This window comes from Camponotus floridanus, unplaced genomic scaffold, assembly GCF_003227725.1.
Source record: "Camponotus floridanus strain SB8 unplaced genomic scaffold, Cflo_v7.5 scaffold128, whole genome shotgun sequence".
NCBI lineage: Eukaryota > Metazoa > Arthropoda > Insecta > Hymenoptera > Formicidae > Camponotus > Camponotus floridanus.
In genome coordinates, this window is record NW_020229246.1 from 309,586 (window position 1) to 453,764 (window position 144,179).

General features: G+C 33.5%; 16 protein-coding genes and 1 long non-coding RNA gene across 23 annotated transcripts in view; 10 read left to right on the forward strand and 7 right to left on the reverse strand.

The window, feature by feature from the left end:
- LOC105256844 (zinc finger protein 808) overlaps positions 1-991 on the forward strand; it is a 5,599-nt gene extending 4,608 nt beyond the window's left edge. Inside the window, exon 3 of the mRNA XM_011267079.3 lies at positions 1-991. This exon is cut by the window's left edge and continues 2,941 nt beyond it. Coding sequence (XP_011265381.1) covers positions 1-619 — 619 coding nt within the window. The 3' untranslated portion in view covers positions 620-991.
- Positions 992-2,824: 1,833 nt separating this feature from the next.
- Positions 2,825-5,494, reverse strand: LOC105256845 (transmembrane protein 209). The gene is made up of 8 exons (XM_011267080.3): positions 5,188-5,494; positions 4,969-5,094; positions 4,596-4,897; positions 4,198-4,509; positions 3,967-4,100; positions 3,549-3,875; positions 3,222-3,443; positions 2,825-3,126 (listed from the first exon to the last, which is right to left on the reverse strand). Exons 1-8 carry the CDS (start codon positions 5,232-5,234, stop codon positions 2,998-3,000), a joined length of 1,599 nt encoding a protein of 532 aa, XP_011265382.1. The 5' UTR covers positions 5,235-5,494; the 3' UTR covers positions 2,825-2,997.
- Positions 5,495-14,313: 8,819 nt separating this feature from the next.
- On the forward strand, positions 14,314-15,439 carry LOC105257617 (selenoprotein K-like). Its single transcript, XM_011268351.3, has 4 exons — positions 14,314-14,624; positions 14,793-14,877; positions 15,039-15,113; positions 15,198-15,439. Exons 1-4 carry the CDS (start codon positions 14,606-14,608, stop codon positions 15,289-15,291), a joined length of 273 nt encoding a protein of 90 aa, XP_011266653.1. The 5' UTR covers positions 14,314-14,605; the 3' UTR covers positions 15,292-15,439.
- Positions 15,440-15,980: 541 nt separating this feature from the next.
- LOC105257615 (HBS1-like protein) lies at positions 15,981-21,015 on the reverse strand. Its single transcript, XM_011268350.3, has 9 exons — positions 20,619-21,015; positions 20,254-20,319; positions 19,878-20,171; positions 19,753-19,791; positions 17,525-18,074; positions 17,211-17,440; positions 16,911-17,106; positions 16,641-16,846; positions 15,981-16,554 (listed from the first exon to the last, which is right to left on the reverse strand). The coding sequence occupies exons 1-9, from the start codon at positions 20,659-20,661 to the stop codon at positions 16,100-16,102; spliced, it is 2,079 nt and encodes a 692-aa protein (XP_011266652.1). The 5' UTR covers positions 20,662-21,015; the 3' UTR covers positions 15,981-16,099.
- Positions 21,016-21,389: 374 nt separating this feature from the next.
- Positions 21,390-23,829, forward strand: LOC105257613 (splicing factor 3B subunit 4). Its single transcript, XM_025405959.1, has 5 exons — positions 21,390-21,446; positions 21,701-21,784; positions 21,934-22,208; positions 22,323-22,821; positions 23,383-23,829. Exons 1-5 carry the CDS (start codon positions 21,413-21,415, stop codon positions 23,718-23,720), a joined length of 1,230 nt encoding a protein of 409 aa, XP_025261744.1. The 5' UTR covers positions 21,390-21,412; the 3' UTR covers positions 23,721-23,829.
- Positions 23,830-23,912: 83 nt separating this feature from the next.
- On the forward strand, positions 23,913-27,169 carry LOC112637080. Of its 2 annotated transcripts, XM_025405962.1 has the most exons (4): positions 23,913-24,252; positions 24,411-24,774; positions 25,537-25,756; positions 26,724-27,169. In XM_025405962.1, exons 2-4 carry the CDS (start codon positions 24,577-24,579, stop codon positions 26,738-26,740), a joined length of 435 nt encoding a protein of 144 aa, XP_025261747.1. In that variant the 5' UTR covers positions 23,913-24,252; positions 24,411-24,576; the 3' UTR covers positions 26,741-27,169. The 2 variants fall into 2 exon arrangements, with proteins under 2 accessions (XP_025261747.1, XP_025261746.1); XM_025405961.1 differs by having other exon boundaries at positions 23,913-24,774.
- A 2,660-nt stretch (positions 27,170-29,829) lies between these two features.
- Positions 29,830-37,230, forward strand: LOC105257612. Of its 2 annotated transcripts, XM_011268347.3 has the most exons (5): positions 29,835-30,489; positions 31,623-31,764; positions 32,536-32,916; positions 35,291-35,426; positions 36,864-37,230. In XM_011268347.3, the coding sequence occupies exons 1-4, from the start codon at positions 30,390-30,392 to the stop codon at positions 35,337-35,339; spliced, it is 672 nt and encodes a 223-aa protein (XP_011266649.1). In that variant the 5' UTR covers positions 29,835-30,389; the 3' UTR covers positions 35,340-35,426; positions 36,864-37,230. The 2 variants fall into 2 exon arrangements, with proteins under 2 accessions (XP_019885039.1, XP_011266649.1); XM_020029480.2 differs by lacking the exon at positions 35,291-35,426 and having other exon boundaries at positions 29,830-30,489.
- A 2,661-nt stretch (positions 37,231-39,891) lies between these two features.
- LOC105257867 (BMP and activin membrane-bound inhibitor homolog) lies at positions 39,892-57,770 on the forward strand. The gene is made up of 3 exons (XM_011268777.3): positions 39,892-40,428; positions 55,997-56,266; positions 56,507-57,770. The coding sequence occupies exons 1-3, from the start codon at positions 40,263-40,265 to the stop codon at positions 56,758-56,760; spliced, it is 690 nt and encodes a 229-aa protein (XP_011267079.2). The 5' UTR covers positions 39,892-40,262; the 3' UTR covers positions 56,761-57,770.
- Positions 57,771-57,847: 77 nt separating this feature from the next.
- LOC105257868 (mRNA-decapping enzyme 1A) lies at positions 57,848-60,356 on the reverse strand. The gene is made up of 4 exons (XM_011268778.3): positions 59,963-60,356; positions 59,323-59,788; positions 58,775-59,242; positions 57,848-58,693 (listed from the first exon to the last, which is right to left on the reverse strand). The coding sequence occupies exons 1-4, from the start codon at positions 60,169-60,171 to the stop codon at positions 58,454-58,456; spliced, it is 1,383 nt and encodes a 460-aa protein (XP_011267080.1). The 5' UTR covers positions 60,172-60,356; the 3' UTR covers positions 57,848-58,453.
- Positions 60,357-61,278: 922 nt separating this feature from the next.
- Positions 61,279-63,482, forward strand: LOC105257869 (peroxisomal membrane protein PEX14). Its single transcript, XM_011268780.3, has 4 exons — positions 61,279-61,329; positions 61,507-61,830; positions 62,009-62,244; positions 63,203-63,482. Exons 1-4 carry the CDS (start codon positions 61,279-61,281, stop codon positions 63,369-63,371), a joined length of 780 nt encoding a protein of 259 aa, XP_011267082.1. The 3' UTR covers positions 63,372-63,482.
- Positions 63,483-66,163: 2,681 nt separating this feature from the next.
- On the reverse strand, positions 66,164-69,258 carry LOC105257870 (CTD nuclear envelope phosphatase 1 homolog). 2 transcript variants are annotated; one of them, XM_011268782.3, is made up of 5 exons: positions 68,684-69,258; positions 67,797-67,863; positions 67,506-67,707; positions 67,128-67,345; positions 66,164-66,787 (listed from the first exon to the last, which is right to left on the reverse strand). In XM_011268782.3, the coding sequence occupies exons 1-5, from the start codon at positions 68,771-68,773 to the stop codon at positions 66,642-66,644; spliced, it is 723 nt and encodes a 240-aa protein (XP_011267084.1). In that variant the 5' UTR covers positions 68,774-69,258; the 3' UTR covers positions 66,164-66,641. The 2 variants fall into 2 exon arrangements, with proteins under 2 accessions (XP_011267084.1, XP_011267083.1); XM_011268781.3 differs by having other exon boundaries at positions 68,675-69,258.
- An 87-nt stretch (positions 69,259-69,345) lies between these two features.
- On the forward strand, positions 69,346-70,552 carry LOC105257871. Its single transcript, XR_889698.3, has 5 exons — positions 69,346-69,488; positions 69,627-69,653; positions 69,826-69,991; positions 70,106-70,223; positions 70,328-70,552. It is a non-coding gene; the product is annotated as an uncharacterized LOC105257871 (long non-coding RNA).
- A 2,734-nt stretch (positions 70,553-73,286) lies between these two features.
- Positions 73,287-90,598, reverse strand: LOC105257872 (cytohesin-1). Of its 2 annotated transcripts, XM_020029550.2 has the most exons (7): positions 90,430-90,598; positions 89,088-89,161; positions 75,092-75,697; positions 74,876-74,987; positions 74,309-74,536; positions 74,072-74,141; positions 73,287-73,957 (listed from the first exon to the last, which is right to left on the reverse strand). In XM_020029550.2, exons 1-7 carry the CDS (start codon positions 90,506-90,508, stop codon positions 73,870-73,872), a joined length of 1,257 nt encoding a protein of 418 aa, XP_019885109.1. In that variant the 5' UTR covers positions 90,509-90,598; the 3' UTR covers positions 73,287-73,869. The 2 variants fall into 2 exon arrangements, with proteins under 2 accessions (XP_019885109.1, XP_011267086.1); XM_011268784.3 differs by lacking the exons at positions 89,088-89,161; positions 90,430-90,598 and adding an exon at positions 84,040-84,761.
- Positions 90,599-91,744: 1,146 nt separating this feature from the next.
- Positions 91,745-94,887, forward strand: LOC105257873. The gene is made up of 7 exons (XM_011268786.3): positions 91,745-92,291; positions 92,563-92,675; positions 92,734-92,949; positions 93,023-93,441; positions 93,547-94,249; positions 94,322-94,556; positions 94,633-94,887. The coding sequence occupies exons 1-7, from the start codon at positions 92,198-92,200 to the stop codon at positions 94,836-94,838; spliced, it is 1,986 nt and encodes a 661-aa protein (XP_011267088.1). The 5' UTR covers positions 91,745-92,197; the 3' UTR covers positions 94,839-94,887.
- LOC105257875 (monocarboxylate transporter 5) lies at positions 94,560-104,821 on the reverse strand. Of its 2 annotated transcripts, XM_011268787.3 has the most exons (8): positions 104,754-104,821; positions 103,774-104,300; positions 97,874-99,323; positions 97,640-97,803; positions 97,318-97,471; positions 96,981-97,247; positions 96,683-96,904; positions 94,560-96,599 (listed from the first exon to the last, which is right to left on the reverse strand). In XM_011268787.3, exons 3-8 carry the CDS (start codon positions 99,122-99,124, stop codon positions 96,141-96,143), a joined length of 2,517 nt encoding a protein of 838 aa, XP_011267089.1. In that variant the 5' UTR covers positions 99,125-99,323; positions 103,774-104,300; positions 104,754-104,821; the 3' UTR covers positions 94,560-96,140. The 2 variants fall into 2 exon arrangements, with proteins under 2 accessions (XP_011267089.1, XP_011267092.1); XM_011268790.3 differs by lacking the exons at positions 103,774-104,300; positions 104,754-104,821 and adding an exon at positions 99,503-99,810 and having other exon boundaries at positions 96,141-96,599.
- Positions 104,822-105,307: 486 nt separating this feature from the next.
- Positions 105,308-120,951, reverse strand: LOC105257876. Of its 2 annotated transcripts, none has more exons than XM_011268792.3 (4): positions 120,422-120,951; positions 108,970-111,785; positions 108,602-108,887; positions 105,308-108,525 (listed from the first exon to the last, which is right to left on the reverse strand). In XM_011268792.3, the coding sequence occupies exons 2-4, from the start codon at positions 111,256-111,258 to the stop codon at positions 108,344-108,346; spliced, it is 2,757 nt and encodes a 918-aa protein (XP_011267094.1). In that variant the 5' UTR covers positions 111,259-111,785; positions 120,422-120,951; the 3' UTR covers positions 105,308-108,343. The 2 variants fall into 2 exon arrangements, with proteins under 2 accessions (XP_011267094.1, XP_011267095.1); XM_011268793.3 differs by lacking the exon at positions 120,422-120,951 and adding an exon at positions 115,422-116,005.
- A 21,683-nt stretch (positions 120,952-142,634) lies between these two features.
- LOC112637077 (aminopeptidase N-like) overlaps positions 142,635-144,179 on the forward strand; it is a 6,670-nt gene continuing 5,125 nt past the window's right edge. The window contains exons 1-2 of the mRNA XM_025405953.1: positions 142,635-142,717; positions 144,034-144,179. The exon at positions 144,034-144,179 is cut by the window's right edge and continues 120 nt beyond it. The gene's annotated coding sequence lies outside the window, so the exon portion shown is untranslated. The remainder of the gene's footprint in view (positions 142,718-144,033) is intronic.

Below are 144,179 nucleotides of genomic sequence, written 5' to 3' on the forward strand. Positions count from 1 at the left end.
TATGCGCACGCATACGCAAGAACGGCCGTACGTCTGTCAGTATTGTTCGCGAGCGTTCGCGCGAGCCGACACTTTGGCGAATCACTTGACATCGCATACCGGAGAGGCCAAGTATCACTGCAAATGTTGTCCGAAGAACTTCCGACGATTGAAGTCATTGAAGGAACACATGTTTATTCATACAGGTCAACGACCTTATGAGTGTCCGACTTGCGACCGCAAGTTCAACAACAACGGCAGCCGTTACGCGCACAGCAAACGTTGTAAGCAGAATCTCTTGCAGAATCAGAACCGTGCTCAGCAGATGATGCAGCAGCAGATACAGCCGCAGCCGCAACAACAGCAACAGCAACCTCAAGTGCAGATACAGGTACAGCAGCAGTCACAGGTCAGGATGCATCAGACCACGCTTGGCCAAGCGCAGGTTGTCAAAGCGCAAAACATCAAGACGATTGCTATAGCGAGGCAGGCGGAACCGGTGACTACGGTGGCCACGTCGCAGCAAGTGATGCCACAGGAGATACTGATGCCGCTCATTTTGCCGCTTACTGTCACCCTCACTGACGTAGGCGAGGAGGTGATACTACCCGAGGGTACAAAGATATTCACCACTTCTTAATCGAGCCATCATCTTCTATCCTTGGATTAAGATATAAAAAGAAAGACATACTTTTTGCGTAGCAAGATACATTGCAGAATGTACAAGTTGAACGAGTTCTGTTCTATAGCTCTCTCCGTGATCCTCCCGTTTTCATTCCCGCCCAATTTTTTCGACGCCCACGGGAAAACTGGAAGCGATGCTATATAACGTGATACGCGACCGACATTGTATGCATTATCGTGAGAATTTGCTTGCATTGAATAACAAAAAGTATGCGTGATGCTAGCTGTACTGTTAATACTAATAATTATGAATTTCCAAAAGAGAAAGAGAGAGATCATTTTTCTCAATTATGTATGAATCGTTGAAGTTTATTTTTACAACGGGTGAAGGCGTTAATAAAGTATATATATATATAAATATAAATATATATATATATATATATATATATATATATATATATAAATAATTTATCTAGAAGTTCCAAAAGATGTGTACCTTTCCATATATAATAATGCGTATTATCAAAAATGAATAAAGTAAACGTATTTGACAAATCATTATGGAAAAATAGGAAAAAGCAGACATTTTTGTCATAAATGTACATGTAATATAGAGAGATTTTTCCTTTTAAAAGACACACATGATAAAGATAAGAGAGTATAATAGCTTTTAAATATTTAAAGCTTAATGTATTAAATAATATCCATATTTTTTTCAATTAATTTGTTCTTCCAGATTTTTCTTTCTTTTTCTTTTAAATAAAAAAAGTCCATATCCAAAATACTTTATTTGCAAAAAGAATGAAGAATAGTTATAAATCTCATAATGAAATTGATATTATTTTATTTAGAAAACACAAAATTTTTTAAGTATGAATAATGAAACATATATATACATATATAATGATATATAAAATAATTTTTATATTATATTATTATCATTCTTTTTAAAAATCTTCTAAGATTTTTTTTTAAATTGGATTTGTTATACTTGCTATTTTTATTAATGCTATTTCATCAGGGTATCACATGTAATATTTCTTATGAAAAGTATCTTAAGCGATTTTATAATACCAATTCTTATATATACAAAACCAAATTGCATGAAGTTTTTATCTTTGTGAAATATTTCTTATATGCCACGTAATCAGTGTCATATAAATTTCATATATTGCTGAATAATTTTTTTTTTTCATTAAAATATATAATTTTTAAACATGCCTTTTGTCCTCCTCGCAAAATTATATAAAGATTTTAGAAATTGTAAATTTGGCAATAGATAAGTTTCATGTATAATATGCTCTTACGGCATACTCTTACACGTAATAATGATTCGTGTCTGCATAACAACTGTAAAATTAGTATGAGACTAAACGTAATATTGCGTGTATAAATACATTATATGAACATTGTTACAATATATATGTGAGATATGATTTCTTACTTAGATTTTGTTGCATAAATAAAGTATTTGTTCTAATCTTAATCGTAGTCTATGATATCGGAGTTATTAAACACTTATTGTATTAACTTTTATTGTACATATATATATGGGTTCGAGCTCTGAAATAATCATTTGTAATTTTACAATGCATTATAATCCAAAGAATAATAAATTATAAAAAATCTCGTTTAAATATTATCTACTCTTTTTTATAAATATGTTTCGATGACCAATCAAGTATAGAAATGAAAAAATATTTAGAAATTTATATACGTGTTCTGTCTTGTCTGAGGAAGATTAAAATTAAATGGATCGAATGAGGAAAATTAAATGGACTTACCGTTTCTACAAAATAATATAATAATTATAATCGAGTTAATAGTACAATTATTAAGAGCAATGCAAATGTTTTCGAGTAAAAGAGATTTGCATTTATAAAATTACAGTTAATTCAAATATTCTTTTCTCATTTTGGAGTAAAAAAGATTATTTGTTTTGTGTGTACACACATAATATGTATAAATATACAAAATATTTTATGTATCTGTATACATTTTTTTTAAATTAGATTATTGTCAAATTAAAATAATATTTAATCATTTCCAAAATATTAATCTTGATAAAATTTTATTAAATTACAAATAAATAGAGATCTTTATAATTAAGGCTCATATCTGATTTTTTTATATATAGTTACAAGTATGTGAATACAAATTTCATTCAAATAATCGATTTCTTTTTAGTAATATATAAATGTTTCAATTTTATTGAGTAATTATTAAATCAAGATGATACAAAAGATGTAAACAGTTATCAAGATATTATAAAAGGGGTGTCCAAATGATAGTCCTAATATCTTTTGATAATTTATGATAACTTTTTATGATACTCGTTTCTTTCCTTTTTTATAATTTAATTCTTTAATAAGATAGCAAATGGAAAAATTTATCTTAGCCATCTATCACCCATAGAATATTGATTCCGGATGATCCTGCATTAACTCGTCCTAACATGCCATGATCTCGTGTTTTGACTATATATAAGAAGAGTAAAAGCGTATGGAACAAATTATTACGTCCCTGGAAATAACACGTCATATAGAAATATATAAAATTATTATATAATATAAAAATTATATAAAAATATATAAGCACATGCTAAATTTTTTAGTTACCCGTTGTACTTCTTCATAATCGCTCGGAAGCGAATCGCCGGACAATGCCAGACTATAGTGCGGCGGATTCGCGGACTGACAAACTATTATCGGACCTTTGTTCCGCGGTAGTTCCATACCAGATCTCGCCATATATCTCGATGTAAACGGTCTAGCGTCCGGTTGGTCTAAGGGCGCTTCTAATTGGGTATCCATATAAGTCGAAATTAAGTGCATTATTATCTACGGGAAATATACAGAACACATGTTATAAAAAGATCGATCGAAATTTATGGAAATATATATTTAAGCTAAAGAGAAGATTTTTATATAATTTTCTATACACACCGCCGAATCAGTTGGCAAACTAGAATCCCATTCTTTGCCATTGTGAGATCCGCCACTGTTCCATTTAAATTCGCTCATAGATCCTCCCTTTGCGAGTATTTTTATTCGTTTTACTAAATACTCCTGATTGTTAGAGAGTTCCAAAAAAGGAACCAATGTGGGCAGAGTAGGAATCGCGGAGACCAGAAATGGTGCTTGCGCGAGCTTTCTCAGTCTGTCAAGTCCCACATGACCTGGTTGCGAATCACTCAAACCATGACGTACCAATGCCGCGCATATACTATCTATTTCCAAAGCCACTCGTTCCACAACCGTTTTACTAATCCACTAAAATATTATATACTTAGCAAATTTAATTCAATTATGCATAATTCGTATTCTTTTTATAACATGTAGAATCACTTAAAGTAATTCTTACCATACGAAGATTGGCAGTCCATTCATTAACTTTATTTAAATCAACTCTGTATTTTCTCCATACATCCAATGCCCCAAATGTACCTCTTGGAGAGCTTCCTTCTTCAGTACCAGGACTAGTCGCTTTTGTTTTATCTAAATAATAGTATAAAGAATATTATACTAAAATAATTTTGCATAAAGATGTGAAACAAATATAAAATATTTGATATGGAATGGATTTCCAATTTACCAATGGTAGGTGCAAGTTGATAAGTACATCTTCTTAATAATGGTGATACTTCACCAGGAGTTCGAGTAGCAGGATGAGACCAGAAGGAACTCAAGAGATTGGAAGGTTGATCAACCTTTGTAGATAATATATATTTTCTTTGCTGTTCAATTTCTTTGAGATAACTGTCTAATTCACATTCATCTTGAATAAGATCCTCATTTGTCATGCTGCTGTTTGAAGAAATGTTTAAGGATCTATACAAACCATTAGAGCTTACGGCTGATTTAGGAGATGTAGGGCTACAGTATTTAAGAAATGTCGAACAGTCCTCTTGAAAAAAAAGATAAATATAAAAAGTTATGCTTTATATATTGAAATATAAAATATAATAAAAGGTCAAATAATATTTTGCATACTAATTTCACTCAAAACTGAAGATCCAAGAGGCGTTGTACGTCTACTGAGATTTATACAAGATAAATTCAATGAAGGGCTTGGCTCTGGAGTTTTCTGCTTCTGAGGCACTTCAGTCTTGAACAGAGGATCATCTTCCGTGATTCCTAAAAGTGGTCTTTGTTTGGGGCTGAGCGCAATTGGCTTCAAACTCAAGGTCGCCCATATATATCGTATTATATGATACAAAGCGTTTAGTGCAAATATAGATGCTAGACACCATTCGATCCAATAAACTGGCTTATAAGCAGGTCCACCATATACTCTGAAAACAACATCAAACTTATTAACATCACTTCCCGTTTCATATCGCTTAAAAAAAGCAGAGAATCTTACATATCAAATATTATAATACTAAGCAACACGCTGTTGATAAAGAACCATGTGATACTGTTACGTGCTTTGGTTTGCATTTGCCTCAAATCCAGTAGTTGCTGTACTTGTGGCTTGGGTGTTAAAACTCTGCAAATGAAATATTTTAAAAGTATTTTATACAAAAATCACACGTGAACACACGATCTAACCTCATCAAATAACAAGAATGAAGTTTTTCACCTTGCATTCGGAGATATACACTTCATAGGAGAGTGAAAATTACTCATTTTAAAAAAATCTGCGCTACGTTAACGCCAAATAATTATTATCACTGTTCATTTCAACAAAATTACTAATTATTTTTCCGCATCTCAAACGCACAAAACGTGACTTCCATTTACATTCAAATGCATGTATTTTAAATTTGCTGCCAACAGTATAATTTTCTGTTATCAGTTCCTATTTCGAACGTCGATTGGTTATCGAATAGAGAATTTTTAAAATCTCGATAATTATTCCACTAAGTGTATGGGGATTTTTTCCTACGCTTTTATTTTTCATTCTATCAGAGAGAAACTTGAGAGCGGCCACCAGCCTCGACGGGCACATTTCTCGATGCTTGACGCGCCGTCTGACAAAGTGGACGTGAACTATGTCCATTACGCTCGGTAACGAAACATGGTTTGTGTCTATGATATAGGTTCATGTCCGAACTATTCAGAGATGGACAGTCATTATATGTATATTTATATTATCAGGAGAATATATTTTGCGAGAAGGTCGATGATGCGTTGATGACCTCTTTACAAATCATGTTCTCCTAATAACGCAACCGTTAAAATTTTCGAAAATTCGTATCTTATTATTTTATATTATCAGGAGAATATATTATGCGAGAAGGTCGAAGATGCGTTGATGACCTCTTTACAAATCATGTTCTCCTAATAACGCAAGCGTGAAAATTTTCGAAAATTCGTTTCTTATTATTTTATATTATCAGGAGAATATATTTTGCGAGGAGGTCGATAATGCGTTGATGACCTCTTTACAAATCATGTTCTCCTAATAACGCAAGCGCGAAAATTTTCGAAAATTCGTTTCTTATTATTTTATATTATCAGGAGAATATATTTTGCGAGGAGGTCGATGATGCGTTGATGACCTCTCTACAAATCATGATCTCCTAATAACGCAAGTGCGAAAATTTTCGAAAATTCGTTTCTTATTATTTTATATTATCAGGAGAATATATTTTGCGAGGAGGTCGATGATGCGTTGATGACCTCTTTACAAATCATGTTCTCCTAATAACGCAAGCGTGAAAATTTTCGAAAATTCGTTTCTTATTATTTTATATTATCAGGAGAATATATTTTGCGAGGAGGTCGATGATGCGTTGATGACCTCTTTACAAATCATGTTCTCCTAATAACGCAAGCGCGAAAATTTTCGAAAATTCGTTTCTTATTATTTTATATTATCAGGAGAATATATTTTGCGAGGAGGTCGTTGATGCGTTGATGACCTCTTTACAAATCATGATCTCCTAATAACGCAAACGCGAAAATTCGTTTCTTATAATTTATATGATCAGGAGAATATATCGAAAATTTTCGCGCTTGCGTTATTAGGAAAACATGATTTGTAAAGAGGTCATCAACGCATCATCGACCTCCTCGCAAAATATATTCTCCTGATAATATAAAATAATAAGAAACGAATTTTCGAAAATTTTCGCGCTTGCTTTATTAGGAGAACATGATTTGTAATGAGGTCACCAACGCATCATCGACCTCCTCGCAAAATATATTCTCCTGATCATATAAATTATAAGAAACGAATTTTCGAAAATTTTCACGTTTGCGTTATTAGGATAACATGATTTGTAAAGAGGTCATCAACGCATCATCGACCTCCTCGCACAATATATTCTCCTGATCATATAAATTATAAGAGACGAACTTTCGAAAATTTTCACATTTGCGTTATTAGGAGAACATGATTTGTAAAGAGGTCATCAACGCATCATCGACCTCCTCGCAAAATATATTCTCCTGATAATATAAAATAATAAGAAACGAATTTTCGAAAATTTTCGCGCTTGCTTTATTAGGAGAACATGATTTGTAATGAGGTCACCAACGCATCATCGACCTCCTCGCAAAATATATTCTCCTGATCATATAAATTATAAGAAACAAATTTTCGAAAATTTTCACGTTTGCGTTATTAGGAGAACATGATTTGTAAAGAGGTCATCAACGCATCATCGACCTCCTCGCACAATATATTCTCCTGATCATATAAATTATAAGAGACAAATTTTCGAAAATTTTCACATTTGCGTTATTAGGAGAACATGATTTGTAAAGAGGTCATCAACGCATCATCGACCTCCTCGCACAATATATTCTCCTGATCATATAAATTATAAGAGACGAATTTTCGAAAATTTTCACGTTTGCGTTATTAGGAGAACATGATTTGTAAAGAGGTCATCAACGCATCATCGACCTCCTCGCAAAATATATTCTCCTGATAACATAAAATAATAAGAAACGAATTTTCGAACATTTTCACGCTTGCGTTATTAGGAGAACATGATTTGTAAAGAGGTCATCAACGCATCATCGACCTCCTCGCACAATATATTCTCCTGATAATATAAAATAATAAGAAACGAATTTTCGAAAATTTTTACGCTTGCGTTATTAGGAGAACATGATTTGTAAAAAGGTCATCAACGCATCATCGACCTCCTCGCAAAATATATTCTCTTGATAATAGAAATTATAAGAAACGAATTTTCGAAAATTTTCACGCTTGCGTTATTAGGAGAACATGATTTGTAAAGAGGTCATCAACGCATCATCGACCTCCTCGCAAAATATATTCTCTTGATAATAGAAATTATAAGAAACGAATTTTCGAAAATTTTCACGCTTGCGTTATTAGGAGAACATGATTTGTAAAGAGGTCATCAACGCATCATCGACCTCCTCGCAAAATATATTCTCCTGATAATATAAATTATAAGAAACGAATTTTCGAAAATTTTCGCGCTTGCGTTATTAGGAGAACATGATTTATAAAGAGGTCATCAACGCATCATCGACCTCCTCGCAAAATATATTCTCCTGATAATATAAAATAATAAGAAACGAATTTTCGAAAATTTTCACGTTTGCGTTATTAGGAGAACATGATTTGTAAAGAGGTCTTCAACGCATCATCGACCTCCTAGCGAAATATATTCTCCTGATAATATACAATAATAAGAAACGAATTTTCTAAAATTTTCACGCTTGCGTTATTAGGAGAACATGATTTGTAAAGAGGTCATCAACGCATCATCGACTTCCTCGCAAAATATATTCTCCTGATAATATAAATTATAAGAAACGAATTTTCGAAAATTTTCGCGCTTGCGTTATTAGGAGAACATGATTTGTAAAGAGGTCATCAACGCATCATCGACCTCCTCGCAAAATATATTCTCCTGATAATATAAATTATAAGAAACGAATTTTCGAAAATTGTGACGTTTGCGTTATTAGGAGAACATGATTTGTAAAGAGGTCATCAACGCATCATCGACCTCCTAGCAAAATATATTCTCCTGATAATATAAATTATAAGAAACGAATTTTCGAAAATTGTGACGTTTGCGTTATTAGGAGAACATGATTTGTAAAGAGGTCATCAACGCATCATCGACCTCCTCGCAAAATATATTCTCCTGATAATATAAAATAATAAGAAGCGAATTTTCGAAAATTTTCGCGCTTGCGTTATTAGGAAAACATGATTTGTAAAGAGGTCATCAACGCATCATCGACCTCCTCGCAAAATATATTCTCCTGATAATATAAATTATAAGAAACGAATTTTCGAAAATTTTCGCGCTTGCGTTATTAGGAGAACATGATTTGTAAAGAGGTCATCAACGCATCATCGACCTCCTCGCAAAATATATTCTCCTGATAATATAAATTATAAGAAACGAATTTTCGAAAATTTTCGCGCTTGCGTTATTAGGAGAACATGATTTGTAAAGAGGTCATCAACGCATCATCGACCTCCTCGCAAAATATATTCTCCTGATAATATAAATTATAAGAAACGAATTTTCGAAAATTGTGACGTTTGCGTTATTAGGAGAACATGATTTGTAAAGAGGTCATCAACGCATCATCGACCTCCTCGCAAAATATATTCTCCTGATAATATAAAATAATAAGAAGCGAATTTTCGAAAATTTTCGCGCTTGCGTTATTAGGAAAACATGATTTGTAAAGAGGTCATCAACGCATCATCGACCTCCTCGCAAAATATATTCTCCTGATAATATAAAATTATAAGAAACGAATTTTCGAAAATTTTCACGTTTGCGTTATTAGGAGAACATGATTTGTAAAGAGGTCATCAACGCATCATCGACCTCCTCGCGAAATATATTCTCCTGATAATATAAAATAATAAGAAACGAATTTTCTAAAATCTTCACGCTTGCGTTATTAGGAGAACATGATTTGTAAAGTGGTCATCAACGCATCATCGACCTCCTCGCAAAATATATTCTCCTAATAATATAAATTATAAGAAACGAATTTTCGAAAATTTTCGCGCTTGCGTTATTAGGAGAACATGATTTGTAAAGAGGTCATCAACGCATCATCGACCTCCTCGCAAAATATATTCTCCTGATAATATAAATTATAAGAAACGAATTTTCGAAAATTGTGACGTTTGCGTTATTAGGAGAACATGATTTGTAAAGAGGTCATCAACGCATCATCGACCTCCTCGCAAAATATATTCTCCTGATAATATAAAATAATAAGAAGCGAATTTTCGAAAATTTTCGCGCTTGCGTTATTAGGAAAACATGATTTGTAAAGAGGTCATCAACGCATCATCGACCTCCTCGCAAAATATATTCTCCTGATAATATAAAATTATAAGAAACGAATTTTCGAAAATTTTCACGTTTGCGTTATTAGGAGAACATGATTTGTAAAGAGGTCATCAACGCATCATCGACCTCCTCGCAAAATATATTCTCCTGATAATATAAAATAATAAGAAGCGAATTTTCGAAAATTTTCGCGCTTGCGTTATTAGGAAAACATGATTTGTAAAGAGGTCATCAACGCATCATCGACCTCCTCGCAAAATATATTCTCCTGATAATATAAAATTATAAGAAACGAATTTTCGAAAATTTTCACGTTTGCGTTATTAGGAGAACATGATTTGTAAAGAGGTCATCAACGCATCATCGACCTCCTCGCGAAATATATTCTCCTGATAATATAAAATAATAAGAAACGAATTTTCTAAAATCTTCACGCTTGCGTTATTAGGAGAACATGATTTGTAAAGTGGTCATCAACGCATCATCGACCTCCTCGCAAAATATATTCTCCTAATAATATAAATTATAAGAAACGAATTTTCGAAAATTTTCGCGCTTGCGTTATTAGGAGAACATGATTTGTAAAGAGGTCATCAACGCATCATCGACCTCCTCGCAAAATATATTCTCCTGATAATATAAATTATAAGAAACGAATTTTCGAAAATTGTGACGTTTGCGTTATTAGGAGAACATGATTTGTAAAGAGGTCATCAACGCATCATCGACCTCCTCGCAAAATATATTCTCCTGATAATATAAAATAATAAGAAACGAATTTTCGAAAATTTTCACGCTTGCGTTATTAGGAGAACATGATTTGTAAAGAGGTCATCAACGCATCATCGACCTCTTTGCACAATATATTCTCCTGATCATATAAATTATAAGAAACGTATTTTCGAAAATTTTCACGTTTGCGTTATTAGGAGAACATGATTTGTAAAGAGATCATCAACGCATCATCGACCTCCTCGCAAAATATATTCTCCTGATAATATAAAATAATAAGAAACGAATTTTCGAAAATTTTCACGCTTGCGTTATTAGGAGAACATGATTTGTAAAGAGGTCATCAACGCATCATCGACCTCCTCGCAAAATATATTCTCCTGATAATATAAGATAATAAGAAACGAATTTTCGAAAATTTCTACGCTTGCGTTATTAGGAGAACATGATTTGTAAAGAGGTCATCAACGCATCATCGACCTCCTCGCAAAATATATTCTCTTGATAATAGAAATTATAAGAAACGAATTTTCGAAAATTTTCACGCTTGCGTTATTAGGAGAACATGATTTGTAAAGAGGTCATCAACGCATCATCGACCTCCTCGCAAAATATATTCTCCTGATAATATAAATTATAAGAAACGAATTTTCGAAAATTTTCGCGCTTGCGTTATTAGGAGAACATGATTTGTAAAGAGGTCATCAACGCATCATCGACCTCCTCGCAAAATATATTCTCCTGATAATATAAAATAATAAGAAACGAATTTTCTAAAATCTTCACGCTTGCGTTATTAGGAGAACATGATTTGTAAAGTGGTCATCAACGCATCATCGACCTCCTCGCAAAATATATTCTCCTAATAATATAAATTATAAGAAACGAATTTTCGAAAATTTTCGCGCTTGCGTTATTAGGAGAACATGATTTGTAAAGAGGTCATCAACGCATCATCGACCTCCTCGCAAAATATATTCTCCTGATAATATAAATTATAAGAAACGAATTTTCGAAAATTGTGACGTTTGCGTTATTAGGAGAACATGATTTGTAAAGAGGTCATCAACGCATCATCGACCTCCTCGCAAAATATATTCTCCTAATAATATAAAATAATAAGAAACGAATTTTCGAAAATTTTCACGCTTGCGTTATTAGGAGAACATGATTTGTAAAGAGGTTATCAACGCATCATCGACCTCCTCGCAAATATATTCTCCTGATAATATAAATTATAAGAAACGAATTTTCGAAAATTTTCGCGCTTGCGTTATTAGGAGAACATGATTTGTAAAGAGTTCATCAACGCATCATCGACCTCCTCGCAAAATATATTCTCCTGATAATATAAATTATAAGAAACGAATTTTCGAAAATTTTGACGTTTGCGTTATTAGGAGAACATGATTTGTAAAGAGGTCATCAATGCATCATCGACCTCCTCGCACAATATATTCTCTTGATAATATAAATTATAAGAAACGAATTTTCGAAAATTTTCGCGCTTGCGTTATTAGGAGAACATGATTTGTAAAGAGATCATCAACGCATCATCGACTTCCTCGCAAAATATATTCTCCTGATAATATAAAATAATAAGAAACGAATTTTCGAAAATTTTCGCGCTTACGTTATTAGGAGAACATGATTTGTAAAGAGGTCATCAACGCATCATTTTCTTATAATTTATATTATCAGGAGAATATATTGTGCGAGGAGGTCGATGATGCGTTGATGACCTCTTTACAAATCCAGTTCTCCTAATAACGCAAACGTGAAAATTTTCGAAAATTCGTTTGTTATTATTTTATATTATCAGGAGAATATATTTTGCGAAGAGGTCGATGATGCGTTGATGACCTCTTTACAAATCATGTTCTCCTAATAACGCAAGCGCGAAAATTTTCGAAAATTCGTTTCTTATAATTTATATTATCAGGAGAATATATTTTGCGAGGAGGTCGATGATGCGTTGATGACCTCTTTACAAATCATGTTCTTCTAATAACGCAAGCGTGAAAATTTTCGAAAATTCGTTTCTTATTATTTTATATTATCAGGAGAATATATTTTGCGAGGAGGTCGAAGATGCGTTGATGACCTCTTTACAAATCATGTTCTCCTAATAACGCAAGCATGAAAATTTTCGAAAATTCGTTTCTTATTATTTTATATTATCAGGAGAATATATTTTGCGAGGAGGTCGAAGATGCGTTGATGACCTCTTTACAAATCATGTTCTCCTAATAACGCAAGCGTGAAAATTTTCGAAAATTCGTTTCTTATTATTTTATATTATCAGGAGAATATATTGTGCGATGAGGTCGAAGATGCGTTGATGACCTCTTTACAAATCATGTTCTCCTAATAACGCAAGCATGAAAATTTTCGAAAATTCGTTTCTTATTATTTTATATTATCAGGAGAATATATTTTGCGAGGAGGTCGAAGATGCGTTGATGACCTCTTTACAAATCATGTTCTCCTAATAACGCAAGCGTGAAAATTTTCGAAAATTCGTTTCTTATTATTTTATATTATCAGGAGAATATATTTTGCGAGGAGGTCGAAGATGCGTTGATGACCTCTTTACAAATCATGTTCTCCTAATAACGCAAGCGTGAAAATTTTCGAAAATTCGTTTCTTATTATTTTATATTATCAGGAGAATATATTGTGCGATGAGGTCGAAGATGCGTTGATGACCTCTTTACAAATCATGTTCTCCTAATAACGCAAGCATGAAAATTTTCGAAAATTCGTTTCTTATTATTTTATATTATCAGGAGAATATATTTTGCGAGGAGGTCGAAGATGCGTTGATGACCTCTTTACAAATCATGTTCTCCTAATAACGCAAGCGTGAAAATTTTCGAAAATTCGTTTCTTATTATTTTATATTATCAGGAGAATATATTTTGCGAGGAGGTCGATAATGCGTTGATGATCTGTTTACAAATCATGTTCTCCTAATAACGCATTTAAAAAAAAAAAAAAAAAAAAAAATTCGCGAACAATTAATGTTCGAAATAATTTACGCATTGCCATCCGCGTTTTGTGGGCTCTTAATGCTCTTTACTTAATTATCATGTTGATAAATACATAGAGCCGTATTATTTACCAATTTATTTTGAAAAATATTTATTTCATCTTTGAATATTACAGTATCTGTCGCGATTGAATAATTTATTTATTATCAATTTACACACATAAGTATTTAATTGTTATATAGCACTGGTGCTACCGGCATTTCGTGCACATAGTACGGAACAAAACCAGAAATTGTGCAATTATATATTACCCTCTGAGAACATTCATGGACTTTGACTTTGTAGTTCATGTCCATGTTTTGAATGTCCATAGAGGGAGTATCACTTTTGGGGTCACTCCATTGCTTGGACATGAACCATAGCTCAGACACGAACCATGTATTATTATCGACTGTTATGGATGTAGTTGACGTCCACTTTGTCAGGGAGCGCATTAGGACAATATACCCGTTAAAGCGAGGTGGCCGCTCTCAGATTTCTCTCTGACTTTATCCTATCCTCCAATCAAATTGAGTTTCGTGTAACGTTCGTATCGTTTCGTCTGATGTATGCATGAAGGTGCAATTTCATTGACGCTAAAAAGTAGCGTCAACAATTGGTTGAACAAAGAAGCAACTACTTACTTCTTTGTTCAACCAATGGTTGACGCTACTTTTTAGCGTCAATGAAATTGCACCTTGAGTGCTTTCTATTTAGCGATATTAGTCGCAAAAGTCATTCTATCTTTGTTATTCACTGATGTTGAAAAAAGACAGAATGATGCTTGTGTTGCTAAATGGAAAGAATCCACGTTTTTGAAGTTGTCAGAGCTGTCAGAGATAACGCGAGAAACGTAAATTATGCATAGTAATCGCGTATAAAACGCGTATATCACAAAATTAACAAGTCAGAAAGATTGTTGCTAGTATTTACATCGAGAAATTATTTGTCAACGAGTGTGTTAGCTGCTTCAAATATGGCTTATGTGACAGGCGGTAATATACTTTAACCAGATTGATATATTTGTTATATATAAAATTCTTCTAACTTTCTCAAGTTAAAAACGAGAGAGAAACATTCTCCAATTTAAGAAAAAATTTATATTTAAAGGAGAGATGTTGAACCTTTGCATTCTATATATATTGTATTTCTCTCTTTTATAGATGGAAATGTAGTAAATTCTACTCCTTGGGGATTAAGAAGAGTTTTTGGATTCTTCACAGGAATAATTTACATGGTCATTATGTTGTAAGTGTACTTAATAATAATTTATTCTAATAATTTACCAAATTTTATTTATCTTTTGATTTACTAATTATATCATTATTATTTAATTATATAATGATTTACTAATTATATAATTGTTCTTTTCTATTCTTTTAACGTATACTATAATATACTGGAAATAGTTTTCAGACATTAATCAGTCCTGGCATGAATAGAGCAGAAAGTCAACATACAAGAGATTACCGACCAGGATCTGGGTAGAGTATTTTTTTTTTAAATAGCACGTATCGAACGATAAACATGAAAAAATAATAAATTTTGTAATTTTATTTATTACATAGGCCGCGACCTCCTCCACGTAGGCTTGGTAGACCAAATACAGGAAATAATGTCGACATTCCATTCTTCGGAGGTTGCAGTAGTTGTGCCAGATAAAATATTTTTTTAAATTTATCTATAATATATTTAAATATAAGAAAAGAAAATACCTGGCTTTGACATTGATATGATTGAAAAGTTAAATATGCAATTGTATTTGTGTCAACTTGTCTAATATAGTTACAGCATAGTAAATAATTATCTAATATATCAAAACTTATTTTTGCAGTAATTATCTCTTGATTCTTTTGTAAATTTTATAAAATAGTTGAATATTTAATATATTAACTTTTAAGAACTTAAGGATGCATTTTATCATTCATCAAACTTATTGAATGTATTCATTATTGGTTAAAAAATCTTTAATTTTCTTAAAAGAATTCTTATAATTTTGAAAGTTTTTTGCAATAGCTATCAATCAATATATCTGATAAAGCTTATCAAACGACAAATGTAATATGCCCCAAAATTATTTTTCTAGTATATATTTAACACTATACTCTTTAATTATTAAGAGATTCAAATAACTCTCTCTCAAAAAGCTACAATTGATGCAATCATTAATGAAAATAATGTAGATTATATTTTTATTGAACATATTAAATTAATTGTACATTTAACATATATTACAAACACAAATATATTATACAATATATATTAACTAAGAAAAAAGTCTTTAAGTCAATGAAGTCTTTTGTATTATTGTAAATAAGATAAAGTACAACCTATCAATTTTTATTCATGTTTATGTAATATATAAATACAAGAGCAATGCATATATTAGATTTAATTGTAAGATACCTCTGTGAAAAAATTGTGTTGCGTATTATTGAGACTCTTTTTTTCGAGATGTATAGATCCAGATTTACAAAATTTTTGTAATTAAACCAGCTGCAATGGTGGTACCTTCTAATCGTAACATAACTCTACCTAGTTGCTTAATATCTTTGTATAATTCCATGCAGACTGGATTTTGTGTTGCAACCTCAATGATTGCGCTAGAATTCTTCGGTAAACAACGTGGTTTCTTTTTAATCACATCACCGGTACTTCGATGAAGCTGCGCTATTAATTTCGTGATGAATGCTGGCTGTACCAAAGATTGTTGGTGCATCACCACTGGAAGCCCTTTCGTGATTGGTCTCGCTATTGCAAATATAACTACGTGTGCTTGAAAGCATGTTGTTACGGGCACCGGATTCTGCGGATTACAAATAATATCGCCAACGCCTACGTTTTGCTGATCAATCCCTGCTAATGTCAACGCAACGTGATCACCGGCGAATGCATTTGTCGTCGAGATTTCATCCGATTGGAGACCTATATGTGAAAAATTATAGTAATATTATAATTCTTACACTTCTTTGTACAATGATCTATAGTTGTAGATTCAACTTAAAACAAACCTTTAACAACTGCAATTTCATTTTGTGGTAATATCAGTACCTTGTCACCTAAAGATACCATACCCGTTTCAACATGGCCAGATACACAAAATCCGGATCCAGTACCCTTAAATATATCATTGACCGAGAAACGGAATGGTTTATTTACAGGTCGTTCCGGGCACTTGAAATTATCAATTACACTGATTAAAGTAGGTCCAGTGTACCTATAAATAATTTAGTTAGAGACAAATAAAAATATGTGGAATATCGAAATGCGTTAATAGTTACCAGTTAGAGAGTTGTTCTTTTGGTTTTGTCACGATGTTTTCGCCGGATAAACCACTACAAGGTACGAAAGTGACAGTGTCTTTAAAGCCAGCTTGTTTCAGGAAAACGCTCATTTTATCTACTATTTCGTTGAATCTGTCCTTGGACCAATTTACAGTATCAAGTTTATTTACAACTACTGCCAGTTGCGATACCCCTGAATATTCGATCAAAATTTGAGATAACACAATTTCGAAATAAAATTGTCAATATATATCCATTTCTCATATAATCAATATAAATGAGGATTGCTGAGATTACCTAAAGAACGAAGTAAAAGTGCGTGCTCGCGCGTTTGTCCTCCACTGTCAAATCCAGTTTCGAACTCGCCTCTGGTCGCATCAACCACTAATAAAGCTACGTCGGCTTGCGTAGCGCCAGTTATCATATTTGGAATAAAATCCTTGTGGCCAGGCGCATCTAGGAGAGTGATAGACTTTGTGTCTGTTTCAAACTTCGAATGGCCTATATCCATCGTTATTCCTCGTTCTCTATTAAAGATATATATCATAATGGCAATATATTTCCCTGAAATAATTTTGTGAAAGACTGATGATACAATGTCGAGTAATCACCTCTCTTCACCGGTTTCATCGAGTACCCAAGCGTAGACGAACGATTGCTTTCCTATTTTCTTGCTTTCTTGCTGGTACTTGTGAATGAGTCTCTGCGACACTTGACCTAAATCGCATAGTAGTCGTCCGAGTAACGTGCTTTTTCCAGCGTCGACATGTCCTACAACTACCAAATGAAGCTGCTCCTTGCTATCGCCTCTCTTATCCTTATATATTGCTTGAACATCAATTTTCTCCTCATTAGCTGCATTAGATTTTCCCTTGTGATCAAATTCCGGTGTTACGTGACCTGATATGGGTGATTGGCATCTCGGACTGTTAGTTTTCGACGAGACCGTTTTCTTCTCCCTTTGTATGATATCCTCCTTACGTTTAGTCTCAGGACTATTTCGATTGGAAGACGGGCTCTCGCAGCACGGATTCAATAAATCTGCGTTTTCTACACCGCTTAGATCGAAACCTTTTACTACGGGTTTCGTTCCAGCGGGAACTACCTTCACAGTAGAAGGTGTTGTAACTTGCAATGCAGATTTAGATGATAATTTGTTACCTGTTATGAAATTTAATTGTACTAAGATAATTACATGAGAAGATAGAATAAACTTTTATATAATTTGTAGCTGTATGTATATATGTATATATATTCTTAATATTATACAGAAATTATATAAATTTAAATACGTTGTATATAATCAGTAATATACTATATTACTATCAATAATATAATATATAGTGCTGATTTTGACATGTAATATGTTGCAACAAATTACATATCAAATAATGTGTATATATTATATATACAAATATATACATAATGTATGCAATATATATATGTATGTATATATACACATGCATACATACGTATATATATGGATGTTATATATATATATAGAGATACATATATATACATAATGAAAGAGATGTATATAATTAATTTTCTATTAATTTTATAATTATTTTTTGTATAATTATGTATATAATTAGATATCTAATGGAAAACATCCTGTTCTCTCCTGATTTTATTAATAAAACCTAAAACTGTTATAAGAAACTGAAGATAAAAATATATATAATCATCTTCAATAAAAGTATCAATTCATTATTTTTAAATGCGTTTAATTATTAAGATCGATTTGGATATCTTTGATATGGAGTAGAAAAATCAAAAGATTTAACTGTGTCATAACATTGTATGGGAATTTTAAGAACTGGTTTTTTCGTTTTCCACTTTCTACACAAAGTTCTCCCAAATACTGAAACATTTTTTTTCGTATATGGAAGCTCAATGTGTCTTAATGCGCACAAATTTATAGTAACAGGTAGCGTATTCGATATTACGCTATTTTTATTATCTTCGATACACATTTCTAAATTAGGCATATCGTAATAAAATTTTTTCGAAGCAGTTAAATTAGCATTAGAGATGCAGTCGGTCAAAAATTCCGCTTCTTTTAAAGCAGTACTCAAATCAATCATCCAATTGTCAGGCGACGGAGTGCGTACCTCATTTACAACATTTATTGGATCTTTAAATTGTTTTTTGGATTCTACGTTTGTCACATCGTTATTTTCTAAAGAAATATACATGTCCGAAAAATTTTTTTCTAGTAAATTAATTGGATGTTTGCTATTTGCATGTACTGACTGTTTTTTACTATTGTTATGAAGTTTCAACGATTGTATATTCTTTACATTCGTGTTATCATTTTTCTTCATTGACAATTTTGGAATAACAAACTGTGAATTGGGCAATTGTTCCTTTTCGCGAAATTCTACATTAGCACTAGATTTTTGCAAATGATGCGCAGTTAAAGCTGCTAAAGAACCAAAACACTGTGTATCCATATTATTTTGTGAAGTTATTTTTGCTGTATCTGAATGTATGGATTCTGTGTGATGGGATATAAGTCCAGCTAATGATGAAAACGTTCCGAGAGAACGTTTTTCATTGCTTGAATTATCTATGTTGTTTAGATGACAATATGCAGTTGAAGTAGAATCTTTGAGTAAATTATCTTTTTTTTCAAAAGAAAGCTTAGGTATTGTAAACATAAATGTGTTAGGCTTATCAACTGAAACACCTTACCTTACCAAGATCAAGTCCCATACAAGAAACATGAAAAAAACAAAAGCATGAGGTCATTAAATTGTTTTAAATATTCATATCTCTTATTTTGAAATAATGTTAAGCATTATTTCAAAATGATATAATTTTATGCAACACATACCTGGATATCGTTCCAACCGTTCCTTACTTATCACTGGATCTGTAAATATATATATTTCAAGATTTATTTTTATATCAATTTATATCAGTTGTTATATATTCATTACATCAATATAATAAACATACCATTTTTCGGCGAAGATTCTTTTAAAATAGCATCAAGTGCTACATCTGTATCAAAATTTGATGTAATAATCTTTTCCTTCAACTTAGATTCAGGCACAGCATCACCTATGATATTTCTAATTGCTTCTAAACAAAATATTAATTTTGCTTTTTCCAACTCGGAAAGATTATATTTATCTTCATTGAGTGATGACGAAGATTCATCAATATCTTCATTGTCTTCCACTATATCTGGTTCTGTGATAAAGGAAGCAATATTCTGTTGCTTGCTTCGATCAAATAAAAACTGCTCCGCTATATATATATGTATGAGATTAATAATTATGTAATTGTTTTATTAAAAATTGAGAAATCTATGAACCAATAAATAACATACCACTAGGTGATACACAATAATCATCCTCCATTGAATGTCCATATACATCATCGTAGCCATCATATTCTGTACAAAATATATTTTTATGGTCTCAAAAAGATTATTTACTATATATTATCTATTGTATATCAAGATTATACTAACTTCTATATATTTTTAATAAGTAAAATATCAGAAAATATATTTATAATATTTGTAATATGGATGTAGGAAGAATTTAGAATTAAAATTATAATAATAAGAGTATTATCATTCTTTCAATCTTATAATAAAAACAAAAAATGATGCTCAATAGTATAAATTATAATTAAAAATTCAATGAAAAATAAAATAATTTACACATATGCTCTATGTAAATTGCTTACCATCTGAATAATTCATACAACGAACGTCTCGATGTCGCGACATTTTTTTATATAACGATAAATTTTTCAATCTAAAGAGAAATTATTTACAAACTTCCATGTGACTTCGAATATGAACCACGCGTAGCGAAATTAATTGCAGACGAACATAGTTAACCGCAGCATGACTGTAATTGACAATGCACTCATGGACGAAGAAATATCTAGACGGAACGTAACATGATTTGAGGTATAGGATTTATGTAAAGGTTCTTAAAAGCAGAATCGCGACCTTCTAAAATAAAGTTCGTTCTGTTTAACCGAGCTTTTTTTGCACATTTCTCGTCTATCCTTTCTTCCTTTCGAACTTGTAAATATATATCTATCTCATTTTCTATTTCGGTTTAGTTCAGTTAAAAGGGACAAGCCTATTTAAGAGTAGATTTTCATTTGACACTCGACGCTCATTTTCAGCGTCAAGTGAAAACCTACCTTAAAGGTCTGCGATCGCGATGATTGGTCCACCATTTTTCGCCACCTCTGCTTACATTTGAATTCTGATAATTGCATTATTATTTGAATGATATATTTAAAAAATAAAGGCATGGAAAATTGTCTTTTTATATTAGACATCTAAATGATAGTATTAAAAGAATTTATCGTTTATATTAATATAATAATAATATTCATAAAAATACTTCTTGAATCAACAGTCATGATGCATAAACAGATAGATGCGATATTTGATATCAGCGATTAATGTTCCCTCTATGTATTTTAAATTTCTATGGTTCCGAAAAGCACAGTTGAGAATTATGGCAGCCGGTCCGATCGCGGAACGTAATCAAGGTATATTTCAATTTTTTGACTTAAATAGCATACTATCTTGAATAAGTCTTATCACTTTCGATATTACATGTTTGAAAAGAAAATTGATTAATACTCATACTGTTGCGCGCGCGTTAAAAAATTTGATTGAGGTTAATTTCCAATAAATATATTTACATTTCTTCAAATTTGTAATCAATACATTTATTCGAAATTTAATTTTTTTTTAAATTTATGACATGTATTTATACAGATATTTACATAAAAATTTGTAGATGCAACAATATATGTCGGAGGACTGGATGACAAAGTCACAGAATCCCTCATGTGGGAACTGTTTGTTCAATCAGGACCTGTTGGTAAGAGAGCGAGTTTACATGTTACAATTATAACTATTACAAATAGATTTGAAGAAACATATTTTTTATATATATTTTAAAAAGATATTTTTGAATCATATAAATTTAAATACTGTTTAATTACTCTAAAAATATACAATTTTTTTCAGTTAACGTACACATGCCGAAAGATAGAGTAACCCAAATGCATCAAGGATATGGTTTTGTTGAATTTATGGGAGAAGAAGATGCAGATTATGCCATTAAAATCATGAACATGATTAAGCTCTATGGTAAACCTATTCGAGTGAACAAAGCTAGTGCGCATCAAAAGAATTTAGATGTTGGAGCAAATATATTTATAGGGAATCTTGATCCAGAGGTGGACGAAAAATTGTTATACGATACATTCAGCGCATTTGGTGTGATCCTGCAAACACCAAAGGTACATACTTCATTAATTTTACTATAATAATTTTATATTATGAACTGTAGAATCTTTAACTGTCAATATTTATATAGCTTCCTTAATTCTAAAGCACATATCAATGCATTGTAGATAATGAGAGATCCTGAGACTGGCAACTCGAAAGGCTTCGCTTTCATCAACTTTGCTTCTTTCGACGCTTCGGATGCGAGTATCGAGGCGATGAACGGTCAGTATTTGTGCAATCGGCCAATCTCTGTATCGTACGCCTTCAAACGCGACGCGAAGGGTGAGAGGCATGGTAGTGCCGCGGAAAGACTTCTAGCCGCTCAGAATCCGCTGAGCCAGGCGGACAGACCGCATCAATTGTTCGCGGACGCACCGCCATTGGCGCCGCCGCCGATGCCAAACTCGAACGCGAACGCTCATCAATCTGCCCATCATCCTCCACATCATGTGATGCACCATGGAATGGTCGTGCCTCCGCCGCCCCCGCCGTCAACTCCAGGACCACCGATGGGTCATCCTCCTCCGCCTCCTGTGCCCGCACCGTCTGGTGGATTTCCACCGGCGAACATTCCTCCGCCTCCTTTGCCACCTATGTCTATGACGCATCCTCCTTTACCACCAGGTATGCCACCCCTTTACCGCCAATGCCCGTACCGACTTCACAGGCGCAATCGGCTGCCTCGAGGATGATGGCACCGCCGCCTCCGCATTGGGCTATGGGAGGGCCTCCGCAGGGACAATTTCCACCGCCTCCTCCGCCATCCGCTACCGTGGACCCTCGCAATACGGACAGTTTCAACCATCACCTCCAAGACCTCCCCCACTGGCCACCACCCCCCCTCCGCCTTTCCCGCCATTGGTAGGCCGCGGAAGACTTCTAGGCTCAGAATCCGCTGAGCCAGCGGACAGACCGCATCAATTGTTCGCGACGCACCGCCATTGGCGCCGCCGCCGATGCCAAACTCGAACGCGAACGCTCATCAATCTGCCCATCATCCTCCACATCATGTGATGCACCATGGAATGGTCGTGCCTCCGCCGCCACCGCCGTCAACTCCAGGACCACCGATGGGTCATCCTCCTCCGCCTCCTGTGCCCGCACCGTCTGGTGGATTTCCACCGGCGAACATTCCTCCGCCTCCTTTGCCACCTATGTCTATGACGCATCCTCCTTTACCACCAGGTATGCCACCCCCTTTACCGCCAATGCCCGTACCGACTTCACAGGCGCAATCGGCTGCCTCGAGGATGATGGCACCGCCGCCTCCGCATTGGGCTATGGGAGGGCCTCCGCAGGGACAATTTCCACCGCCTCCTCCGCCATCCGCTACCGGTGGACCCTCGCAATACGGACAGTTTCAACCATCACCTCCAAGACCTCCCCCAACTTGGCGACACCCGCCCCCTCCGCCTGTTTCACAAGGTGGTCCACCGCCTCCACCTCCTCCTCAATTTCGACCCCCTTTCCCGCCAAGAGGTCCTCCGCCTCCGCCTCCTCCTCACGACAGCAATCAATATTAATATCTCTTATAGTTTAACATTTTTACATTGCGTGGATAATATAATTGATAAAAATATAATACATAACAATTTAATATTTTACAGTCGATGAATATTATTTTTGCAAAAATTAGCCTTTTTTAAGTTAAATTTTTATATCTAAATATAAATTATTATATTATAAATAAACTACACATACACATACACATTGCGTATAGATTTTAGATTAATTATAGACTAATTGATTAAACGAAGTATTGATCAATCTTAAGTTTAGTTAATTAACTGCTTTAATTAATTATTCAAAGTAATGCTGAATTAGTTAAGGTACGCGAGAATGGAACAACGCTAATTATAACAACACGGTTTGTTCGGTCATTTTTCTATCGATTAGTCGTGTTGCGTGAATAACTTACCGCGTTTGTTCTATCGATTATTTTGTGCCTGTCCAGTCCAGTAAATGATAGCATTAGTCGAACACGGAGTCTATCCGTTGAATATCCTTTAAGGAAACGTTGCGTCAAGCGATTTGTAAAGATTTGCCGTGTTAAATGTAAGAGAGTGATAAAGTTATTTTTAAGGATAAATTGTTAAGAAAATTCATGCGATATTTATCTCATTGATTTAGCTAAGTGGAGCAAAAAAATAATTTGTTAACGCGAGAGGGAGTCAGCTCGTGTTTGTCGAAAATAACGCTAGATATTTTTTTAGACTATTTATTCGGATGCAATGCTCTTTCGTTGATCTATCATCGCGCATTGATGTGTCGAATGTTTTATTATGAAAACATGAGCGGTGGTCTCGTCGATTAAATTTTTAATTCTTATCGTGTCACGCGGACAACAAAGTGCGATGCGAATGCCCAAAAGGGATAGACATGATACAATATTACGAATGTGACTTTAAAAACGACAGTGACAGTGACGTGATCGAGTACGCGTGCACATCTGAGTATTGTTTGTATTGTCGTAATTCGCAGTGCTGTCTCATACTGCAACGGCGACCACGTCACCTCTGGGAGACCTGGTATTTTTGGCTCGGCGTTGTTTTGCTCGCTGTTTTTCTCATTTTTTCGGTGAGCATAATAATAAAGATAAATTAAATTCTTGTAAGGTATACTCGATACGTGCATCTAACATCACAGGATGTATTGCACGCAGGATGTCTACTTCTTGCGAAAACTTGAAATTCACAGGAATTTTTTTGTATCTGGAAAAGTCAGACAATTTTCATGGAATTTTAAAAAAAATTCTCTGATAATTAATACTCTTATGTTGTTAACAATCGACAATACATCGATAAGTCAAGTTGCGTTTAAAATATAAATGTTAATATGTGTTTATAACATGTATTCAGTATCTTAACAAAATATTGCACATATTTTTTCTTATTTAATTTTTAGTAAAATGAGAATGCAAGTAAAATATTTATCTTACTAAAACTATTTTTTTTTCATTTAATTTAATTATTAATTCATTTTTTCATTTTTTTCATTTAAATCTACTTGAAACTTAAGTGGTTCTGTATTTTTCCTTAGTATGAAAAATAGTAGAATAAAACAAAAAAATTACATCTAAAAGATATCTAACTAATTCTCTTTATCTGATTTTAAACAAAAATATTTTGTGGAAGATCAGAAAATTTTTGTACAAAATTTGAGACATCCTGTGTACGTTAATACTCTCTCAAGTCGAGACATTTGAAAAAATATCTTTAGTATTACAATTTCTTAATAACGTGAAAGAGAGAGAGATAAGTTTCCTATGTCTCATAGTTCATCATTATTTAGAACATGTCGTGCTAAGCTAAGGAAACTTCTGATTCGTTTTGAAACTAGGTGAGCAGCTATCTAGTCAGTAATCACAGACATAACATTCAAGGTACAATTCCAATCGGACAAAATGCACAGAATGTCGACGATAATAGATGGAATGACCGGGAGCCCAATCAACTGAGAAATAATCAGGATCAGATATCTATAAGCGTAATTTCTTCGACATTTTTACCACAAAGGAAGATGTTGATAATTGATGCGCAGCCGAGCATCATGCATATGAGTAAGGGAAACTAAAGTTTTTCTCATTTTACATTCACCGCTAGGCTATACAATGTACACTTGCACGCGTATCTGTGAAAAATCGTTCAGGATTGACATTGAGCTAGAGATCGAAAGTAAAGTTATTGACTTGAATAAGATAATAAGTTTTATATATGTGAATCGTGGCAAACTAAAGATAATTCTGTTCTCTCCATTCTCTCTGTATCTCTTTATATATAGATAGTTTTTCATTATTGAATTATATACTTTGCCCTTTTTTCTGGATAAAAGCTTTAATTATATTTTTTTTAAGTATATGATTTATAATAATTTATAATAATTATTTTTTGAATATATGATTATTTTATTAAATAATAAAGTCACGTATAAGTCTCTCTTTTAATTCATCTTCAAATATTTAATTTTCTAAATCTCTATGAATATATTGAGGGAATAAAAATGTTATAAATGTATCATAATATTAATTTTAGTAATATATATCGAAAAAAATGATAAATTTAACTTCATTTCTTAATAATTAAAAATAAATAGAAAGAGAGAGAAAAGAAAGGAATACAATTTTTCTCATTTTCAAATATAGTAGATATACAAATTAATTTTAGAATCCAGGAAAAATGTATAAAATTTTTTGCTCATGATAAAATTTAAATATCGTTGAAAATTTATCAATGCAAAGAGGATATCTTTCTTTTGAGAGAAAAACTTGTTCAAATATAATTTTCGTGTATTTCGTATAATTGTAGTTTCACATAATAAGTTTGCACTGCTTTTGAGGTCATTTTTTTCACGGACAAAGAAGTGAGAAGGATTACATGCAGCACAAACAATTTATATATATACACACACACACACACACACACACACACACACACACACACACACATATATATATATATATATATATATATATATATATATATCGCGCGCGTTTTATTAAAGTGTAAAATATCGATTTATATTTCCAGCACCCGTTGTTGCGTAACAAAGCGCCACTTTGCCGGTTGCGAGACCGAAAGACTGGGAAACGTGACGTTCTCTTCACAACGCTTACATCTCGCAACATATGATAATATATGCTATGGCACGCATATAATCTTCGCAACGTCTTCTCATCTTCGATGAAACGTCGTAGTCTCGCTCTATTACGGAGACTCACGCAACACTTAACTCGAGTACACTTATTTATTTTTCGCTCACGTGTAACAGTCGGTAGCTGGCTATAATGCGCTATGAACATGAAAAACTTCCGATAATCACAAGGAAAACAGAGACAGAAAGAGAGAGAGAGTTTTATTTTCGAGATATGAATTATTTTTTATATAAAAATTAATCTTAATTAACTTCCATAATGGATTTAGAATTCTTATGGTCCAAATAAATCTCACTATATTTTGATTAATACTGTTACAGAGTGTCTACTTTCTGAAAAAAATATGGAGAATTTGAAATTCAGGGATATTTTTATATCTGAGAAAATCGAAGGATTACCATAGAATTTTATTGAAATTTTTTAGAAAATTTAAAAAAAAATGATCTCTCTTTAATAATTTTTCGCTCTTATATTATAAGCTATCGCTATAATCCATCGATTGGCCAAGTTATGAATTATATTTATTTAAAATATATTATACATATATATCTATCTTTATATATTCAATATTTCTGAATAGAATAGACACTCTATTATAACACAATAAAATAGGTTTTATTAAAGCGCGATAATTTTGCACACTTTATAACGTATTTCAACAAACATCGATTTATTTTTAATTGTTTCCTTCTATATATAAATCATTGATACCTGAATAAATGTCAATGATATAAATAAAAAAATAAAACTTTTCTAATATGCAATTCCAGAGCAATTAAAGATCGTAAATTGAATTAAACTTTTTGAAAGCTTTGAATGTTCCGCGATGGAAAATTTAACTACAAGATTGTTTTAAAACGACGATGGTCCTTTCAAGAGTCATCGATTAATCGTAATCACTTTCCATTAGCTCCGATGAAAGTAGTGGCGGTGCTTCAACTCCGGCTCATTCATGTCGTTGACGATAATCTGCCGATCAAATTCATGCAAAGATGTAACGACGCACGTAGCGTGTGTGCGTATGTGTGTGCGTGTATATGAGTATATGTGAAAGCAACGGCGATCTTTTCCGAAGCTATTACGGGAGAATTACAGGCCTCGGCCCGCTCGCTGTGATTTCGCTCGGCTCCGATCGATTTAAACGATCAACGCGCTTATTCTTTCTCAGCAACATCTCACCGAGACAGCGATAATCACGATAACGACACAGCCGAGCTCTTTACTTAGCCCCTCGCGTAGCAGCAACCTGCTCGAGAACTCGTTCCGCGCGACCGAACGCAATTCACCGCCGACAATTAAGAGGATCCGTGTCTGCGTGATCATTGTATCCGGACGAGGACGAGAGTGCAGGAGCTAATTAAAAAGGACGGCTCGACTCGATTGCTCCTCCGAGTCTACACCGACCTCCTACCGTTCTCTCTTTCTTGACGGAGACTTCTGACATTTACGCGAATTATTATTCACTTAATTAATTTATATAGGATTCGAAATAGACGTGACGAGATTTTATTCCGCCTTAAATTTATATATTTTTGCGATTCTTTGCATGAAAATCTTGTAATGCATATTCGAGTAATATTTCATTCTGCATCAAGAGAATATTAAAATCAATTATTATTGCGATATTTTGCATGATTTATCTATATGCGTCATATCCTTTGTATGTCAGGCAGGAATTCGATAAATTAATTATGCTACGCAGAAAGTTAAGCATTAATGTTAAATGCGAAACAATTTATTTTTGTAATTATGAGAGAATAATCAAACTATCCGTGTAAAAATGTATTAAAACGAATATAATTATGCAGGAAAATAATCAAACTATCCATGTAAAAAATGTATTAAAACGAAATTGTGAGATTCTAGGAAATTCTCTAAAGTTGCTATCAAGACTGCGAATACGCATATAAAATATGTAGATATGTAATATATAGATTATTGTATTCTATTTTAAAACGTCTTGTGATATATTTTCTCTCGCATATTACGATTTTGCGCTTCTACTAATAGATCCAGAAGAGCAATCAGCTGACAAGCTAGACTTCGATACATCATTCATATGTGAAAGAAATCCTTGTACTCATCCGTAAATCTTTTTTATCGCGGACACTCGATCCATTTGTGCAGTAAAAGAAGCGATCGACGAACAGACTGTTAAGCCTCTGACGCGACCTCATTAAACTGTAACCAAGTGTCATTCCCGATAACCCAACTCGGCTTTTACTGTCCCTCGACTCGGAGGTCGATAAAAAAATGTGCAGCGGGGGGGAGGCGGAGGGGCTCTGGTTAATGTTGCGCGTTCAGTAAACCAAACGAGGAATGCAACTCTCCTGTCTGCTGCACTTCAAAAGACTTAATGACTACGCGCCGCGATTGAGTCATTGAATGTCGATCGAATGGAACACACTTATATCGCTGTTGGCGAAACATTTTAGCCGTTCAATTCATTTCCTGTCGACTGATTGTGTCTGTATAGTTACAGCGGTTCACCTACTGTCACGCGAAAACGGCGGAGAAACGATTTCAAGAATAAATTCTGAATTTCTTTTATTATACTCGTCCATCCCGTGAATCTTTTATCGAGTCGTTTGCTGTCTCTACAACTTTTTTCAATAATTTTCTTTTTCTTTTTATTTTCCTCTTGGGATCCTTTCCCCGGTCGATTCTCTGTTTCAGAATGACATACTAAATTGAGCATATATATCATTATTATAATTTACTTAATCATATACCATTCATGAAGATATGTAGATAAATATAACGATATAGGAGATAAATAATGAAAAGATATCTTTCGATGGAAAAGAAAAGGAGGAAGAAGATCTCGTGCTGTGTGCTTTGGATTTTTCCGCTAACGAGGTCTGCGACTCCAGGTCGCTGGCGCCGTCTCGAGGAGAGCACAATGTCTCACCCTCTCGTCAAAGGCTCGTTTACACCCGGACCGTCATCGGCGGGATGAATGCGGCCAAGTCCCTCGGAATATAAAAATGTATACGCGGGGGAGTCGCGCGGCGATGTTGTTCTTCCAATAAATTGGCCGACTTTAGGAGGGAGCGCGTCGATTTCCTCGCGAGAAAAGAGGGAAAGATGAAAGCCAAAAGGACCGGAAATAAATCGGGCCGGAGCCCGACAAAATTCACGCGGCCGCGCGAAATAAAATGTTGCCGAGAGATGACGGAATTAAAATAGATACAGAGAGTAGTAAATTGTCGACAACACCGGGCGACAACATCGAGCCGGTGCGACGCGACGTGGCTCTTTCTAGTGGGAGGCGCTAAAATTAGAGGTGCCAGCGTGTGAGTAGCCGCGTTTCAGCGATACTCTTCTCCATCGAACATTTCCAAATAGTGGTTTGAACCGATAAGACGGTTACTTCGCGCCCGTGATCGCTCCTCCGTCAATCGCCTCGAGAAAGAGAGAGAGAGAGAAGGAGAAGATCGTCGCGAGATTATGGCCCGCGGTCGCTTTAACGGGCGGCGAGCGATAAACGTAGGTTCCTCGACCCAATAAACGCGATTTCCGGAAGTCTTGGAGAGAAGAGATGCCTGCTCGTCGATCGATAATCGGTCGATCGTTAGCCGGATACCTCGCCGCGATGTGCATCGTGTGCTCGCTGCCAACGAGCCTCGGGCAAGTGGAAGGTAAGTGAGTCGCGTGTCATCGGCCGCTTGTCTCGCTGAGTTCTTTAATTGGCAAAAAATGCTTGTTAATGACGACGAAAGACGCGTCATTAATTAAACATCCTCACATGGTTTGTTAAAATGATTCGATAATACATATAAAAAGTCGAATCATATGGGAGGTTCAACGTAGTTGGCCTATTGTATTCAAGGAACCGGTCTATTTTAGAGAATCAAAAGATCGATTTTCTTATAATTTCTGAAAGTGTGATATCTGGAGAATGTTTTCCAACTTTTATTGAAAAATTTGTAAAATTGACAGAGTTATAAGACTTTCAATAGAATGGCGCGCGGGCCTTGAAATGGACTTGCAATGCGTTTTTCTCAAAACACTGTTTTCAGAGTTGATATGATATCATAAAAATTAATGACTCAAATAACTTCAGTTTTTTTTAAATAAAAGAGAACACTTTCTAAAAAATGAATAATTAATATTTTCCTTCAAGAAATGAATACAAAAAATTGAAATATATATTATAATTTTTAAATAGTATATCTTATTATTATTATTTATTTTTCAATTTTCTTTAACAAAACTAGACAATTAAGTATCCCATAAATTTCCTACAGAATGAAACTAGGTCGAGTCTTTTTATTTTAGAAAATTACACGCGAGGCAATCATTATCACACCAAAGTAAATTGTACATTTTCAAAAATATTCGTATTGAACAAAAAAGCTAAACATCCAAGATTTAAAAATACTGACATACTGTTTAAACATTTATAAAAATATATGTAATGTATACATATGCAAAAAACGCTAGAAAATAAAAAGAAAATGCAAATTATCAATTTTTCATGCTACTAAAGTAAACTGGGATCTTAAAATATATAATTTTGTAAAGATTATTTCTTCGAGGAAAATTAATTTTCGAATAATGGAGAGAGAAGATTTGATCTTTTAAGAAATTTTAATATAAATTCCGCTTGTTGAGAGAAATTATTTTTCTGTATTTTCGGTATTTTTCTTAATTGGTGATTCCTGTCTTCGCACGCAAGATTATAAATTGTTATGAACGTGCCAATTTACATTTGTAGAACTGTTGAGGCTTGCTTCGGTCGTCTTGTCTCATACAATATTATGTTTCGTAGGAAGAAAGTGCGTGTGTACGAGCAAAGCCTGCAAGGAAGCCGGCGTGGATACTTGTAAAACGAGATTCTTCTGTTACACCGAACGTATTCTGACAGCGGGACAAGAAATCGGTGAAAGTACGGTCACAAGAGGATGCACAGAGTGTGTATATCATAAATTAATGACGAGATTTTTAACGAAAATTATATACAAGTATATAGATGTACAATGTTTTTCACACATGCGATACAATGTTTAAAATGTTTTTCTTGCCTGAAAAAGATAATGACTCTAATAATCTTCTTTTTTTAAGACATTGGAAGAAAAACTTAACTCAAAAACTTGAGTTTCTTTCTTCATTTTGTTTCTCAATTTTTATTATTTTAGATACTATAATATCTTTTCTCAGAAATAGAATATGCGTCTTATGCAAGTTTGACAATATCACAATATAAATTCAAGAATACGTAATGTTACGACGAATAACCTTGACGAGATAATTTAGAGAAAAAGTCTCCGCGATTTTCATTAAATATCTCATTAATATTACTATCGTGACGGTTGCGACAGTGATTCGCTCAACAAAATCCGGATATTATGTTAAACACGCTGTTTACTGGTTTTTGCAGAAAGTCTTGTTGCCCAATTTGAAATTCAATCCTTCGATATTCAAGCCAATGAAAGAAATAATATCCATCTCGATGTAGAAATAATTTCCATTAGATATTGGATTTTTAATTTCAAATAATTTAATTTTAAATAATTTTCGAATAATTTTAAATTGTTTTTAATTTAATCTGCGAAATAGTCATATCACGACGCTTCGATGACATTAGACATCGCATGATAAACGTCATTGACTCTATCTCTCCTCAACAAGAGCGAGTTCATGGAACTTTATCAATTGATAAATTCGCAATATCATGTATGCAGGGGTGCCACGCCATTGTTATGCGAGACGAAGTCCTGGGTCACGAGATCGCGATCGGTCAACGCCGTGGAACCACCGGCCGGTCCTCGGGTTGTGCCCAGCCTGAAATTAAAATGCTGCGACAACCGTGACTACTGCAACGTCAACGATGACGACGAGGATGACGATGATGGGGTGAACGCGAATACATGGAAAAGGACGCAAACGGAGCGAACGCGTTTCGATGCGACGTCGACGATGCAGTCTGACCGGAAGTACGACGATTCGGCGGAATCGGTCGATCGACTTCTACGGGATCGCGTCAGGGCACTGCACGTCGCAGCCCTCGTCCTTGCTATCGCGGCCCTCATATCCGTCTTGGCATCCTGCTACGTGGTTACAAGGTTCGCACATCTCTTTCTTTATCTCTACCATTCATTTACGAATATAAGTATAATTCAATCGTTTATTAATACACTTATTTACATTTATCGATTTTGGAATATCTATTCCCGAAGGAGAGTAACATTTCGTTTCATTTTCTTAACTAGTAAATTATTGAATAAAGTAAATTATTGAATAAAGATATTCGAGTGAAAAATTAATACATCATATTAGAATTGAAAGAGATTAAAATGATAATTAATGTAGAAAATATATGCCATTGTGCAAAGAGATATCAGTGCATATCACAAGGCTTTGCGCACTGTTGTTAATTACCATTGGATATAATTAACGATCTGCTAAGAGATAAATCTATTTGAAAGTAGTACTTTGATAGCGCAGAGGGACCACCCCACGTAACAGATCGTGAGCATCGAGGCCACGAGGCGAGAGTATACGTTTATAGCAACCACCTACACGCGGCACAGGACTCGTTTTTCCCACGTGAAGTAGTAAATCACGTCACGATTTCTCGAATAGCAAAAATCTACAATGCACTTTCTGTTATTATGAATTAGATTCGGAGTAGTTTGTATGATATTGTAAATATGAGGGAGAGAGAGGGGGAGAGATTTAAAGCATTCGATTCACGACAGGAACTGATAGATAGGATCAATGATGCATTCATCGAACTAAAGCAAGATAAATATGAAATTCGTAGTATGTTCAATCTCCCAACAATATTAGTCTTACAAACGAAGGATGATATTTTTTTTAATGAAAAATTAAATAAACTTCTTTTTTCATCAATATAATGCAATAATATAATGCTTCTAGATCTATATTTATATTTCTCTCTCTCTCTCTTTCATATTCCTACTCATATAAAATGGCAAAATTTAATCGTTTATATATGTTTTAAATCTCTTTCTCTCTCTCTCTCTCTCATATCTACGTATGTATCCACGCAGTCTGTCAGTGCTTTTTTAATCTAATTGACAGCATTCCTTTTAGGCTCGCTCCTTATTATCTGTCGCGTTTTTTTCCCTTTCTCCGATCGCACATTCTCGGGGTAGTTTGTCGCGATGCACTAAAAGCCGCCCTCTTATCAGTCTTACCTCCCGGCGAGGGGTCTCTGCCGGCCCTCAGGACCTGAAAGACGTAGATAGCGCGACTACTCACAGGCTACTCATAGACCTGCCCTCTAATCTTGCTTCTCCGAATGGTTAAGTGGGTTTTCGAGTTCGGGAATGTCTCGGTTCGACCCGTTTTGCGTGTATACCTTAGCGAACCTGTGCGTCGTTAGTCCCTTATTCTTTTTCTCGAAATGGATGGCATCGCGAATGCGCAGCCTCCATGAAACGCGCCGCGTTTCACGACCGCGATAAAAACCGAGTGCCCGAAGTTATTTCCTTTCCGAAAGAGCAGTAATCTGTTATTTGATCACGCGATTTCAATTTCAACTTATATGTGCCGCGAAATAAATGTATAAATTCATAAATCCAAAAGTCATTCATAAATTATTTCATATCTAATAAAATAAAAAAAAATATATTTTTTTTAAATTTATATATGTATGCATATTAAATATAATTTTAAATTATATATATAAATTATTTTATATTTTTTCTTTAATGAAATAAAAAATAGAACGTACTAAAATAAAAGATAATTGACTTATATGGAAATATATATAATGTTATATAAATCCATCCATTATAAATGGCAGAAAATTTTCACATTCAAAACGACTGGAAATCTAGGCTGTGCTAATAGTGTCACATTAACAGACGTCAATGTTTAATAATGAATGCTGATTTCTCCCTTTCTATCCGTCGTGACATTTAGATGTAAATTTAAACCCATCGAAAGAAAATTTTCCCTTTCCCTCTCTCTCTCTCTCTTTCTCTCTCTCTCTTTGCCTATCGTTTTTTTAGCCGATAAAGACATTGACTCTAGTATATAATTCACAAACAAGTATCACTTAGCGTGAATAATTGATTCCTTCAACCATTGTACCGCTAACGATCATTTCAGTTCCGCGCATTTTATGTCGAAGGATTGTTTTCCATCACGTCGTCCACGGTTTCTAATCCTCCTCAGGCACATCCGAGTAAGTCCGGCGAGGGGAAGTCGGGATAAGATCCGGTTTTAAGTGGACCGGCATCTCCGGACACGATGCGCATCGAATCGATTTTTGATCGTGATTTATATATACAGGAAGCTCGCGACGAGTCGACGCGATAAAACCGTGACGAATCCATTTATGAGTCCATTCACGTGTTTATTTTTTATCAGACGGAATAAACACACTCGTGCACAAAAATCATGTAGATAATTGCCATGTGAGAAGTGGTATTTTAAATAAGTGATGATAAACATTCCTTGTTACAGATTCCTGAAAAACAATCGTTATGCAATGGACGCTGTAAATTACTCGTGAATATATGACGTCGAAGCTATTTTAACATTGTCATTCTACTAAATCTAATTGTGGTCTTTCCTCCAGTGGGATGAAATTAAGATATAGGTAACGTATACGTGGTCGCATTTTTTTCACAAATATATTATAAAATATTATAAAATATTTTGTTGCAAAATATTATAAAAATTTGTAAATTTGAAGCTTTTTTATATGCGCATTGCAATGTAATCTTATTCGCATCTTTTTAAACATACTATTGCTATAATATTTTGTTGCAAAATATTATAAAAATTTGTAAATTTGAAGCTTTTTTATATGCGCATTGCAATGTAATCTTATTCGCATCTTTTTAAACATACTATTGCTCTATTTATCTTTCTCTCTCTCATAAGTATAATTCTCGTCTTGATCGCATGCCACTGATCAACTAACGAACGGAAAATATAAATAGAAGCTGGCCGGGAGATAACTGCTGCCGACAGGCCGGTCGAGTCTCTGTATTAAAGCGATTTTTTGTTACGTCCGCTGAATAGCTTTCGAGTTCCAAACAGTAGCGCCGGCACGGCTGTCGGATCGTGGGCTGCGATTGAATATCGCACGTTAATAATATTATCTTTCCTTTCAGCACATGCATCTATATATCTATTCACTACCGTAGCATATTCGAAATAACACGTATCGAGTGTATACATTACAACATGTCCTAAATTCGAAATTATTAAAAAATCACTGTCATCCATTAGCACACTGTAAATAGAATTGATTACAATATCTCGAGAGATACTTGAATTTGAATATCTTAAAACAGAGTGTCTACTCAAAAAATATAAAAAGGTTCTCTGATCTTGTATGACATATTTGTTCAAAATTCCAGATAAAGAGAATATTTTAAACATTTTTTGGCACAACTTTTTAAAATAAATTTTTTTATTGAATCCGTTTTTTATTTGTAAGAAAAAATACAGTCATTTAAATTCCAAGTGCTAGATTTGCAAATCTACTGAAAAAAGATGTAATGATATTCGTAAGATAAACATTTTTTACTTTTTATCATATTATATTTTCATTTTTTATCACTAAAAATTACAATAACAAATATGCAGTACATATTCAATATTTTATTAAAATTTTTGTTAAACTGAATATAAACAGAGAGATAGATATATATTCATGATATATTTTAAGCACATAATTCACTTCTTGGTTGTTTACCATAAAATGACAGAATTATCAAATATTCTCTTGAATTGTAGAATATAAGAAAATATTCTTTATAAATTAATTTAAAATTCCCTTTTATAAAAAAATTCCGCTAATAAAATTCTATGACAATTCTCTGATTTTTTTCCAAGTAGGAAAGAAACTCTGAATTATAGGTTGTCCATGTTTTTCCACATGGAATAGACACCCTGAAAAATTATGTTAGATTTTTCATCCTTTATAATTTTTCTAATTATGTGCATCCGAATTGATTCGTTCGCTTTTTGTGCCATCTTCAATTATGCCGAGTAACGGAGACAAGTTTCGTTTATCTCTGTTTAGGGATAACTGGGATATCGGGGAGGTCCCGGGGAAAAGAGCCACGTCATACCCGTGACGGACGACTCGGGGATACGAGATCCGACGTACGCGTATTTAACGAAGCTTCCTGAAGAGCAAACCAACTTCACTGCGCGCTCTGGGCTCCTTTGTTCTACATCGTATGACTAACGGACGATGTAGCTCGCATTCTTCACCGCCGTCGAGCGAGACCCCTCGAGGGACGCCCAGTGTATGCCAGGTGAACCGGGCCCCACCGATCCCGGCCCCCGGTTTCAACATAATTAGTCATCCTCCTTCAAGTTGTTCAACACATACACACATATGTACACGCATCCTGCCAACGATCAAGCGAAAAACGGCAGAGAAATAATGAAATAGGGGACGCGAGCCCGAAACGTCATGTCATCGTGAGAAAGAGAAAGAGGGATTTCATCTAATGTAAATAAATTGATGAAGAGAGTAACATCAGGAATGAAGCGCGAGTACAGTGAATCCTCTGTAAGTCTAGCATAATCGCGCGTTGAAGTTTTCGAGGTTGGCGTGCTGGATATGTAAAGCTCTATCAGAAGATGCTTATAGATGCGTCGCGGTTCTCGGTATCTCAAAAATTACACACTGTACGTAAAATTGAAAACGCTCTGCATATTTCGAGAGTGTAAATTAATACGATAATTTTAATTATTGACGGTATAAAATCACATAACACTGACGCGGTAAAAATTGAAAATGCTTCAAGGTTCTAAGAGGGGATCCTTATATCGATATAATTAGAGGTTTATGAAAATTTGGTATTTTTTTTAATTTTTAAGACATAACTTTAAAATCTTATACTATAAGATTAAGGAATTTAATTATATTGTACAAAGCGTTTTATTATATTGTATATCAAATTATAAATAAGAATTATAAATAAGAAATAATATATTTTGATTGTATGTATATATATGCAATGTAATATACATATAATCTTTCATCAGTTTTCCATCTTTCCTGCCATCTTCCGCCTGACTGCTACCTGACGCTAAAATAAGACAACGAAATACGTTTGACTATTGTGCGTCTGATGTAAAAATCGATCCATCACGCTATCATTGTAAAAAAAAACTGATATTTATTCTTTATCCTAAAAAGAGAGAGGCATGATATACGTATCAGTGATAGAGATAAAAACGAGAGGGAAAGTGTGCTTATCGCAACTAGAAAAGGAATAGCTAATAATTGCCTCTATTTAAACAATGATATACCAATCGTTTGAGGTCTCGTGTTTAGATCGGGGGAACAATGGAGCGAGATAGGGAGACGCAACGGCGACGGAATATGTATAACGACAACGTGTGTACCCCAGAGTGCGGTGGAAAAAGAATGTCTCTGCCGACAGTCCTGACATCACCAACGGCTGACGGGAAAAAGCAGGCAAAGACGCGTCGCGTCGCACCACTTTGGCGTCGTCGGGGATCAGGCGCCACCACCGGGTGTCCCCCTCCGACCCCGACAGTCTCACCGACTTTCCGCCGACAAACCGCACGCACACACAGCGTTTCGCACGCTACCGTGAGATATACCGTACACGCACACACACCCACACACAACGAGCGTCCCGGTGACGGCTGATCAGGGACTCACGGCGTCGTTAATGTAAGTATGGCAAACCGCGTGTGTCCTCCTTGGAAAAATAATCGAATTCTGGTGCGACCGCGTCCGCTCGATTATCTCGACACGCAAAACGCGATAAACTTTCGCCGCCAAGCAATAGTGGACGAAAAATTTGGTCTCGCGTGTAAAACGTATCTTGCGTTGTGTAAAGAAAAAACCGATACAAGGCTCTGAAAAAGAACTATCTCCCAACGAGGCGGGAAGGGAAAGAAAGGGGAGGAAAAAGATATTTAAGGAATCGTAGAGAGTCATACAAATGGAGATAATTACCTCGCGATTGCGCAAGTTGAGGGACGTTAGAGATATAAATAGAAAAAAACTCTCTCTCTCTGTGTGATAATTTGTTACTGATAGTTTTTTATGATATTTTTGTTAAAAAACAAGTCTAATTTCTCTTATCAAATTTTTTGATAAATGTATGTTTAATATTCTTACTATTATTTAAATCTCTTACATTTGGCTTCCTTCATCCCTTTACAATTTATGAACGTAAAGGAGTTTCATAAACTAAAAATTAATTCTTTTCATTTTTTATTACGTTTTGAATTATAATAGATTGATAAAATTTTTATGATGAAAATGATGAATATAATTCTCACATATTGCTAGATGTATAATAAAAACTTTTGTTACGCATTTAACTGAAAATTATTGTCGTGTTTAGTATAATTTTAAATAAATTAAAAACACAAAAACTTTAATGTTATATTAAAAATATAATATTTGAAAAAATTATGAAAGAAACCAAAGTTTTTTTATATACAAGAAATCGTTTTTTTACATCTCTAAGATCCAATAGCATCAATATTATTTTGGCTTTAAGCAAGATATTTAAGTACGTATTTGTCTTTATTTATTTAGAAAGAAAGATAGATACATATTTAAGTCTTGCTTAAATCTAAAATAACGTTGGTGTAACCTGGCCTAAGATCTGAAATAATTGCACCAATTATTTTAGCTTCGAGACTTAAATATGCGTCCGTCTTTATTTATTTAGAGAGAAAGATAAAGATAGATATACATTTAAATCTCGCTTGAATCTAAAATAATGTTGGTGCAACCTGGCCTAAGGTCCAAGTGCATCAATATTATTTTGACTTTAAGCGAGATTTAAATATATGTCTATCTTTATTTATTTAGAAAGAAAGATAAAGATAGATACGTAGCGCATAGTAAAACGCGCCCGCGCCATCGGCATAAAGAGCAAGGAAGAAAGGAGCTCTTTCGTTTTAAAAAATATCCGAGAGGAAGAGAGAGAGAAAGAGAGAAAGAGAGAGAAGGGCAAGTGCTCCCCGAGCCGGGTGCCTGCCTGTTTGCGGGTGCGCGCCGGCCACGGCTGGCTCCGAGACGACCGGCGGCGGCGACGGCGCCGACGTACAGACAATTGTGAGTCAGTCAGCCGCCGGACAGCGACGCGGTAGCACGTGGTTCCGTGTCGATCCTCCGTCTCGCCTCTTTCGCCGATTTTCCCTCTTCGCGAGACTTCAACTATCGCCAACTTTCTCTCTTCCTCGTTATGCGCGAAGCGATAACCGGACGGGCAACGGCAACCCATCGATCGTGACGATTTCGACGGCGACGTCGACGAAGACGACGACGATGATCCCGAAGATCTAATTCGGGAGAAACACATGTGCGCGATCCTCGGAGGACGATCTCTCGTTTCGACGTACGCCAGCCAATTGTCGCCCGAGACTCTTCGTCCGCGAGATTCCAGCTGATTTCAGAGAGTTGCATCCTTGCGGAATGTTGCCGCGCGACGCGTTAACCCTCGTGATGTTGATGACAGGTCTCGCTGCGACCGTCGCCGCCGCCGTCACCAGAAATCCATCGGATCCAGCGAATGTAGATTCGGAAGATTATGGTTTGCTCGACAACAATGAGGCGCGACCTGATAAAGGTAACAAAAAAGGTAAGAAATAAGATATTTTCACAAGTAAACCAAGCGAACGTTCTCTTACAGGTAAAAGAATCTTATATACACAAGTTACTTAACTAAGGATGCCTTCACTTAGGGACACAAGTCGACGCAAGCTTATTCTTTTCTCTCTCTCTCTCAACATTATTGAATAATAAAAATAAAATGACACTTTTGTCGTTAAATGGAAAGCTCTCGCCGAGCACAAGAACAATCGCATTGTACTTCGACACATAAAAGTTGTATCTCAGTCTCATTGTTATTTACTTCTCGCGATAATGTCACCCCTTCGATGTTCACCCAAACGTGTTCGTATCGCTTTTTCATTCCGTGCTACTTTGAACGTATCGATAAGACGTTCGATTCTCTCATAATGATGGATTTTTCGCCGATTTCACAAATTTTCTCTCAATTTCCTCTCGTTATTCTAACATAGAAGTATATCATAATGCTTCGATGTTCATTATATTACTAGCAAAGGTGAGATACTCGCGTGCGTATGATCGCAGGAAGCACGGCGTGTGCACGTGCTCGGCACGCTTGTCTTACTAATTCTCGCGAATTTAGTAATTCGTATCTCTTCAAGGATAAGGCTATCTTATTAGTATGATTATCCTAGTCTATATATGAGAATTGCGATATGAAAATTAGAAGCTTCAATGAGACTGTTTGACGATTGGAAAGTTCGCAAGAAGAGAAGAAACATCGATTTCTGTATTTCTGTATTTTACGTAATCGATACATTTTTAACTGTGCGAGACAATTTACTTTTTAAAATTCTTTTCATCGAAACAAGAACACACAAGTTTTAGAGACAACAAGTTTTATAAATTATTTAATTATACAATATTAATAATAAAATAATAACAATAATAAGATAAAATAATAATAAAATAATAATAAAAATAAGATAATAAAATAATATTAAAATAATAATAAAAATAAAATAAAATAAAAATAATAATAATAAAATAATAAAATAATAGAAATAAAATGAAATAAAAAATAATAATAATAAAATAATAAAGTAATAAAAATAAAATAATATAAATAAAAACAATAATAAATTATTTAATTGTATGTTTAAAGAAAGAACAAGAAAGAGAGAGAGAGGGCGATGAAAAAGATTCCACGTGCTTCTCCAAAAATACCCGGCGCCAAGGAGTTTGTTCGCGGCAATTCTCGCTGCAAACAAACAAAGGCTATTACGCGATGGTGTAAACCACGAAAGGGGGGCGATCTCTCGTCCCGTTCGCGGAATGCTCAACGCGAGCAATAAAATCGAGTTTATTCGAGCCAACGAAACATGACGTACGAGTGATTCATGATCGATGGATGATAGATCTACATCCGTATAAGCGGCGCCTGCTCTCGCGATTTTCCTTCTCTTTTTCCCCAACAATCTGCCACGTCTATTGTCAATTACAACGCTGTATGTGCATCTCTTAACTGGTCGAGTAACGTTACTTTTTTTCTGTGTGAGTGGCCGACCGGAGTATCTCGATAACGCATATAATTAACGTTATCTGTATGTACAATTTCACTTATGTATGACTCTGTTTCTCTCTCGTTCTCTTCGTAGACAGAACAAAGACTGTATACGGGGTATGCGAGATAATAAATATTGAAATTTCGTTGTTCGCACGATAGCGAGTTTAGAGAGAAAGAGAGAGAGAGAGAGACGATAAAATACACTGGGCGCCAGCTTGACGCGCGAATAGCGGAGTTACATAGTGCGCTATATACATGATACAAGTACACGCTTGTTGCACGCGTATCGCGTATATTGTTGCGTCTCCTGGCCCCTTTTTTTCTCATTGCATAATAATAATGTTTACATTAGCGGCAAATAAATTTTTCGATCACGCGTTGATTTCTTTTCGTGTCACTCGAGTCTTTTAAACGTGCATCGTCTAATTATCTTCTCCAAGTTTGGCAGTCTCAATTTCAATTTCATTTCGTTTAATTTTGAAAGATATTGAAAGTTGTTTAGTGTTAATTGTTACTACTGTAATAAACTCTTCTGTCTAAAGGCATTTTTTTACGTTTATATAGACGAATAAATTAGTAAATATAAATTATCTTTAAAGTAGATTTTTATTGCAATGATAAATTTATTTTCCTGAAGAAAAGAGAATTGAAACATGAAGTCGATATATGCAATCGATAATACATATATTGTGCGCAAATTATGCATGTTTAATCAATACCATCTTTTTTTAATCGGTTGACAGTAATTATTCAACTGATAAACATCAATGACTCGCGTTTGCGAGAATTTAAATTTTAAATATATTTATACGCAATATGTTGTATGCATTTTTTTTACAATAAAAATCGAGATCTCGTTTCTTTTTTTTTGAACGAAATATATCTTTATTTTTTAATTCATCTTAGAGAGAAAAAAGTGAGAGAGAGAGACGGTCGACGATTGCGCGGAACCATTTCGTCGATTATAGTTTCTCGAATGCATTTTGCATCTCTGGCAAAGCCGCAAACTCTGATATCGCTTCTGAGGTCGTTAATCCCAATGCGTTCGGCGAATTACTCGTTAAAGCATTCGCGTATTATGGCAGCATCCGATGAAGACTCTTAAGTATATGCGAGCAAAATGAAACGTCCATCATTGCCTAATGAAATCGAACCGATTTTATAATGAGTCGCGCATTGAGACTGAACTGCGTTCATTCGACACTAATGGAAATTATTATATTTCTGCGATGTGAACATTTCACGTACGTCTATGTAGCGCCGATACGATGGATCGAAAAATATATAATGGGTGGAAGGCTGTGCGAAGATACTATTTTTAGTTCATTACACCAAGTTGCTACGAATCGCGTGTCTCTCTGTCGAAATTGATCAGATTATGGCTTTTATTCTCTGCTCTTTTATCATGCAAGGGGAAAATTTTACAATACAACTTAAATAAAACATCCCTTTTACGATATTTATTGTAAATCTGGAAATATAATGATTAAATATAATGATTAAAATGCTGGAATATAATGATTAGAATATTTTTATTATTATAAGTATTGTAAATTATGCTTTATTCTCTGTTAACGATTATGTATTTGTTTATGCATCAAAATTATATATATATATATATATATATATATATATATATATATATATATTACAATACTTTGTGTTTAAAATATTTAATATGTTTACATATTATTGAGAAAAGGTAATATATATTTCTTTTAGATACTAGTACATATTTTATAAAAAAATTATTATAAAAATTATTATATTAATTTTTATTATTTGTTACTTTTTATTTTAATTTTTAATTATTTAATTTTTATTTTGACTTTTGATATTTCAATTTTCACTGTAATATTTTCTCCGTGAGATTAAGACCATGATATTAAAACAAAGTTTATGAGAACAAGGTGAACAGAGATCTTTTACAGAGACGAGATATAATTTACATCTAATTATTCTCCAAGAGATATAAGACAAGAGATAAATTTATCTGACATTGTATTCTCTAGATGATTAGTTGAAAGTTTTTCGCTCAACCTCGAGACTTCGATTCGTTACTCGTCGTCGGCGTCGGCGTCGGCGTCGTGGTCGTCGTCGTGGTCATGATCGTGGTCGTGGTCGTGGTCGTCGTCGTCGTCGGCGTCGTCGTTGTCGTGGAGCCACCGTTCTTTCGAGTGGCAAACGGCGCCGACGACGAAAAATGCGAGCTCATCGACGCCAACGACGAGAACGAAGCCTGCGCACACGCACAAGCACACGCACATGGCCGGTTTATCGCTGTCACACACGCGCACGTCGTAAGTAGCACGGCGGCTACAGCTGGCGCACGCTGGCGTTACGCTACGTGCGCGCACACACGCGCACATACACGCACGCATGCCACTCGGTGGCGCCTGTCGGCCACACGGACACGCATGCATGCGTGCGTGACGAGTTTGTACCTCTCTTTACGTACGTATGTACGTGTGCGTGTGGCGTTACGTGCATGTACGTACCGTGCATAAATATTCCGGGTAACTGGGTGTACGTGTGTACGTGTGTAGACACGGTGTGTCCCGCGAAACGATCGCGATTTGGATTCCTAACGACGATGAGTCGCCGTCTCGTTTCGTCGAATTTCGCTTCGGGATCGCGTTACCTTTCGAGGCGATCTCGTCGGTTTCGCGATTAATTTTTTTTTGCGACAATTTTTTGTCGGATATACGAAGCTCGACGCTCTATACGTTGGACGTTTTTGTCGCGACACCCTTGACATGGCTCGTTACTACTGCGTTCTGTCTGCACGCAACAATGACAGACGGAAATGACCATACCACCGCATATAATCATGAATGCTCCTGCACACGCATGTCGTAAAAATGCGCGCCGAAATGACATTTGTACGAATCAAGATACTTGCCGACAAAATTCGTCGAACATCTGAATTTTGAACTACGTGAGATGCGCAAGAGATACGGAAGACACGTGTCGAGAGATACGCTGGTGTCTTCTGCCAAGTCACGTGTTTCAATCGTATCTACACCGCTCGTCTAAGTATCTCAGATTATCTGATCTCACTAACTAGTTTTGATCGATACGTGTACATCTACTAATTATTAAATAATTCAACCGTTAATTAAGATGCGAATTATGGCGGACATAAAAGCGTAAGAGATCGTCCAAGAGTCATCGCGTTAAATAACTGCGTCAGATAGAACAAAAGCAACTTTCGACGCGCAAAGTTAACGACTCGTTCGATGGCTGTTGATGCTAGCTTTCCGTTTAGAGCTCGTTAATCGATGTCGGAAAGTCATGTCGGCACGCAAACGACTCCGCCAAGGTTCGTCCAAGTATTTCCTACCTATTCCCACTCGTTCTCGGGCTGTTTCAGTAGTTATTTAAGGACGGCGAAATTTATGCGCCTGATCTGTTTGCGCCGCCGCGACTATGCGCGTGTAGGCGAATGACAGGCATTCCGAGATGCTAATTCATGTAATCCCGATCTCGCTCACTACTTGTTTACGATTTAGTGCCACTTACGCCGGCATCATTCCAAGTACCGGAACCTCGCAGATGTTTGTAATCGCTCCGTAAAATCTTCATGTCCAGAAGATATCTTTGTACAAAAAATGTTGTTTTAATTATTATATTTTTCCACCAGAAATCGCGATATTAGAAAATCATAGTTTAATAAAATAAAAATCGTTCTGTAAAGTCTCGACGTCGAGAAGACATATCATACGTGTTGCTTTAACTATCATATTTTTTTCCAGAAATCGCGATATTGAAAGATTATTAATTAATAAAATAAAAAATTAAAATAATAAAGTAAAAACTAAAATAATAAAATAAAAATTAATAAAATAAAAAATATATGTTACGAATTTAATTATTTCAGTATCAATCAATAATTAAAATATATATAAAATGCAGTCGATATTTTCTCTCGATCGCAAAACTTACGAGATATATTTTCGAAAAAAATTTCTAAAAGAACTTAATAAAATCGCGTGTAGAATCTTTCGAGATATTCGCACGATCGTTTGCAAAGCTCGCCTTGAGAAAGCTTCTCTCTCGCCGTGCGTTTGCGAAGAGTATGTATCGAGAACAAGGATACTCTGTGAATGAGCGAGTAAACGTTGGAACACGGGTGTGTTTACACAGTAAGGTAGCAGATTTAAATCAAATACACGCAGATTTTCAACCGATGAATCAGAGAAACATCGTGACCGAAGAAACTCCCTTGCAAAAAGATCTTGAAATTATTAAGAAAAATTCTCTTGTATTTTATTTTAATTTATTTCTTTTATTTCTTTTATTTTAATTTATTTCTCGTTCGAAAAAAATATACTGACTATCCAATTAATGATTCGCACATATTTGCACCTCTACTTTTATTACCGATTTAATATCTCATTCGCGCTTTTGACGCTTCCGCTTCTGCCTCTTCTTGTTTATGTAAAAATTACGCATCGCGTAAACAATCACGTGCCTGCTATAAACGCAGCTGTTTTCGGGATACGCATATTCTGTTTTATCCAACTGGAAATATAACGCGCGATCGTCTGTTAAATTCGCGAAAAGTCGAGGAAAAAAGTCACTCCTATTAATATTCATCGAGTAATATTTCCAATATTCCTTTCGCCTTCCGGAGTGTTCGTTCTCATGGCAAATACACGCACACATACGGACAAACGGAAACTCTTCTTTTCACCCTTTGGCGCCCAAGGCGCATTCCACGATATCGCTCATCAAAGATGTACGACAGGACGCAAAATCGCGCGCGTCACCCCGCGCATAACTACATAACTATACCCGGGGAGACGTTTGCTTTTCGCTATTTACAATCGGCTATCAATCACCGCGCGTGTTATATTCGTGGCATTCGGAATAAAGACGGACGCGCGCGTTATGTTAATCGCCATCGCCTCTTCTCGTATGCGACGCGACGCCGAGTCGCGCACAAGCACGCACGCACGCACTTGTGCACGCGTGCATGCGGCATGCATACATGTGCAACTTGGAGGATCGAGATGCGTCGAATCCAAATGAACGAGCGTTGTCGCAATCCTCGGAGCTGCCAGCTCCGGCGATCAACGAACTTGCGATGCGCGATGACTGACGGGAGCTAATCGGGGTGGAAAGGACGCGCGACGCGTCTCACGTCGGCTATTATAATCTAAATCGACAAGAACGAAGAGAGGCGATTAAAGTGTCGATGGAGAAAAAGCGGATCCTCAACTTGGAAATGTAAAGAGTTGTATATACGAAGCTTTGGAAATATACACAGTGTCTTGACAGTAATACCTTGTTTCTGTTGCTATTTTCGATTTCATTTCGAGGAAGTAAAATTGGAAGATTTGATTGTTTTCTAGATATTTCACATTATTTGCAAACGAAAGGTATGAAAAAATTTTTAGAGAGAAAAATTACTCCTTTTAAACGCGATTGAGTATATTTTTAATATACTAATTATTTAAACAATTACAGAGTGTCTACTCTCTAAAAAAATATGGAAAATCTGGCATTTTTAGGAATTTATTTGGAAAAATGAGAGGATGCAGAAAATTTTTTAACAAATTTTCTCTGATTTTGCTCTTATAAATTATAAGCAATTTGTCGATAACAAGTTGTAAATTAATGTGTTTAAAATATATTGTAAATATATATCTATCTCTGTTTACATATTCAATGTTTTAGCAAAATATTGAATATGCAACGCATTCCTTATTATAATTTTTAATGTTAAAAAAAATGAAAATGTTATGCAAATGAAAAATGTTTATCTTATTTAAAATTATTTAAAATTATTTAATTTTCTAAATACATTTGAAATTTAAAAGGCTCTGTATTTTTCTCTCGCATGAATGAAAAATATTAGAAAACAATAAAGAAATTAATTTTAGAAAATTGCATCTTTAAAATATTCTCATTATCTAGAATTTTGAAAATATCTGGAAGATTAGAAAATTTTCAAGAAATATTTTACAAGATTTGAATAGACACCCTGAATTACAAACAAAAATTATACCTAATAAAGCACTATACACATACACACATTTCAGTTTCTTAGTTTAATATGTTGAATTTCCAAACCAAAAAATTTAATTTTCCCTCATATCTTTTTTCTTTCGTTAGTTATAAACGATATAAATTCGCGAGAATTTTTGTGAGTTTGACTTGATAATAGATGCGAATAGATAAAGCCTGTCATTACTTTACGATGAAAAAAACTCGACGTGCTTTCGTTTGTGCGTTCATTTGCATTTTCTCCGCGCACTCGCTGCCAATTACTGGAATAGAAATCTCTTCTTTTCTCTCTCTCTTTTTCTCTATATATTGAATCGCGCCTCGCATCGGGATCACGTGCCATCGACACTCGCGATAGCTAGCCAATAACGGCGCGGCCGTTCTGGATCAATTAACACGATTCCGAGCTTCCCCCCTCGCGGCAGCGCTTTTTGCGGCCCGATGACGTGCGCGAATTGCTCGAGGCAAGCGAAAGTAATCGCGGAATAGAGGAACAAGAATCTCGGTTCAGGCTCTCGTGTTCCGTATCGTATTATTGCGAGGGAACGTCGATGATTAATTATCTCGCGCAGAATTAAAATTCCCGGGCAGAAGAAAATTGCGCGTTTATCTCCGAGCATTCCCTCACCATCTCTATTTCCCGCCGGAATTTGTGCGTTTGGCGACGAGATACGCGTCTCTTACAATAACAATTCTTGTATCGATGCAGGCGCACAATAGGTTTCTATAAATAAACAGCCGCACGCGATAGATTCTCGGGATCAATGTCAACGATTCCAAGGAAACGCGTCTATAAATACGCGCGTTGATGTTACTCATACCAATTTTGCATTTCTGTTTCTTACGAATGATGATGAGATTAATGCCAAGAATACGCTTACAATGGACTTCTACGCAAAAATATTTGCATGTGTGGTGTCAAATAAAAACGATGCACCTCCCTCAGCCTCCGCAACGGAGAGGAGAGCTCCAGTTTCATTGATGGGACTCGATGAAGCGTGATCGAATCAGGAATGTGATACCGTTTTAGTAGCCGTTTGCGTGCACACCTCGGCACGCGGCCGCTCGTCTACCTGCTGTCGCGAATCTTGACGTGCGCACGTGAGCCAAATTGTCCAAATTTACCAATTTCTACATCCTTCTACTTTGCTATAGGCTCCCCACTTCGCACTTTATAAGATATAACATCACAAAATTATATGTATCTTTCCTATAGCAAGATGAGTCTAAACTAGAGCTGATGATTTTATTTCGAAGATCGAAATTTCGAAACTTCGAAGGTATAACTGCGATAAATACACATTTATAAAATTATATAATAAAATTTGAGTAAAATGTTGCAATTATATTGCTACATTGAAAAATATATCTAAAAATAATTTTTTAATCATTTATTTTTTACATAATTTTTTGTGTATGTATATATTAATTAAGTCACTTTTATTTATAATATTTTAAAATTTCTTGCATGAATATTTGCAAAAATATTTTTCAAAGGTTAATTTTGAAATTCAAAGATACTTCAAACTTCAAAGTTATCGAAAGTAACAGCTCTAGTCTAAACCAGCAACTGGTTGTTATGGGTGTGTCATCTTTTTCCTGTCATATAACAAAGGGTTCGACCTAAAGGGTCGAAATTGTTTCGGACGGTTGGTTCGCACTTCCTTTCCATATAAATATTGCACATGCTGTTAGATGGAAAGATGCTTCGAATTATCATCAATTCGAATATATTATGAGAAATTTGAAACAATTCGAATATTATTTTTGAATTTATACAATTTTTAAAGTCTTGAAAATTTTTCATCTTAATCTTGAAAAGTCTTGAATATTTTAATAAACTTTAGAGGCAGAAAATATTGAATATTATAAATAAACGTAGCATATTAAATTTTCTTTAAACAAGACTTATTTATTTATTTATTTTATAGGAATAAAATTTTTATCGATATCTCAACAGATATTTTATCGATATTTGTACAGATATAAGAGATCGAGATGATAAATCTTTCAAAACCTTCAGGATCAATCAAAACTTTCAATATTATATAATTTTAAATAATATTGAAAATATTTCTAAGCAATGACTTAATTGATTGAAATTAATTAAAGATTTAATTGAATGCACGTGCCTCTGCTCTCGCAATAAATCATCCAACACACTACAGTATAAAAAACAGTATACAATTGTCAAAAACGAGTATTACGTTGAGCGACAAACGACGCTGCATATGTTGCATTCTTGAGTCGCGGGGGAAGGATGAGAAAATAGAAATTCGCGATTGCTCGTGTGATGAGCAAATTTGAGATCGCGTTGCGCGACACGCATCGGTCGACAATTCGCTTCGCGCAATTACACTTGCAGCGGCTTGGCATCGTCGGCTGAGCGCCAGCTGATGCTGTTGTTGATTCGCGTTAACCGCGCATGCAAACGAGCGGGAACAAAGGTCTCAAAGGGACATTATCCCGGGGCGTTACACGCGAGACGGTATCGCTTTATCTTTTCGCCGCTTCCATGACAACCGCGAAATTAAGAGAACTAAGAAGTCAAATGTTACCTCTTACCATCGAGATAAGATGATGCAAAATTTGATGCAAAATGCGATCGATCGGAAAATAAGACAGACGTGACTGAAGGATAATTTGGTCGCTGATGATTAAATCAACAGAGCTCATAATCGAGAAACGAATCGTGTCCATTGTCGATGGAGATGATTGTTCGTCGAATACACTTCTCAACATACACTTATGATTCAAAGTTTAATTAACCCAAAGCTCGAGCTAATCATGAGCGCGTTCGGCGAGCGATAATCAAAGGTAGATTACGGTGAGTTGGTTTTGCAAAAAAAAAACACCGAAAATTATCATAAAGGGCCCCGTGTTCTTCAAGGACCAACGCATGTAATTTGGAGCAATTTGGCAATTGCATATAATTGATGAGGATGCCTTTTACTCGCCGATGGCCGCTCGCGTCGCGTCCGCGTATCCGCAGTTAAGTAGGGCTAATCACCAGGTTGCCAGGGTTCTCGGGAACATCAAGAACCTGTCTTCTAGCGCCGAAACGTCGGAGCCGCGTATATACTTACGCCGATCCCTATATTCGGTCGGGGCCTTAGATACGTGTACCTGGTGCACCTCCTCTTTTCTCTCTCTCTTTCCCTCTCTCCTTCTTTTTCTCTCTCTTCAATCTACAGAATAGCAGGGGCCCCTGGAGAAAGACCCTCCGCCTACTTCCCAGAAACAAGGACCACGGCTCCCCATTGTTCTTGCTAATTGCCACTCCGCTGTAACCGTCCGAACGGCGTCCACCCGCTTCCCGGGCCATCTTAAACCTCCCTCCCCTCTCCGCCTTTCTTATAATGGTTCGAATAGTTCGGCTCGATAGTTACAAGTCTCAACGCAAATACCACCTTCGGTACTGCACCTTTGTGAAACGGAAATTGGCCGCAAGCCGGATCGTTCGGATTGTCTCACGCCCCTCTCGTTCCTTGCCCGAAGGGAGGTTCGTTTACCGCATAGCGAAAATATTTTACCTGTTAGTCTCCCTCTTTTTTAGACGATTTAGAAACATAGGAAGTTACTCTTTTATGGGTTATGGGATGATTCCTGCGGCATTACTTTGCACATTTTCGCAAATCCGACAGATTTTCCAGCCTTCTTTTGTGAAGTTGACAGTAACGAATATTTATTTCGTGAGGATTGCTTCTCTCTGAACACCTGCAACAAATAATTATATACAATGAATAATATGAAAATATCAATTAATGATTTGTAACAATTTTAAATAAAATTGATTTAAAAATTACAATATATAATAATAATTATAATAATAGTAACAATAAAAATAGTAAAATAATAATGATAATAAAAAGTAGAAAATATAAAATAAATAAAAATAAAAGCCAATAGATGGGAAAATTAATGGAAATAATTATTCTATACATAAAATTATAAAATGAAAAATCCTACTATATTATTCCTCACAAATTAACACGATTGATTATTTAATTCAATCGCTAATGAGTTCTGGCATGGCTTCAGTAAGAAAAATCTGTTCTCTTTTATACAAATTATGTGAAAATTTAATATCAAATTTTTTTCAAAATCACGATAAGATTATCGAATGGATTGTATGATTGTGCGCGATTTTCATCGAGACTTGAATCGCAAACGCAGAATTTTTCAAAAGTTTCTCACGAACCGCCGACAACGATGAACGGACCGGTCTTCATCGCCAGCGCTCTTTCGGCCATTCCTTTCGTCTTTCGATCCTGATGAGCCGTCCGTCCTTTCTTTTTCCCTTTTCGCATAACTCCGCGAGTTCATAATCCACCCGCTCGTAGGTAACAGGTGTCTCGTTGGACGTAAATCTCGGTCCCAGCTGATCTTTCTTTTTCAATCCGCGAGTCGTTTATAATTCTCACCGCTACCTTAATATTCCTAATGGAATATCTTCGCCGCATCGCGAATACGCGACAAGAAAATGAAACGCATTGGCAATATCTGACGATCTGGCTTGTTGGTCACTTGACCAACAAGTATTTCGAAATCGACTCTGCCGCGACTCTCGCGCATAAACTCGAAACATTCTTTTATTTTTCCCGCGTCAAACAGAGACGTGATTTGTTCTCGCTCTCACGCTAATTACTGTTACGCAGACTGTAGCGCTAATTAGAAAAGCGCGTTCGCTAACGCATTTGGTTCAATACAGAGTTCGCAATGTACCTATGCAAAGCGTTGTGCAATCCGCTTTCGCGGATTATATGGATATACTTGAGGAAGCTCGTTAGTTTCATCACTGCGTAGCAAACACTGGCGTCTATGTCTGGAAGACAGGGCCGCTATCAATAATAAATCCAACAAGCTTATAAGGCTTTATTATTACATTCAAATGTTTTCATTCATTCGTTGCTGGCTACGATATTTCTTTTAAAATTGAAAAATAATATCAAATTGTTTAAGATTCAATCATATATTGAGAAACAATAGTTTGTTTTTATCTTCAATGTCGATAGAATTTTTAAATAATTTTGTTATCTTAAAAAAGCTCCATATTATTATTATCATCTATTATTATGATTATTATTATCAATATTAATACTATTATATATTATTATTAATAATAATATTAATATTATTTCTTTAAATGTATTATATTATTTTTTGCAATGTTCTCATCAATAATTCAAAGACTTTAAATATTTTATTCCTCTTTCCGATTTTACGATGGCAATTTTTTTACGCTTGAAAAATTATATTTCCTTCTCTTAAGTGGATATTTTTGATCCAAATATTCAAAATATCTTTTACGTTAACAGCGGCCCTGGATTCAGATACCTATTACATATATGTACTTGTGCATAGATCGCCGCTCTTCTAATTGCATGTACATACAAACGGTGCTCGAATCAAGTCCAGTCAGAGCTTTCTATCCTCGGGCGGGTGACTCGAGCCTCGCTCTCGAAGTCTAATCGCACCTTTATCTTCGAAATGTTTCTCTCTTTTCGTACGATAATATCGTCGACTATCTTACTTATCGATTCTATGCTTAAATCAAAAGAGCCAATAGAGTTATCTTTGAATAGAAAATATTTTACACGCTCAAGATGCATTTCTCTATATATTTTTGAATAAAGCTAATTTTTTGCGGGCTCAAAGTTATATAATTATAATATATATAATATAATTTATTCTGCTAATGATACGACAGCGGAAATTAAAAGTCACATTTGAAAATTTCAATAATCGAGACAGGAATGTTCGCGGTATTCGTTGATTATCGTGTACGTCAATCTCGTCGATGGGGCCCGCTATCGAAGAAACGAGAGAAGAGAGAAATATAAGTAATAAAAAAGCCAAGGGAGGGTAGCTCGCCGAGGCCGGGCCGTGGAATAATTAATATACCGTGGACGCATAACGAACGACTTTGCGATGCAGTCTGTTTGTTTTCGGACGGATATTCCCCGGCCTCAGGCTCGCCGGTCGTATCTCTCTTTAGTCGGGCCCCTCGACCTCCCGCTGCTTTCTTCCCTTTCTTTCTTTTTTTATTTTAAACACGTGCGCACGCACACATGGGATTGTCTTCTGAGTGCCTCTTCTTTGGAGTCTCCTTTTGGAAGCTACTGTTTCTTATTTCGACTCAACTTTATGGTAATAGTTTCTCTCGATATGCTTTCTTTTCGAAAATATATGCCTATTCAACATAACAATTAGCGATATCTGAGCTAAAAGAATTACCAGGATGTCTACTGAAATCTTGTAAAAAAAATCCTTTAATTTTCCAGATAATTTTATTTAAAATTTCAAATAAAGAGAATATTTTAAAAATTCTTTGGTATTAAAATAAGTTTTTTATTATATGTGTTTTCTAATGTTTTACATTTATACGAAGATAAAACACATTTTAACAGCCACTTAAGTTTCAAATGTTAGATTTGCAAATGTACTGCGAATAACTTTTGTAAGCTAAATATTTTTTATTTTTATAACATTTTCATTCTTTTTATCACTAAAATAACAATAAAGAACATATATTACGTATTCAATATTTTGTAAAGACATTGAATATACATATATAAATAGATATATATTTATAATATATTTTAAATATATAATTAATTTATTGATTGCTTGTAATAAAAGAGCAAAAAGAGAAAAAATTCTTTAAAAAAATCCATGAATTAATGAAAATTCCTTGAGAATTCCTTTATTTTTCCGAGATAGAAGAGAAATACCTGAAAAGATTTCCAGATTTCCATGTTTTTCTAAGAAAAGTAGACATCCTGATTATTTTTACCCGTAAAAATTATGGACGTTTTTTTTTATTCCAAACCTAAGTATCGAATAAAATTCTCGGTTCGATGAAAGGAATGTCGAAACGAACGAAGTTTCATCATCGAAGTATGCACATTTAACAGGACGACGTTCCGAGAAACCGAGACTATATCTTGCGACCTCACAGTCTACGTGTAATTTTCCAATTCGCGAAATACGTAATCGTCGCGATGATATCGTCTCAAGTGGCCCTATTCTTTGTCTCGCGCGTTATTTAGCACAGAGTTGCTCCGAGAAAGAAGGAAGGGAGGACGAGATACTCTCAGACGAGGCAGCGCCGCATGCCTCTCCCCATATATCCTCTCCACTTTAATCTTTCTTTTGTGACTCGACTGTTTTAGCGTTTTTTATTCCCCGATGAGCTGGTGGACCCCGACAGGCCGAACGGGGGGGAAGGGCCGGCGAAGGGAGAGCCGGAGAATGAGAAGAGAGACGGAGGCAGGCAGCAAGACACATCGCTGCGGGCTTATTAGCAAGAAACCGGTGGGGAAAGACGCGGAGAGGCGCGAGGGGGAATCGGCAAGATGGTTGGACCCGGGGGTTGGGGCAAACGAAGCCGAGCATGCTCGCAATATCATAATAAACGTATCTCGTCTGTCTCTTTCTCTCTCTCGCTTCTTCGTCCTTCTTCCTCTTTGTTCATCCCGTACGGTTCTCATTAACGCACAGTCGCGTCAGTCGGGGATGCGGCCACCCTCGTTGCGTGCACTCACGCTCGGATATAAAATTTTTCTCGCGCGCAGTCGGACTCCTCGCTCGAAATCTCGATAAAGACAAGACTCCTCGAACGATTTATGTGCGCTTCAAGAGAGATCAGACGGTTCAGGTCCTTTGTCTCTGTCGACTTTCCGACTGACAACTAAATCACTCGTATTGTTCGTTAAAAAGAAAATGATGACAAATCATAGAATGACAGCGACAATATGATACAATAGAATTACTAAGCTTGACGAAATTAGAAAGCGTCAAATGTATATTTCAATGTATCAGAAAATAATTGGAGTTTAATCTCTAATATATATCATTTTTTTTATAATATAATATACTTGTAAAATTATTTGAACTGGAACAATTGAAATGTTTGAAAAATTTTATATGCTCATAATTTCATATTTTGCACATGCAAATATTTGTATATTTTCATATATCAATTATTCCATTCAACATTCGATTTGAAAAGTATTTCATTGCAGAATTACTGTATCAGTCCCATTTTTTCTTTCAGACTCTTCTAAAGTCGGAGAAGTGAGATGTTACTGCAATAAACCGATATGCGTTCCCCAATCGTACATGTGTCGCGGTGTAAGATGTGTCACGAAGTTACCGAGGAGCGTAGACTTGCCGCTTTTGAGAGCGGGATTTGACAGCGATTGCCTAAACGATACGTACCAAAAACCAGACTGCCCCGAAAATTCTTTCTGCTGCGACAAGGATCTCTGCAATCACGAGGACAGTCCTGCAATGAAAAACATACTCGACAAGATTCTAAGAGAAGGTTCGACAATTTTTTCCTCTCTCTTTGCGTTTCCTGTTCTCCAACATTCCGGTCACCGCATCTATCATGTTTCAATCATTGCAATATAACATCTTGATTCGTTCGATATTTAGGTATCATCACGTGCGATTAGAATCTTGCTTCGCATTTTCGCACATTATTAATCGAATTAAACATATGTTTTTTTTTCATCTTGTGCTTCTCGATGTCTAATTTTCGTTGTTGATGATATCGTTGCAGCGATGAGCAATCAGCGACCATACTTGGCTGCTTTGTATCCGAAGGGTCAGGATGGAGGTCAGACGACGGTTCGTTGGTTTCCGAGCGCGATCGTCGTGGCCATCTGCGGATTCATCGTCCTGCTGATCATCGCCAGCCTAGCTGTCAGATGGCTGCATCCCATACCGCCGCAAAATACAAACAAGTTCGTGCCGTGTAGAACATCCGATAACGGACCGCCCTTGCTTGGACTACCGAAAGTGCCTCTGGTTTAAGAAATCCCACGCGATCCAAAGACAAGTTTTTCGATGAAGGTGTTCGAAATGATAGTTTAATTAGTAGAGCTGACTTTAATATATGACTCACGGACAATCGGAATTGTGCCATATATTTGCGTAGCAAAGAAATGCTACGCATTAGAATCTTTATAAGTTCTGGATAAAATTACTTTACAATATATAAATAGTAATCTTATTCCAATATTTAACTTTGCTTCAATTCCATCGATTTTTTATAGCATATTTTATAGCATATATGTGTGTGTTCAATATACAAGTATGCAGATTTCTGCGAGATTTTATAGAGAGAGATATGCCGGAGTCATATACTAAGCGTCCAGCCTAGGCTACCTAGAAAGCTAGCGGGCCGTTGGAGGCTCCATTCGGCTGTGAATTTTACGAAGAAAGCAACTATTGTAAATTATATCGTAACAATTAGTACGTATTTTACTTGTTGCATTTCCTCGAAACGTCCGTCGCGGCGGCGAAGAGTGAGAAACGAGGGGTCCGAGACTTGAAACCCTCTAAACATGACGTTACGACAATACAGTATGTCTACAGTCTCTGTATCGTTGTAAAATTGTAAATATAGATATATGTACACTTTATGTATTTTTTATCATATTGAATTTGACGATGTTGCTTAAATTACGATGTAATTCGCGTAAATGCGATCTGTTAACGTTGCAATCATCGTGAATTCTTGTTCCCTAAAAATAATATTATTATTATACATCATTTTTATTTACAAACAATACCCTTCGAGTAAACTAAGGAGAAATTATATATTTCACAAATCTCGTAACGGAAAATAAATTTGTAATTGATATAATTTTGTTGTGCCGTTGCGACTTCAGTCACAGCCATTAAATTTGTGAAAGAGCGTAGACTTTAAGAACTTAATTATATGTATATTTTTAAGCGTATTCCGTATAAATATTATATTGTGATATATAATACGACGTAATAATGACTAAATAAATACACAGAGATCTGTCTAGACTTTATTTTACATTGTGTTACTTGTGAGACATGAACAAAAAAAATCAAAGTAAAGTGTATTTTAAAGCGTCTTCTCAATGCGTTATGGTTTGTTTCTCTATTTATTTGTTCCTTTTCATTGATAACATATACATACCATATCGGTATTCAGTATATAGGAAGGATACGTCATTACTCTATAAAATAAGTATTATTCCTCGTTTAACAACTCAGAATATGGAATCGTGTGATTTTAATCCCATAAAAGACGCGCATATAATAGAAACATTTTGGCATCACAGTTTAAAAACCGTTCATTACTTTTCTCGTATATATCATATTCAATTTGCCTCATAAATTTCTCATTCATTACATGTTTCTTCTTGCGAGTCATTATTTTTTTATTCTGTTTCGAAAAAGGTTCATTGCTTTATAAAAATACTGTTCAAGGTATTATACTTTGCTTTCTATTTCTGTATTTTTTTTTCTGATCCTTGGCCAGAAAATGAATATTCTCTTTCTTTAAAAGAAGTGGTTTTCATCTTCTCAGGTCAATTGAATTTTGAGCGTGAAATTACGCGTCTTGTCTACATATGTACATGCACATGTAACATAGAGATATCGAGATTTAGTTTACTTGTTTTATCAGTCACAACCCATACGACATGGGTTTTTCCGGGATAATATTACAATAATAAATGTGATGATTTTAGGAGAGTATCTCTCCGAATGATTTGACGTAGGCCTCGTGAAGTTTGTTGATAAAATCCGGATCGCTTTTTAATAGATAATTGAATGCCTGTAAAAGTTGATTCCTTGTCAATGGTTCTAATGGTCTGTTTAAGGGCTCGGGTGGACTGGGAGCGGCAAACATTACAGGAGGTATTAACGCTGGCGCTGATCCTCTTCCTGACAACGTAGGCGCTGCCGGAATAATGTCGTCCGATGACTAAATCAAAGAAAAATAAGAACTAAAATATGTACATATTTAATAAATTTAAAATAGATGAATTTTTTTAACTTTTCTTACTGTGCTTCCAGAAGCGTGAGCAAATAATGATGCAAGCGGATTAGTATTATTGGTATTGGTAATGTTTGAAACTTGATGATTTCTTAAAGTAGAAGATGTCGGTGTGTTGGTTGGGGATTGTATCCTGAGGAATCCAGTGGTTCCATTCGAATCGTTAACGTTCTGAGTTATGGGTAGTGGCAGATCTTGCGAGATCGGCGCTGATGTGGACATTATCGATTCTTGTTGGGAAATCGGTTTGTTCCGTCTTTTGGATCTATTCACTGTAGGAATTGTCGTCAATTGCAACTGATGAGTACCAGGTTGCGGTGTTATAGATCTCTGTTTCTCAATATGTTTTTCAATATGTTCCAAAGTGTGCGCTGCTGGATAGGACATTAAACGCGCAAGTAGAGGTTTATTCGACTCGACTGCGACAGTTCCTCCCGAAGTAGGTTGATCACCTGGCTTGAATTGCCCAGTGTTCACCTGGTCGACAATATACAATGAATGAATGAAGAATCAAATATACATTTTGCTCTAAAAGTATAAGATATGATATTACTAACCTTAGCCTTAGCAAAAAAATCCATTACACTTTGTGAAGTGACGTCAGGTCCTAAGGGAGCAGATAATGAACCAGAAATATTGTCAGTCGTAGGTGTAACCAATGGAGACTTTGATCCGATTATTGTGTTACTGTTGTCGCCACCACCGCCTCCGCCACTTCCACTGACTCTGCTTGTGTTAAAATCTTCTTGCGCCTTGCTGAGCATGCTGAATATATCCACATTGTTTACGCTGGGTCCCGATACTTTTTTAATTTTATTTTGTGGCTTGCTATTGATCTTGCGACTTTCTTCGCATTCCTTTAAGAGTTTATTCAACATGTTTGCAATACGAACGCACTCTTCTTTTTCATAAAACCAAATGCCATAGATATTGCATCTGGAATTTCTATACAACAGAAATGGCTCTTGCAGTTGTAAATCCAAACCCGGAGCAACTGGTTCTACTAAATTGTTCGTATTTAATCTGCAATAGATTTCATTTTTTTTTTGACATATGATTATGTATATTATCAACGCTATGAATGGAAACATAAGTGCAAGAAAGGTAGAACTTGGATTAAAATACTTTGCGAATCTTTCGAGAGTAACCGTTTGAGTTATATACAAAATTACCTCGTCATGGAAAGATGTATACTACCTGTTCATTATGAGAATACTGTTGTATGGCTCGCCGTTTCTTGAGTAGAGAAATAGAGCGCCCTCGATGTCGGTCTTTTCCCATTCGTTCTCATCTCCATTGAATGTATATAAAGCGACATGGGTCGCCGTCTCGAGGATATCCTTGACGTACGGGTCGACTCGTTTTAACGCAGCCACGTTCATCCTCAGCTCGGTTCGATCCGTCATACCGCTGATAATAATTGTTGAGATTAGGACACGAGGGGCTCGAGTAAATTAGTAGTTTAACGTAAGCGTATAGTTTTCACCACTTTCCGGTTAATCGTATCAGTCACGGAGAGTCGTATTTTCAAATAACGTAAGCAGCTGCTTCTGCAATAAACGCCATACTGGATTTTCGGGTTGATACGATTGTGACGCTAAAGAGTTCGGCAAGTCTTCGAAAGATGGCATGGTGGTAGCATTTTGTTTTTTTTCGATTTTTTTTTTAAATCGGATGATTACGTTCCAATTTTATTCTCGAAATAAAGGCCGCAGCACACACTTTTGCATAAGCGCATAACTATAAGCATAAAAAAATTGATTGGTTCATTTTCTTATGCATATACTTGGGGACCAATTAATTTCCTTATGCTTCTGATTATGCGCTTATGCAAAAGTGTGTGCTGCGGCCTTAAAGCTACATTTCTTTCTGCCCAACATTCTTTTTTTTTTGTATCCTTGGATGTTATGGCATTTCCTCGTTCTAAGATCATAGAGTTCTTTCTTTTTGCAGAAATATACTTGGGAATACCTTTTCATTTATCTTCTCAGGTGCATTTTTAAAAAATGTTTAAATTATTGAAGTCTCCTTTTCTCTAATGATTAATTTGTAATATTATATAACAGAGAGAGAAAGAGAAATAGAAGATATATTCATACAATACAAAAGCTTGCAACAACATTGCTACAATGTTGCTGCGAGTTTCTGTGCTGTATGAGTTTATTCTCAAATTATTAGGAGGTCAAGACTGAGGGTCACTTTCTTTTTATAAAAATCCTATATAAATATAAATAATAAAAATATAAATAAATATAAGTATAAATCCTATATCCTATAATAGCACGCGCTCTGCATTATTGACAATCACAAAGCATAAATTCGGAAAAGCGAGAATGAATCTAGATAGCGTCTTCTTCATTATATTTAATCATTCTTGCGCATAGTCGCAAGCGTTAGGATTGTTTATTTAGGAAAAAAATGTGATTTGCAATTTAGTTATGTAGGACTTTGCTAAGTAATGTCATTTTAATTGATATATAATAAAAGTTGAACGCGATTAAAGACTAGTCAAAATGACTGATCAAGATACAAATAATAATTCTCTTCCGTTACGGGAAAGTCTAGTAAGTTAATCGTAGAGATCATTTAATCACAAGTTACATAAACGTAAAAAAATTACTTTACATATCAGTAATTTGTAGAATTAAATTTATTTAATTGTAATAGATTATTCATGCGCATGTATAGTAAAGTAAAGTTCCACTCATTGCTTCATTTTAATATAAATTCACATATTAAAGGTGAAGACGGCAGTACAGTTTCTGCAAAATCCCAAAGTGTCATTGAGTCCATTGATGCAAAAACAAGAATTTCTTAGGAGAAAAGGCTTGACGGATGAAGAAATCAAAACAGCTTTCAAGCTAGCATCTGTTGACAATACAGTGGATCGCAATGCTTTGCAGAATCAGAATCCATACACTGCTGTACAAATGTCGCAAGGACCTATTTATCCATATCATCAGACAAGCATTTACCAATCGACATTTTTGCAAAAAGTCAGAGATATCTTTAATACAACTGCATTAATTGGCGCGACAGTGTATTTTGTCTATTGGCTTTATAAGGTATTTTGAACAATACAAAGAAATTAATATAACAGCTCTTATATAAGATATTGTGAGAAATTGTTAATAATTTTATGCTTTCGTTGATCATTCTTGGATTTCAATATGCAAATAAAAATAGACTAATAATTTTCATTTGTTTTACATTAATAAAATAATGTGATTTCTAATTTTGCAGAAATTTATAGAACCCTTTTTATTTGGTCGAAAAAAGAAAAGTAATGTGGAAGACAGGATAATTGAATTAGATAAAACTGTTCAAGATACTATGAAAGAAGTAAAAGATTCTATTTTAAAAATGGAAAATGATGTGCAAAAGCTGACTCAGCATCAAGCATTGGATCCTACTATTCCACAATTGGTGCATGAATTGAAGCATGATTTGTCTAGTCTAAAAGCTTTACTTTTGTCAAGGTATATCCAATTTCTTTTTTTATTTATACATAGTTTCTTACATTAATATATAGAATGTCCCATTTTAAATAGGGAAACATAATATCATAGTTTTGTTTGTATTGTTAATTTTAATTTTATCCTTGAATACTTTTATTTATAGCAAAATATTCGAGGATTAATATCTTTTTCATATATTTATTGATAAAATAAATTTATAAGATAAATTTACTTTTATTAAAAGGGCAAATCAGTTAGTCAGTATAACTGTTATTACTGAACATAATTTGTATTAGCATTTTATTTTATATCAGTAGTCCTTTAATATGATATTATTAATAGATACACTTATTGATCTACATATTTTGGATTTTGATCATTTAAAACTATTTAATTTTTATCTGAGGTATTTTTTTGATATCATAAATGATTTTAAGGAGAGATATTCACATTATGATTTAAAATAGGACAATCTGTACATCATAGATAATAATGCATAAAAGTCAGTAATAGCAATTTATTGCCATACAATGAGATTATTTCGTTTAAACATTATTTCCCATTTTATTCTTGTATGTAATATTTGCTTATATTAAGCAAATTATTCTTTTTACAAGAGATCAACCATAGTTACAATCTTGCACTTCACACATTCGTACATATACAATTTTATTCAAAATTGTTTAAAAAATTGATACTTGTGTTTGGATGATTTTTTAAACAAGAATTTTATATGATTTTACAAAATACAACTTTAAAATATAAATTTGTGCTTTTCCTTATCTTACTCCTATTTTTGACCATTCACGCTCTTGAATCTTTTATTGTAAAGTTTTCTGATTATATACATACATATATCTTTTCATATTCACGTATGTAATACATGAGAAAGTTAATTGTAATTTCAAATTTTCACAGATTTATCATTTATAATTGTATGTCTATTATCTATTTTTAATTTTCAATATGTTTAAATTAGGAAACAGTTTCCTAGTGCCCCTGCTTCTATTCCACCATGGCAGTTAGATACAACAAATGTAAGTCAAGAAAAAGCAACTGAACGAGAGGATGATGCTGGAAGTGGAAGTAGTACTAACAATTCAGATAGTTCTTTGGAAATGATTCGAGAAGACCCACCTAAAGAATAAATTTAGGAATTTTATATATATATATACATATTGTAATCAGATATTTTTCAATATATGATGTATTCGGTATATGTTGAAATGGATGGTGGTTTTCCAATATTATATTCAATATTATATTCAATATTATTCAAAATGTTTTTTCAAATTGTTTAATATTAAAGAATATCCGCTTTCAATTTATTATTAAAGATATTTAAAAATCAAAGGTACATTATTTTTACATAAATAGAACTATGTAGGGTTTTAAATAAAAACTGTTCAGAATTAGGAAGAATCCTTTCTTTTTTTAACATTTTACTGATAGCTGTAAATGTATATTTTTAAGGAAATTTATGATTTTTATGAATATTTTAATATTAATCATTATACAAAGAACATCTTTGAAGATTCATGACAAAAACAAAATAATTTTATATATTAATTGTTACCTTTGTTAGACTAAGATCATGAATAAATTAGTTGACTAAATATATTGAATGAATGAATAATAATGTGTTTCCTTACTTTAATAAAATATGTTCTCTATAAAATATGTCCAAAATTAAAACAATTGTTTATAATTTCTTGTTTCGATACTTAATATTATTACTGTACATATATAAGATACAAAATATATAGAGTTAAAAATTTAATGATTTTTGTAAGGTTTTTAAATTAGATTATATAGAAAGAATAATTTCGATTTTATAACTGCAAAATTTATGATAATTAATGCGTATATTGCATAAATATTTACGTAATATGTAAGAAACTTTTTTGTAGATTTGTAAGAATCAGATTATTTCATGTAAAGACTAATCATAATTCACATGGAAATAAGATTGTAAAATTAACTGCTAAATATTTTATATAAATATCAATGTTTTTAATCTCTAGTTAAACTGGAAAGTCATAATATAAAGTATCGTATTAAAGAATCTCATAAATTTTGTATCAAAGATAGAAAGAAATTTTGTGTCATTAACATTATAAACTGAAAAATTCGTGTATTTTTACATTATAATATTTGTCCATATCTGCGTCACAAAATTATAGATACGCGCGTATATATGTACGTATCCAGATATAATTTTATTGATAATAAATAGATTTTATAACATTATTTCCATTTAGAATATATTATATGCATTACCCATGGATGGTATCATGGAAAGAATGATTAATTGTTATATACAACAGAAAAAGCAATTCTATAATACAATACGATAAATACTTAAATAAAGAAATTTTATTGGAAAGTGATTAATGTTATTAAATCTTATACGCATGGGCACATTATTCCTTTTTCGAAAGAGTGTATGAATAAATCGATTTTACATTTATATATAAATGCATATGTATGCATGTATATATATATGTACATATGTGTAAATATTTTTCAGATGTAATATTTTATAACTTATATATATATATATATATATATATATATATATATATATATATATATATCGATCATTCATACAAAAATCAGTCGCGCATTAAATACATTCCGAGTAATATGTACAAATTGTATAATGTCAGATATTCCTATTATACGATTAAATGAGCGAACAAAATACACAGGCGTGTATGTGTGTGTTACGTTGTAGGTTTATTATCTTGCTATTATCTCATGTATAAAGAGAGTTTGTGACATGCGATTCATCGACCCTTCTTCTCTTTGCGAGCACAAAGCAATTAAATTATGCAATTTATAAATAGGAAAAAAGCGCATTTCTTTCTTCTTAAATATTATAATAAAATTTGACCAAAAAATTTCAATAAAATATATACAAACATATTTACCGAACATAACTGTAACAACTCAATACTATAAGTTTTTAAATTGTAAGATTTTTTATCTCTTTGTTGCATAATTTTGAATATCAAAAATTAAGAGAAATGATATAGTGCAATATTATAGTATCACATGTATATATGTATATATATGTATATTTTACATAGCAAGTATATAATATACTATAAATAATATACTATAATAAATATATTATAAGAATATGATGTAATCATATACATAGTTTACATACAATGAGTTTATTATAATTAAATTTTTATTATAAAATAATACAAATTTAAATATATATACAATTTAAAAAAATGTTATATATTGCACTCCCTTTTATATAAGATTGATGTAACATTTGATTATTTTATAAAAGATGTTTTCTTGAACGAATAATCGTATTTGCATTAAAATGCTATCAAGAGAAGATTATAGAATAATTTGCTTACAATTTTACTATTTTATTGTTACAGTTATTAAGTCAACTTTACAGCACTTTATGATAGTCAATGAAAAGGCTCAAACACTATATAATTATGTATGAATGTTTTTATAGTCAAATTTTCTTAGAATTTTTAAGAAGCCTTTTTGCTTATAGAATAGTAGTTGCAATTATTACGTCATATAAAAAAACATCAAAATTAGTGAATCGTGAATGTCATAAACTCCCTTGTTAAAACGCTTACCAACACAAACAATGTAATCAACATTATAGATCATAATAGTAATATTTCATTTCAAGAAAGTTTTGATGAGAACAGATGTGATTTTTTTTTCCTGGTTTTATATTAATACTTCTTATTATAGATAACCAGGACAACTGCCTCACTGATACAGTGAGTGACAGCAGAATCCGTTTGACTTAGTATATATTTATCTTTCTCTCTTTCTCTCTATACATCCTAGATGAATAATATACAATAATCAAAGTACTTCATTTCGATATTTTTTTCTTCTTTCTTTCATGTATGTGTGTGTGTGTGTGTGTGTGTGTGTGTGTGTGTGTGTGTGTGTGTGTGTGTGTGTGTGTGTGTGTGTGTGTGCTGCCAGAATACACATATAAATAAAAACTTTAAGTAATCCTTACCTAAAACGAAAAATCCTGCTGGCTAGCAGTCCTATCTATTTTCGTATCTTTCGGTCTTTGGCAAAGGTTTACATAACAGAGAAAATAAAAAAAAGATTTGTTTCACGATTTTGCACACATAAGGACTGTACAACATAAAGAATTATCCTAAGATGTTTTGTGCCGACATAATTATTGGCTGTATTCATCACCTCCCTTCAGTATTTACTCGTCGCTGTTTGTTGAGAATATAAAAAAACAAGAATTGAAGAAGAGGGTTTTCTCATTGTCTCATTATACGGGCAGCGATCTAATGTTGCTATTATCAATAACAATAATAATTCTAAGCTAGACACACTAACTGAAACTGTTAACAGCTTCATTTCTAAAATACCTAGTGTATCGTTTAATCTCAGCTATGCTACCATGTATGATGTAAATGTAAATTCCTTGATAGAACAGATCGTACATCCTGCGTGAAACGAAGAGCGTCCAAGACCGGAAGTAAGCTTAATAAAGCAGTATCTCCCGCATCGCTGAACCATGATTTTATAGGTATCGCATTATCTATGACATAAAGAAAAAGAAATAATAGATATGCAAGATGTTCAAAATCAAAATATAGTTATCTCTCTCACGTGCATTGCTTTCCTATAAATCGAGATTGATTAAAGATGCAATTCAATAATCGTTTGTGTCTCAATTACATATGATTGTTTTTCGATAGATTTATAAATAAATTATTAGCACACATATCACATTTTTCAAAAAACAGAAGAATGTAAAATTTTATGTTCAATTTGGAGAGAGAATAAAAAAAATATGTTTACTGTTCTTGACTCTTTTTGTTTTCTTTAATACATTATGTTTCAGCACAGAAAAAACGATTAAAATTATATATACTTACGTGGATAGGCTCTGTAAGCCCCTGGACTATTATCAAGAATAAAGACTGAAGAGAGATCTGAGCAGATTGCTGACAGATCTTTGGTATAGGAACCCATTTCAGGTGTACAATGTTGCCTATAATATCTGCGCCTTAAGATACCTCTGTTGTTATCTAGTTTATCTGCGACTGCTGCCCCATAAATTTCCATGGATGCAGTGAAGACTACAAGCTCGTACCTATAAGCATAACAATGATGTACAAACTTAAAAGAAAATAATTGATGCGATCTTTGATAATGCACAAGAAGTACAAAGTTTAAGTGCAGAGATTTCAAAACAAAAAAAAATTTCAATAAAATACTTAAGCAATCTTCCTTTTTTATACAATAATACTTACCACTGACTAACTATGTCCAAGAAGAAATCTACGTGTGGTCTTTTGTGAACAAAAAATCTAACAGGATGTCTGTCTATTGTAACCTTAAGAACAAAATCAGGAGGGGTACCAGGCCTGACAGTCGGCCTTGCCACTCCATCGTGATGAGAATGAATTAATGTTTCGTCTAAATCCAATACTAATACTTTTCTTTTAACTATACCTGAAACATTCTCGTATTACACACACAAATATTAAGAATATTAATTGCAATGTAACAAGTAAAAATTTGCACATCATTGTGATACCTACTAAGTCTGTGCCTAGATAAAGGTGAAAGTGGGAAGATTTCATATTTGACTGGTTGCATCTGCGAGATCTAAAACAAAACAATAAACACTCAATTTATATATTGTAGATTTGTAAAAAATATAAATATTGTAGATGCAAAGTGCCAGTAGCTAAAATTGCTTTTACAAAAGAAGAGATTTCAAAAATATATCGATATTTATTACAAAATAACAAGATACTTTTATATTTTTACAATTCAGAGAACAATTTAGTAAATACATTACACAGTATGATATGCTGCGTGATTAGATATGTGATTGGAAGAAATTAAAAGTGAATAGATGTATTATTTACATCACATTATAATTGAAATATAGATTATAAACGGCAACATATTAAGTAACTACTTAGACCTTTAACTTATTTATCTTTCAAGTAGGCACGAGTGATATGAAATACAATATGTATATCCAAAATACAAATTAATATTAAATGTATTAATAAAATACACTTAATACATTATTAAGAAATTTTGTTATGATACAAAAATCGGTTTGAAGAAGAAGGAAGAGTAAAACTCTGAATCTTACAAATAGAAAAGTATCTTTGCTACATATAGTCTTGCGTAAAGTTAACGAAGAAGGAAACATGATAATATTCTTAATGCTAGCTTCACTAAACTTCACTAAGTTTCTTACAAAAAAGTTTAGCTAATTATTCCAGAAACGCGGGTAATTGTCATTATCACCCGAGCGAGCGTCGCATCCATAACAAAGTCAACGTATATCTATATCGCTGGAAAAATAAAAGAGAAGCGAGCGGGAAGCTCTCGTAAACGAGAGCGGCGTATTCGCGATGACATGTCCGGCTCCGGAAGAAGGCGCGAAGCACCTACTTACGGCTCTAACCTGCTTCTTGAGTAGAAAGCAGATGCAGGTCCACACGCGGGAGGCCATTAAGAGGAAAGCTCTCATTCCCATCTGCAATTGCTTCAGCATCTCTACTGGTCTTCTCACCGGGCCGAAGTCCGGCGACACTTTATCTCTCCAGTCTCTCTCTCCGGGTCTCCGCGCGCACCGAGTGTCTTCCTTTTTCCCTTCCCCCCCCCTCGCGAATGCGTCTCGCCACTTTACTCCGCGGGTCGCGCGATGACGCGTGCACCTGGGGAGAACCGCCGCCGACGACGACGACCCGCCGTCGAGGAGATCCGCGCGCCCCGAAAGGGCCTCTTCCAGGAGAGGGCTTCTGCCCCGCGCTTATCGTAAACAAAACGCAAGGCACCCGCGCGACTCGAGGCGGAAGCGAAGCGAGGGCGACGTGGACGGCGATGAGCGTCTAGGTACGCGATGTCGCGTGTGTCAACGTATCCTCCTCACCGCGGGTCCTTCATGTTTTTCCTGACGATACCAGACTCTTATGCGGAGTGCGGAGTCTTCCTACCAGAGCTACCAGCGCTGTCAGATCCGCGACACAAGCAGAGCTGCCAGATCCGCGACGCAAGCACATGCAACACGTGGAGGGGGTAACGGACATGTGAGCGTAAGCGTACGTGTGAGCTCGGCGCTTCGGCTAGCTTCGGATGGTAGAAGAGGACAGAATCCGTATCCGAAGCTAGCCGAAGCGCCGAGCTAACGATATAGAAAATGGTACCTTTATTTAAAAAACGTCAAATTCGTAGCAATGCTACGAAAAGGCGCGAAGAAGCGAATAGTGGTGAGTTATAATAAATAATCGATTTCAGCGTAGACTAATTATAGACATCACATGTCTATTAAGTTTGGTTAAATAAAAGAATTTTAGGTTATGTCTAAGTAAACATGTAAATAAATGTTTGTACCATTTTTTACATAGATAGCAGCGATAATCCTATAATTCAAAGTGAGTATTTTTTATACAAAGTGTTACAAAATTAATATATAATTTTCTCTCTCTTAGTTAAATTATATTATTAAATTATATAGTTCTTAAATTTTAGATAAATTTAGAATAAGACGTTTAAGTCTGATCAATTTTTATAAGTCTAATAAATTTTTGTTTATTTAATATCTAGTAACAACATCCCCAATAAAATTAGTAGATAGACCTTTAATAAGGCCAAGGCAAGTCTCCAAATAGCTTTACCAGCTAGTCCGAATGACCAAGGAGCAACAGCTATTCTTCAAACAGAAACAGAAAAAGATAGAGATGCACAAGCATTATTTGAAAAAGCTCAAAACGTAAATGTATATGTGAAATCATTTATTCATTAAATATATTAATTAAATTTAAAATTGATTTTATCTAGAAAGATAAAATTAATAATGTTGCCTTTATTTACTTTTTTACTGGAGAATGTAATAAGAGTGGAGATAAAGATGATAAAAAATATGAGATTTACAATAATGAGGAAAACTTGCCATTTAAATGCTTTATCTGCAAAAACAGTTTTATGGATCCAGTTGTCACAAAGTATGTATTAATAACTTATTATTGTTATATTAATATAATAGTAATATTAGTTTAATAATTTTAATATCTAAAAGAAACTAATCTATTTATTTATTTTACTTTAGATGTAAGCATATTTATTTTTGTGAAAAATGTGCTTTGAAACAATGTAAAAAAAGTAGTTATATTTGCAATACTCAAACTAATAGCACTTTTAATCCTGCAAAAGAAATCATTGCATGAACTAAAATGAAAAAAAAAGAAAAAGAAAAACTAATTACAGCAAGCAAAGCTTCTAATGAGGATTTAAAAAAATAAAGTAATTTCTATTTCTAAACGTATAATTTTAACAATTAATGTATAATATGAAGAGTGACAATTTTTAGAAATTGTAAGCATTAATATAAATTGTTTTGATATATGTTGTCGATGTATATAATGTATTTATTATATTTTCTGGAGCATTTAATGACAAGTAAACGCTTCTTTGGATAGTTTTCCAATTTTTCCTTTATACTTATGAATTAACGATAGATTTTGCTAAATTTAGAGATTGGAAAGTAACAAAAATAAAATTCAAGTTGAATCGCCTCTCTATTATTCTCGTTGAAGTTGCCAAACAAAAATTAGAATAATCGAATTTTACGCAACATATCGATTATTCACACTTAAATAGAGTTCAATTTGAAGAAATTTAAATATACTAATTTATAAAGATTTATAGAGATTTTTGTTTGCAATAATGAGTGAGCATTATATTTGTTACATCCGTAAAATGTGAAATATTTGCTAGAAATAGATTTATTAATTACATTTTTAAATTAATACATTTGCTTGCTAAATACAATGTACGATCAATTATGTATACCTATAATCATTATCAAATAATAAACAACAAAATGTACAAATTTCCACTAATAAAGTACAATTCTTTATACAATTCCTTAAACTCGATCAATTATTTTGCTAATACATAGTCGAACGTTTCCTTACTTATATTTTACTTTTGTACTTTACAACAAAATATATACATAGAGCAACATTACAAATTGTAAGTTACAAGAGGAGAAATAAATCAATTATATGTCATTTCATATAGATACACTTATAACTTATGGAGATTTGTATATATATGTGTACAATATTTATGTATATATCATGGATTTATCGTAATATATTTATGATTTTAATTACATATGTCAATCTGCAGAAAATGATTATCATTTTCATGAACTACTATATTTAATGATAAGTCTATGATATATACGTATCAACATTAATAATAAAAGATGAAATAGTTTGCTAAACTGTCTCTGGAAGTTACATAAAAAATCTATGTACTAGCATAAATAATTAATCAATTTCAATCTTTAGAAATTAGACAGTACAAAATATATTACAATAACAATTTAATAAAAGGACATAACTTGTAAGTAGGAGGAAGGAGAGGATCCTGCATTTTTTCCATTTTTATCCTTGATAAATGATATTACATATACGCTGGTTCTTTGATAACATAATGTTATTGTCCATGATTCTCCAGAAGCAAAATGACTATGAAAGAAATATCTTGAGAAATATGTTGGCAGGCATGAGTGTGTCTTGCTGTGAAATATTAATTGAAAATTTGATTTTATATGCGCAACAAAAGACGAATTTCTAAGTAATTAATAATAATTACTGATTTTCAAACATTCTCAATATTATTATAAAAAATTTTTTCGTCTTAACTTTATTATCAGTTAGAGATTGCTGTATTACGATAAACAGAGTTTACGTCTCTTCAACAATAATATGATATTAAAAAAATTACTATATACTATTATCTGTTCTACGGATATCTTTCAGCGTTTTATTATCTAATGTATATGATAATAAGGCGTTTTCGATGTTTAACTTTTTTTGCAATACAGCAACAGAAAGTGTTTCTCAAGTCTTTTGTATATGTATGACAGATCAGCTATTACGACTAGCTTAAAGATCTCAAAGGCACCTGCTTCTCTGCCGCTAAATTTGTATTACATGCAACAGCATACATAAAACGCTAATAACATAAAAAAATTATAAATTTCATTAATACATATAACCATCTTTCTATATGAAATTATTATTAAAAAAAGTATTAAAAAGAGAAAGCTCTTTCTCTCTCTCTCTTTCTATATATGTATATGTATGTATGTACGTATGTGTGTATGTTGTATGTATGTATAAGAAAATTTTATATTATACTCCTATATACATATATATAAATATATACATATATATATATCCACATATACATATACATTTATATATATATACATATATTATATATATGTATATATGTATTTATATGAATATATGGATATATGTATTATGTATATATGTACATATGCATATATACATACACATATGTAATTTATTATACCTTTTTCGCATAAAAAATGATCGAGTTGCAGGTTTCCCATCAGATCTTATAAAGGTATTATTTAAATTTATTACGTGTATTAATCACTACTCTCCTTAGATTGTGTGTAAGGATGAATTGTGTATATGCATATCGCACGACATACATACACATGCCTTTTCAAATTATAAACAAACGTTATAGCACTTATAGTCGACTAATCATGCTATTCGTGAACTGTACAAGCATGAATAGCTTGAGACAATCTTATTTTACGCACAGAATATATCACGTAGTTTTACCTTTGTACATATTTGCTCAAATAAATACACATGAATGCGAGCTTTCTCTTGAACTCACACTTCCCTTTGATTTTACAATTTTTTTAAATATAATTGGAAATCACGAATCTCATATTATGTTTTATTTACACGATACAGGACGATTACTCTTGCACCTTGTACATAACAAAATACCTCAAATATTACTTCCCAAGATCAGTTAGGACTTGAATGACATCTTAGAGCTGCCGGAAAATAAGAAATATTCCGTTCTGCCTGCTATATTTTGTTTTATGATCACATGTTTTATGTCACATGATATATTGTTAAATATAATGCTAAGAATATTAAAATCGTCTATTTTATCCAATTATTTTTGACATTTAATTACTTTTTTAGCAAAGTATAAAGTGTTAAATAAATTTCAATAATCATTTTGTTTGTTCGCATATATATCATTTTGATAGCAATTAACCGGCGGTACAGTTATTATTTAAAGACTTTGATTTCCAATATATGTGAATCAATATCGTTCTATTTTCTTTTATAAAAAAAAATATAGAAGCAGTCTATTTAAATTTATGGCTAGGCCTCTGTAGTGCAAAATCCTTTTCGATAACGATATATAATGCTGATCAAGCATCGTGTTATAATGGTGCGTTATGGTACATTACCTTCATTGATGTAACTTTCATCTATTTATCTATTTTGCACTCGAGGGACATCGCACCGATTCTATATTCCGTGCTCAGTCTACGAACGATGCCATATTAATATCATATTCTACATAATCGCAGCAATTCCCTGCAGTGATATTTTGTGTCATATCACCGTGTCTAGTTTCCACCAACATGTTTTTTAACGCTTTCGGCGTACTCTCACAATGAATTTTCGCCATTGTATATGATTTGATTGTATTCTACGATACATATCAAACGTAACGTTGGATCGCAAATAAGCAGTCTTCTAATACGCCGAGAAACCCGGCTTGTGGCAGCGCTTAACTCTTCGAATGTACATTAGTTTTCTGTGCCTTCTTCTTTCGCGCCGCCAGCATATCGTAAAAAGGGTTGTGCGATATACTTTGCCTGGAAACGAACAATGTGATTAGTTTAAAACACATTTTATCACAATTTTACTATATTTTATTGTAAAAGAATAATAGTATAAGCATGTAAAGAATTGCAATTCTTTTAACTTACCGCACGCATTTGATCCATTCATCCTTTTCCTCGTCAGTAGCTGCGGACATTCTGTATACGGTATGTTTTCCTGCAAATAATAGATGATAAATACATAAGTATTCAGTTGAAATATAAGTTTATAAAGAAAGAAGGAAAGAAAAATACTTTCTGAACTAAACTTTTCCTTCCTTCCTTGGTATGTAATGTTAATTCTCTTTGGATTAATGTAGAGACTAAACTTTCGAGAAATCATACCTTCGACAACCTTTCCTTCACTGTCAGTCTTGCATGCCTTTATGAACTCGGAACCAGCGGCATATAATTCAAAACAGTGCGGTTTGTGTCGGTCCTGAATCTCTCGGACCTGAATATTTTCTAGCGGAATGATGCCACGTGGTTCCTTGTCCGTTGTATATTCGAAATAGTATAAACAATTGTCGTTCAATATAAACCATCGCCTCTTCCAACTCTTGTACCGTCCACCTGTAACAAAATGAGGAATTTGTAAAATTAAGAACCCATGATTTACGCACATATATTATTTACCTGCTGTCTCCGGCAGGGCAGCAGAAGAACAAAGTGATACAATATAAGAATAAGCGTCCTTTCAACGATGAATGTGACAAAAATCGAGGAATTTAGAAATATAATTTTGAACTATATACGTGTACTAATATACTAATATACGTGAACAAAATACTGCGTACTTTGTTAGCTCACAAGAATGTAAACGTGTGCTTCTTTTGGAATAGTATTACGTGAAAAGAAATCGAGAATCTGTCATGTGAGATGCAATCAATTTATAAAAATCATAGGCATTACCTTGCTTCCACAGCCAACCCTCTTTATCAGGGTTAAAGAAGGTGTGCATCAAGTCGTTGCCATCGTCTTCTGGTATTTTAAAAGGCTCGGTTTTTATACTCTCGTATAAACTCTAAAAATAGATACGAATATTTGACTGAGCAAATGTTCGCTAGAAAAATGTTTGTGATTAAAAGATAAAAAAGATGGATCTCAATCTTCTACAAGTATATTTACCACAAGCAGCTCTCGCGGTAGGTCTCCCCCGTTATTAATCCCTCGGTTCATTGAAATAAACTGCTCCACGCTGGGCTTATCCTTAACGCTCGGATTATGTAACGAAGTATTTAACATAATGATGGCGAAGCTCAACACGTAGCAAGTGTCCGTATTGGTGAAGATATTCGGGTTGAGCTGGCAGTACCTTTGAGCGAAACACTCCATCATGCGATCGATCTTCTGCGCCTCGCCGGGTAATCGGAACGACCAGAGGAACTGGCGTAGGGCCTGCACCAATATGAGATCGGTGAAATCGTGCAACTCGACGAAGGCTCGCAGCACCCGTTCATTAAAGTCGTGCCGTTCGCCAAGATAGTCGCCGATCGCAGTTTTGTTGAGACCTTCGCCCTTGTAAAGGAACTGAGCGACGTCTTCCGGCGTCGGTGCCAACAGGTTGTGCTCTATCAGGTACTCGATGCCCTTCTTGGGATCCATATTGAATTTCTTGCGGCCGATCGACGTCTGCTTGGCCTTGTTGGACGGTTTCGTCTCGTCGGCCGTAAGTCCACCGCCCTCCATCGCCTCCATTTCTGCGACAACCTCGCCCAATTCATCTTTCAGTTGCTGAAAGAAAATTTTTAAAATAAATTATAAAAATCATCTCAACCAGGTCTCCCTATATAAATATATAATAGCGTCGGAAGTTTCCTTCGTGTTTTCACATAATCGATATAAAAAATTCACCAAAGTTTACAAGTTATTAACGGGGAATGTAATGACTCGGAACGACGAACGATGCGATTCTCGTAGATCGTTGTACACGGTACAACAACGGCTTCCTGTTTCGCTCGAATACCGGTCGACACCGTCCGCCTATTTCCCACCATGCGTTTCAGTTCAACGTACATTCCGCGAATACCACAGTAAGCAGGATCGTATCTCTTTCGGTTTCGAATAGACACTGTGGGTAGCAGACGCGCTAAAAGGATCACGCGCGTCACGTAATGTTGGATCAGTACAATAATGATTACGTCGAGAATCGCCAATCTCATCGTTCGTCTTCGCGATACCAAATGTCGCAGTTTATCTCCTCATATTTGCGACTATTTCTACTTTTCGCGAATAAGATTTTCGATTTCAAAAGATTTTCTCGATGCAAATACCAAGGTTTCTTGTGATTCACATCGTGCACATTGCAAAAAATCGATGACTGCATGCAAATAACAACGCGATGCGCCCATTCGCAACATTATTACTATCGCCATTAATAGCGCGACCTAGAAACTAACACTTCGCTATCGCGAAACATTTATCATCACGAACTTACTGCGTGAGCCTACTGTCATTACTTAAGAGGATGTCTACTAAAAAAATTACCTAAAGGTTCCCTGATCCACCACATTTTTTTAAACTTTCAGATAAATTATTTTAGATTCATTAAGATTTCCTAAAATTTTCTCAAATAAATTTGTTTATTATGTGTTTTTAATTGCACGAAAAAATACAGAGCCACTTAAGTTTAAAGTGTTAAATTTGTAAATTTACTGAACTAAACTAAATAGTTTTTGTAAGATCAACATTTTTCACTTGTATAACATTTTCATTTTTTTATTGTTAAAAATATATCCTGCGTATTCAACAAAGAATATATCCTATGTATTCAATATTTTATCAAAATATTGAATATATAAACAGATATAATATAAATATAAATATAAATGTGTATTTATATTTATATTTCAAACACACATACACACACACAATCCACTTGGCTCGATGATTACTTACAATATAAAAGTAAAAATATGAAAGAGAAATTTTTTTAAAATTTCTCGTCTCAATAAAATTCCATGAGAATCTCTCGATTTTTATAGATATAAAAGAATTCCAGGTTTTCTATATTTATATATTTATATATTTCTATATTTATCTCAAAAATAAATGTACAATAGAAAAGACACGATGACAATAATCCAAACGAAAATATTAGAGGCAAAGATAAAGGGGAAAAATTATGTTTCAAATAGAGATAAATTTTCAAGCTTATTTTCGAATCAACAAGGACTTTCAAAAAAAAAAAAGAAAGGGGGAATTTGTAACGAGCGGCGTCTTCCTACAAAAATATTTCAGATAAGAGGAAGGGCCGACTCATATGCATATACACATATACACCGGAAACAGCCATACGTCGTTAACCGATGAGACTTGTTAACGGGTCGCCGCGATAACAACAAGGATAATAACTTGGTCGCTGGTCGGCCCTGAGTATTGTCTGTTGGTAGTAGCATTTCTTTTGTATTTATCGGCGTACATCCGGTCTCACGACAGGAAGAAGGCCGTGTTCGACGGCGCGAAAAAAACCGGTATGCCCTGTGAACCTGACAAATTATAACTCGCACTGAATGCTGGGAAAGAAAACTTTCTTTCGCTTCCGCGTCTACGTCATTCTTAAAAATTCCCTCGTAATTCAGCCGCTTGCGAATTTCATTTCGTTTATTTAAGAGACAATTATATATATAAGCGACGTTGTCGAATGATCTACCCGATGAAATAAGGACGTATAAATACGACTGCGAGGTAGTTAGCATTGCTAATTACCGCTTTGTCATCGTTGAATTGAGATACGAGCGGCGAGGAATCGTGGCAAGTTCTTGCCGAAGGTTTTCCATTGAATTCCCGACATGAAGAAAATAAAAACTCGCGATGCAAGATTTTTATTAATTTTTATATTTCATGTAATATTTTTATATTTTAATTTATTGGAATTATACTTTAATTGAATTTATTATTTTATATTTTATAATTTTTGCAAAAGTAACGTGCCAGTGATCTCGCTCCTTACGATACCCATCAGCGACAGGTTTCGTTAAATGGCTCGTGCAAATTTCTCTCATTTCAAAAAAAAAAGTGCGTGCTCGCCTTTGACTCGTACGTTTCCCTTTTGCCGTCCGACCCGCGCGGAATGATTGCCTTATTCCGTTCTATTTCTGTCGTTCGCGTAACGCGTCCTGTACAATCGATCGAAAGTTCAGCACTCGACTAGCTTCCTTCCTGCGAAACGAGTAGCGAAGCGAAGGGCATCCGCATTCATATACGGAGAAGTTGAAGATTACTTCGCGCGACGAATACGAGTACGTTCGTTACTTGAAATATCTCGTGTGAACAGAGTATCTCCTTTGCATCCTTGAGAGTATTTTCCATCTCGAAGTATTCGACTGGAATATCTCTCGCGTGACTGCAACGTGATAATTAACGACAAAACTATGTATTTGGCGTACGTATTTTCTCTAGAGAATTCATTCAAATAATGTAAAAAAAATTCTTTGAAATTTTTTTCATTTTCCGGGTATGTGTTCGAAATTCTAGGTGAAAAGAATATTGTAAGAATTTTTTTATCAATTTTCTAAAATAAATTTGCTCTTTTTAATATGTTTTGATTCATACGAAAAAAAGTACAGAACAAAAGCTTAAATTTTAGTGTTAGATTTTTATATAATGAAAGAGATGAAAATATGATAAGATAGAAAAAAAAACTAATTAGCTTTCGTAAGGTAAATATGTTTCACTTGCATATCACTTTCATTATTTCAGCACTAAAAATTATAGTGAAAAATTAATTAATAACTTGGCTTATCAAAGGATTGCCGAGTGCTTATAAGAATAAAATGATCAAAGAAATTCTTTTTTTAATTTTCCGAGTCTCAATAAAATTTCATGAAAATTTTCTTATTTTTCAATTACACAAGAAAAAAATTTCTGTTTCTGTATTTTCCCAAGAAACTATTTTCGTTATTTTATCACTAAAAATTATAATGAAGAATTAATTAACAATTCGGCTTATCAGCGGATCGTCGATTATAGTATAAAAACAAAATAATCAGAGAAAAAATTTTTAAAATTTCCTGAGTTCTAATAACATTCTATCAAATTTCTTTGATTTTTAGTACAAAGGAAAACCCTGTTTTCTATATTTTTCCGAAAAGTAGACATTCCATTGTTCTCTTTCTATGCCCAAACGAATTTAACGTTCGATCATAATATCTGATTTTCAAAGCCACAACCGATGTCGCGGACAAAGCGTAATTAAGTAGCGCACAAAACTTGGAGTACCATCATAGTAATCTTCAGTAGCCATTCATAGTGTCTCTCTTTGATCTCAATACCGCGACGGAGGATGAAAGCGACATAAACGCTTAAACCAAGAGCGAAAGTTGCTGTTCGATTAGATGCTACATGCTTTATCCGAGACGTATGTATACATACGTGCTGGTTTTGCAACTAGTCCGCGTCATAAAAGTCGTACGCGAGCAAACTGCATGCCTGCGCAGTGATTTAGCGCTTCATTAGGTTGTGGGCTGTCACGAGAGTTAATTATGCTTTATGGATATGCATTGTTGTGCATAATATCGTTATCATATGTTTACGCTTTTTGTCATATATGTGTCGCGGACTAATAGAGACTCTGATTATGATTAGTTTTTTATTCAATATTCTAGATAAAGAGAATTTTTTTACAGATTTGGATGCAATTTTTTCTAAAATAAATTTTATTATTGTATGCGTTTTCTATCGTCTTTCAATCAGATGAAGGAAAAATAAAAAAGGCTTCTATTTAAGTTTCAAATACAAAATTTGAAAATATACTGAAGAAAACTCTATAGCTTTTATAAAATAAATAAAAATTATAATAAAAAAAATTATAATAAAAATATGTGCTGTGTATTCAATATTATAATTTCAAAATATTCCAATATATTTTTAATATATATTTATAATATTATAATATTATATTTTAAAAACATATAGTTTACAATTTAAATGATTCGCAATGTAAGAGCAAAATTATCGACGAACAAATTGTTTTTTTTTTAAATTCTTTGATTCTTAATAAAATTCTACGAGAATTTCCTGACTTTTCAGGTATAAAAAAAAAAAAAAAGAAAATTCTCCTCGAAAATACAAACTTCTCCATATTTTTCCAAAGAATAGATATATTTGATGGATATATTTAGATTATTTAGTCAACCCAAATGTTCGCTCATTTAGAAATATAAATAGCATATTGTTATAAATGCATGAAATCGAACTAATAATCGTTAAAGTATCGTTGAAAATTTTATCAGAATCCTGACTGTTCAGGTACAAAAAAAGATTCTCCTTCAGAATACAACGTTCTCCATATGTTTCCAAAGAATAGATATCTTTGATGTATTTAGATTGTTAAGTCAACGAAATAATCGGCCGTCTAAAAATATAAATAGCATATTGTGTGTTATGAATGCATAAAATCAAACTGATAATCGTTAATAAAATAAAGTACCGTTGAACATTTTATCAGAATCCAAAACTGATATTACATTAACGTTGCACAGGCTATTCATGTATTTATTTCGACGAAAGGTATGACGTATACCGTGATTTTATACTGCCGACTATGCAAAGATAACCGTGTCATGGACGTTGTACAAAAAATACGAATACATTTTCGGGTTTTAAATATTTTATTTCGAAGCATCTATCTATATACTTTCTTTCCTTACCCACAATAAAAAAACTCTCCTATTATATATATACATAATCTCTCCAATTATTTTCACGTGTCTAATGTAAATATAAACTTTCCACAATTTCACACGCATATATTGCTTGCGAAGATTGCTTGAAAAATTTGAGAGAAATCCGATAAAATAATGTAATATTTTATGAAATTTTTAAATAATGTTTAAATAATTGAGGGGCTAAAAGATCAGATGAATCGTAAGAGGGTGAAATGTAAGATCAAAGAATTTTTTCACGTGTATCCAACAAGATCGCGGTCACGTGACCGGGGAGATTGTAACTGGAGATCGGCCAAGCGCGCCAAATTCTACGCGTTTCTCCAAGCCAAAGAGAACCGTGCGTTTGGCCGTTGTCCAGGAGTTACGAATCCATGGAAGAAATGCGAGCGCGTACAAGTGCTTCGATGAAAGTTTTCCCGTTATTTAAGTGTAACGAACAATGACTCGAGCTTTTAGGGTTTCGCGGCCTCCAAAGTGGCGCAAAGTTCTCTCTATTTAGTTTACAAGAATCTACAACACACAAGGAGACCATTTAGGTCATTCGAAATAAACGCGATCGGGAGAAGATGCGTCGCGAAACCGGTTAGCTTCCACAGGACGTCTACTCGTATCTTGAAGCAAATTCCCTGCAAATTCCCCGATTTTTTATTTTTATTCAAAATTTTAGATAAAAGGAATATCTTGAAGATTTTTCTATGCAATTTTCTAAAATAAAATTTTTTACTGTGTGCATTTCCTGAAGCTATTTACAAAGGAAAAACATAGAATCACTTGAGTTTCAAGAGTTAGATTTGCAAATGTATAATATGTATGTACTGAAAAGAACTGAATAACTTTTGTAAGATAAATATTTTTCATTTGCATAACATTTTCATTTTTTTCAAATTACAATAAACAATTTATACTGCATATTCATAATATTTATATTGTTGTCATTGTATATATAAACACAAAAACAGCATATATTTTTAACCATAAATATAATTTATAACATGGCGAATTATCTCTATCGCTTACAGTATAAGAGCAAAATTATGAGATTTTTTAAAAAATTTGTTGAATTTCAGTAAAATTCCTCGAGAATTCTCTGATTTTTTTTAGGCTTCTAAGGGAAATTCCCGAGTAGACATTGTTCAGCGCACAAATGATAACGATATCTCGACGCGACGCGGCTGAATGAATCAATAGGAAGTAGTAAACGGACACGCAAATTGCCGATTAGTCATTAGATCAACAATGCACATTGATTCTCGCCGACCGCGCTCGCGTTAATGTTGGTATATTAGGTGTGCAAATAGCGAGTATCCGGTTACTTAGGCGTCACGAACGGCTCCTCGTTAATTCGCTGTCTAGTCGAACGTTATAAGCGAGATAAATTCCGCCTCTCTTTATACATACGCTGACACATCTCATGACACATTGACACATGCATCTGATTCTCGTTTCCGATTCGCGTCGCGAGCGATCGTTATCGTATCATTGAACGAGTCAGCCGATCGAGGGTCGCCAACACAAAAAGCATCTGCTACGATGTACTTTTGTTTTGTTTCCGATTTGCATAACCCACTTTGGCTGATTACATCGCCAAAGTAATTTTTTTTTCCTCCTCGTAATAGTACGCTCTCGGGGATATATGGGTCGAACGACTGGTCGCCTCGTTCATCTTGCGAGAATTATATTTATCTCTCTTAGCATGTAAATGGATACAACCCCGGGTGAAAGACATGTCAAAGCGAGCTATTTAAATCTATATCGTTACGCGTATGTATATATAAAATACGCGCACTAATACGCATCCATCGATCCATTCGTGCTCGTCGTGTCACCGTATCCGTGTCACCGAATTCAAACGGGTCGATCTGTCTATCACTGACCCGGCTAATCTCTTTTATCGCCAGCAAATGGCGCGAATGTAGGGAAAGAAAGTACGGAGGAGGAGGGGGATTACATTAGATTCGATCCATTACTCCTTATATATGATTAATAAACGAATTAATTGCCGGAGCAATTATTCGCGTTGCACTCTCGAGATAAATCACGCTATCGTCAAGAGGTACTTTGCCATTTCCATGCCGCTTATACACACGAGAGCCGAATATATATCTTACTCTAACAAAATCCCTCGTATTAAAATATACATGCATGGAAATTATAAAATACATAACATAAAGAGAAATTTGAATTTTTTAATGCGCATAATAATTTACTCTTCTTAATTTTCTCCACCTCCTTCTTTCTCGTTATCTACGAAAAATAAATTTAAATAATATATCTAAGAAAATATATATAATATTATTTATATATAATATTATGTATATGGTAATAATAATTATTTATATATTATATTATTATTATTATATATAATTATTATTACTATATACATAATATTATATATAAATTATTTTCTTAGATACATTATTTACATTTTTATTAGATACATTATTTAAATTTATTTATTTTTTAATTTATTTATTATATATGTACAATAATTTCTGCAATATTTTTTATTTATTCCTTGTATAGTAAACATATTGAATGATTTAGAATTTCTGTAAATTATGCGTGAATATATTTATATATATCGATAGCGAATGCATCGAAAGTGTGGATGTCCCGGTTTTATCTATAAATAAGTCTCACTGACTCTCTCGGTCTACGATCTTCAATTCGTGACGTCACGCGACACGCGGAGCAATATTACTTTATTACCTTTATGAGGGATCATTAATGATAGATATTCGATATTCAACCGCAATCGCTGTCACCGATAAAGATTGAACCATCAAAGGTTTTGATTCGAGCTACTTGTATGAACGCGCGCGCGCACGATTACATACACGTGTATGTAATCTCACACACTCGCGCTGTGACAGAAACGATCAACATCTATTTTGCATTTGATTCTTGACCCTGAAACGAGTCACGAAGACGATGTCGCAGCTCGAGTTAAAGCATCGCTTCAAGCGATTTTACTTGACGAGCAAACTCTTGAAAAGATAATGGAATTTTAATTTAGGTAAAATATCTGTTAAAATAGCTTTTTCGCTCATAGGAAGCAACACGCTTAGGTAGACTAATCGAGCGATTAACTTTGCAACAATGACGTCATTCTCATTTGCAAAATCATAGGTTCTTTCTTACCGAGAACTTTACGACTCTTTCGGTCAACTTTTTCCTCGTCTCTATTAATCATCCATCACTTCGCAAACGTTTCCACGAGGCAACGATATCTAGAAATAAATCTGGCGAATTGGCACGAGGTAGCCTTGGAGGATCACGGTGGTGTGTGTATACACCTTCGTACGTATCCCTATACAACTTCCGAGCCGCAGCGACGCGCCAGCAAACGCGATTCCGCATTTAATTCATAAATTTAGAGCAATTGATCTCTCGCGGGCCGAGACTAACCGTGGTGGACAGGAGGCTGAGATCCCAGGCGCTCTTGGTCTGCTTCTGATTCAGGTTCTTCTTGCCCTTCTTGCCGGGTCTTCGCAAACTGGAGAACCACCCAGCAGCGATAGCGATCGTGCTCGCGTCCCGGCGTCCGCCGTCCGCTGCTGAACGGACACCACCTGTCCCGGTGCCGCGCACCTCGTCGAGAGCGTCCACCGATCTGCCGGTGAAGATCATGTTGCCCGCGTTTCGCACTTTTATCCCTCGGCCCCTCGCTCCCCTCGCTCCCTCACTTTGCGTGTCCCGTCTTTCTGGACGTTGAACGACACGCGCTTCGCACGACCCCGCGTCGCTCGTCACCTCGGTCGCACGCGAGCCGCGACATCGCTCGAGTTACAACCCGACAAAGAATAGACAAGATACAAGGGTCGCCGAGCACGCGGTCGGAAGTGCAACGACCGACCTGCGCGACGACGACGACGGCGACTCTCTTTTAAAGCACGCTTTATATAATTATATCCGCTTCTTTCCCAGTTTTCGCGCGTACTCGTGGGAAAGTGAGGTTCTCCGCACCATTCGGATGAATAATCGAGTCACGCGAAAGGCAACAAGTGCGTAACGCGTTTCACGTGGAGATAAAGGCGACAAGTTTTGAGCGCGATAAACCACGGACCGACCGACTCTACCGAAACCTCGAGAGCGCAACGGCAAACACGTCCACTACCGTCGCGCGACTCCCCGCAACTGGCGGCGGCGGCGGCCGACGGGTCGTCACGGCGGCGGCCGCCGTACACCAGCGCCTCGCAGCGGCCGCCGCTCGCACTCGCGCGCAAATATTTGCAATCATCGTGAAACGTACGTTTCCAAGAAATGTTCGCTGTATATACATATATATACGTACATATATATAAATATTATATATGACGTAGAGTTATGCGAAAAATCCCTGATAAAACTCGTATGCAATAACGATATCTCACGTCAAATTTCGACGATGATGATTCAGAATCTGATACCATCTTCCTTTGCAAACGATATACTCCGAGGATTTCTGTAAAATGCCCGCCTGGACCAGTTCTTCGCTTAGAAAGATCAAAAATACGGGAAAGACGAGATTATTTTAAACGGCTCGAAAACTGGTTAAAGGTCGTCTACAAAACAGGAAAAAAACGAAGCATATACTATCGAATAAAGATACAACGAACATGGCCTTCGACTCTTTCCGAACAACATCCACTATGATTTGGTGATGCACCTGCTGTACACGTTACAAGGTCGACCGCAAGAAGATCGACCTGCTACACACACACACACCTATTTCGCTTGCATGCACATGTTAATCGCGTGATCGTGACCAACGAGAGCATAATCTCACATCGGAAATGCGTAATCGATAATCGATTTGTGCCACATGCCTTTCAATATTGCTTATTTTCTACATTTAAGTGATCGATTCAACAGACTGCTCTTAATATCCATTCCATTTCGGGTCTCAAGGCTTTTATCGAACCGATTACTTATTATTCGATTAAGCGGATGACGAGAACGTGAGTCATATTTCAACGAGCTGCTAATTATTACAATAGAAATTATTTAAATAAAAGCTCTTTTACGCATTAATTAAATCGACGATTCTTTTCTAGGAACGAGCAAGGATTCTTTTTTTAGCAGCATAAATAACGTGAAAACGAAAATCTAAAGATAGGAGGGAGATTTTTATATTGACTTATTATTTTATACGAGGCAATTTAATATAAGTGTATAACACGTCGAGTATAATCGCGACGATCGTTCGATCAACGTGGATAAAGAATGAAACGAATGGCTCATTGATGTCATTATGAAATAGATGTGTCAGTTAATACATGGTCAGCTGAGTTTACTTTTTCCTAGAAACTACTTATATGTATAATCTATACGCGTCACACAATTAATAATCTAAGTTATCTTATCTTGTATCGTATCAATGTGTCACACAAACATTCTTTATTATAATCAACAGTTCCTGCAAATATTTTCGAGAAAAACAAGATTTATGTTTTTATCAACATTGTTTGCGTGCATTCGATTAGTTCTATTTATATATGTGAATATGCATGTGTGTACATACATAATATATATAATATATATAATATATATATATAATATATATATATATATTATATACATTATATATATATATATATAAGGACATTTCCAAAACGAGGAAAGCAATTATAGTACATTATATGTTATAATAATTTATTATTAATTTTTTTATAGAATCTGTCAAAGAAAACTGGCGAATATAACTCTTGCGATCGATCGAGCTGGAGAAATAAAAGGAGGCAACGTTCAAGATCTACTGACATATTTCTCACACCGTTAATTTACATTAATTCCCAACTTTTTATGCATGTACTTTGTAGCAGCTTTCGCTTGACGCAACTTCAATTGAAAAAAGGAAGATTCTCTAAGAAATTTTACACCGGAAATCTCTCTAACTAATTAATCCGTCAGCATCAACGACGATAAATTAAGGACGAGTTGTTCGCTTGCAGAAATAATTATCAAGTGTTATCGACATAAGTGAGGATCGAATCTGAACTAACTTTTCAATGATAAGAAGTGTCATTCATACAAGAAGCCATTAATTGTGTGTCACCTGTTTACGGCGTCTGCTTCGACCAAGACAACTCGACGAACACGACCAGGGTGACCCGAATCTGTTCCAACTGCCTCGAAGTGTGTAAGAGTTTCGTATCATTGACTCGTTAACTATTGCTGCAGTAACGACGACGAAACTTATCCGAGGACTCCTTTCGCCTTCCTACAGTATTTATCTCCGCACGTCACAAATTATAGGATGCTATATCGATCGCGATAAATTGTAAACAGCGCGTGTGTGACTTGCGATTCTGTTTAGATATCCTGAATTTCATAGCTAGAAGGAGCAACAAGCGCGTAAATACAAATGGAGCGGTATCGAAGGTACGGAAATGGGATTTTTGCCTCAAACTTGGCGACATGATTTTGTAATATTTCTTTTTTAAAGTCTACGAAAATTCGTGATGCATCTCCGACCACGCGTAACGTTTCGTTGAATAGATATCAGTTTACAAATAGATGAGTAAGCAAGACTATCATTGCTATTGCGGAAACCGTCTTATCATAAGAACATCCTGGAATTTTTCTGGCCATATGTACTATGTACACAGATACCCGCTCTTATGGAACCACACATGCCGTTGTATTTACTGTATTAAATATGCTGCTTGTGATACAGGAACAGAAGTAATTGTTTAATAAGAGAAATAATATATTTTTTCTACAATTTCATAAAATAATTTCCACGATAAAAATAAAATTTTTTTTTATTTAAAGCAGAGTGTATACTCAAATCTTGTAAATAAATTCCCTGAGATTCCATAATTTTCCAAATATTTTCGTTGAAAATTCCAGATAAAATTAAAGTATTTGTAAAATTTATATATAAATACAATTTTAAAATAAGTTTATTTATTATGCGTGAACTTTAAAATCTAACACAAAATATTTTAATATATTTTAAATTTAAAAATTTCATATTTTTTATTAATATATTTTTAAAACAAATATTTATGTATTGAATATTACATGCTGGTGTTGGAGTTAAATTTCAGTAGCAACATTAAAAGATTGCAGATTATTTATAATATAAAAAAAAAATCATCAAAGAAGCAATTTTTAAAAAACCTCTGAGCTCCAATAAATTTCCATGAGAATTTCCTGATTTTTCAGAGTAAAACAGAAATGAAAATTCCAGTTTTCCCAAGTTTTTCCCAGAAGTATACACCCTATAAAATTATAACGGGATACATAATTTTTGTATCTTTCTCAATACACGATATTTCAATAAAATAGTCTATCAGACAATTTAATTATTTCTTTACATTGATAAACGCGCGCGATACGTATATATTCGAAAGACTCGACGACAAAAAAAACAAATCACAAACATTCGAATATTATGTTATCATTCTTTCCACATGTAAAAAACATGTCTGTTTATTTATCTTCGATTTATAAAAAAAAATATGTAAAAAAAGGAGTTGAAAATATTGGCAAGAAAATATTAAATTTTGAAACAGAATTTTAGTGTGTGTGTGTGTGTGTACTGGATATATATATATATATATATATATATATATATATATATATAATATTAAATGATTGTATAACTACCCGGAACACACAATATACCGGTAAAACAGACTCGTTTTATGTGGCTGCATCTACGAATGATAAACGCGAGCGATAGACGCTTCGTATCGTATTCTATTAATTGTATGTGTATTATTTTGTTACGTGGATAAATTCTTGAGGAGTGATATCATTCGCTGTTCACGAAGAAGTCATTTTGTTAGAAATCCGCTCGAAACTCATTATTTTTTTATCGTATTTACGACTGCTGTCGGGTATAATACTATCTTAAAAAAAAAATAAGAGGAAAGAACGTTGAATGCACGCTTCCGTTAAATTGTACAAAGAAATACTATTTTATTGTTTCCTCGTACTGCGCTTCGCATCTTTTTTTCATCTCTTTTCAAAAAAATAATTTTTTAATATTTAACGTTTTTTTCTTGGCATGAATTAAATAGTGAAGTGTCATTAAATTATATCTCCTTCAAAGACATAATTAACGAGTACTTATAATTATTTGTGTCACTTATGTTAATTGGTTGAGTACATTCAAAATCAGTCTAGATAAATCATAGATAAAGTATATCAGTCTAGATAAAGTAAATTAATATTTAATTAATATAAAAACTTTATCTCACAAGTTTAACATATTTTGAATAATTATGACTTTAAAAATCAGAGATAGAAAATTATAGATTATAATAATAGATTCCTTTAAGATTATTAATGATTATTTATTTAGAGATTATAAAATCAGAGATATTAAAATAGAGATATTCAAAATTAAATGCTTTAATAGGTTTCTATTTATATTTTTTAGATCAAGCTATATTGCTTTCTCTCTTTTTCTCTGATTGTTTTCATAAAATAAAATTGTAGCTGAAATAGAGCATGATACTCACTTGTATCTCGAGCAGTAACTCTGTTTTCTTTCGTCTGATGTCTATGAGGATCTTCTGTTGTTCGGGAGTCAATTCTGCGATTAAAAAATAATCACAAAATTAGGGATATATCGATTTCAACAAAAACACGCGCGTATTTTTTCTCATTGATTCGTTTTGCCAAATTTCTGCGTTCTCGAATAATTATTAAAGAAACCGACGATTACGCATCGGGATGTCCCCATTGCGAGGCCCCGAGTTGGGAGTCCTCGTTAGTAGCAATTTACCGAAAGATCTAAAAATAGGGCCTTCAAATTAAGGCTGCATATAGGCCATAGAGACGAACGTTAACCGAACGCTACAGTTTGCAACAACTCGTACACAATCGTATCGCGATGCACAGGTAAATTTGAATCAGACTTAATTCTTATTAAATTGGAGATGACGATTTTAACGTCAAACTTATCACTCTTATTTTTAACGTCGTGAATTTTTTTCGCGTAAAATTACCACTTTACATTCATTTTTCTCTCCGAATAAATGTTGCTTTAGTTAATTTAAATAATTATGCTAACATAAGCTTAGATGTAACTAAACGTAACGGAGGTATAATTAAAACTCGAGTCGCGCGCGATTCACTATAACGGTTTCCGATTTCCATGTTAAGACTATGCTTCATTCCTGATTGGATCTCGAGTCAAAAAGGAAGCTCCGAATTTATATAAATAAATAATTCCGTAACTCTCGACATTTAATTCATGAATACACGATTCTCCAATTACTTTAGACATTTTACATCTTTTATCTTAACCTCAATTAGATGTATACGAATACTACAAACTTCAATCTCCATTAACTTTAAATCTCGGATATAAGAATCGTCTGCGAAATTATATATACCTAACCTTACTCGAAAGAGCGAGACGACTAAGCTTGACTAAACTTGACACACACGCCTTTTTCGGAGTAAAAATATCTGAAAAATTTCTATCATCTCTTTCTCTCCCCCCCCCCTCTCTCTCTCTCTAAGGAATATGCACTTCTAAGCTCGACGTTAATACGATATCTTACGGAATCGATGTCAGATAGGAGAGGAATAGAGACGTGCAACGGCGTCGACATCGATTTTCGCCGCGTCGGACGATTTTCGAGCGAGGGCGAAGCGAGAGGAAGCGTCCGCGTTCCGTTTTGTTTACTACGCGTATGTGTGTACGAGTATGACAGACGAGGAGAGCGAGAGCGCGTGCGCCTCCGTCGCGCAGAGAGAGAGAGAGACAGAGAGGGAGATAGACTCGTTACGCCACTTGGCGTACGCCATATCGCGACGCGTTTCAAAATTTTGTCCGGCGAGAGAAATACTCACCCGTCGTGCCGAATTGGTCGACCTGATGAGCACCGGGGTTCACTCCTACGCCTCCTAGACCGCCCAGATCTTGCCACATCTCCGAGAAATAACCCTTTGCGGACTCACGCGCGCACAAAGTTACCCACCTTCACTCGAGCAGCGCCATTTTTGTCGAGACTAGTGCCGTCTGGCGACGACTCTTGAGAGCTCGACGTCGGCGGCGACATCTGCAGCTGACTCTGCAAAACTAGTAGCGATCGACATAACGCTTTGTATTATCAACCATTAAAATTAAATATTTTAAAAATATTGAATTTCGAGTGACGAATGTTATATAAGGATTGTTTACGATTCGATTGTAAGCTTAAAAAGCTAGATTGTAAGTTAAAAAGCTAAAGTCTTTCGTTAGCATAAGCTTAATTTAAATGTGCTGATATTTATCAATGCGTTGATATTTTCGATTAATTATTTAGATTAAATTTTATCTAGATTAAATTAATTTTCCGAAAGCCTTCTTCTTAACTAACGATAATGGTTGAAAATATAATTCTAAAGTATTTAAAATATTATGTTACATAAATTGTGTTTATAATTTACATAATTTATACACATTTTTCATGCAAATATGTAAACTATTTAAACTATTATAAATTAAATGTCAGAATCAAAAAATAAATATTAATTATATTGTAAAATAGAAAAGTAATAATTTATGTAATATAATAATATATAATATTTATTTTATATATTATTTTTTTTATCTGTATGAAATTTAGTTTATTAAATTTTTTGTTGACTTTTCGTAACATTGTATGTAAAGATTAAAATCGTATCATTCGTTTTATATGTTAAAATCATATACAATGTAAACCAAACATCTTCGATAAAATATGTCATATTTCAGGGATCACATAAATTCATCGTAGACATAAGTGATATGATAAACATAGTTTACATTGTTTACATGTATATAAATTACTATATTTTACATATAATCATAAAATAAATCATAAAACCCTGAAATAAATTATTACGACATAGTTCGATATGTAGCTTGATATAATTTGCTTGATTAAATTTGGATGAAAAATAACATAGCGTTAAGTGCAAATCGAATGCTAATTGAGTTGTTCGATGCGATAATTGATAGTATATTAACATCTCGGATACAATTAAAAAAAGTACTTAATTAGAAATATAAAAAATATATGCGACAGATAACAAACCAGACAAAATAAGAGATTAGATTTCTTTAGAGAAATGGAAGAGATTCTGAACCCATGTTTTTTTTAATATTAAGAAGATAAAAAAAATTTCATCGTTCAATGAATCATATTAGCATGATATTCGATTGAATTTTATATCGAAGCGAATATTATAACTCTTTATATTCAATTCAATAGTCATCATCATTCATAAGAGGTTTCGGACCAAAGGACACTCATTATCTTTCTCTCCCGTCCTTTCCACCGCGACTGGTTGTTATCAACTCGCTTCTGACAAGACCACTAGTCGATATTCGATGGTGGAGAAATAATAATATCTCGTCAGTGTACTTGGCCTCTCGTTTTCTTCTTTTTTTTGCGGCGGGTCGTAGGGTCAAACTCGGAACATATAATCGTCTGCATACGCAAATGCGGCTGCCGCCGCGGCTTATATTTCGCCGATTTGCATCACTGACAGTACAAGATCGAAAGCTGCAAGAACGCAACTCGCGTCCGAGACTTGTCCTTCGTATTGTTAAATAATTGACAAATATCGGTGGTACAACGGAACGAACCAAGTCATGGTCGGCATCAGTGTCTCTTGGATGGTGAATCTCGGCTTCAGTTTCGTGCTGACGATATTCCTGATACCGCTCCTCCTTATCGCGTACTTAGGTAACTATCTTCGATGAAAGTAACTACCTTCGAACTCTTAAAAACTCACGAAGATTGCAAACACTCTAGATAACACGTAGTGCTTATTTAAGAATTTTTCCTATATTTTATAGAAAGTTGCTTTCGACCTTTATCGATTTATAATTAAAAATCGCGCACTCGTAACTATAATCGCGTCTATCATGTGAATCACTTTTCTGCGTCTATGAATCATTATTTTGTGAGATGTATCGCATTAATATGCGTGCGTGTATATGCACTCGGTTTTAAGTGGTGACATGGACAAGGAGATCTTGGATACGCTTCGTCAAGTGGAAGTATCCGAATTACGTCGTCGTGGAGGAGACCAATATTCGGAGTATCTTGGATCAGGGACGTACCCATGTGAGTATGACAAATTAAGAATTAAAATTCGAGTCGCTGCTGCGATTCACTGATACAGGGTATCTGCACTCTTCTCGTGCAAGGACGCTCAATCGTGAAGGGCGTGAGGAATCACCTAGCGCATCTGGCGTCTACGAGAAAGTCTCTCAGATCGGCTCTCTTCACACGATGGGGCGTGTATGTTTGGAAGGAGCTCGATTACTCCATCGACAATCACCTCGTGAATTCGCCGTGCTTGTTTCGCGGTCGTCCCATCACCGATAACAACATACAGGTCGGCGTCTATTGATTTTCTTACTCAGAGATCGGTTCTGGCTTCGAATCCGATTCCGACTGTTCTGTCGTAGGATTACATAAGCGACGTGACGTCGAAATTTCTCCCGAAGAGATTGTCGCCGTGGCAGGTGCACATAGTGAACTGTTTCATGCGAGGGGAAGAGCATCAGATATGTCTCGTGCGGGCGCATCATTTGCTTCTGCGACAAGAGCACCTGACCTTAGCGGATTTCTTGCCACTGAAGTATTCGACGGATAACTGGACGTGTCAGGAGAGCGATTCGCCCTTTACCAACTTGTATGCCGAGCCCACAGCTCTACCGCGCCTTCGACAGATGCTTATCGAGAGCTTCAGTAACTATTGGAACGATTTCCTCTACAACAATGATCCCGTCGAGCGGCCGGAGATTCTGAAGAAGCGCATAGGAGTGTCCCGATGTGTCAAAATCGCGATAATAGTGCTAGTCTGTACTTTGAAAGAATTGACCAGGTATGATTTCCGCGGCAGATCTCTTATTGAAATGTGTTTCGGAAAAACAGTAACAACTGCATGTCTTAACTTTAAAGACTAATTTTTTTCCGTAACTCTCTGTAGACAATGCCGAAAGTCAAAAGGGTTGAAATTCTTGGAACTTCTATCGATCATCCAACGCAAATCGAGTAAGAGAAACTTTAGTCTTCACTTGATACTCGAGTCCATCGCGAAGTCCTTCAATCCGATCAACATCCTCTACTCTTGCGCCGCTTTGTCTTGGTACATCACAATCACGTTGTGCTTAAGAACGCCTCTTCTCCTCGTTCAAGAATTGCAGGCTTTAAAATCGCACAAACATTGCTATCCGGATACCTTGACATATATATTGTCCTGCTATCTCTCTCTGATATTCCAAGCCATTCGAGAAGTAGTATCTATCAGCTGGATAGCCGTAACGGCACCCAAGATCATTATTGAGGAGCTGTTTCTGAAGCATCCGCAGTCAAATCAACTGCAGACCATCTCTCCATGCGGTAGGAAGGTGGTGGCTTGGTCAGAGGAGGTCGATGTCGAGCTGGTGCGGGAAATCATCAACGTAACTGGTGCGACAGAGACGGAAATTCTCTTAGCGGCCACCGTAAATACTCTAAAGGAATATTTCAGGCATTCGGCCGTCAATATTCCAGACAATGTACTCGCGACCGTCAAGTTTGTGAGTCAACGGGACGTGTTCTTGCGGAACCACGAGGCCCGAGGTATTCTCTGTCTTGCGTTACCCACCAAGACGCCATTGTTTCACGATGATCTCATTGAGATACTGCAGGTGAGACTCGGATTCACGCATAAAACAACTCGCTCGAATCTCTCCAATGCTTTCATATCACGCTTTCTAAAGGTGATTCAACGAAATATTCAAGAAGCCAGGTCTAGGCAGAGTGCGATTTACGCGATCACAGCAGCGGAAACGTCCTACGGATTGATCTCGTCCTGCCTACCTGCCATTGTTTTGAAATTACTCTTGAATCACCTGTCGAAAAGATACTCTCTGTGTTTGACGCATGTCGATGGTGATCTACCTGTGGAAGGAGTGGACGGAGCGATTTATTGGCGACCACCGCAAGGAAATTGCAGTATATATTTCATCACTCGCGTATATTTATAGCACGTTGTATTTTTCATTGCATCAAGTTGTATACATTTTTTTAGACATGTCAATGACCTTACACAGGCTTGGAAACGGAGTACGTCTTGGTATAATGGGAGACGCGTTAATCGGCCCGCAGCATTTTATCATAGCGAGAATGTTTCCTCAGAGTATACAAAATCTCGCCAACATTCTAGGCGTTTCGAGGGCATCCAGTCGAAGCCCAAGCCCTAATGCACATAATCCAATGACATCTCCAGGATATTGAGATACAGTGAAAGGAATTTAACAATGAAAGGAATTTAATTTTTCTTCATTTAGGTTTTTCTTACATTTAGTTTACTCATTTCAGAGAAAGAGTATCCGGTTAATCCAGATCCTGATAATAATATCATTAATATATAACTTGTAATATTATCAATAATAAATATTTGATCTGTTCATATTTATCGGAAAACACATATATACTCAACAAACAAGACAGTGTTACCGCTATAGTGTAGACCGCTTTACAAATATAATAATTTTATAAATATAATCTATTCGCACACAAAAAGAAAGATCTCCCTATTTCGCAAATTATTTTCTAGTTTTTCATAGGACAAGTACCTGAATAATATTGAAATTTAAAATTAGATGGAATAAGATGGAAAATGAAACATGTTTATGTCTCTTTGCATTATCGTAGCAGATATTTAATGTCTAGATATTAATATATTGAACGCAATCATTATGTCATACGATGTAAATTGAACAATTAAAATAAATTAAGTAATTCAGTGATTTATGGCAGAATTCTTCTTACAAAACTATGCATTTTTTCGTAAATCTTCGCACATTTTTTCTAAATATAAAATGAATATTACTATATTGTTTTTGTAATTACTTATCTAATCTTTGGAACTTTAAGGTAACAAGAGTTTGACAAAAATTTGAAAATATTTGTGTGTGATATATATACGTTATATCATATGCACACGATATATATAAACTTATGATAGAAACATTATTAAATTTGATTATCTGAGAAACATTGTTAACACGCTTCTTTACATTATTAAAGCATGTAAATGTATATTTAAGCGTTCACAAGTTTTTAATGAAAATAAATTCGTCTATATGCGAGTTTTACAAAAAACACATTTTATAAAATATATCTTTTGACTTTTTTCATATCGTTGTCTTGTAACAAGATTAAGTACGTTCCAAACAAGTGAATATTTATTTATATCGCATCTATGTAATCTATTCAATTAAATCTGTCGTACAAATCTGTTGTACATTTTGTAATTTGTTTTTCATAATATGTTTCATTATATAAATAGAATTATTCACGTGACACGAATTTAAGTACAAAAAAGAAAATAAGAAAAAAAAAATTGTATACGTAAAAGTACTTTCTCGCCATAAATAGAAAATTCAAAAATATTTGCTACGTGATAAACGTCTTGACGCACTATATATTGGATAAGCGTAGTGAGATTCGTACGTTATTCAACTTTTTTTTTTGAGTAGATAAATATTCGCTCGTTTCCTTTCATCTTTTAATAACTGCGCTTAATAACTCGCTTTAAGCTGAAGAGTCATTAGTACTCGTTCGTTCCCTCTCGATCGGTCCACTGCCAAAAATCTTTCGATTCTTCGTATACGGTATCAGACCTACAAAAAATCCGGAGACGATAATCCAAGCACCGGCCATAAAGAAAGAAAGATCCCATGCATCTGTCACATCAAATAACCATCCAGCTAATGGAGGCCCGACAAGATTCCCGATTCCTTGACATAACAAGGTGAGACCATAAGCGGTGGTAAATCTTTCCAGAGGAATCAGTTCGACCAATATAACAGGAGTGAAGCTATAATTACTCGCGAAGAACAGACCAAAAGCTGCTGAAGTTGTCATTAGATACGGGTAATGATGGGTGAAGATAGACATCAATAACGTAGAGACTCCACATGCTACCAGACACCAGCTGTACGTCTTACAGACATTCATCCAGGGTTGATCGCCAGCCCAGCCTAAAACGATCTAAAAGCGAGCAACACCAAGCATGAGAGAAATTCATTTTACTCAGGAATAAAGAGCGCACTACTCTAATGATTTAAGATTACCATTCCGATAGTATTGGTTATGCCGATAATGCTGAGGAGTCTAGCGGCATCAGATTCGTCGTAATTGTTTCTACTCAAGTGCTCCGCGAGGTAAAAGTACGGTACGATGAACCACGTAAATAGCAATATCGTCGCCAGCGACATTAGCAGAAAATGAAATTCGAGAAACATTGAAAAGTCGAACATACTCTTTAACAGGTCCATCAGTTCGGTGTACCACTTCTGCATAAGATACGAAATTCGATATCTGTACACAAGAAAACCTACCTCTTCTAATATATCGCGAACGTTAAAATACCTGTTCGGTTTCTTTATCCAATGTAATCATACTGTTTCTATAGATGTTTGGACAACTGCTCGCTCTCAACCTGTATTTGTGCAAATTTAGGGAAGCGCCGCGGTACATGACGGAATTTCTATGCACTCTGATATCCTTGAAGTAATGGGTGGTACTGAATTTTCGTTTAAGCCAAGGTTTCGAGTCGGTTCTAACAACGTTGGGATGCTGCTCAACGTCAAAGTAACGTTTTATCGACATAGATTTTTTTCTTTCCGTCGGAACCACCTGGAAAGTATTCGTTTGATGTGCCGCGGGAAATCGACGGAATTCATAATCAAAATTAACGTTTTGTTACCGTGACTTCTTTCAGCAAGGGATTAATCTCTTCTATTTCCTTTTTGGACATTTTTCTGGAGGAAACAATTTTTGTTGAGGCGGGAATGCCGGATGCCGGACAATCATTGTTCCTTTGTTCGGGGATCGTTTTCGATTCCGTTGCTCGTTTCAGCCTTTGTAGAACGTAATATAAGTATTAATGTTCTGGCGTATTGTATTCGATTTCATGTATTCGATTAAAGTAGCGGGATTAAAGAACGAACATTTGATGAAAAAAAAAGGATTTGGCGAAGAATTATCACTAAAATTTATATTATAACTACACATAGCAAATGATTAACCTCATTGACATAGTAACTCCTCTTTTATTACTAATCTCCCCCGTCGACTCATGTAACTGTTTATCGGATGAACTTCTACATAATAGGAGACTGGGATAATTTTCCAGAATAACATTATACAGTTTAGAGTTGGACCGTAATAATTCCAATACTTCCAAAGGCACCTGAAATCTCATACATTCCATAATTCATTCATTTACAATAACTGACCGATTGTCAAAAATCGTCGCTTACCTTTTCGCTACGTTTTACAAAAGTCGGCAGATTAACCACGCTCGTTGTATGCCTTTTGCCGCCGTCAGCTGTGCTCGTACTTAAATTCTGTAAAAAACATTCGGGCGCCCGATCACTTCTGAGCAGTTTTCGAAGTTCCTCGACACCTGGGAACTCGTCTGACGGACTTCCGCTTGGCTTTATCATACCATCCGACCGAACGTTCGATTTTTTCGATTCTGCATCCTGCTTCTGTTCCCATGTCAACCATTCCGGATCTCTCATAACGGCTCCTGCGACGATCATGTTGAAGAACGTACCGGCCAAGAGCAGAGTAGTGCCTCGCCAACCATACTCGGCAATAAAGAATGTCGTCATCGGGGCGTAAACGAATGTACCGATTCCGGTGCCGCATGCGCCAAGACCTGTAGCTAGGGTTCGTTTCTTGTCGAACCAAAAGGCGACGCTCACAACTGCGGTGACGTAACACAAACCCAGACCAAGACCCGCTATCACGCCAAAGGTCAAGTACATTACCTCGATGGTTCTACCAAACATACTCATTATAAAACCCGCTCCCGATATCAGACCACCGAGAATGGTCATTTTCCTGCATCCGTAACGATCCACGAGGGCCGACATGATCGGCCCGGATAGAAGCGGCACCGCCATGAAGAGCGAACCGATCCAAGCGGTCTTGGACTTGGATTCGCCGAATTCGTGAAGAAACTCGATGTAAAGCAGACCAAAGCTAAAGGAGATACCATCGGCTATCATGGAGACGACCAAAGAGGCAAGAACTACCATCCAGCCCCAACCGCCATCAGGTATTTTTGGTTTCTTATGTTTTTTTTCAATAGACTCTAAGGAATCTTGGTGCTCTAAAATAATTTTGGACTCGATAGAGTCATTGACTCGTCGATTCATTGTTGTACCTGCATTTGGCTCAGCATATTTCGATGTACCGTTTCGACCCTTTAATTCGATCGTATCGTTTGATTTCTCCGTGGAATCTAAACTAATCTGACGTCTATTTTTTGCGCTATCCATTAAGTCAACATTATAGCAAATGGAACTCGTGGGACTTCCATTTCGCCAACCGACCAAGGGGGCTCTACCTGACTGATTCTCCTGGTTCCTCTTTGCGCACACATTTTCCTTTTCAACGGCGCTCGCGGACCAATCATAATTGTTTTGATTGTTGTTTCTATTGCAGTCGTCGTTGCAATCTACTGAAATATTTCGCAGGTCACTCTCGTTCCTGCTGGCCATTGTCGCTCTAAATGTAGGTAGTGGCCGAGTGAATCCAACGTCGCCTCCAACCCTTCAGCCCTTGGAACTCGATCGGATGATAACCACTTTGTCCTCCGGTTATCATAAGGATCCTCGGGACGATCCTTGATGATTCACAAAACGTTGACTGCACCGAATGCAGCATGCACACACCTTCGAGTTGCCCGAGTCGCTCGTTCTATAAAAAAATTTTTCAATTATTTTAATAACATCACACGTGTCGCGTGTATTTATGATATATAATACACACACACACACACACACACACACACACACACACACACACACACAAAGTATCTTGAGAAAATCTATACATGAGAAAAAAGTGATGTATAATTGCAATGTGTCATTACGTACATAATCATTGGAAAACACGTGACAATTTATCACACGTATTAAACTATAGCATTTCCTTAATATATAACAATATCTCAAACTATAACGCGCTCGCGATAAGAGAATGATTAACTAAGTTACAAATGACCCAACTTGTTGGCACGTCCTCTCCATGTCAAGGTTCCGAAACAACTGCTCGATACTAAATGTTATGTGTGCGAGATGCTTGCGATAAATACGGAACAAAGAAGAATATAAAATTTTTATTTATCTCCGTATCTTTCGCAACGGATGATAAATTCGTCACATTTCGGCACTGCATATTCACATCGATAGATGCAAAGTTTATAAGTGCATATGAAAAGAAAGACTTCGTACACAATTTATTATATTCTTATCTAACGAAATTTTAAGAGATATACAGCAAGTAATTATAATAAATACGGGATCAGTAATTACTCACAATCGAGATAATGTAAATAATGTGTTTGCGTAAACGTGCATGCGTGTAGAAAAATATTTGCGATACTCGTGAGCGCGTGAGCAATGATCGATTATAATAAATGATCATTAGTGAATGAGAAAAACATGGGATTATTTAAAAAATTAGTTAGTTAGTCAGTCGAGAAAATAAAGTAGGCATGCAACTGACGCTTAATCGATCGACAAGAAACGTGTTTACTAACAAGCTGTAAAATAAATTATTGTAACAAGAAAATAAACGAGCTCGTGCGTAATATCTGGAATAAAAAAAAATCTAATCAAGAGAAAGCGCGTGTCTGTTCATGCATAATTATTGATTACAGCGTTACATGCCCATGCAAGTCACATTCCTCGTAATCTTTCTTGTATCGAGAAAAAGATCATATTTAACTAACGTAAATTATATTTATATTAATTTATTATAATTACATATTATATATGTGCATATATATAATACATAATATATTAGTTACATTAACAAACATGAAAGAAAAGTAGAGTCTTTTACTATTCTTTACTATTCATGCTATATATATCTATGTATATTTATTTTCATTAGACATTTATGTTTGTAGCATCCATTATGTGCTTAATTGTAAGCAATTATATCAACGTTTCTTAAGTGTCGCTAATTTATTCAAAGAATAATAGTGCCAAGAATAATAAAAGAATCGAATAATTTAAATTTTTTGTATTTGTGAGAGTGTATATTTATTCAAATATCGTTGACACAATATCAACTTTGAAACAGCGTGAAAAATATATTATATAATCCGACTGCATTAAATTGTTCTTCAGTAAAATAGTTATTGGGACATATTAATTTTTTTTTGTTATTTCATTATCTTTTATATCATCAACATTCGATATATATAAAAAGCAATATTTAAGTATATATTTCTGAAATTATATATGTCTATTACTTAACATGTGTGCATATCCATAATTTAAATTCTCTTAAAATTTTAACATTTAATTATTTCAGATATCAGTTATCAATACTGATAATAAGAGATAAAAAAGTAAGTCTAGAATTATTACTTTTTGCATATTTATTGTATTATCATTACCATTGATTCGTTATATTCTATTATATATTCTGGAAAGAAAAAAAATTGCGTCTCATGTAAAATATACTAGAACGTTTCAAAACTTTCAAAAGTAGACGCACTTATTATTAGAAGTCTTTCGACGAACAAGATAGTCTAATAATAATACTTTGGCATTGCATAACTGTCGACCGTCGACGTAAAGCTGAATCTTTTGGCAATTTATAATAATGTATTTATAAATCTGATCTTTCGAAACGTCGGATTAATTGAGCCTTAAAGTGAGAGAACTAATGTTGTGCAATATACGATCTTCCTAACAATTTCTGTTTCAACAAATTTTCAACGAATAAATGTCAAGGAGAAACAGGAGAAACAGTTTTAGAATCAAAAAGTATCACATTTTATATATACTTGTACCCGCATATATAACTGTCATTTTCATAACGAGCTTAAAAAACATATTTTAATTGACGTGAGATTGGTAGGATTGAATTCTCCTGTATCCCGCGCGATGACATCATCCATCGAAAATGTCATTAAAAGCTTCTACGGGGAGCTTTCCTCGTAAAAAAATTGAAACCTTTTTATGCACAATTGTCAATATTTGATATTGATAAGAGATCGCGCGAATATTTTTGCTTCCTTGTTCAAAGTTTTTGAAATTATGATAAAGATTTACAATCGGTATAAATGTGTCTGAAGAAAGGATTACGTCTCACTATCGTTTATGGATTTTATGATTATGCTTATCGCGTTGAAAAAAAGATCGTCAAAAAAAACTACCGGGTGTAACCGGTAATGTTTAGCTCAAACCGCACATATTTTACGCGAGAATGCAATCGCAATAGTGTATAAATTATATACCCAAGATATTTCTTCGATTACACCTACCAATTATTCGCTTCACGTGTATGTCTTTCACGTATGTTTAAATAAGCAACGAAAAGCTTGGAAAGTAGGTAGTTAAGAGTCATATAAGAGTCGGGGCGGAGGGATACGATCACCATGGAAACCGACCTGGTCGATTTCCGCGTGAATGTCCGTCTCTGTACTAAAATATAGAGATATTAAGTTAAATTTCTGATAAAGCTTACTTTTTGTGTATCGTCAAATTCATATGCATATAGAAATTTTTTAAATCAATCTGCGTGCGATTAAAAATTATTCACATTGCAGCTCTATTCCTTTTAGAAGATAACTTAATTAAATGTCATTACATTCACATATTTAATTAAAAATAAATAAATAAATGATTTCTGTAAATTGTTTTCGTGACGCAACATCAGAAAATTGATTATTTTATTTCATGTATGTCTCAAAAAAAAATTGATATGAAATGTATTTGTTTTACTTTCTGATGGAAAAATTCATTTAATTCCTTTTATTTGATCAAATTATCAGAATTAACAGAATTTTATTACATTACTTATCTCGGATATAAATGCTTAAATACCGTATCAAACAATTTAAATCGATATAATGGAACGTTATTTAAATATCGAGTCATATTTAAACAGATCGGCACGTATATCAACACTCGAAATAATAAAATTTTATCATTAATTTAAGATAACATATTATCGTTAATTGCTTTCCAATCGAGATATAACTATTAGCGACCTTTCAAGTGTAGACAGAAGAAAGAGAAAGTGAGAGGATAGCAAAAATATAATAAATTCATATGAATTGATCACACGTGGATATTGCATGTGTGGGAAACTTGGGACTTTTATATTTCTTTGAAACGTACTGTATAGAATGTAAACGCTCGAGCAAACGTTTTACAGGAAATAATTATAGATAAGAAAAAAATGATGAATAAATTATATACGTCAAAGTTCACAAACGTATATGTACAACACGTATTCTTCATTTAGATAAAGAATCGACATCGTATTACTCGTAATAAATACATATTAGATTTTTCTAAATAAATGCATACGTAATTCATTGAAATATAAAGAATTATAAAGAAATATATATGTATACATAAGCAAGGAGTTACATTCGAAAAAAATGTTTAATCAGATCAAGATGATATTAGAACGATACAAATTTGAAGCTGTGTAATCTGAAGCTGTGTTGAATCTGCCAAAGATTTATATGACAGTAATAGATAATTTTTCCTGTCGTATACTCTTTCACATAGTTGACAAAATATTGCGATTATAAATGTTGAACGGATCGCCTGATAAAATATTCAAGAAACTAAAATAAGCGCAATTACCGATCGTTGAGTTTTGTTATCTAAAGTTACGTCAATGCGAATAAACAACTTCGATTATTCAATGAAGTTCGAAAATTCCATAATTCTAATTTATTCGGAATCACTCGGCTTCCGGTAAATCATCACGTTTGTTCAGAAAATGATGAATAATAATGTGTAACGGAATGCACATTTTAGTGAGCGATAAACTGCAGGCGTCTACAAGTCTGCGGAATTTTAGCGCGTATTGAATATCAGCGTTTCAGCACTGAGCGTTTCTGGAGCCGAAATACGAAAATAACAAGTTTGCAAAATTAAAAAAAAAAACGTAATAACAAAATGACAACGGCATCTACCATTAATATATGTTAGTACACGGTGGAATTTTCTTACAATTAGTCATCTTGTCGCATCGTCGATGGTAATTGCTGAATCGATCCATTCAATGTGCTCCGGGAAAAAAAAAGAATAAAATAAGAGAAGATAAATTGACATGCGGGAAACATGTGCTTCAAGGTTGTAACGTGTTTATATTTATTCATCGAGCTTACCGACGAGCAGCTCGCGCAAATTGTCAGAGAATCCGGAGATTTCCTATAGCCTGGCACGATCCTCCTTGGAAAGAGCGTTTTGCGCCGTCTTATTGCAACGACGATTTCGCGCATTCGCGTGCCCTCGGCACGTTTTCCCAATCGCGCGTGTGACGTGAGCTACCACGCGGCCGTCTCGCTTGGGGACACCCAGTACACTGATGAGAGAGCGCGGTCGCGGTTCAGGAGTCTCAGGATCCACGTCATAGGAAAGGCTGTCCGCGATGCCGCACCTGATTTGAACGGAGCACACGTGTCGGAGTCGGCCTCGTCTCTTTTTGCCAGGCTCTGTCTCACCGCGCCGCGCCCCTTACGACGTCTAGTCGCCCCGATTCCGTCTCGCCTCCCCTTCTCGACATTCCCCCCACCACGCTTCACCTTGCCTCACCTTGCGTTGCGTCGCGTTGCATCGTCGCCCCGTTGTGTCATAACGCCTCGGCTCGTTCCTCTCGATCGTTTTTCGCGACGTCGAAATGTCACGTTGTTGACTAAGGAAAACTTTGATAACTTGATAAAACCGCGCAGGATTAATATCAGTTATATATATATATATATATATATATATATATATATATATATATATATATAGCATATACATCAGATATAAATCAGCTATACATGACATGACATAATACATATGACATGTATGTATCGGATAATAGATATCAGCTGCATTTTGATACTAAACAGGCAAATGTTTTTCTTTGACGAAAAAAGTACATGATAACATTTTAAAAATTAAATAATCATAATTGGAAAGATTCCTATCGCATTTTTATAAATTTCAATAATTACCGTACGTGTAAATAAATAGTGGAAAATATTGTAATTCGTGACAGATTTTTAATTTGGAATCTCGATCTTTCGTGAGATTCAAGTGAAAATTCGTGAAAATTCTTTTTTTCCTTTTATATATTTGTATATGTATATAATTCACGTACCTTTATATCGCTTTTGACAAAATTTGTCGATGTCCAATGACAACGAAGAGATTTTTTTTTTATCGCGCGGAGAGAGAGAAAGATAGAGAGTGAAAGAGAGCGTGCACAAAAATATATCTGAAAATAAATAACCGATCGATAAAATTATCTTGCGTCAACACAATGCGATGCGATGTGACGCCATCCGACGTCAGCCGACGTTACCCGATGTCACCCGATGTCAATAACAATTCGTCATCAGTCGGTAATTCGATATGCATGCAGTTGTCTACGGTGAATAAATTCAAACGCACTTGAAATTTATAATATTTTAATGCAAATTAAGTAGAACTCTCTCTCTTATACAGAATCGGAACAACGAGCGAAAGCCAAATAGGAGAAAAATCCGACATTATATCTAAAAGAAAAAAAAAACACGCTTGTTTTTCTTTCCGTTTAGTACAATTTCTATTGTAAATTTCTACTGTATTCCGTAGTAATTTCTATTGCGCGCGTGTACATAACAAAGTTTGCATATTAAATTACACGTGAAACACGAAATGAACCGTAAATAATGTCGAGAAATCACTACGATATTTATTCGGATCATTTTCGGATACTTTCCAATACATGAGAGGATTTACGTGAAACAGAATCGACGTATTCACGTCGTTCTAGGAATCGGCGTTGGCTAAGAATTTATGTATACATATGTATAAGACTAATCGTAGACTCGTTCTTTCAATATTTAAGAGTCAACAAGAACATTGAAATCCGTAAATCCGTAAATGGTTTGCGCCAATATATAAGGTAATTCCATATAATAGAGACACGCTAGATCGATATCGTAACGATCTAATTAACGCGATTAAAATTGTCGGAAATATAATTGGTAATCGATAATATTTTTAAGATCCTTCGAAAATTCGTAGAATGCCAAAATTCTAGAAGAACTTTTGCAATCTCACCTAATATAAGTGGAATGCTGATTACATCGTCAGCTGAAACTCTCTCGTGCTTCGCTACATTTTTTTTCCTTTTTTTTTTTTTATTGGAAGGAATCGCTCTCTGGGATTCGATTGATACTTCTATTACAGATTCTCGCTCTTTCACAAATTATTTGCGTCCCATTCTTCTTCATCTTAATAACTATCGCTTAATACTACCGTTGAAAGTCGTCAGTCTCTCGCAAAGCCGGCGACATGATACCGTAAATATATGAAATACACAATTTTTTTCCTTCTTTTATATTAAAATATTGCTTTATACGTTTCGTAGATGCCATGTAAGGCTGCGTACGCGTGTGATGTATAATGTGCGAGCATATATGCTGCCGAGAAAAATGATAAATATTATATTCATATAATTTGGACTTGGCACCGGGACACAATTATATAAGACACCAATCGCGATCGTATTTCTAAAATCGAAAAAATACGCTCAATCGAAATTCAAAATTCCGATCTGGGATGTTGCGATTACTTATACTTTCGGATACCAGATTTTTTTATTATTACGCTCTCTGCACTAATAAAAAATATCCGAAACTCTCGTTTCACACCGTCAGTCACCTGCCATCTAATCGATTTAATTCTTAATATTTGAAAGCAATAAATGTTTTTCCGTATTTTGTTTTAGTGTGTAAAGGCCTCGTATATATATATATATATATTATAATATTATACGTACGTGTATTCCTACGACGATATACTATGCATATGTATAAGAGAAATCTTTGGAATATAAAATTTTTGTGAAATCGACAGTACCTAAAATATTGTAGTGCGATTTTGACTAGTTTTAAAAAACCTATTTCATTTGACGTTAATTTTCATGCATGGCACGATTTCAATATCGTCAAGTAATGTACATTTCGCTTAGAACTTTCCATATATACACGGAGAGCAATAAAAATTCCTCTTTCTCCAATAAATTCATTATGTTGTTCGCATTAAATTTACAATTATTCTTTTCGTTCGTGTTATTATATATACAATCAAAAATCTCGCTACAATGACGACTATTACTCGTTTCCTTTTTTTAATAAAAAAAGAGAAAAGGAAGAAAAAAATCGCGTGTAATCTATAAGTTCAAGTATAGATTATACATTTTATAAAAACCAAAAAAGAATTAACACATGCACGCATGTACGTACGCATACACTATGGTAACGGAGGTAGTAGTCTATTTGTAGCTCGCAAAATTGATAAAGAGGCAAGTTTATGATCACAGAAAAGCTATATACCCATGCCTATTTTATAGACATATATTATTTCAAACGAAATTCGTGCATCACACGAAAATGAAAAAATTTGTTATCAAATCTTTCGGTGTTATTTTCCGATTAACCGTTTGTATCTTGTCTCCTCGCTTATTTCAAAAAATAGGAATATCCGCAAAAAATTGATTTAATCAAATTGCGGCCCGATTACATTCAATCAGAGGAATTAGGAAAAAAACAAAAGAAATAAACTTGTGCGAGATATTTTCCTTCTGCGTTGGACTCACGACTTATAATCCGGGTATTTCGCGATTACTTGACAAAACTTATAAGCACACATTAATATTTCTATCTGATTGGAGAATCAAACTAGACACAAATCTCCTATAATTTAAATTAATTAAACATTTAATTTAAGTGAATTAATAATTTAAATGCACAAGTGAGGCACCTATGCGAGGGATGCGTTATACGATGATGATTACAAAGATCGAGAATATCTGGTGCGGTAATTATTTTACAATCCCTTTCGCGTTATCCGAGGGCGGGAGGGGATAACTTGTCAATTGTACAATCTAGCTTGAAAATATGCAACGCACTTAATGAGGGAGTAGCAATTACAAGCATGCTGCATTAAAATTCGCATTTTTCTGTACGCAAACGAGAGAGAGAGAGCACACCAGATGTGTCGATTTCAAACCTTTGTATACGTATCAATTGTTACTAGTATATCCTGAGATTCGAAATTATACTTAGTTGTTGCAGTGCCAAGAATGTAAATCTATTTCGGCAAATTATCGACGACAACGCGATAATAGTTTACAACGAATCTTTTCTCTCTTCGCAGGCCCTTTATATTTATCACGAGCAGCGCGTTCCCCTAATTTGTACAATGTATTACTCTATATCGCGTAATATCACTCTCTACGCTATTGAAAATATTCAAACTATACTCACTCTCGAAATAATTTCCTTTACGCAATGTCTAGGAGATTAGAAGTGACCTGGTAACCTTCGCGAAAGTTTAGCAGCGAAGTATCATCCGCTGATAGCCACGCAGAATCGGAATCCGTTGATAATACACGAGTTGCTACATGTGTGATTCACTTTATATAATACTTTTCGAATCGCTCGCATTACTTGTCTGCATTAGTCGTCAATGACGCAAAGGACATTTCGACACAAACTTATAACTATTGTGATACACCACAGCCGGCTCGAGCGATTCTCGTGCAATATATCGCGGATTCAGACACTACTACGGAATTAAGGAGTATAATTTTTGCAAGTCGCGTTACAATTCCATTGTGATATCGCGATTTCAGTCGCGCAATAGTAATCGCAGACAATGATTGCTCGTCTCTGGCTTGTTCTTTCGATATCGGCATATCTATACATTATCTATCTCGTTAAAATCCTTGTCGACGGTCCCCTCCTCGGATTCATTTCCCCGGCATTTTCTGTACAAGCTGATCAAAGGCATCACTAATAACAACGCGCCGCTTAATGCAATGAATAATCCTGCCAAATAGAAGGAAAGATCGTACGTGCCTGTAATATCGTACAGCCATCCTGAAAAAATCATTCACTTTTAGTATTCGCTCGATGTGTTTCTAATATATAAAAAAAAAATCTGCGAAAGGTTTACCAGCTAACGGAGGACCCATAAGATTGGCTATTCCTTGGACCAGTAACAGAAGGCCGTAAGCATTCGTGAATCTCTCCAAAGTGATCAGCTCGACAAGGATGATGCTGGTGAGACTGTAATTCGCTGCGATGAATAATCCAAAGGCACCAGAGATTGCACATAAGGTATAGTAATCGTTGACAACTACGGGTATTAGAGCGGTAACGCCGCCACAGAGAGCCATACACACCGCATAAACGATAGACGCGTTCACCCATGCTCTATCACCGGCCCAGCCTAGAAAAATCTGGAATAAAAAGTTCCACTTTGACTAACGGCTACCGGATCGAAGTTTGATTTATTTAGCTCTTTTGTTCCCTTCGACTTACCTCGCCACCCATGTTAGCGATTCCAATCACCGAGATCAGAATAGATGCATCCGTCTCGCTGAATCCAACCTCGATCGCGTTATCCGTCAGATAGACATAAGGCACGTCATACCACGTGTGCAAGAGAAAATTGCTGACAGCGAACAGCAGAAATCTCGGATCGGCGAAATATGAAAAGTCGAGCATGTCGACGATCAAGTCCCAGAATTCCCAGAGTCCAGCGTACCAGACGAGCTTCGTCTTGGCAATGGTGGTCATCGAGTTTCTATAAATGTCCGGGCAGCTCGAGGCTCTCAAACGATACCGATTGATGTTCAGCATGGCGCCTCTGTAAGTCAGACTATGCCTGTGCATTCTGATATCATTCAAATACGCGGTGGGCAGTCTCTTCGGTTGTTCCAGCGTGCTGGAACGCCTCAACGGAGTATCGGAATCGATTTTCTTCAGCCACCATAAGTACGCCGGTTCTACCGATTGTTGCTGTTGCTCACCGCGGAATATTTGTTCGTCGTTTTCTTCGCGCATATCTCTGTCTTTATCGGTCTCGATTTTTACCTCGGCTAATGGACTCGGCGTAGGTATAAATCGAGCCGAGGGTGTACTTAATTGATCGTGCAGCGCTCCTGAATCGCTGAAACTCTTCGACGATATCAAAAGACTCGGATAGTTTTGCAGGAGGACGTTGTAAACAGCCTTGTTCGCGCTAAGTAGCTCCAGCACTTCTACAGGTACCTTCTCCCTATTTTTAACGAAGGTAGGCAGACTTACCAAGCTGGAGAAGAGTTTTTCACCGCTCTCCTCGTCGCCGTCCTGAAGCCGAAGATTCTCGATAATCATCGCGTTGGCCGATGCGAAGCCTCTTTTAGAATCGCCGTGAGGCGTTTGTGTGGTCGTATTTGCGGAACTGGTAGCTGAAAAAGAATCTGCGTTGGAACTCTGCATCTTGGACCTCTTTTTCTCCCGATTTTTTCTTCTCTCCTCGGTCTTCGCTTTCGCTTTAATAGTAGTCCATTCAAGATCCCGCATAAGACATCCACATACGGCGAGATTCGAAAATAATCCTGCAAGTATCAACGTAGTTCCTCTCCAGCCGTACTCCGCTAAGAGATACTGCGTGACAGGCGCGAAAATGAAAGTCCCAATTCCACTGCCGCATACTGATAAGCCGGTAGCGAAAGATCTCTTTTTGTCGAAGTAGTACGCCACGATTACTACCGCTGCGACAAAGCACAAGGACAAACCGAAACCTGCTACGATCCCAAACGTGAGAATGAGTACTTCCATTGAGTTCGCATAGGAACTGACAACAAAACCAGCTGTCGCCAATATGCTACCTGCTACAGTTACCCTTCTACAACCGTATCTGTCAGTCAAGAAACTTGCCACTGGTCCCGACAATAGTGGCATCGCCATGAAGAGACTACCGATCCAGGCTGTCTTGGATTTTCCGCCGCCAAAATAATTCAGGAACTCGACGTATATTACGCCAAAGGAGAAGGTAATGCCGTCCGCGATCAGATTTACCATGAAGGAGGCCGCAACGACAACCCATCCCCAGCCTCCGTCGGGTGGTCTTGCTTCGCAAAACTGCGCTAAGCTCGAATTATCTTCGAAACTGCTCGACGCAGAGATCGACGGAGTCGAGTGCGGTCTTTCTTCGGATGCGTGACGTGGCTGTTGCTTCTTGGATTCTTTGTTAAATTGCACATGATGCTGCTGCTTGTCCTCTTTAGGAAATTTTCCATTTGCAAGCTTCTCAGTGCTGTTCTCAGCCGACAAGTGACCCTTGGATGATAGAATCCTGGTAGGCGAACCAAAAATTGTACTTCTCTCGTTGTAAACGCTTTTCAACTTCTGTGGACTCAACACATCTTCTTTGTAAAGACTATTGGGTCTCTTCAGCGAGTTTTGCGAATTTTGCAAGATTTCTTTAAATTCCTGACAAGCTTCCCGACGTATCTTCGAGCCTGATTCCCGCATTCGTTCATGATGATTGTCTTCTACGAATCTTTCTTCTTCTTTTTCCTGGTTTAATGAGCCTTCCAGCAATTCCGCATTATTCCGAAAGTCGTTGACGTACTCCTGAATCAAACTCGAATCCGTGATTGTCTCCCCGATCGATTCATGATCACAAACGTTTCGATCTTTTGTCAGGCATAAATTTTCGTTGATAATCTCATTGTCATTTATTTCGGTGTACGATTGCTTTACGATTGTATCGTCCTTATTCACTTGTTCATCGGGTCGATTTAACTTTTTTTGATCGTTGAACTTGGTCCACTCGGCCATATTGAAGAGACGAAGAATGTGATTGGTACTTTCGGAATTCACCTTCGAAAAGTAAAACTTTCAGGTGATCCAATCTCTCTCTCCGTGATACCAATCCCAGTACGCAAACGTGCACGCAAACACACACATGCAAACAATCGAATGTGATAACAAAAAAAACTTGGACTATATCTGTATTTGCAAACAAACGCTCCTCGGGCGGCTCTTGTTCTCGATAATCGATTTAATAAAGGTCTAGTTTCGTCCTTGACTTAAACAACGGTAAACAAGGCCACTCATAGAGCTGCCTGGTGAACTGACGGCGCAACGGCAACAGGGATGCTGACGACCAGATCGACGTAAAATTGTTTGGCGATTGATAGTCGGCACCCGATCGACCATGCAACGGTCCACCACCATTGCAATCGCGACTCCGGATTCTCCAAGTCCAAGTAGTACTTTGATTACTAGGAACCACCTCCTCCACCACGAAACGATCGTCAACCCAGGCACCCATGCGGCGAAACGTACTGTTCTCGCGTTGTATTCTACAACAAAGGATCAGTTATTAGTGATAAATTAGTACAGGAAAGATATGTGCAATTGAATTTTCCTAATAGTAAAAATTATAATTAATAAAAAACAATAATTAATAAAAAAAACAATAATATAAACAGTGTTTGTATACTGTTTGCGATGACTGTAAATTTTTATCAGCAAAGAAATGCGTTACGCAAAAATCTTAGAGCACATCTATTTTTTCTAAAGATGATCCCCAGCTCTCATTGCGTCCTCTTTTTATATCCCTTTTTCTCGCTCTCTTTTTATATCCCTTTTTCTCGATATCCCTTAAATCGAATCTCTCAAAGATACATCGCATCGTGACTTAAACGCGCGGTAATAATACGATCAAAGTGACGCACATAGCCGCGGAAAAAGAATGCCTCGGCTTGGCTATATTTACTCGCTAAAGCAACATTCTCGGGCATTATTAGACATCCCAAGTTCGATGTTTGGCAAAGACACTCGACTCGACATGATTCGCTTCTGGCATTTCGTAACCGACCGAAGTAGCTCTCGAGTTAGAGTCAGCGATTATAAATGAAGCTCATTGTGTATGAGTTGCTATCAATTTAAGGATTTAACGGTGGCCACGATGATCGCGCGTGTATCGTGCGATCCACTACCTTTCCTACCCGTACCTTCCGTCTCTGCTGCACCATCTGTCTGGCAATTCGTCCTCAAAGTTGTCCGAAATTATCAGGTGAAGTAAAATTTCAGCACGAATATAGTCGTGTTAAAGGTATCGATTTGACGCGACGCGATGCGACGCGTCATAGAATTTGATGAGCGCGGTTTATCCGGTTTATCGCGATACTTTAAATAACGTTTGACGTCGCCAAGTGTTCAATTATTCATCAGAAAATCGCCCATCATTTCGGGAATTTATGTCGGGAAAGTCTAATTCTCTTTTTTTAATTTTTAGATTTGAAATGAATATAACTATCAAGTACGAAATATATTTTATCAAGCAAATATATTTTAATTTCTACTAAATCAATCCATTAAATCAATCTTGATAAATTTGCATGTTGTGATACTACAGCTACAATTGATTATACGTTATAAAGTTTACCTCGCCGAGTTATAGACATTCGTCAGCTTTTGCGATTTATTCTATTCTCAGGGTTTGTCAAAACTAAACGTAGATTTAACGTTGACCTAGATCTTGTCGGATTACTTAACTCGGAGGAAGACGGCTATTTAACTTTTTATGTGCAACTTCACCACGCAAACGTGTGTCGCGAGTAAATACGCGAAATCCAGAGAACTCGGCAGAAAAGTGAACGAAACTGTTAAAGATTAAGCTGCATTTTGCGATAAACGCAAATACTTTGATATATATTGATAACGTTAATAAATAAATAAAATCAAATAAAAAATGATTGTAATTTTAATCTATGTGGAAGTTGCTTATTGATGGAATAAATATAGAAAATAAACTCTCTTCTCCCTTTTCTTCATACACACACATATATACCTAAAGAAAATAATTTTTATAACGCAAGCAGTTGATAAAATTAGCGTCGTTTTGCGCCACGTGTATAACACGATATAATCGATTACCTATCGAATGCAAAATGACCGTATATTACGATTTCAATTGTTATTTATTAATCAAACTGCGTGTTTGTTATTTAAAAAAATGTAAAAATCTGAAACGATTTTTGCGAAGAAACGGGTGTTTACTCCCATTCTTATCCGGCTACAAAGACGAAAAGGCGCCTTTGGCCGAGAAAATTTTGCGCAATTCTGGCTTTCTGCCCGATAAACGATGGCAAATCGGGCATGTTCACGGTCTAAATTCAACCCAGCTAGGCGTTCATACTATACCTTTTTTCCGCATTAATGTTGGCGCATTAATATGCTACGATTCTATCGGTTTCGTCATATATTATAATATGCAGTTGCGTATTTCATTCGTTTTCTATTTTTATCACAGCTTCAACCGAAAACAAATTATACGAATAATTCCTCGAAAGGCATACACATCAAACAACTGTGAAAATTAATCAATTTCTAGAGATTTATCGTCGCGTTGAAAAGCGTTAAAAGCGCATCGTGTTCCGCCACTTGGTTTATCGGTCAACGTCAATAGAATAACATTTGAAAACCCTCCTAGAAAACTATATCTTCGACAATTGTTATCGATAAGTTAACAAGAAAAACAAATTTAGAATTATGATAATGAGCCTATCCACGTAAAACATCAATTGTTCTCGCATTAATAATGATATCTTAGAAAACTAGTACGAGTTAGAAACTAGTTTTCTAACTTTTCTTCTTTTCGGTAAATGTACACTAAAAAGGGCCAATTATAATTGCATAGTAAAAAAAATTATAGTTGAATTTTTTATTTTTTTATACTACTATAATGTTGATAATAATAATTTTGTGCGTAGTAGTAATAATTTTAACTTTATAGTTAGAACTAAAAATTACTGTATTTATAGTAATTACTTGTTTGATATTATTATAATATATGACTTCAAATATCAAAAAAAAGTATAATCGTGAACCCCTCTAATAACTGTTTGACAAGAAAATCGAAAAGTAAAAAAAGGTATATAATAAGTAATATACGTAATAATACTAGTAGAAAAATGTAATTATCATAAGTTATATATGCCTTTATATATTATATGTTGTAAGCATCACAAATTATATATAATTACACTTTTGGAGCGCAAATAAAATTATGCAATATTATGCAATATAATTATTCTAATAAGGATATCAATATTATAGTATTGTCACCAATATTAATATATCTAAATTAATAATATCTATAAGAATAAAAAAAATTTTTACTATGCAATTATAGCCAGTTCTTTTTTTTCAAGAAGAAAGATATGCGAAAATTATGTAAAAGAACTAGTATTAATTTGTGCTCATTAAACTGCAAAACTTATTACGTGTTTTCGAAAGTCGCTCAAACAGTTAATAAAATTATTTTGAATTAACATCTATCTTTGTACGTAAATATCGAATGTTGTGGAATCGACATGACGTATAATTAGAGCATTAATATCTCTTCTATGGTCGTACATTTATAAATGCATCTTCGTATTATATTATCTCGGACACTTTTATCGTTTATCATTTATTGAGGACGATGTATCGTACGTTGTACTGACTTTACGTTTCGCTTTGACTACGTTTGAACGATTTATATATATAACATTTTTTGTCACGAATCTTCGGGTTCGTATTGATAACAAATAAGCAGTTTCACGAAACAATGGTGGTTGTTGATACGCGACGCATATGAAATCTCATAATTTATAAACTGAGAAGATAAAAATAACACAAGATATTTAATGTGAAATATTTTAGGGAAACTTTACGCGACAAATGATTAACGAATAATTAAAAGCTTCGATAACCCTTGACATTATTGGAATTCGATGTATTTCCTTTTCGCACACTCCCTTCGTTCGATTTAAAATATTAATATCGACATACATGCGATCTTGAACTTAACACACACGACACAAATATCTATCTCGATACGCGCTAGAGATATAAATAAAATAACCGAAAATTAATTTTAGAATCGGCGATTCGGTCTCCTCGATTCGCGCTTCTCTCACTCGATACAATGCAAGATGGAGTCAACGAACCATGATAGACGGTGGTAAATCGGTTGTTATCGAAGATTCGTTTCACCAACGAGGCAGCAATCGGTTGAATCGGTTCCCGACGTGCACGAGTCGCACTAATAAATCGAAGATGAGAGAGAAAGAGAGAGAGAGAGAGAGCACCCGGCTCGTTCGCGCGCTACCGCTTGGCCTTTGCACGAGGTCGAACACCCGCGTTCGCGAAGCGGCGTCTCCAGATCCCGCGAAATCTCATCGTTTGTGAGGGAAACGTAACGCGTTGTCACGCGTTGCCACCGATAACGATGACTTGATGTCCCTCCCTCTCTTCGTTGGTCGCAAACTTAAAGAAGAGGAAAAAAAAAACATGGACGCGAATGTCCGACTTTGATCGACACGTCGCGACTCTTCGATTCTTCCCCTAAAAGTCGTCGCGATCAGCGATACTCGTGGCTGATATGGGTCGTCGCGAGTAAATTTGATCCATCGTTACGTGTTCACGAAACATTGTGTCTCTCTCACGAATATCAAAGAGGGCCTTTCATCCAGTTACGAGCGATTTGCCGCGCGCGCGATCGGCGTTGGAAGATGACCGCGCTAATACTGATAGCTGCGGTACTCGTTCTCGTTGATACATATGACCATTGGCTTCGAACGCGTTTCGTCATGACGTCACTATGTGTTCAGATCTTAAAGCCACCACCGCGACGCGTTGTCGAGAACTCGAGAGCCGTGCGATGTCAAGACAGTGATTATCAAGAAGAACGTCATTCGCTTAATTAAACATCCTCTGATCGTTGATTTGCCCATTTTCTTCCATCTCATGTAATCCTGTTCCGAAAAGATTTAAAATCTCGCACTACATGTTTAGTTGCTGAATTATACATATTTGGAAGAGAGAGAGAGAGAGAGAGAGAGAGAGAGAGAGAGAGAGAGAAAGAGAACATAAATATATTTATGTAAATTGTTTCTACCCTGCTAATGTACAGATTAATATATACAAAAGGGATAATAATTTATTTATATTTTAATATAAATTCTATATTTAAAATATTTAAATAGTTTCATGAATCAGAAATATTTCAAATATATGTATCAGATATATTTCAAACATTATAAAAAATTAATTATATGTTTGATAAGCTATAAAGGATAAAGATCAAAGCTACAATTTCTAGAATTAAATGAAAAGAGAGCGCCTCACATGATGTTGTACTGATATATAAAATGGCACTATTATAGAAATTGTTGTGTAATCATACTATTTGTAGAGAGCGATGAAAAAGCATGTACGTAAAAAATGCTTCTTTTGCACTCTTTATAGCATTTTTTCAGTCTTGCTACGTGGCGAATAACTACATAGCTTTATGTATAGAAGCTTATCATCCAAGTCGTATAGATAACAGAAACGGGAGTTTTTTTCTCATCTCTGTTTCATGCTGCTTATTCTATATTTTATATAATTATATAATTGTAGCCAAGTTTTTATTATTTAGTAAAGTAACGTTGAAATTATATTTCTCGTCTGTACAATTGAAAATCGTAACCGCAAGTAATTGCAAAAATTTTCGTCATCGTCTTATATAAGAGCGACATCGCGGATTACTTTCTGAATGACGATATCATTTAGGTTGCAAAGTAAATTATCTATCATTATTTTTTTCTATAATAATTCTACAATGTAGTAGATATCACCTTTTATACGATAATAAAATTGTATAATAGAAAGATTAGCTAATCGTATAATAGAAATATGTGCAACACAAAATTCAATCTTCGATATGAAGGAAGTACCTATATCATAAAAATGAATAGTGCGAAAGATAAGTTTAATAAAACTCGATATATCTCATTTTATGTTTTTTTTGTCAAATTATTTAATTAATTATCTCGGATTATTAATCTATTAAAGAAAGACAGTTTATGTCTCATCAATTATGTTGAATCTTACTTGATAGAAAAATATTTTCATTTCTATTATGATTTTATCATGGGTTTCATATCGAAATGTATATCGTGAAATGTAATAAAATTGAACAAGGAGCGGAGAACAATGCTAATTACATGGAAAAGCCCGATGCACTTAAGAAGTGAATTAAATATAATATGGATTTATGTAAATCGTATGATTACAAGATTTTTACGCTCATATAATCCCGGAAAACGCAGATTTCTGAATAGAACACTTAATGAGGCAAAAAAGACAAACAGAACAATTACCACGTAGGATTGGCGAATAATAAGAGGAGGATACCTTCCTTCGAAGGAATCCCCGACCAAGCTATCTATTAATACTAATTAATCTTTACGTCAGGATTTATACGTTTCATAATTTTCCATCGATGGATCAAAACCGCAAAATGTCTTGTCATTAAAATGATTTTATTCAAGTGTTATTAAAGCGCTTGCACGACAGATGACAAGCGAACTAGAGAATAGTAAGTACATCTTTGCTTATCTGTTACACACTGCACATCATTTTAATCACATTGATAAATGAACAAATAGTGTCACGAATCGACAGAAACAATGAGCGGCAAACAAGACATTTATCACGCGAAAGATGCCTCGATCAATTAAACACAATACCTAGATTGCAATAAAGGAATTGCTGAATGTATATATATATATATATATATTACATGTATGTATATGCATGCGATTATATTACTCATCTTCTGCACGTATACATTGTGTCCTTATCTATTACTGCTTAAAACGCATGTTAGATTAACGCAGCTTCTACGAATCTCTTCTTTTTTAATTCTTTTAATCCAGTGTTATTCAAACTGTAACGTATCGCTAAAGAAAAATAAAGTATTTACTTCTCTCTATCATATATCATACATCATTTCAATTTCACATTGATAAATCATAATTAGTTCTATGAACGACAGAGATAATAAATGATAAATAAAGCGAGAAATGTATTACTTATAAATTTAAAATAAAATATTTTTTAAGAAAATATATATTTTACGATTGTAATTTGCAACATTACAATGTAGCTGCAATGTTCTGTATGAATATGTAGAAAAAAAGGATCAAATTTCCTAAACGAACGTCTCAGCGAGTATTTTATCAAACTTGAGCCAATTAATTTAATCTCGTCAAAAGCTCATATTTTATACATTCACTGCTATTATTTATGTGTCAAATTCATTTATATCTAAAATTCTTAAGAGTTTATTAAAAATTCAAAAGTTTCTTAAAAATTCAAAAGTTTTATTCACGCGACTTTTTTTGACAAATTAAATAAACTAAATAACAATAATAATAAAGTATTTTTTTCGGATAATGTTACGTTTAATTTTTTAAATTTTTAGATTGACTTTATTCCTGTTTTTATATTTTATTATATTTAAATGTGTGATCGATCTTGTGTGAAAATTAATTCTTCAGATCTCAACACTCAAAAAGGGCCATTTATTAAAAAAAAAAAAGAAAAAAATATTTGAAACAATATTATCAAAACTATACGATTTGCTCTTATCGTAAACGATCTCTAGTAAATATTTGTGAAATAAATTTTTAAACCTTTCAACCCTCTAGGGATTAAAACTAAAATTAATCAAAATAGGATATGTCACAGTTTTTTAATATCTTTTGTTTACTTTCGAAAATACAGACACAAGCCAAAAAGTGAGATATGTGCGTGCACTGACACTTGTGAACGTATAATCTTAAAATTATTTGCTTGCTTTAACTTATAGGATGATACTGAAGCATGTGCACTGAGTGTTTGCATTGTCGATAACGATTTCATAAATACTCTTTCGAGAATGAGATATCGATAGAATCGATATACGAATATTCACACTCGTGAAAAAAATAATCTCTCACTCAAGAAAATATCTTTCAACATTCTTCTGCATTAATTGCATATAAATACATGTCGTATATCAAATCAAAATTTCACACGATTATAATAAACCTGATTTATCTAAGGGTTCATATTTATTAGTGTCATTACGATAAATAGACTGTCAATATGAAAACAATCTTGTTCACACACAAATATAACTTCCTCATATATTTCAAGAAGCAAAATTGCAATCGAGTCACACAGTGATTAAGTTAATTAAGAAATCAGATAATCCTGATCGATAACTGTAATATTGTTTGATTTAATGAATAACAAATTAACAAATTTCTAATCTATTGTAAATCTACAATTAACAATAAAATAACAATGAGGATACTGTTAATCACAATTCTGTCAAAAATATCAATTTTGTGCCAACAGCTGTATATAATTCTATAGTTTGACAGAATACCAGCTCTTTTTGTAAATCAATCAAATTATTGACAAAGATAAGACATCAAACACATTGTGTGACACATATTAAAACGATCGTGTAATTCGAAAATAAAGTATGCTCGATAACTTGATATCTTGTTTAGAAGACATTCCAAATTAAATTTTATATCTGGATATTGTTACTCGATATAATAGATAATAGATTATGAAATATAGTTGTATCGTGCGGTTTTGTCGTCACTGCGGATATTTTTCACGGTTCTATGAACGCGTATTTTATAAAAGAAAAAATCTATAATATACATGTATATTTTATATACCAAGTACGTAAGCAAAGTCTATCACATTGTTCACAAATTAAATATCCACATACATAATCTAATACTTGTTCTTTCATGCAATTGTCATAAAATTTCGGAGCAAATAAACAATAGGCTCTAATGTCTTAGGCATCGAGTCGTATACGCTATATATCCCGCATAGAAGAAACATTGTGCGTATTTTATTATCATGTATGTACCTGAGAGGTACAAAAAGTAGCGATTCGTGCGCGCGACGCGCGAACGCACGTAAATACATTCAATATCACAGGCGATCAGCTGGTTGTGTTATCATACGCAACGGCTGTTATTGATCCGCGGCGCAGGAAGGTTCCGTAAAGCTCGCATACATTTCCATGTAGCGTGCGATACATCGTCCCTCGACATCCCACGCTATCCTGTATGTACTCCGATAATGCCGTTGACGTTTGACGTGTACTCACCGATGCTCGCGTTCTCCGTCCTCTGGGCCAATGCTAAAAAACTGCGGCGACCTGCATGGTATGCGCGCAAAAGATGATATCCGCTGTTGGCAGTTGCCGAGAAACTCGAGGATACGATGAAAAGAAAGAGAGAGAAGGAGAGCGATTCTCTCCTGCGATCCGGAAGCGACGAGCGACGAGAAATAAGTGAATCCCCGCGAACGAGATCGACGAGCGTGCGAATGAAAAGCGCGGGTGACGTGCACCAGGAAACTAATATATCTCTCTCTCGGTACTCCGATGTTGCTCCCGCAGCCAACGGCACGAGCCAAGGGTGAATTTTGACTGCGATTGTGACTGCGCGCGCAATCTTCCCGCTCGCCGCCCTCTCGTCGCTCGATTTTATTCTCGTCTCCCTCGCAAATCGTTCCGACCCGCGTCCTCTTTATGAGAGAATAAGCAGATGCGCTAAGATCTCTCACGCTTCTCTCTCAATGAGATCTGTCAGAAAGACGGATAACGTCGAGTACGCTAAAGTGGAGATTCTAATTTTTGTTTTTTTGTTTTTGTTGTTCTTTTTTTTCAAACGCCAAGTGTCGACATTGAACGTCGGATCCACTGGAATTTTGCCAACGAGATGAAAATACGACCGCGTTCATTCAGTGCGAACCGTGTGATCGTCAAGTAAACAACATGTTATGTTATGAAAATGTGTGAAGGACGAAAACTCCATGGGCGGCTTGGCAATCTTTAATTTGGCATTATTGGCAAACTTAATCAAATATCAAATTTTGTGAAATAATTGTAAAATATTAATGTCGCAGAAATGATGTAAATAAACTGAAATTACACTTATTACATTCTTGTTATTTCGATAAAATTCAAGAAAGTATAAACTTTAAAAATACTCTTCAATATATATTTTTACACACGATATTAATGATGTTACATCGAACATGAAAGTAAGACATAAAAATCATCTTTCCAATATTGAAATGTCTTAATTTAATATCGCGACTATAAATTAACTTGGACGACGAGTTTTCACAACTTTCAAAATTGTGAGATTTTGATTTTGAAATAAACATCCGCGTGTCGCCAAATGTCATGACTATTTGTAATTTGTTACTAAAATATAGAAATTACGTATAATTGTACCTTAATAAATTTCAACTTTATGTTATTCTTTTAAATTATATATATGTATATGTAATTATGTATATGTATTAAATGAATACTTAAACGACAAAAAGTAATATTGTTTAGCTCGTAATCGCAATACGTATAACATTTATTTTTTTTCTTTGGTAGATATAAAATCAAGCTAAAACTCCTTTATCGACTTTTCGTGGCATCATAAAATTATGTTATGTTTAAATCAAACAAAAATTGAATAAAAAATAAAAAATAAAAAAATTCGCATACGAACTAGTAAAACAATCTTCGATTTATATTTTATAGATTATTCATTGTCGATATACATATACACATGAATAAACAAGCTGTCACGTTACAGATAATTTGCATTATCTATGCGGAAATGCAACTATTATTTTAATATTATTTCATTCTTGTTGTCGATCAAAAAATAAATAAAGACAGATGATGTTTGCACGCATTAAAAGTGAAAAGCATTCTCAGACATATACTGAATAACGCATGCGAATCGCGGCAAATAAAATGACAAGAATAGATATATGTCGAAGATAATGAAAATCAGCTATAGTCTTTCTAAATTGCTATTATATGTAAATCCTCAGGATCAAATTCCAATTTGGTTGATCATTTAACTTGCACGATAAGCAACAAAAAAATTTCTAAAAATATATAATTATTATATATAATATAATAGAGGAATTTTAAAATTTTATCGTTGATTATTCTGCAAGTTAATTAACAATAAAATTAATTGGAACTTGATTAATCTTAAAAAATTTTTTCATATTCTTTTATATAACAAGGTTTCAAGAAATGGAGGTAAATCTAGATGGCATGTTGCACATGTGTGTGCTGAAAATGTGTGATCATCTCACGTGACGTCACGATGTAATGGCGCTGACGTAACTGACGTAAGCAGCTGTAGATACATGTGTCAGAGAGAAAATTAAGAGATGTCATGACCTGCTTTTAGGTGATTCCTGAAAGTGATACTCTCTCTATGGACAATGAAAACGTGGACATGAATTACAAAACCAATGTCCATGAATGTTGTCAGAGGGTAATACATAATGTTTACAATTTTTGGTTTTGTTCTGTGCTATGTGCACGAAATGCCGGGTAGCACCAGTGCTGTATAACAAGATACTTATGTATGTAAATTGATATGTAAATAAATTATTCAATCGCGAAAGATATTGTAATATTCAAAGATGAAATAAATATTTTTCTATATTCATTGTCAGATTTATATCTTTTTATTTACAAAACACAAAATGCCTGCTGTGGGATAAAAACATTTTTAACCGTATTTATATAAGTATTTATAAGTCTTCTTAATTAGCAGTAAACTGATGTTTGATATTTATGAATCATTTTTTTAATTATTTAAAAATTTAATTATTAATACATGTATGGAATCTGTCAAATTAATCACTGATTCTTCTGAAGTTTTTATAATTAAAACTCGAAAAATATAGATTGCAAAATATTTTAAGTCTCTTCCTTTATATAAAATATTCATATATTCAAATATTCATATACTCTTTTATATAAAGAATTCATATATTCCATTCTAATATAGCTAACATTATTTATATATTTTTATTATAATTTTCATACCAGCTTAATACTTTTATGCTTAATACTTTATATAATACAATGTACTAAATTATAAAATTTAATATAATTACAAAACAGTATTACTATCAATAATAGGTTGTATGCATACTGTCTTTTAGTTTGTAATCATTTCCAATCATTATACATTTCTATCGAATATATTCTCTTCTTCGAGTTCTTGGATTATTATTATTTATTGTATTCCTTGGTGTTAAAATCATAAGGATTATCATCATTTGTCATGCTTATTCCTTCCTATGAAGTCCATCGAAATATTTTCTATGCACATTTGTTCTCTCGAGTATAGATATTCAAATCACTCAGAAAGAGAAAGAGAGAGAGAGTGAGAGAGAAGGAGGAGGAGGAGGAGAGAGGGTTTGAGATATTCAAATCACTGTAGTTGTATTTTTTCTATTTTCTCAATTACTGTCTCTTTTTCTTTCATTTTATTCAAAAATATTAATATAATTAAAAATAACATATATATATAATTTTGATATCTCTCTTAGTCTGACTCTTTCCCTTGTCCGGCATAGGTAACCCTATCTAACTACTAACTGGTCGGCATTCATAATTCACTCTTATATTTAAGATCGTCTTAAGTAAGTTGGAAAATACAACTATTTTACTAACTGATCGGAATCTCAAGACGCGATCTAGGATCATACTTAAGATTATTTTAAATATAAAAATAGTTTGCATATATGAATATCGGCGTATTATACGTTACTGCCGGCATAGCTCTTAGATTCATTAGAATACTCAAACCTCACCCGGCAAATGCCTCTGTAAAATGGAGATACGAGGAAAAAATTTTTTTAAAATTTTATTTTTATCTTCTTTTAATACAGGGTTTAATACAAAAGTGAATGTAAAATATAATTTGAAATTTATTACATGGAATAATTTAATACACGAAAATGTCTCTAAAATATACGTATAAATTTACTAAAAATTTTTATATAGTCCAGACAAGCCTGATTAGCGATGATTAATTACACAACACATTTATCATTAATAATCGATATGCGATAATAGAATTTAATAAGTTTAATGTAACGTAAATGTATATAATCGTAATTAAAAGAGTCATTAATAAAATTATTGATCATTTCTTCGATTGTAGAAGAAAATATTTGCATTACTAGCGCATTTTATGTAGATTATCAAAGAAAATATTCAAAATACGAAAAAATAAAATAAGCTTTAATGTAAATCAACAATTAAATTACAAAATAAATCGCGATTTAAAATTCACGAGAAAACGCGAATAAATAAATCGATAATAATCGGAATATTCGATTACGAGAAGTATACGTATAATTTTTATAATATGATAATCAAAACTATCAATAGATACGCGCGCGACATAATTATTATTACACAAATGATGATACACGAAGATATTTTAATAAACATTTGTGGTCCGTATTGTTTGTGAACATAAAATTCACTGTCCAATTTATTTGTGATTAATACGCGATTTTATACGAATTTCGCGATTGAGAATAAAATACATATTCTATCTCGCGCATGATTAGCTAAATAAAATGAGCTTTATAAGCTTTAAAAAATATAATTAAAAAATCGCGTTATCGCCACGTTTAATAGAGAATTGAATGATTTTATCAAAGTCCCTCTTATAATAATAATCGATGTAATAATAGAATTTAATAAGATTTTTCTAGTGTAAACAATCGCGATTAAAACAGTCATTAATAAAATTATCGACTGTTTTTTAATTATAGAAAAAAATATTTATTATTATTAGTGTATTTTACGCGGATTATTCAAAGACGTGGAAAGATAGACAAAGCTTCGATGTATAAGTCAACGATTAAATTATAAGATAATATTAAATTATAAGATAAATCGCGATTTAAAATTCTTGAGAAAACGCGACGAATAAATAAATCGATAATATTTAAAATATTCGATTGCACATAATTTTTATAATATAATAATTGAAGTCATCAGATACGCGAGTGACATACCGATAAAAATATCCGATAAAAAGAGGAGCGATTTTAAAAATGGAGAACGAACATCTTGTTTCTACATCAAATTTCGCAAGACCAATCTTCGAAGAAAAGCTAAGTGATTCATTGAACGTCGGAAACTTCACTGTAGGAACGAATCCTGGATCTTCCGGACTATTCCCGATAGCAATGATTTCAGTAATATAACAACGACGAAACAATTATCTCTCGTCATTGTCTTCAATTCACGAAATTGATATGCACGTCAGAAAACATGTTCTTTCATTATTAAGAAATATATATCTTTATTGAAAATTAAATGGATATAACGATTTTTTTATAAAAATATGATTACGTACGATTATATTTCTAAATAATAAAATACATGCATTATTGGAGTTTGTGTTAAATGTGCGAACACAATAATTTGGGATACTATTCGCGCGCACGAGACGAATCGAACCCGATATCAGCAAGATTTAAAAAATTTCAATTTGAATAGTGTGCAAAATAAATAAAATAATTTTAAATAATTAATTCTAGATTAATTCTCTAGATTCTTATTCTTATAACGTTTAAACTGATTATTTTTTTTTTAAATCAATATCTTACTGATATAGAGGTACCCATTCGATTTGTCTCGAAATTTTCAAGTATTCGCACATTTTATGTAACATTCATGTATAATTTCGCGTATATATAACATATAACATTAATAAAAATTATAAAAATATTTTGGATACGTGAATTTATGCATGTATTTTATTATACATATGTATAAAATGGTATATATCTAAAAACTAATATTTCAAAATGGCTATAGATGTCCAATACCTGCAAAAAGTTTCTTAAAAGAAACTAAAAATTAATGTTGATATCCCCAGTACCTAGAAATAATTTTTCAAAAGAAAGACAAATTATATTAATTAAAAATATATTTGTTCGTAATCATTTTTATTGTAAAAAATTAATAAAAATTAATCACAATATGAAATTATTTGAAAAATAAAAATTTATAAACAACACTATATCCATATTTAATCTAATACTAAATCTTTCTGGCATTAGACAATCCTAATGATGATAAAATATTTTTAACGAAGAAAAGAAAAAATACATTTCTTCCATGTAAATATATATTATTTAAATTAATTCAACTTTAAAGAAGCGTATGGCGTTTGTCGTTGAATTACTATCAAAATCATTGCTTTCGGATATTGCCACGAAAACCTGGGATTAATTCCTTCAACCTTACAATAATAATTCCCAATTTTCAACAGGGCACCGAACTAGACGTCGCGAATGGATCTCACAAGAACCGATGAGAAATAATTCTCCATGATGAAAATCGTTTCGATTCCTCGGCGATACGAGCCACGCACCTTTCATTAATGTTTATTTAACGAAAGGAACAATGATAACTCTTTTATTAAAACGACAATCTCGTCTAAGAACGCGAAAAGAACGTGGGAAAAACACGGTGATTTCGCAACCATCATTTATTAATTTATTTATGAATATTTTCCGATATAAAATTTGTAAATACAAATATAACTAAAAAAACAAATTATTAAATATATATTCATAATAATTAACTCCCAATTCTATAATATCGAAGGTGATCGTTAAATTTTTTAAAGTTAATATTTAATCGTTGACTTATCACATCAAATCTTTATTCTCTTATTCGACATTTCTTTATATTTAATTAACAATATTTAGGAATATTATCTGACGAAAGGGACAGCGATAAAATTCTTTTGTTTAAAATGATAATCTTGTATAAGAACGCAAAGAGAACGTGGAAAGAACACAATATTTTCGTAATCATAATTTAATAATTTATTTTAAGAATATTCAGTCCCGCGCGATATGGAATTCATAAATAAATAAAGCTAACGGAAAGCATATCATTAAATTTATAATAATTGACTCGCGATTCTGTAACAAAGGCGTTCGTCAAATTTTATAATGCTTATATTTAATCATTAATTTAGCATCGAATTTTTACATTTTATATTAAAAATTTTCCGAATTTATTAATGCCTCTTTGACATGAAAATACAATCAGTTACTCTTTTATGAATATTCTAAAAATATATATTTCAGAAACAAATACTTTAATTTAATGAATTACTATTATGTTAATTACTATTATGTAATCATTATACGTATACTTTCGATAATTTTTCGTATAATTTACATAAGAATTTACAATCTTAAATACAATTCCATACAATTTCATATAATATAATTATAGTCATAATTGTATTATATTTTACAATTAAAATATCAATGTAGATTATAATTAAAATATAATTATAACTATTTACAATTATAACTATTTACAATTTAAAATTTACAAATATATGATGCTATCAATATCAAATAATAATATTTTATTTATTCAAATATTTAATAACATCGATATAATAATTTGTTATTGATAGCATTAACATTTGAATTTAATATTATATTTAATATACATATATTTTTAACTTTTAAAATAAAATATAACATGTTATGTTATATTTTTTTAAACGTTAATAATTACAAATTTGCAATTTCTTTAATATTTCTAAGATAATTTTGATAATTTAAATTTTACTTTTAAAACATTTTTATTTTTAAAACATGTTATATTTATTTTTACAACGTTTTTAAAAATAAATTCAACTTAATTAAAATAATTTTAATTAGGATTATTGGAATATTAAAAGAAAGAATGAATCTTACTTAATATCCCTAACAATCCTACTATTACAGGATTCTAATGATTTTAAGAGTCCTATCAACCCTAATTTCAATGAAAGAATTCTAATGATTTTACTTAGCTTTAACAACCCTACTTCCAGATTAACTAAAATTATTCGAGATTTGAGGAACCTATCTCTAATCATCACCTCACCTAATCATGTATATATATATATATTTTAGTCACGTGCCCTAACCGCGTGCCCTAACCACGTGCCCTAACCGCGTGCCCTAACCGCGTGCCCTAACCGTACTCTTCAGGCCAACCTACCTTTCGTTGATCTTGGCCACTTTCTTTCTCGATCTCTAATCAGAGATCGAAGAAGGAGATAATTACTCCTTCTTTTGCCAGATAATTATCCGCAAAAGAGCGTGAAATATTTACGCTCATTTAGTAACGATCGTTCGATTTCACGATCGCTCATTAAATATTGAATATAACTTTATTTTAACTGAAATAAAGCCTACAAAAATATAAATAACTACAAATTACTACAAATTTCTATATATTATATTTTCTAATAAAATATAAAATTCATGTGTATCATGTTTATGATATTGCAAATTATTTAATTAATTAATTATTTGATTTTATATTAAGTTAAAATAAAGTTTAAAAACAATATCTACAAATAAATTCTACGATGGATGAGCTATGAGCAATCAAAAGATAAGTGCGTATTATAAGAATATGATCTCTTTTTTTAAATTAATATTTTAATATATTTTCGCGATAGATGCAAAGCGTAAGTTCGAAAAATCTTATTAAAATTATTTAATTTAATTAATTTAATTTAATTTAATTATTTAATTTAATTCATCCTAGCTCATCCATTTTAAGGCAACGGATTTATCTACAATCTACAATTTACGTCTACATCTACATTTGAAATCTCTATGAATCCGTTACCTTAAAGTTAAATAAAAGTTTTTTTCACTCACCAGCACTGATGCGCAACAGCGGAGTTGTTGTTATCGAAGCTAGTTGTCTGTAACATACAAATATAAAATTCATTTATAATAATGCTCACAAAATGCAATTAATGTTTAAAAAAATTTTTATCGCGCGGAATTTTATATCCAATGTGTAAAATAATAAGCAGAGAAACACGTACGGAAAAATTTTATAAATTTTTGAAATTGTTTTTTGAATAGAAAATGTTATATGACTTTCATAAAAATCTTTCTCTTTAATTCATTTAAGTAATAAGATCGAATTATTGTTCGTGTATAACAAGTTAATGATTTATAACAATTAATATATAAATAATAATATATACCATCAGGTTGTTCCGCTGGTGCAGGATGCCTCTCCCAGGCCTCCTCCTCCTCTCATGTTGTTGGCGCGCGATACTTTTAACGACACTCCCGCATTCGCGAGCGATATTTTTATATCGCTATTTTCGTTATTTTACGCGCGATACTGAACGGTACATTCCCGCACTATTTCGATTAAATGCGATTAAAAATTTTATATTTGATCGCGCGATGTATATACTTTATATATGTATATACCTTTAACGGCACTCCCTAATATGTATATACCTAACGCGACGCGTTGACGAAGCGCTTGCCGTCCGCGACATGTTGACGGCACCGACGACGCGAAAGGTTACTTAGCTTCCTATTCAGGTACTTTAAGATTTATCATAAATTGAAAAATTTAAAATAAACCTCAAGGCACCATCCAAGTACTAAGCCCTCCCACCGCGACAAGGTGTACCCCATGGGAAGGTTATATTATATAATATAATATATAATTAATTTTATAATATACTATATAAATTTTATAACTTATAAAAATATTAATGATTTACATCATATCTTATTGATCCATCCATTTGCAAGACCTTCTTTTTTTCTTTTGTTTCACTTTGTCCTTATGGCATTCCAATTCTCGTTACACGCATTTAAATTCCTCGTTGCACTCATTCACGAAAAGTTCCTCGTTGTACTTGCAATTCTGGTTAGAGAAAGAATTTGATAATATATATGGAACGTCTCACATCACTACCTTACTGCTCGAGAGTCACTGACCGAATGATCAGTAAGTCAGTAACATTACCGCGGTATTGTTTATATCGCCAAGGTTGACTATGTAGAGAAAGAATTTGATAATATGTGAAACGTCTTTTACGTCACTACTCAAGATTACTGTGCGAAGGATAATAAGCCACGTAAAATATTAACAATAGCGCGATGCTGTTTATCAAGATCGAACATGGTGTTATTGATAATTTTCTCGTTGCCGAAATATTTTCTGTAATATAAAATATTTGCGCAAGGAATATTAAATTATAAAAGTATTTTAATTTATTGATTAAGATTAATTGATTATTTATTAAACTATTCATCATGAAGTCTTTTGTTATGCTAATTATTTGTATCTATAATTCGATTGTTTTACTTCGTGTTACCATTGTAATTAAATCTTTACTCCGAAGATAATTAATATTACAGTGAGCTCACAAAAATTACAAAATGTCGCAATATAAATAAACCTAAATTACCTCTAAATACAGAATAATAATCTTTGTTCCAAGATATCGCAAAATATCGCAAAATATCGCATTGTAATTGAACCTATACTATCCCTAGATAATTAATATTACACTGTGCCTATAAATATCGCAAAATATCGCAAAAAGTTCTTGAAGCATATTTCACGTAATTTATTCATTTAATCAAGTAAGAATCATAGAAACAGAAATCTAAAATAATAAATTATAGTTTATCTGAAATTGATTTTTACAAGAAGAAATTATTACTTTAATGATATTTATAGAATCAAATATAATTTCCGCGACGCTTTATCTCGTTCTATTTTTCAATTACTTAAAATTTAATTATTTAATTTAGAATCAAAACGCACAGCAAAACAATCGAATCATAAATCGAAATAATTAACATAATAAAAAGCTTTGCGATACATCAAATTAACAAATATTATTTAATTAATCCATGTAACCTAAAACTTTTAGACACTTTAACATTTCGTCTATATGTTAAAGTACGTAAAATATATCAGCAGTGAATGGATAATAACACGGTCGGCCTTGGCGGCGTATGACGCGCTGTGTTTACATATACGGTCTTGATATCATTCACACGGCAACATTCGAAGAGTAAGGTGCGAAATACTTCGTATAATATTAAATTTTTTCTCTAACGATAAAACACAATTATGACTAATTTTAAAACATAATTCGCTATGATAATTATAATTAGTACTTGCTAAACTTTTAATTGTAATTACTACGCGATCGGGAATGCCGTGCAAAATGTCTCGTGATTTTTGCGTATACTAATATTAATTAACTAATCTTAATTAATCTTGTTTTCAGGAGTGAAAGTGAGTGCAACGAAAAAATAGCGAAGGAGAGGAAAAGCAAGTCTAAAAAGCACTGGACCACGTACTAAGCAACATTATTCGGTAAATAGTTTATAAATTAATTATCATTTATATTTATCATTTATATTCAGATTATATATATATATATATATATATATATATATGTCATTTATATTCAGATCATATTATATATTGCATGTTTTCTCAATAATTCTCTCGTGTGAGTGTTTTCTCATAATTCGATTCTCTCTCTTTCCCTCTCCCTCTCTCTCTCTCTCTCATTGTAAATTATCTAAATTATTTAAGTTTTTAAATTATATTAGTATAACATATATCTAAAATATTCTGGATTATCTTATTTTAATATACTTAAAATATCTATAATAAAATATTTTTATATTATTTAACACTTTTACATAGTAATATTTCATAAACTGCTTCGCAATAATATATTTCACAATAATATATTTCACAATAATATATTTCACAATAATATATTTAAATATTTTATGCATAAAAGATTCCATAATGAATAAATTGTTTAATAAATAATCAATTTTAATCAATCAATTAAAACACTTCTATAATTCAATATTCTATGCGTGTGTATTTTATAGTACATAAAATATTTCGACAACTTCAAATTTTTCTAAAATGTGAACATAAATTAATTATTAATTAAATGACTGCTATTACAACTTTATTTATTATTTTAATATTTTCATTCTTATAATTCGTATATTATACAGCATATAATATGCGTATCAATAGCATACGCATTGCTGTAGCAAGTAGCGAATGAAATTTTAATCTCGTGTAAAGGTAAATCTCATGTTGCTCTTTTATCATTTAAGTACGTATATAAATATGATTATTTTGTATGATTATTGAGAGTTTCGTGCAAAGTGCGCCACGTATTTGATTAATTATAATTAAATCGTGTTTCCGTGAGTGAGTGAATGCCACAAAAAGAAATAACGAAAGATACGTAAGAGAAGAAAGGAAGTTTGGAACATACGGAGTAAAATGCAGTAACATGAAGTAAACTCACAATCAAATAATATATGCAAATAATTAGCATAACGAAAGGCCCCGTGACAAATTGTTTAATAAATAATCAATTTTAATTCATAACTTAGAATGCTTCTATAATTTAATATTTCACGTTAATATACAATATATTTTATAATATATAAAATATTTTGGTAACGAATTATCGATAACACGATGTTCGATTTTGGCAATGTAAAATATAAACAGTAGCGCGCTATATTATGGCTTTGTCATTATTCCCACGGTGACTCTCGAGTAAAGTAGTGGTAAGAAACGCTTCGTATACTGTAATTTTTTTACTAAACACAATTACGGTTAGTATCGAAACATAATTTGCTATAAATATTGACAAAAATTAATTAATTAAAGATTAATTAACGACATGAAACTGTATCGCAACGATACAGTTAAATCTTTATCGAATCGTAATCATTCATTACCGCGATTAAAAATTGAAACAGAAAATACATAAAAAGGGATAGAAGAATTAAACATAATCTTTCGATCATCGATGCTTATTATATTATTTCTTTAATAATATTAAACTTAAATATATTTCGATCAATGCTTTAAATTTTCTCAATCCTAGTTAATTAAACAATATACAATTTAATTGAGAATCGATTAAATGATAGTAATCCAAGATATTAAATAATCATTTCGATGATTGCGATCTTTACGGACAATAATTAATATTTCAATACTTAGAGTCACAAATATATCATCCATGTTATTTTAACGTTTTTGAAAATCTAAATATAATCTGGATTGTGAGAGAACACGAACTAAAACAATTGAATTATACATGCAAATAATTAGCATAACAAAAGACTCCGTGAATTGATTAATAAATAATCAATTTTAATCAATAAATTAAATACTTTCATAATTTAATATTTTACGTTAATGTATATTTTATAACATATAAAATATTTCGGTAACGAATTATCGATATCACGATGTTTGATTTTGGCAATATAAAATATAAACAGTATCGCGCTATACGGTGCCGCTTTGTCATCATTCGTACGGTGACTCTCGAGTAATAAAGTAGCGGTAAGAATCGTTTTATATATTATAATTTTTTTACTAAACATGATTACAATTAGTATGGAAACATAATTTACGATAAATTTTAATAAAATTTAATTAACTAAAAATTAATTAGCGACATGAAACAGTATAGCAACAATAAATCTTTATCATTGCAATCATTGATTAACGCGATTAAAAATTGAAGCAGGTTATGAATAAAAGGAGATAAAAGATTATGTTTTGATATTTCGATCATCGATACTTATTACAATACTTCTCTATAATATTAGAATATAATATTGGAATTAAATATATTTCGATTCGATGCTTTAAGTTTTCTCAATTTTTCTAAATACACAATTTAATTGAAAATCGATGAAATTATAGGGATTTAAAATATTAAATAATCACTTCGATAATTGCGATTTTTACGAACAATAATTATTATTTTAATATTTAGAATCACAAATATATTTCATGCATGTTACTTTATCGTTCTACTTGAAAATTTAAATATAATTTGGGATGTGAAAGAACGCGAACTAAAACAATCGATTTATAGAAGCAAATAATTAGCATAACAAAAGACTCCGTTAATTGTATGATAAATAATTAATTTTAATCATTAAATTAAATACTTTCATAATTTAATATTTTACGTTAATGTGTATCTTATAATATATAAAATATTTCGGTAACGAATTATCGATATCACGATGTTTGATTTTGGCAATATAAAATATAAACAGTAGCGCTCTATACGGTGCCGCTTTGTCATCATTAGTACGGTGACTCTCGAGTAATAAAGTAGCGGTAAGAATCGTTTTGTATACTATAATCTTTTTACTAAACATGATTACAATTAGTATGGAAACATAATTTACTATAAATTTTAATAAAAATTAATTAAATAAAAATTAATTAGCGACATGAAAGAGTATAGCAACAGTAAATCTTTATCATTGCAATCATTGATTACCGCGATTAAAAATTGAAGCAGGTTATACATAAAAGGGGATAAAAGATTATGTTGAAATATTTCGATCATCGATACTTATTATAATATTTCTCTATAATATTAGAATATAATGTTACAATCAAATATATATCGATTCAATGCTTTGAGTTTTCTCAATCTTTCTAAATACACAATTTAATTGAAAATCGATGAAATTATAGGGATTTAAAATATTAAATAATTACTTCGATAATTGCGATTTTTACGAACAATAATTATTATTTTAATATTTAGAATCACAAATATATTTCATGCGTGTTACTTTATCGTTCTACTTGATAATTTAAATATAATTTGGGATGTGAGAGAACGCGAACTAAAACAATCGATTTATAGAAGCAAATAATTAGCATAACAAAAGACTGTGTGAATAGTTCGTTAATAATTAATTTTAATCAATGAATTAAATACTTTCATAATTTAATATTTTACGTTAATGTATATTGTATAATATATAAAAGATTTCGGTAACGAATTATCGATATCACGATGTTTGATTTTGGCAATATAAAATATAAACAGTATCGCGCTATACGGTGCCGCTTTGTCATCATTCGTACGGTGACTCTCGAGTAATAAAGTAGCGGTAAGAATCGTTTTATATATTATAATTTTTTTACTAAACATGATTACAATTAGTATGGAAACATAATTTACTATAAATTATAATAAAAATTAATTAAATAAAGTTAATTAGCGACATGAAAGAATATAGCAACAGTAAATCTTTATCATTGCAATCATTGATTACCGCGATTAAAAATTGGAGCAGGTTATACATAAAAGGGGATAAAAGATTATGTTGAAATATTTCGATCATCGATACTTATTATAATATTTCTCTATAATATTAGAATATAATGTTACAATCAAATATATATCGATTCGATGCTTTGAGTTTTCTCAATCTTTCTAAATACACAATTTAATCGAAAATCAATGAAATTATAGGTATTTAAAATATTAAATAATCACTTTGATAATTGCGATTTCTACGGACAATAATTATTATTTTAATGTTTAGAATCAGAAATATATTTCATCCGTTTACGTTAACATTCTATTTGATAATTTAAATATAATTTGAGATGTGAGAGAACGCGAAGTAAAACAATCGATTTATAGAAGCAAATAACTAGCATAACAAAAGACTGTGTGAATAGTTCGTTAATAATTAATTTTAATCAATAAATTAAATACTTTCATAATTAAATATTTTACGTTAACGCATATTTTATAATATATAAAATATTTCGGTAACGAATTATCGATAACACGATGTTTGATTTTGGCAATATAAAATATAAACAGTAGCGAACTATACGCTGCCGCTTTGTCATCATTCGTACAGTAACTCTCGAGTAATAAAGTAGCGGTAAGAATCGTTTTATATATTATAATTTTTTTACTAAACATGATTACAATTAGTATGGAAACATAATTTACGATAAATTTTAATAAAAATTTCTTAACTAAAAATTAATTAGCGACATGAAACAGTATAGCAACGATAAATCTTTATCATTGCAATCATTACCGCGATTAAAAATTGAAGCAAGTTATGCATAAAAGAGGAAAAAACATTATGTTGTGATATTTCGATCATCGATACTTATTATAATATTTCTCTATAATATTAGAATATAATGTTACAATCAAATATATATCGATTCGATGCTTTGAGATTTCTCAATCTTTCTAAATACATAATTTAATCGAAAATCGATGAAATTATAGGGATTTAAAATATTAAATAATCTCTTTGATAATTGCGATTTTTACGAAGAATAATTATTATTTTAATATTTAGGATCACAAATATATTTCATGCGTGTTACTTTATCGTTCTACTTGATAATTTAAATATAATTTGGCACGTGAGAGAACGCGAAGTAACACAATCGATTTATAGAAGCAAATAATTAGCATAACAAAAGACTGTGTGAATAGTTCGTTAATAATTAATTTTAATCAATAAATTAAATACTTTCATAATTTAATATTTTACGTTAATGTATATTTTATAATATATAAAATATTTCGGTAATGAATTATCGATATCACAATGTTTGATTTTGGCAATATAAAATATAAACAGTATCGCGCTATACGGTGCCGCTTTGTCATCATTAGTACGGTGACTCTCGAGTAATAAAGTAGCGGTAAGAATCGTTTTGTATATTATAATCTTTTTACTAAACATGATTACAATTAGTATGAAAACATAATTTACTATAAATTTTAATAAAAATTACTTAACTAAAAATTAATTAGCGACATAAAACAGTATGGCAACGATAAATCTTTATCATTGCAATCATTAATTACCGCGATTAAAAATTGAAGCAGGTTATACATAAAAAAGGATAAAAGATTATGTTGTGATATTTCGATCATCGATACTTATATATTACAATGATTCTCTATAATATTAGAATATAATATTAGAATTAAATATGTTTCGATTTGATTTTTTAAGTTTTCTCAATCTCTCTAAATACACAATTTAATCGAAAATTAATGAAATTATAAGGATTTAAAATATTAAATAATCACTTTGATAATTGCGATTTCTACGGACAATAATTATTATTTTAATGTTTAGAATCAGAAATATATTTCATCCGTTTACGTTAACATTCTATTTGATAATTTAAATATAATTTGAGATGTGAGAGAACGCGAAGTAAAACAATCGATTTATAGAAGCAAATAATTAGCATAACAAAAGACTGTGTGAATAGTTCGTTAATAATTAATTTTAATCAATAAATTAAATACTTTCATAATTAAATATTTTACGTTAACGCATATTTTATAATATATAAAATATTTCGGTAACGAATTATCGATAACACGATGTTTGATTTTGGCAATATAAAATATAAACAGTAGCGAACTATACGCTGCCGCTTTGTCATCATTCGTACAGTAACTCTCGAGTAATAAAGTAGCGGTAAGAATCGTTTTGTATACTATAATCTTTTTACTAAACATGATTACAATTAGTATGGAAACATAATTTACGATAAATTTTAATAAAAATTTCTTAACTAAAAATTAATTAGCGACATGAAACAGTATAGCAACGATAAATCTTTATCATTGCAATCATTGATTACCGCGATTAAAAATTGAAGCAAGTTATGCATAAAAGAGGAAAAAACATTATGTTGTGATATTTTGATCATCGATACTTATTATAATATTTCTCTATAATATTAGAATATAATGTTACAATCAAATATATATCGATTCGATGCTTTGAGTTTTCTCAATCTTTCTAAATACACAATTTAATCGAAAATCAATGAAATTATAGGGATTTAAAATATTAAATAATCACTTTGATAATTGCGATTTCTACGGACAATAATTATTATTTTAATATTTAGAATCACAAATATATTTCATCCGTTTACTTTATCATTCTATTTGATAATTTAAATATAATTTGGCATGTGAGAGAACGCGAAGAAAAACAATCGATTTATAGAAGCAAATAATTAGCATAACAAAAGACTGTGTGAATAGTTCGTTAATAATTAATTTTAATCAATAAATTAAATACTTTAATAATTTAATATTTTACGTTAATGTATATTTTATAATATATAAAATATTTCGGTAACGAATTATCGATATCACGATGTTTGATTTTGGCAATATAAATATAAACAGTAGCGCGCTATACGGTGCCGCTTTGTCATCATTCGTACGGTGACTCTCGAGTAATAAAGTAGCGGTAAGAATCGTTTTATATATTATAATTTTTTTACTAAACATGATTACAATTAGTATGGAAACATAATTTACTATAAATTTTAATAAAATTTAATTAACTAAAAATTAATTAACGACATGAAACATTATAGGAACGATAAATCTTTATCATTGCAATCATTGATTACCGCGATTAAAAATTGAAGCAGGTTATGAATAAAAGAGGATAAAAGATTATGTTGTGATATTTCGATCATCGATACTTATTACAATACTTCTCTATAATATTAGAATATAATATTAGAATTAAATATATTTCGATTCGATGCTTTAAGTTTTCTCAATTTTTCTAAATACACAATTTAATTGAAAATCAATGAAATTAAAGGGATTTAAAATATTAAATAATCACTTTGATAATTGCGATTTCTACGGACAATAATTATTATTTTAATATTTAGAATCACACAAATATATTTCATCCGTTTACTTTATCGTTCTACTTGATAATCTAAATATAATTTGGGATGTGAGAAAACGCGAAGTAAAACAATCGAATTGGATGCACATAATTAACATAACAAAAGTTTTCCGTGATAAATTTTTGAATGAATAATCAATTTTAATCAGTAAATTAAAATACTTCATTAACTTAATATTCTGCGTTAATGTATATTTTACAATGTATATTTTATAATAAAATATTTCAGCTAATTTTCGATAACACGACGTTCGACTTTAACAATATAAAATATAAACAATAGTCTCTATACGTTACCGCTTTGTCATCATTCGCACAGTAACTCTCGAGTAATAAAGTAGTGGTGAGAAACGCTTCGTATATTATAATTTTTTTTGTTAAACACGATTATGATTATTCTTGAAACATAATTTGTTATGAATATTAATAAATGTTAATTAATTAAAAATTAATTAACGACATGAAACTGTAATGCAACGATAAATTTTATCGAATCGCAATCATTCATTACTGCGATTAAAAATTGAAAGAGATTATGCATAAAAGAGTATAAGAGATTATCTTTTGATATTTCGATAATCGATGCTTATTATAATATTTCTTTATAATATTAGAATATAATATTAGAATTAAATATATTTCAACTAATGCTTTAAATTTTGTCAATTTTTGTTAATTAAATACACAATTTAATCGAAATTTTATTATGTAAATTTAAATTTATATACTATATTTCAAAATAAATTTCAAATTATATATATATTATATTATATATTATATATTATATTATTAAATGGAGTGAGAGTAAAGGATTTGAGAGCTTTTACTCTCACTCCAATTAATTATTTTTTAATTATTTTTTAATTATTTTCCTTTAATTATTTTTATAGAGAGCTTATTAATTACAATTATTATATTATATTATATTATATATATAAAAAAATTATATATAATATAACCCTCCCATGGGGTACACCTTGTCGTGGTGGGAGGGCTTAGTACTTGGATGGTGCCTTGAGATTTATTTTAAATTTTTCTATTTACGATAAATCTTATGGTACCTGAAAGGGAAGCTAAGTACCCTTTCGCATCGTCGGTGCCGTCAACGTGCCGCGGACGGCTGCGCTTCGTAACCGCGTTTTCGCGTTATAGTATTATCGCGTTATCGCGTTTTCGCGTTTTCAAAATCCCAATTTCGTTTTTATCAACGAGTCTCTCCTTCCGACGCCAACTAACTGGGATGTTTCATCGAGTCGTTGCTTTGCGACGTACTCGCGCCTTGTGCAACGTGGCACTTGGTGATGCCGGCCGCGCAGAACGTATGTCCAGTACAAAATGTACATGGGCGCGCGGGTTCGATGCTTCGCGCTCGATCGGCTTAGTGATGAACACGCTCTGCTTCGTCAATTGATTTGGCCCGAATCGGTTAGAACTCGATCGATTGTTCGAAATGGTCGTTAATGGGTCCCTTCTCTTTGCTCGTCTACTCTACAGCCATACGCCTAGCGTGTGTTAACCCTGTCGAGGAGTCGAGTGGATTCCCCTAGGCACGATTTTCGCTCGGTAAAAGGGGTTGCCTCCCCATTTTCTAAATTGCTGAATGTTAGCTTTTAAAAAATGTGGGTATCCTCTTCTTTTACCGTCTATCAGCCTTGTGTACTGCGCTAGTGATATAGCATCCGTGCGGGTCACTTGAAATCGTGCTTAGCGGGTCCAGGTTCGATATGAGATAGGATAATTATGCGCGAAAAAGAGCTGGTGAACTTTATTTTCCTCTATTCCGTCAATCGTTTCGTCTTCTTTCCGGTTCGGGCCTAATCTTTGCTCGTTGTATCGTTGCATTCCCGACCTGTTGGCTCGAAATTGATTCTCGCGAAATGAAATGGGATTTTCGCTCGTACCGAAACCGGGAGTGTCGGACAAAGTATATATATATTAAATATATACATCGCGCGACAAAATTTTTAATCGTACCGAATTAGTGCGGGAGTGCCGTTTAGTATCGCGCGTAAAATAACGAAAATAGCGATATAAAAATATCGCTCGTGTGTGCGGGAGTGCCGTTGAAAGTATCGCGCGTCAACAACATGAGAGGAGGAGGAGGCCTGGGAGGCATCTTGCATCGGCGGAGCAACCTGATGGTGAATATTTATTATTTGTATATCAATTGTTATAAATCGTACGCATAATAATTCGATCTTATTATTTAAATGAATTAAAGAAAAAATTAGAGAGAAAGATTTTTATAAAGTTATATAAAACTTTTTAAAAAACTTTCTTAAAACACAGTTTTAAAATTTTATAAAAATTTTCCACACGGTTTATCTCTGCTTATTATTTACACATCGGATATAAAATTTTCGCGCGATAAAAATTTTTTGAAATATTGATTGCATTTTGTGAGCATTAATATAAATGAATTTTATATTTGTATGTTACAGACAACTAGCTTCGATAACAACAACTCCGCTGTTGCGCATCAGTGCCGGTGAGTGAGAAAAACTTTTATTTAACTTTAAGGTAACGGATTCGTAGAGTGTAGATGTAGATTGTAGATTGTAGATTGTAGATTGTAGATTGTAGATTGTAGATTGTAGATTGTGAATTGTAGAGTAAGTCCGTTGCCTTAAAATGGATGAGCTAGGATAGATTAAATTAAATAACTTTTAATAAATTCTTTCGAAATGCTTTGCATCTATTGCGAAAATATATTGAAGTATTAATTTAAAAAAGAGAATCAAGAAAAGAAAATTTTTTTTTGTAAAGACTTGACTAGTTTATTAAATCAAGAGCACGCATTAATAATTTAACAATTTTATCAATTTTTGATACTACTTTATTCTTATAACGCGCACTTATTTTATTCTAATTTCTTATATCATAGCTCATCCATTGTAGAATTTGTTTTAGATATTGTTTTTAAATTTTACTTTAACTTAAAATAAAGCCAAACGATTAATTAATTTAAATAATTTGTAATATCATAAAAGTTATACACGTACATGAATTTTATATTTTATTAAAAATATAGTATAAGAAATTTGTAGTAATTTGGCTTTATTTGAGTTAAATATAAGTTATATTCAAATATTTAAAAACGATCGTAAAATCGGACATCTTACGATGAGCGTGAAATATTTACGCTCATTTGCCGGTAATTAATCGGCAAAAGAAGGAGTGTTATCTCCTTTTTCGATCTCTGATTAGAGATCGAGCGAGAAAGTGGCCAGATCATCAACGAAAAGTAAGTTCAATTGGCCTGCAAGAAAAGCTTTACGTACAATAGTACGTAATGTCGGACATTTATTCACGCGGTTAGGGCATGGTTAGAGAATGTAATTAGGGACGTAAATTAAAAGTATGCGTGTTAGAGATAGGTTTCCTCGAATAATTCACTAATCGAGAGGAATAGGATTGTTAGGGCTATTAGGTGATCATTAAGATTTTTTAATTTCCATTCAAAAATAGAGGATTGTTAGGGCTATTATGTCATTAATTTAGCTGATTTTATATTTANAGTCAGGACACAGATCTTTTAATTCTTTTTAAATGAAAATCTCTATTTTTTTTATTACATAGTCTTGTATTACTTCGAGAGCTTTCAAAACGCTGCAATAAAGTATTTTTTCATTGAGTAATTTTCAAGTTATGTCTTAATTTTACATAAGCTATAAAATATCTAGTAAAATAGTCATTTTTCGATTATCTTACCTTAATACTTTTATGTACAAAATAATGAGACGATTCAATTGGTGTAAAGAAAGAACATAGTTGATTTAAGAAAAAATATGTAATTGTCAATTGCAAATTAATGTGTTTAATATCAGTTTGCTTAAGAAAAGTATTAAAATTGTCAAACTTTAACTTGTTATATCTTTTAAATCAATGTCGCCTCTCATTTACTTTTTTTGCGCGGAGGATAACTTCTTCTATAACATATTCAAATGATGATAAAATCGGTGATGCGTAACGTTTTATGTACTTTTACCATAATTATTAATTATTATTTACTATAACTATTATCTTATTTATACTCTGATGTAAATTATATTATAATTATAGTATTCAGTGTCTTGCGTGTAGTACAATTCTTGATTACTGAAGATTTATTTTGGCAGAGTATCCGTACATATGTAAAGGACAAGTGAGTAACACCTATACTAGTATAATTATTATTTTTATTTGAATTAAATTAATTTTATTTTTGTTTAAACTTACACCATTTCTTTCATACTTTATTATCTTTATTATTATCATTTCCAATACTTTTAATCTTCAATGTCATTAAATATTCAAGACATATTTTTAATTTATATATACACTTATCTTTTGAAAGTAATCAAGTTTGACCATTCCCTTTTAAATTATAATTTAAATTGTAGCATCAAATATTTATATAAAAACTATAAATCATATGATTAATTATGTAATTAATTATATATTTAATTAAATTAAACATAAAATATAATTAACAATTTTATATGGTGATAAGTATATATATATATATATATATATATATATAATATATACATACAGGGTGTTCTAGACCCGTACACTCCTTTTCTTTCAAAAACTAAGCATTTTAGAAAAAAACGTTTTCGGCAAAAATTGTATGGTTTTGAGGGAAAAATAAGATGATGTCATTACTTTGATTTTGGATGGCATAAGGTTAGGTCAAAGACACCTTTAATTTCTTAAATGGAACCACCTTTTTTTATTGCATATTCTTATAGCTTATGTCGAGAGCTTTCCAAAACACTATAAAAGTATTTTTTCATTGAGTACTTTTCGATTTCTGAGGCTTAAAATAATATCTTAATTTTACATATACTATAGAATATCTAGTAAAATATTTATTTTTCGATTATCTTACCTTAATACTTTTATGTACAAAATAATGAGAGGAATCAATTAGTATAAAGAAAACACATAGTTGTTTCGAAGAAAAAATATGTAATTTGCAATTAACAATTACATATTTTTTCTTAAATAGTAGTAGTTCATAAAAAGTATTAAAGTAAGATAATTGAAAAATGAATATTTTACAGGATATTTTACGGTTTATGTAAAATTAAGAAATGATTTCAAGCATTTTAACTCCAAAAGTACTTGAGGGAAAAATATTTTATTTTAGTGTTTTGGAAAACCCTCGAGATAAGCTACAAGAATATGTAATAAAAAGTAGGCAGTTCTATTTAAAAAGTTGATCTTCACGTACCTTCAGGTGACTCTTCAAACCAATGGTACCTTCTTATGGACTGCTCGAAACCATACAACTTTTGTCTGAAACGTTTTTGTCTTAAACGTATGGATTTTAAGATATTTCAGTGCGTAGATTAAAAGGGCCTATCCTGTATATATATATATATATATATATATATATATATATATATATATTTGCTTATAATACCTTTTATTAACACATCAAAAATAAATTTTGAATAAATTTTATAACTTTAGCCAGCCTACTTTTTACTACCTTGTTGAAGTTATAAAGATCTTTTCGCCCAATCAAACGTACGATCTTACAAGGAAAGAATTGATTATAAAGCGGCTAATTGATTCTTCAACAAAACGAAAATATTGTGCTGTAGTGAAAATAAAAC

Excerpts from the sequence above, each read along its gene's own strand:
- LOC105256845 (XM_011267080.3), bottom strand. The coding sequence starts at position 5,234 with ATGAGTAATTTTCACTCTCCTATGAAGTGTATATCTCCGAATGCAAG. Across the intron at positions 5,095-5,187 it reads TGTATATCTCCGAATGCAAG|AGTTTTAACACCCAAGCCAC; the intron begins GTGAAAAACTTC and ends TTTCATTTGCAG. Across the intron at positions 4,101-4,197 it reads TCAACTTGCACCTACCATTG|ATAAAACAAAAGCGACTAGT; the intron begins GTAAATTGGAAA and ends ACTATTATTTAG.
- LOC112637080 (XM_025405961.1), top strand. The coding sequence starts at position 24,577 with ATGATACAATATTACGAATGTGACTTTAAAAACGACAGTGACAGTGAC. Across the intron at positions 24,775-25,536 it reads CTGTTTTTCTCATTTTTTCG|GTGAGCAGCTATCTAGTCAG; the intron begins GTGAGCATAATA and ends TTTTGAAACTAG.
- LOC105257868 (XM_011268778.3), bottom strand. The coding sequence starts at position 60,171 with ATGACGGATCGAACCGAGCTGAGGATGAACGTGGCTGCGTTAAAACGA. Across the intron at positions 59,243-59,322 it reads ATTTTTTTGCTAAGGCTAAG|GTGAACACTGGGCAATTCAA; the intron begins GTTAGTAATATC and ends ATTGTCGACCAG. Across the intron at positions 58,694-58,774 it reads CTCACGCTTCTGGAAGCACA|TCATCGGACGACATTATTCC; the intron begins GTAAGAAAAGTT and ends TCTTTGATTTAG.
- LOC105257873 (XM_011268786.3), top strand. The coding sequence starts at position 92,198 with ATGGTCGGCATCAGTGTCTCTTGGATGGTGAATCTCGGCTTCAGTTTC. Across the intron at positions 92,950-93,022 it reads TCACCGATAACAACATACAG|GATTACATAAGCGACGTGAC; the intron begins GTCGGCGTCTAT and ends GTTCTGTCGTAG. Across the intron at positions 94,250-94,321 it reads ATCTCATTGAGATACTGCAG|GTGATTCAACGAAATATTCA; the intron begins GTGAGACTCGGA and ends CGCTTTCTAAAG.
- LOC105257876 (XM_011268792.3), bottom strand. The coding sequence starts at position 111,258 with ATGGCCGAGTGGACCAAGTTCAACGATCAAAAAAAGTTAAATCGACCC. Across the intron at positions 108,888-108,969 it reads TCGCTAACATGGGTGGCGAG|ATTTTTCTAGGCTGGGCCGG; the intron begins GTAAGTCGAAGG and ends TTTTTATTCCAG. Across the intron at positions 108,526-108,601 it reads TATGGGTCCTCCGTTAGCTG|GATGGCTGTACGATATTACA; the intron begins GTAAACCTTTCG and ends TGATTTTTTCAG.
- LOC105257870 (XM_011268781.3), bottom strand. The coding sequence starts at position 68,773 with ATGCTGAAGCAATTGCAGATGGGAATGAGAGCTTTCCTCTTAATGGCC. Across the intron at positions 67,708-67,796 it reads TTTATCTAGGCACAGACTTA|GTATAGTTAAAAGAAAAGTA; the intron begins GTAGGTATCACA and ends AGAATGTTTCAG. Across the intron at positions 67,346-67,505 it reads TTGGACATAGTTAGTCAGTG|GTACGAGCTTGTAGTCTTCA; the intron begins GTAAGTATTATT and ends TTATGCTTATAG.
- LOC105257613 (XM_025405959.1), top strand. The coding sequence starts at position 21,413 with ATGGCAGCCGGTCCGATCGCGGAACGTAATCAAG. Across the intron at positions 21,785-21,933 it reads TGTTCAATCAGGACCTGTTG|TTAACGTACACATGCCGAAA; the intron begins GTAAGAGAGCGA and ends AATTTTTTTCAG. Across the intron at positions 22,209-22,322 it reads TGATCCTGCAAACACCAAAG|ATAATGAGAGATCCTGAGAC; the intron begins GTACATACTTCA and ends AATGCATTGTAG.
- LOC105257867 (XM_011268777.3), top strand. The coding sequence starts at position 40,263 with ATGTTGCCGCGCGACGCGTTAACCCTCGTGATGTTGATGACAGGTCTC. Across the intron at positions 40,429-55,996 it reads TGATAAAGGTAACAAAAAAG|ACTCTTCTAAAGTCGGAGAA; the intron begins GTAAGAAATAAG and ends TTTTTCTTTCAG. Across the intron at positions 56,267-56,506 it reads CGACAAGATTCTAAGAGAAG|CGATGAGCAATCAGCGACCA; the intron begins GTTCGACAATTT and ends ATATCGTTGCAG.
- LOC105257869 (XM_011268780.3), top strand. The coding sequence starts at position 61,279 with ATGACTGATCAAGATACAAATAATAATTCTCTTCCGTTACGGGAAAGT. Across the intron at positions 61,330-61,506 it reads TTCCGTTACGGGAAAGTCTA|GTGAAGACGGCAGTACAGTT; the intron begins GTAAGTTAATCG and ends CACATATTAAAG. Across the intron at positions 62,245-63,202 it reads AAAGCTTTACTTTTGTCAAG|GAAACAGTTTCCTAGTGCCC; the intron begins GTATATCCAATT and ends TGTTTAAATTAG.
- LOC105257872 (XM_011268784.3), bottom strand. The coding sequence starts at position 84,261 with ATGATCTTCACCGGCAGATCGGTGGACGCTCTCGACGAGGTGCGCGGC. Across the intron at positions 74,988-75,091 it reads TACCGCGAGAGCTGCTTGTG|AGTTTATACGAGAGTATAAA; the intron begins GTAAATATACTT and ends ATCTATTTTTAG. Across the intron at positions 73,958-74,071 it reads GAATGGATCAAATGCGTGCG|GCAAAGTATATCGCACAACC; the intron begins GTAAGTTAAAAG and ends GTTCGTTTCCAG.
- LOC105257875 (XM_011268787.3), bottom strand. The coding sequence starts at position 99,124 with ATGGCCAGCAGGAACGAGAGTGACCTGCGAAATATTTCAGTAGATTGC. Across the intron at positions 97,804-97,873 it reads TTGTAAAACGTAGCGAAAAG|GTGCCTTTGGAAGTATTGGA; the intron begins GTAAGCGACGAT and ends ATGAGATTTCAG. Across the intron at positions 96,905-96,980 it reads TGGATAAAGAAACCGAACAG|AAGTGGTACACCGAACTGAT; the intron begins GTATTTTAACGT and ends TATCTTATGCAG.
- LOC105257612 (XM_020029480.2), top strand. The coding sequence starts at position 30,390 with ATGCCTGCTCGTCGATCGATAATCGGTCGATCGTTAGCCGGATACCTC. Across the intron at positions 31,765-32,535 it reads GTCACAAGAGGATGCACAGA|GGGTGCCACGCCATTGTTAT; the intron begins GTGTGTATATCA and ends TCATGTATGCAG. Across the intron at positions 32,917-36,863 it reads TCCTGCTACGTGGTTACAAG|GGATAACTGGGATATCGGGG; the intron begins GTTCGCACATCT and ends ATCTCTGTTTAG.
- LOC105257617 (XM_011268351.3), top strand. Across the intron at positions 14,878-15,038 it reads ATTTACATGGTCATTATGTT|TTTTCAGACATTAATCAGTC; the intron begins GTAAGTGTACTT and ends TACTGGAAATAG. Across the intron at positions 15,114-15,197 it reads GATTACCGACCAGGATCTGG|GCCGCGACCTCCTCCACGTA; the intron begins GTAGAGTATTTT and ends TTTATTACATAG.
- LOC105257615 (XM_011268350.3), bottom strand. The coding sequence starts at position 20,661 with ATGTCGCGACATCGAGACGTTCGTTGTATGAATTATTCAGATG. Across the intron at positions 17,441-17,524 it reads GATGAAACCGGTGAAGAGAG|AGAACGAGGAATAACGATGG; the intron begins GTGATTACTCGA and ends TATCTTTAATAG. Across the intron at positions 16,555-16,640 it reads TGAAATTGCAGTTGTTAAAG|GTCTCCAATCGGATGAAATC; the intron begins GTTTGTTTTAAG and ends TTTCACATATAG.